Below are 103,984 nucleotides of genomic sequence, written 5' to 3'. Positions count from 1 at the left end.
AAGATACTATGACAGTCTGAGCGTCAGCTGTAGCAGCACTTCTCTGCAAGTTCACAATGATTAGCCTTGCAATATATGTATGTACAAGATCGTATTTACCACAATGTAAGAAAGCATAAGGGCAGCAATGAAAAAAGATTGCGAAACAACGGATGCCCAATTAAACCAATTGAAAGTCGTTTCACACAATGATCCTTCTGAAAAACCTGTAGAAGAAGAAAGAAGATAGAGCCACTCCTTTCATCCCCTATATCAACCTAGCACTCCTTTTATGGCCATGTGTGGATGATAGAATATTGCAAAGGATGGGTTTTGTTAAGTACTATTTCATCCTCTTATTTTTTTATACAAAAAATTTATGTCTTACTCTTACATTACATACGTGTTTTTTTTAAGAGATTTGTAGGTTCCCAGAAGCCTACATAGAAAGAAAATGTACATCCCATTAGTTAAAAACAACATGCACAGGGATGAACATACATCCCCATAATTGGGTTCCCTGACCTCAACTATGATATCAAAAGTTGTAAACAAACAATAAACTTCCTTCACCTATCTATATCTCTTTGTTAGTTCCTTGTGGTGTTGTTCTAAGATCTCTTAGGTTCACGTCTGTTCATCCAAACGCAAAGCTCTATATATCAAATCAAAGATAATTAAGTATAGATTTCAAAGACAAGGTTAATATTAACTTTTGGGGTCAAATACCCATTCAATTTAAAAAAGGATGTTTTGAGATCTATATCAAAGAGATGTCATTTTGAAATTCTGATTATGCCACTGTGCATAGGGTTCAACAAATGTTACATAAACAAAGTCTATTTTATAAAAAGACAACTTTTACAATGTCTCTTTTTCAAGGGGTTTTCAAAGGAAGTGTAAAACATCAAATAATCCCAAGTCAGAAGAGATGCAAAGATAGACTCAAACTAACAAGGAGAAGACTTAGAAATTACAGTTACCTCGAAGAAACCATGAAGGAAGGATTGAAGGCTTCGTTCTCTATCAAATTCTTGAGTTGAGTTTTGAAGATTCAACTCCTATTAAACTATTCTTCTCCATGTTGTGGTCCGACAACAAGAAAAGATAGCTCATGGCGGTTAGTGGTGGTGGAGGAGGAGGTTGGGGTGTTGGGGGAGGGTTTAGGGGAATAGATGAAGGTGAAAATGGATGTTTTATGCTGCTGGACATATTTGTAGCCTACAAGACTCGCCTATGTGAAATTTGGCTCGCCTGGGCAAGCTAATCCAGCTCAAATTCGCCTAGGCAAAATTTGACTCTCCTGGGCGAATTTTGCTCCAACAAATTTTACTACTTCAGTGAAAATATCATATCTCATACTAAAGATGGTATATTGGAAATCCCAATGGTCAGAATGTACAGAGTTGGGTTGCAAGCTTATAGTTCAAATTTAACGGCGATTCAACGGTTAACAAATCCAGGATTGTGGTTTTAGTGAAACAGGTTTAGGTAAAAACTTGAAATCTCATAATTTCAACCTAAATCAATAAAAGTTGACATAACTCAACATCCACATCAAGCAAATCACACATGGCTAATTCACACAATAAATTAACTCATCCAAATTAATCAAGTAATCAAATAACACAAGAAAAACATCAAACATCTATTTTTAATTATCAAAATTTCACGATGTTACAACTACTACAAAAAACAAGTTTTAACGACGCTCATTCAATGAAAATTTTATCAAAATCATCGTTGTTAAAATTATGGTGACATTTTTGTAAATATAAGTAACATTTCAATGACGGTTTTCATGAAAACGTCATTGAAATTGCAAATCGACAACAAATTTTAGGAAGACCATCGTTGAAATTGAGTATTCAAAGAAGGTTTTGAAAAATCATATTTGAATGTGACGAATTTTGGCTTTTCATTCTCAGCTTGTGCCCTCTTTCGAAGTCTCACTCAAAAACCTTGGCGCCCTCTGCATCCTAAAATGTGCTTCCTCTAGTGCCTTCTTTTTTATGTTGTCGTTGTAGGTGTCTCCCGCACCTCCACCGGAGGTCCAGTGTTGCCATTGAACCCTCTCTCTAATGGTCCATCGTCCTTTGTCTTCCCTTTCTACTCTCTCTCTCTCTCTCTCTCTCTCTCTGTCTCTCTCTCTCTTTTTCTTTATTTTTCTTTCTCATTGTCCATCATTGAACTCTTCGTCGTTGTTGTGGAAAGTCTGTCCGCTGCCATTGTGTGCCATTGTCATCGTGTGGAAGCGTCAAGACTCTTGGCGAAGGTAAGAATCCTTTGCTTATGCTTGAACTAAGTTGTTTATTTGCTTTTCTAATGTGCTATGACAGGTGATCGGTGGCCCAATCTAAGTCGTACAAGAATACTAATTGTGTCAAAACCCACTTTCTTTTCTTTGTGGGTGTGCCATTGGCAAATGCAAATGTAAATGCATATGCAACAAATATAGTAGTAGCAGTAGGCCAAGGTGGCATCGTTCTCGACCTCCACTCCTCCTCTGTCCTCCGTTCTCCAATGGCTCCCCATCTGAGGCACCACCGAAGCAAAAGGCTCAAGCATTGGACAAGTTGAATGAATCATTGCCGACATCTGAATCAATGTCGACCACTTCCTCAAAGCATTCTTCATCATGGCAGCCCAGCCTCACCAAGGCAACAAGCCTCTCTATGTCTTCTTCAAAGATGATGCATTCAGTCTTCTGTATCTTTAAGACCTTTGATCGCTTGGTAAGGAAGCCTTTTCACTTGCTCCTTTTGTTTTTTAGGATTTCTGAATTAGGGTTTTGGATTGGGCTTTGCAATGTCGTTTGCGTGATTAGTTCTGTATGGCTTTGGTTTAATAGGTAAGGAGGTAGAAAAGTCTAGGGTTCTCAACGAATCAGTTCGATCGAGGAAAGATTTTTTAGGCTTGCATATGCCACTGGATTGTCTAGATGGTGTTGTGGTTGCATATGCATGGACATGACAACTTGCAGGACCAGCTAGTGCTTATGCTGTTGACAAGACCAGGTTCAATTTGGTTTTATTTCAGTTCTCTCTTATTCAATACTTGAACTAAAGATATTCATTATCACTTGTTGCTTATGCCTGCTTGTACCCACCAGTTGAAGATATTTCTTTGATTCCTCAAAATTTATGGAAAAATGTTGAAACTTTTGGGTCAACAAAGCATAGTATCAATCTTTTTCCTTGCTATATTTGTATGATATGAGTATTTCAATTTCGGATTATTTTGTACAACTCTTAATTTTACATATTTTTATCTATTACTTTTCTAGATGGTAAGCTTGGAGACCTTGAACAGAGGACTTTTCAAGTCCTTGTTAGATTGAGGGATGAAGGAGATGAGGCCAAAGAGGTATCTTTTATAAAGAAACTAGTTATTCATTTCAGTTTAGACAAAAAAATTAACTATTTTTTCCTGTTCAAAGCATAATTTTGTATTTTTTTTCTTAAGTTATACTGAGTTCCTAAATTATGTTTATATGTAAGGCCCTTGAAGAAGTACTTTCTCAAAATTCTTCAAAGCAGTATGACTCATACTTTGCTAATACACGTGAATCTGTTTTCCAGGTAATAATGTAATATACTTAAAAGAACCATGTCATCCTTTCAATTTTTAGGAAAGTCCAAATGTTGTTTGCATCAAAATGATTTCTACATGCAACTTGTAATAGTGTGTAGGTGCTGAAAAATTTATTGACACGTAATCTTGAGTCCTACCCAAGTTTGTGTACTTTAAGTGAATAAACCAAAATCAATTTTGTGTGTGTTGATTATGATATGTTAGATAACATATTTAACACTAGTTAAATACTTAAATATGTAAATAGATATTATTGTAAATTAGGGATGCAATTACCACAAAATAGGGATTTGATTTATTTATTCTTATGTATTTATGACCAATACTATTTTACCCTAATATATGATTATAAATAAGACTCGTGTGAACAATGAACATACAAAACACAACATTCAAACAAATTCCTTCATTAATGTAGATTTGCCTACTTCTATTTGTAATTTTATGCTTGTTAATATTTAACTAAATAGATTTGAACCTTTTGTAAACTTGCAGCTCATTTAAATTTGCATTGCTATTGTGTATAAAACTTCCGATTCATGTCTCATGTGCATGTAGCTAAAAATGTCTTTTGGTTGGAAATAAAATTTTCAATTAAAAGGTAAAGAAGTATTGCAATCTACTTATACTAAATTATCCAAATTCATCATGCATTTATACTATTTCCAGCTATTACGCATTCTAGTTGGTCATAGTAGCCAAATTTTCTACAACTGTTTTATTTCATGATTTTTTTAACTTAGTTAGTTTGAAACAGGTCCCTAGCAACTTAACAACAATTTTCTTTTTTGCATGGTTTGATTAAGAGGGTTTGCATGTCTTTTAGTATGAACCACTCTATAAATCTCCCCTGGGGTAGAGTTGTCTCCATGTTAGAGCTTATGATTTTTTTAAGAAATTAGTAGGATCCAATTTGACTGTGCAACTCTCTTGAGATATTGTATTTCTTATTTTCCTTGTCTTTTTGTCTTTTTTTTTTTTCATAATACCACTGTATTTTAAGTTTGGTCACTTATCTTTGGTTAAAATATCTTGTTATCCCTCCCCTTGTCAACCAAAAAGGTAAAAAAACAAAATATTATAATTATTGAGAGCTTAGTCTTGGTTTACTAGTGGGTTTGTGTGTGTGTGCGTGTGTGAGGAATGTGGCTAAGTGCTTGAAACTTGTTATTATTATGTTATCAGAGAAAAGTACAAACTCAAAGAAGATATCGTACTCGTAGGCAAAAGAAACTACTTATGAGACATGCCCGTAAAAAAACATTTGGAAGAAGCAAATCTTCTACAAGAAATTGATAGGTTTTAGCTCTTTATTGATGATTTTGGTGCTTGTTATATATTGTTTTGATTGATTGTACTGGAAGCTAAGTATTTTTATAATTATGCAATTGGGAGAGAATAATTGAAATGGAAAAAGAGTTGGAAGGACAAAGATTGCTCGATATAGAGCATGCTAAAACAAAGGAATGAGATTAACTTGTGTTTTATTATATGTTGTTGTAGTTTAGTGATGAAACACCATTGTCAAGGACATTGTCAGGGTATATTTCCTATATTGATTTTGGATTGAACTCATGTATCTATTTTTTTTGTTAAATTAGAGGTTAAATGTTCTTTAAAACAAAAGGAACAATAAAAGAATTAAAAACAAAACCATCATAAAAATCTCGACATTAATGACAGTTATCTAAAAAATCATAATAGAAAGTTTATCTTCTATGACGATTTTGTGGAAAACTATCATTGATGTTGAACTTTTTATAATGATTTTCTAAGAAATTTTCTATGACAGTTTTCCAAAAAAATCATCATAAAAATACATGTAAAAATTTTTTTTTGTTGTAAAAGCAACATATTTTGTGATGATTTTAAAAACATCATCGAAAACATTTCATATTCAATGACGGTCAATTTCATGACGGTTAAAAATCATCATAATAGGCCTTACAAAACCATTATTGAAGGCCTTATTTGTAGTAGTGCTCTAAGCTCCCGCATATTTGGTGTAAGGTGTTTTGTACCAAAAATTATTCATGCTACAAAATATTTATGTAACTTGAATGAGACAAAAATAACATTTAAAATAGTTAGAAATTTCAACTAGCAAATTGAAATTTTCATTTTTGTACCAAATCCAAATCAGTTTGAGGTTGGGCATGGATGTATCTCTTTGAGAAGCATTGGATCAGCTATGGTCCTCAATTCCTAAAGGCATATCTCATTTCCTTAATTGTGCATAATTGTCCATTTTCTAGAGGCTCAAAACAACAATTTTCTACTTGTAAAAATAAGGATATATAAAATAAGTGGTTAGATTCTCAAAGAAAAATAAAGCAAAAATCTCCAAAAGTTAACCCATAAAGGGAAAAAGTAAAGAACATACAAGTGTTTAGGCCATAGATCATGGGTTGTTACTGCATTCAATATACTTTTATAAACATTCATGGGTTGTTATTGCATTCAATATACTTTTATAAACATTCATTATGAAAAATATTAGCAGACAAATAAATGCACATTATTTTATTCACATGGATTATTGTTATTTATTTTTCAATTATATTTGTAATATTATAATTTTAATAAAAACATTTTATTGTTGAACTAAAATTTGGGTAAATATTTTAATGTTTTTGAAGTCAAAAACTCTCTTGGTTATCAATGGGGATTAGGTCTAATAAAGGAGGATTAGTCTCTTACAATGTGTTGATGAACTAAGGTTCAAATCACTATTAAGAGACATAATCACATTTAGTATCTGATCATACCCCAAATAAAATTAAGTATGAAGGAGCGAATAAAAAACACTCTCTTTGTCACAAACTCACTCCCCAATATATTGTTTCTACACCTATTATAGTATCTGCATAAATCCAAACGGAAAAATATAAGAATGTCTCATAAATTACATTTATATTTTTGGTACCATAGATCAAATAACTACATATATAAAATGAAACCTGAACCATGACTCTCTGAGTAAGGCACCGACATTGATGTGGCACAAGTGCTCTTTTGTCTTTTACATTTTGTAATTTTTAATTACAAAATAAATGGTTTTAATTGGGTTTTAATTTTTAATTATTCTACCTTTTTATCATTAAACCTATTTTAATTATCGTTTTATTGTTTTATCATTAAACCAATTAGTTTTTGACCCATACGAAGCACATGGTTAAATTTATTTGTGTAGTTATATGGTGATTTTATTTGTGTCACTATAAAACATTTATTGTTGTTACAAAGCATTGTAAATGCATATAAATTTTTTAAACATATTTCTTCACATGTCCCAAACATTTACCTTTTTACGACGCACATTCTAAGACAGTTATGCGGAACTATCTTAGAATGTGACGCGGTGGTATTTTTGTAATTATGAATAATTATTTTTGTTTTCACGACTTACATTTTAATATGGTCTTGTTCAACCATCTTAGAATGTAGGATGATGGCTTTTGTGTAATTTTGAGGAACATAGACAATGATGGTATTGTCTAAAGGATTGTCGTTGAAGTTGTACCCTAAATTTCTAAGAATCATTACCCTAACTGGCTATGTCACGCGCACCTCAGCTCACTAAACCTCGCTCAACCTCACGCCCACGTCGCTCACCCTTGCTCAACCTCGCTCACCCAGAGAGACCACTCGTTAGCTTATTCGCTTAATTTGTGTCCTCAGTCCGTCGTTCATTCACACACTCAGCGACCATCGAACCTGTCTCCTGTGTGTCGTGTCGGCATCATGTGCGGCTATTGTTAGTCAGGTAAGCAGTTTTTGTTCAATTTACATTTCCTTACAATGTTTCCTTGTTCATTTGATATGTTCAATTAACATTACCTTACATGGCATGTCTCACAAAAGCCCCTATTTCCCCTAACACATAATATCGAAATTTAGTTTTTGATGTAGTTGTTTTGTTGAAGTTTGTTGTTCATTCCCAATATATCTTTGGTTCTTTTTTTACTTCTGGCGACTTAAGGGTTTGGTATTTTCATTATAGCCTACTCTTCCCAATTATCTCTTTTCATTATATATTGAAAATGATATTGAGAGTACATACATTAGTGTAGGCTTTTACTATACCGTGTTCAAACATGGAAGGTAGCTCTAGAATTTTTTAAAGTATGTAGTGATGATTAAGCTATGACAAAAATGAGAGAACTTCAATATTATAATGTTACTTGTTTGAGTATGCAAATAGAGTGTATCATTTTGGCATAGTAGCTAGTGAAGTCAACAATTTGGATTATAAATGGAAGTTTATAACCCTGTTGATTTTAAGCTTTGCTTCCCTAAGATCTTAGTCTGTCAGTTCTAATAAACAAAATTTTATTTGAACAATCTTTATACAAGTTCATGACTATGAACAAAAGGTTGACACACTAACACCAAATTCATTTAAGATATCAACAATATTATGTAGTTACTAATTATTGCTACTAATTATCTAAATTAGTTATCAGTATGGTATAATTAGGTATAAGTCTAGCTCAATATAATTACTTTTGTTCTAATTAATAGTCCTTTGCAAATTTACCCTTACAATTGATTTTTCAGCTTGTTAAATCCACTCCATTAATCAGTATACGTCCAGAGTCAGGGATATAAAATCTCTGGGAGTTGGAAGTCATCTTCTCAATCAAATTCCTAGCTTCAATAGGGGTCATATCACCAAGAGCTCCACCACTGGCAACATCAATCATACTCCTCTCCATGTTGCTAAGTCCCTCATAGAAATATTGAAGAAGGAGTTGCTTAGAAATCTGGTGGTGAGGACAGCTTGCACACAATTTCTTGAATCTTTCCCAGTACTCATACAAGCTTTCTCCACTAAGTTGCCTGATGCCTGAAATGTCTTTTTTGATGGCAGTAATCCTAGATGCAGGGAAGAATTTCTCCAAGAACACCCTCTTAAGGTCATCCCAACTGAAAATAGACATGGGAGCAAGGTAGTATAGCCAATCTTTTGCCACTCCCTCCAGAGAATGAGGAAAAGCCTTTAGAAAGATATGATCTTCTTGGACATTTGGGGGCTTCATGGTGGAACAAACAATATGGAACTCCTTAAGATGCTTATGAGCATCTTCACCAGCAAGACCATGAAACTTGGGCAGCAAATGTATTAGTCCAGTCTTGAGAACATATGGAACACCCTCATCAGGATATTGAATGCACAAGCTTTCATAAGTGAAATTAGGTGCAACCATCTCCCTAAGAGTCCTCTCACGAGGTGAAGGTTGAGCCATGTTCTCAGTATAAAAATTAGTAGTGGAATGCTCAAAATCAGAATATTCAGAATCACCCTCAACAGAATGCTCAGAATGACCAGGATGCACACTATGCCTAAATAATCTATGAAAGGTTCTATCTATTTCATGATCAAAGGGTTGTAAATCACCTGGATTGCCCCTAGTCATGCACTATATGCAGCAAATAATGTGTTTCTCAACAGCACCTAACAAGGGGGTAAAACTACAACTATACTCAAACGATATCAAAATAAGCTAAAATTTTGTGAGGAATACCCTAAAATCATGAAAAGATAGCACAAAAAATTTCAAACAAAAATTCAAAACCTAACTATGAAAAATACCTAAGAAAAGTTTAGAAAAATAGGACAATAATACTTAAAAAAAACTTAGTAAACGGCTGATTTTTGGAGTTTGGGAGTCCCCAACCGTCTTCAGCAAGCTTCAAATGTATGGGAAATTGTTTTCTACCCCAAATGCATATATAATAATAGTTATTCTGATACCCGGAGCAAAAGTTATGATCGTTTTAAGTTTTGCTAAAAACAAGTTTCAAAAATTTTTGTCTCTCTCAAATAATGCCACACCAAGTGCTCCTGATATTTTTCACACGAAATATGGATCAAAAGAAGCTACCACACAAAAATTCAGCCAAAAATAACAACTCTAACTATCAAAACAAAAATCGTAAATTAAATTACAAAATCCGTCGTTAATTCCAGTTGCAAATCACTGTTCATAGCAAAACAAAAGATTGAATCAGTCGCTAAACAAGGAATGCAACTGAAATGCAAAACAAAACGCTACATAAAATAAGATAACTAAACACTATTATGAACCTTTGGCCCACAGCTCCCCGGCAATGGTGCCAAATTTGATCGAGACCGTACCCGAATCAAATAAACATTAAAAATGCAGTATCTAGGAAGTGATCCTAGGTCATCTCCCAACGAGCAATGGTCAACCAAACGTTCATAACAGATGGTAATAAAACAGTAACGAATTGGGGGGGGTTGTTTATTTTTGCAAATTAAACAACGAGTAAAATTGAATTAGAAAATATCAGAATTAAAACACGTTGCTTCCCCTTGATTCACAAGCAAGTCTCGTATCCTAGGTTACGAGAATTTATCCTTTATCAGTTCAACCACTTAATCCAACCCTAAATTAAATTACTAAGCGAAATTTAACATAAGGCATTCATTATGTGATTAAGCAACACATACACCAATTAATCATGAACGATCATTAAGCATGAACGTAAATTAAGCGCGAAGACAATTAATCAAGCACTAAGCATGCATGGGTTAATAGCAACAAATACAGAGTAATTGGTGAAGAGGAAAAATTGATCAGAATTTAATAGTAATAATAGAACCTCAAAGAGAACTGTGCTTGATCCTCAAGAGAAAACAACGCTGGAGACTTAGCCTTCCATTAATCAATAGAGAATGAAATTGTAGATTGAAGCAAAAACAAAATTTTATTGCTAAAACGAAAAGTGACTAAAACAAAAAAAAAAAGAGTAGCACTCTGAAAACTAAAACGAAAAAAAGAAGAAGAGAGAAGAGAGAGAGAGAGAGAAAAGAGAGGAAGGAGAGAGAGAGAGAGCTTAAACTAGAACCTTGGTGCTGTTATATAGTTTTTATCCCCAAAACTTTACAAATCTGTTTTAAATCCAAACCCATAAATGAAATAAAATAAAATCTAGATAAGATAAGATCTAGATGAAATAATATCTAGATGAGATAAAATCTAGATAAGATTTGGTAGAATAAAATTGTCTGCTATCTTCAAGTCCAAGCCCAATTCCGGATTCATGCCCAATTTCTTATAATTCTCCTAAAATTGAATTAAAAACACAAAATTAGTCCAGTAGGCCCAATTGATAAAACTGCATAATTAAATTGACAATTAAGGCTAATCAGTAATTAAAATGGTGACAAAAAAGGTTAAGAAATAGGAGAAAATGATGACACATCACCCGCCTGTGTTTTTTCTTTAATGCTATCTATAGCAAGGTTATTGACCCAAAACAATTGGATGATTTGGACAATGAGGCAGCCATTATCCTGTGTGAATTAGAAATGTATTTTCCTCCATCGTTTTTTGACATCATGGTTCACTTAATTGTTCATCTTGTACGTGAGATTCGGTTGTGTGGGCCTGTGTTTTTACGCTTGATGTATCCAGTTGAACGTTACATGAAGGTCTTGAAAGGATATACAAAAAATTGATATATCGACAAGAGGCTAGCATTGTTGAAAGATACGTTGCTGAGGAAGCTATTGAGTTTTGTTCAGAATATATAGACACCACTACACCAATGGGACTTCCTCAAAGTCATCATGATTGCACCATTGAAGGTAGGGGCACATGAGGGTTCAATGTTGTAACCATGGATTGCCAACAGCTGCCACAAGCTTATCTATATGTATTACACAACACAACAGAGGTCATCCCTTACATAGATGCTCACAAACAACATGTTAGCCGTATTCACCCAAAAATTAACATGATAAGTTTTGTTGCAAGAACATAATAGAACTTTCATACCCTGGTTTAGACAAACAATCTTCGTCGATCACAGTGCTTCGAAGACATTACAATTGCTAGCTGTCGGTCCAAATTTGAATGTTCCAACTTGGAGGGGATATGATATCAACCAGTATTCTTTCTACACAAAGTCCCAGGATGATAAAATTAGTGTGCAGAACAACAGGGTCAATGTTAATTGTCAATCGCATCACTTTTGTAGTGCTTCTGAAAATAATCCCATTGAAGCATGCATGCCTTATTATGGAGTCATTGAAGATATTTGGGAGCTTGATTACGATCAATTTAGAGTACCTCTCTTCAAATGTCACTGGGTGAATGGAAATACCGATGTGCATCAAGACAAAATGGGATTTACTTTAGTAGACCTTAAAAAGGTAGGTTACAAGGACGACCCATTCATCATGGCAGCGCAAGCTCGACAAATGTTTTATGTAGAAAATCCATGCGACTCTAGATGGTTAGTGGTTTTGCAAGGGAGAACTTTTTCTATCGGTCACCATATTGATGGTTCAACACTTTATGTGACTGACATGTCACCTTTCTCCAAAGACATGCCTTCAACTACTGATGAACAAAAGGATGATGTATATGCAAATCGTACTGATCACGAGGAAGGTTTATGGGAGAACATTCCTACGTAACTGTGTAAGCACAAAGTACCATATACGTATTCCATGTCTTTTAACTATCATGCATAAATTTATAATTTAATTTCGCAACTTAATGCGTATTGCATAACTTAATTTGTGGTAACTGAATTTTGTTATTTTCTACAGGCTGATGGCAACACTCCCAAGGTCACCACCACATTCAAAAAATCCTCCAGAGGTTACTTCAAAAAGGACTAGACAATCCACCAGGCTCAAAAGCCTGACTACTAGAAGCTTAGATAACCCACAACCAATTGTTAATGTGAATCCTGCTACTAGTAGAGGCTCAGGGCCCCATAAAGAGAAATTTCACAGTTATCTAGGGGTTGTTGCAAGAGAAAAAATTCCTATTGTCCACGCGAATTGGAGTGTTGTCCCAGACGATCTTAAAACCCTAATATGGGAAGATATTTTGGTAAGTCATTTTAAATACACGTATGTTTATCATTGTATTTTTAAGTTTGATTTAAATGAATCAATTACTTACTGTTACATAACACCATTATTATGTGCAACACAAATTTGACATCCCTGAACGTGAGGATGAGAAGAAGAAGGTGATGTCAACAATCGCAACTAGATGGAGGCAATTTAAGTCTTCGTTGAATTTTAAATTTGTCTATGGTAACAATGACAGTCAACAAATATCTTATCCTACAGTGAAGTATGGTCTTGAAAATGGATTCATAGTTGTATATGTTGTTATGTAATATATATATATATATATATATATATATATATATATATATATATATATATATATATATATATGAATATTTGTTGCTTGTGTTTGTAAGGGTATACGGAAGAAGGCGCAGGAAATTCAGAAGTACAATGACTACCCCCACGTACTGTCTCGTAGGAGTTATGAACTTCTTGACAAGAAACTTATGGACAAGAAGAGGAAGCGTCAAGATCAGCAAGATGAGTTTACTGAAAACCCAACACTCAGCCTCGACCCTCCATCCCATGTGTCGAGACACCTGAAGTGGAAGATGGCCCGCACAAAGTGTTATGGCCAAATAACCTCTCAAGCGGCAAAGCAAATTGCAGACAAAATTGTGAGTTAATGTCTTTTTCGCTTATAGTGATTGTCAAATAATCGTTATCTAACACTCAACTTTATTTTATTGAAATTCAACAAATATATCTGCATGTAGGATTCATTAGAGGAACAGGCTACGCAGGGAAGCTTTGTTCCGCATGGGCGTCAGGACATACTGAACACGGCCATAGGCCAACCTGAGCATCTAGGGCATGTTTGTGTCGCAGGGACAGGTGTCACAATAAGCCAATACTTTGGCCAAGTGTCACATGCTTCTAGCACGTCCTCACCATCAATCTACCAACAACAGTTGGCTGAAATCATCGGTGGAATTAATGACGAGATAAGAAAGGAGGTGGAAGAAGAACACAAGCAGCAGCAAGAGGCTTGGAGGAGGGAAGTTGAAGAACAACACAGCCGCGATATGGAGATAATGAAGCAAGAGTTAAAACAAGCACTTAAAATAGAATTATCTCATATTTCATCACATCAGTCAGCCCTTATTGAGGCGCCAAAAATGAAACCTTTAGCTGCGCGTGTAAGCATAAAGGGAAGCTATGCTGCACCTGAGGCACAAGGATTACCTAAAGAGCCTTCTGATGTTGATGTGGATCGAATAGGGTTGTTCGTAGTTGAAGATGAAAGTACTTTGCTAGTGGCACCATACATAATGTTCGTTATGTAGATGACGTTGTTAGGGTGAAGGTTGTCACATATTACCACCCGGACGCTGAGGTCCCTTATCCTACATCAGAGGTTCGGTATATGAACCAGGCTGTTGGCACATTCATCACATGGCTCAGACATCTTGTTAGAAAAGTAACTGATGAGGTTTTTTTTTTCCCCCTATAAATCCCTTTTATTTTTTGTCATGCATAATTACATGTACACTAATTGGTATTATGATAGGTGGTGCTGGTATCCAATAAGCCTCCACCGAATTCTGTTGAACAGCCTGACAGGGCCAATGTTGTGGCCACAGCTGATCCTCTAGGAGAGTTGGTTAAGGAGTTGTATGTCGTTTACCAAAAGCCAATGGAGTTGTCATGGGATGGGGCGAAATTTGGGATACCTAATTCCATAAATGGTTTTTTCATCACACATGCAGATGTAACTGAAATCATTTTAGGTGACAAATATTTAAACATATCTATACTACAGTTGTGGATGATGTAAGTAAATTATATATGTTATTGTAAGTCATAATTAATTCTCCACTCTATATTTGGCTAACAATATTGTTTATCATCTTTAAAAAAGGTTTATGAATGATTGGACTACAAGCTTAGTTTTTGCTCCAGTTTATGGTTTGCTTGAGCCCTAGTCTATATGTTGTGCAAAGGACACGTGTTAAGAATGTGAACAGTACATTGAAACGTGGGTTAAGGAATCACATCGACAAGTCTACTTAGGACCTTTCTTGAATCAGTAAGTCAATTGATGTGGTTGTTATCAATGTGTTTGCATTTATTTGATGGTCAATTTTATTTTGTTGACTTCAAGGCACATTGGCAACTTCTGGTGTTGTGTCCACGAAAGAATATTGTAGTATGGTTTTGTTCTGTACGGAGAAAGCCTGATGTTCACATTAGGGCTATAGTTAACAAGTAGTTGGAAAGCTTATAAAATTTAGCATTGGTCATCAGTTGTAGTTTAGCAGTCAAAAGATTACATGTTATATACGTTTTTTTTTTAATTTTCAAACTTAGTGCAATGAAGAAAATATCCACTACTTTCCAAGGCAAGGAGAATGGACCTCCACCTCAATGGATTGAACCAAAGGTATGTCGTAATCCCTATATTTATGGAAATTTGAAATCAGTATCATGTGTAACAAAAAATGACCAAGCTTAATTGGGTATTTTCATATTGCATGTAGAGTCATGTACAAGCCGAAGCCTATGAGTGTGGATATTATGTGATGCATTAGATGTGGTGCATCGTCACCGACAGTTTGAAGAATGAATGGATCAAGGTATGTATACTATTACACTAACTAATGAATTTACGAAGTATGAAATCGTACTTGAATGCTTCATGTACTAACCTTATATAATTTTTTCCAATTTGTAGTGCTTTTCTGATGGAACACCATTAGGCAGTGACATCATGACGACACTACGCAAGAAATGGGCAGCCTATTTTCTACAAGTTGGAAAGATGGATGTAAATTAGACAAATTTACATGACATAGGAACATTATTGTTTGTAACATAAAATTTTCATTGTTTAAGTTTCATGATTATTCGTGGTCATGACAAAATATCCATATATTCCAGTTTGAAACCAAGCAGGTATAATACCTTTGTTGATGATGTCACAAAAACCCTTGTTTCTTTGGAATTATTTTGCCTCATTGATATTTTATCTATTTGTTGTAGGGAGAAGAAATTTGTGTAGCTCTTCAGACACATATAAATGATGTAATGGTGCACGGTTATTCAAAAGCATGATCAGCTTCTACTGCTGGTGGTTCTCTGAACGGAGACTAGTAATTCTAAACCTCCTAATATGGAATTATACGAGAAGCGTGTTCAAGAATTATCAAAACTTATTGAAGAATCTCAAAAAAAATGATGATCAAGTAAGTCTTAACTTCTAGTTTATAATATAGTATATTATGCTGGTTGAACAACAAACATCGAACTTAGGATAGTTTCTAGTTGCTTAGTAAATCAAACCTAAGACTTATTTTCTTCCCTTTGTTAAGTCAAAGTTGAGGATTGATACTAGTTGCATTTGAGTAAAAACAAAGAGGCTTGCATCTGCCTAAAGTTATTAATACACACTTTATGTTCATATCATTTTGGATGTCTAATACTTGCTTTAGAGTTAATAGTTATATCCTAAATGATATTGAACAACTGCTTGAAGAATTACGTGTGAAGCAAAAACAAGAAGATAAAATGCAAGAAGAATTGGATGATTTGAAAGAATCCTTAAAAGTTGATAAGCAAAATCTGGATGCAGTTACAAGTGATCGTAATAGACTTTTATCATTATGCAATGAAAAAGATACAGGTAATGATCAATGGGTCTTTTATCTCTGCATTATTGATCAATTAGTCTTACTGATTGTACAATCTAACAGGCTGCTATTCTAGACAAAAGGAATATGGAATCTAGGATGTCCAAGTTAAATAATGTGGTGATAGAGAACACTGCCAAAAAGGATCTTGTTAATGCTGCAAATAGACAAGTAAGATACTCCATGAAATTGTTATTTATGCATAGACTATTATCATGTTGATTAATATTGGTGATTTTATTTTCGATGTATAAACTATGGACTTTGTATGGTACCAATAGGTGACTCAAAAGCTTGAAGATGAGCTAAAAATGTGCAAATATGAGTTGTTATCAACCAATGAAACTATCAGAAGCTTGAAAAGTGAAAATTTGGTTTTGGAACAGAAGTTATCTGCACTTTAAAATATATAGGAATTCATTTGAATAATTCATAAGGTCGATACATATATAGGAATTCATTTTACTTTTCAAAGTGCTTCAAACTAGAAAAGATTTGAATAATCCATATTGATTGCATAAAATTTATTTAATTTCATATTTTCATGTGTAATATTGCGGGTATTTGAATGTTTGAAGTTTGTGAATACCTAAAAAAATAGCTCCAGTAAACAAAATAACAAAAAAAAATGCATTCTACATCGGTTCTTTGAAGACCGATGTAGAATGGTCTCATTCTAAGACAGTCACGTGTGGAGGACCGTCTTAGAATGGGGTACCATTCTACATCGGTCTTTACTGTTTGATCGTCGTAGAATGCTTCCAATTCAACATCGATCTCTGCCCATTGACCATCGTAGAATGCGTACCATTCTACATCGGTCTTTGACACGTAGGACCGTCGTAGATTGGGTACCATTCTACATAAGTCCTTGCCTTATGACCGTCGTAGAATGCGTACCATTCTAAGACGGTCCCTCACAGGTGATCGTCTTAGAAATGTACCCATTCTAAGACGGTCTTCGCGACCATCTTAGAATACATGGCACCTTTTTACGACATCGTCTACGACGACGATCATTAACCAATGTAGAAAGGGCCCATTAACCGATGTAGCATGCGTTATTTCTAGTAGTGTTCTTTGTGATGCTAATATCCAGGTCAAATGTTTCTACAATCCCCAATAGGAAAAAGCCAGACATTGGGACAAAAGGATAAAATAAGTAGTAAATTATTAGCATTCTCAACCTGGTGTGTGCGTCACAAAGAAAAAATAAAGTAAAGGGAAAAAGAAAAAACAAACTTAATAGTACTCTTGATTTAAAAAATAAAGGAATTTAATTTGCTAAGAAAAAACTTCAGGGATTAAAATCCCACATAGTTCAAACTAAAAAGCCCAAAAGTACACAGTTAAGCCAGAAACAAAAATTTGTTGCCAGAGGGAAGCAATAACATAAATTATACAAATAAAAATACATGTATCATTTCAAAGTTTTATGAGACCTAAAAGATTGTTGTTATAAGGTACAAATAGGATTTGAGAAAGTGATAATGTATCCATGTAGAAGGATAAGAAAGATAAAGAAGATTAATGAAGAAACTGAAAAAATATACAGAAAATGAAATCAAAAGTAAAAATAAAAAACACATCCAACTGAAGAGGTATTGGAAAACAAGAAGATCAAACATCAAAAGGATTTAATTTAAAATACTATTATTAAGTGAAGCCAGATACCATTTCATCAAAAAAGAAAAAAAGTAGGAGGGGAAACAGAGAGAGAAGAGTGATAAGAAATACCAAGATTACGGTTGTTAATGCCAATAAGTTCAATCCCCTCAATTGCAAGAACACAATCAATTTCCCTCTCATCATGAACCTGTGAACAAGCAACATAAAATGTCAAAAAATCCTCGTGCTCATCAGGAAATAAAAGATTCTGCATAGTAGACCTAGAATTATGGTGTAAGCACAGATAAGGAAACATAGCATTCAGATTCGTCTAGAAAAATTATATTGACAACTTTTGTATCTTGACAATAAGTACTAAATACAGACAATTCTGCAGGTATCATAATCATCAGATCAGTCATGAGAGTCCAAAGTTTTGATGAAGCTAATTTGGTTCGTGTCTGGTTACAACATAGGCCTAGTCAATCTAAAGATTTTATACTATTAAATATAATACACTTTAATTCTTGCTATCATGTACAAAATCATTATATTAAAGAGGTTCCCAGTTTATACATTACACTATTCAAAACTCAAAGTGGCCCACTTTAGGACCAAGTTTACATAAAATGGGATAAACTCTACATAACATGAGGACTAAATTCATATTAAACACCAGATGTCAGTAAGCTTAAAATGTTTTGTTAATGTTGAAGTTGAATGTAATTAAAATATTGATTGAAAAATAATGAGCATGTGTTGTTTTAGCTTATTTTAAAAAATATTTTTAATAAAATAAACAATTTTATACTTTTTATGTGTTTAATTAAATTGTTTTTACTTAAAAAATATTTTTTTATTTATTTAAGAAGAAATTTAAAATTAATTTTTAAAAAACATTTTTTGAAATATTTTTATTAAGTTTGAATAAAGTGACTAATATATATTTTGTTCATTTTTAATATATGTAATATTTAATTATTTTTCATCTAAACTATTAATTGCCAGTATTCTCACAATTTTTTTTATAAATATAAGATTTAATTATTAATTTGGTTCTTAAATTATTTTAAATAGTTTAATTTAGTTATTAAATTATTTTAAAAAAATCAATTTAATTTTCATGTTCTTAAAAATTTTAGAACTAAATTAATTATTTTTAAGAATTTGAGGATGAAATTGAATTATTTAAAATAATTTAAATATTAAATTAATAATTAAACGTAAATATAAATACAAAAGTCGTTTATTTATAACTTATGTCAAACTCAAACCTTGAAAGATCAAAAATTGAGAAAGGAGGCAAAAGATTGTGTATATTCACAAAAAAAAAAAGAGAGAGAGAGAAAGATTGTGTATATTTACCTAATCAAGGCATTAAATGGTATAATAAATCCAATATCAGGGACTATTCAATTCATAATCATAAAACAAACCTTTATGCCAGCCTTTTTTATTGCCTCAAGATTTTCAAAGCTTCCCTGGACCAATATTAAAATAGAGTTTATTTTGTTGCAATATCACTTAGTACTGAAATCAGCCAAATATTATCTAGCAGTACACGTAACAAATTCCAGGTGTGTTGGTTTACCTTAAAATACTTTTCATCCGTCAAAACACTTAGACATGCTACTCCACCTTTCTCATAAGCTTTATCAATTTCAACCTATCACAGAAACCTCTAAAATTGTGGCATATGCCATGAAGAGAAGAAATACAAACTAACAATAGTGTCAAATAAGTTTCTTGAAGGGCATGATACATTGGCTGATACAACAATACTAAGAGATCAAGATACTCAATGAGAAACCATAACATATTCCTGATACAATAAATTCCGAACAGGTCCTTATTTATAGAAGATAAAATTAAAAAATTATAGGATTGACTTCATAAATGCAATAATTGTAGGAGTGAATAGAGGGTCAATGATAGATTTGAGATGAAGGAATTTATTTTGATGGGCATGCATCTCAAAGGGGTAAAAAATTAATTAGGAGAAGCAAAAAGCTTGAGATGCAAAGGAGAAGAAATTGATATGCATCAAAAACAATTTAAGACTTATCTCTGCAAACATGACTCAGATCAAGCACTTATTCTATAACAAGTAGATTCAAGAAGCCAAATAAAAATAAAAAATAAAATTGAATAGACTAAATTTAACCAACTAGATGCAATGGGGTGTCAATCACGAAGCCAAATAAAAATGAAATATTTTTTTTTATAAGCAAAGTAATTTATTGATACAAGAATGCTTGAAATGAGCACAAAAGGTGCCCAAAAGAAGACTCTGTACAAAACATGATGCCGCATAATATAAAGCTCAACAGAAAGTTAGCCTAAAACAGACAGATATTCCCCGTCCCACCTAAAGGCTAAAAAATAGTCCAATAAAAGCTATACAACCTCATGAGTAAAACTCATGTGTCACTGGAATTATTACAATTAAAATCAGACACATCTCACAATTTGTTGTGTAGCCTGACATTAACAGTGTACCCATATAGTGTTTGTCTAAATGCCTATATAAGTAATCCCACCGACTTGATATTACACACTCACATGATCGTGAATAGAGATGGATATGGGGAAAACTGAAAAATAGAGTAAGAGAAAAAAAACAAAAGAGAGAATGATCAGAAAAAGGAAGAGAAAAACTTTCTCTCGATTGGAAACCACTGCTAGCTCCATCGCAAACCGCCATGCACCACCATGTCTCGTTGCCGAAAGCAATTTTTGACGGCCTCCTCATCTCTTTTCTCCTTGTCTCCTTTACCTTCTTTCTAATTAGTAAGTTGGTGAATTAGTATATATTGCCAATGCCTTCCCCATTATTTTCTTTTCGCTTGATTGCTTTATTCCACATTTCGTGAATTTTACTTCCCAATTTTTTTTCGTTGCTAAAAACTTTAACATCATATTTTTCAATTTTTTGCAGTTTACCAATTGTCTATTATCGCTAGTTGACCATCAATTGTTGTTAGTTGACTTACTACATGGAAATGTTGATTGTGAATGTTTGACTCTGATGCTAATGTGGCAATACGCGTTGCATTGACATGAATTGTTTATGAGGTATTAGCCAGTTGATACGTAGGCAGGTGTAGTGTGAAGTTTTTATAGTTTGAGCCTAACTTTAATATTTACCTATTACAGGTTAATTTTCAAGGCCATTTTTGCTTTGTTTGGAGGCCAAGTAGGTCATACTAGACAAGCCTTGAATTTTTTAAATACATCAAGCCTATTTAACCGACACATTAAAGACTTAATATTAAAAAAATATTAAATTGTCAAGCCAACATACATAATTGAAATTACTAATTACTAAAGAAGTAGAACATTTAATTTTAAATTCCATCATTCAAATTCTATAATGTCAAAATGAAATTGTAGTTATCATAATCCTTAAGTAAATTATAATATTACGGTAAAAAAAGTAAATAATAATTATATTTTTAGTGGGTTAGGTGGGTCAATTCGGCTCGAACCCGTCTAACCTGCGGGTTAAGTGAGCTAGCTTGAGTTTCATTATTATGAAACTCTTGCTTTTTTTTAGTTTGGCCCAGCCCAGACCCATGGTAAGTTGAGTTAGATCACCAGGTTTGGGCCACTTTAAGAGGCCTATGTGTGTTATTGATTAAGGCACTTTTCTTACCTTTTCTTAGATTTAGAAGGTTGTTTTGACTCTAATTATGTTGTTTTTATTAGTTTGTGAATTTTAGTGTAATATTTTGATTTCTTGGTTATTTTGTAGTAATTTATCCCATCTTTTTTTTAGATAAAAGTGTTGAAATGGAAGGAGTGTCTTGGAGAGCAAGTTTGGAGCACTAAAGCTCTAGAAAGCTTAGTTTGGACAACGAAAATTCAAGAAAAATGAAAAATGATATTTGACTAAGCTAAATCCATGGCTGAGCGAGTCTATACTCAAAATGAAAATGTTATCTTTTGTATTTTTAGGCTTGACTTGCAAATATATTTTGATTTTCCCTCTTCTTTTGTATCATTATTGTATCAGTTGAAGCTTTTTGTACTGTTCTATTAGGGAGAAAAAGCTCTCAAGTGTTCATGTGTTCATCATTCATTTCTCACTTTTCCATGTTTAAATCTAAGTTACTCACCTCTATGAGGGGCTGATATTTCCATTGATGTAAGGGGTAGAAGTAGTCAGTTCTAAACTATCATGTATATTTGGATATGAATTAATATACATTTTGCATATTTATGTTCTATGATAACATTTTGTGTCTTTTTTCTTAATGCTTGTTGTGGATTGACCAACCGTGACACAATTTTGGGATGTGAATGATGCTGGGAAACACTTTTATTATCTTGAAATGAACAAAATGTCCATAAGGCTTGGTGTCTACAAATGGAACTAGGTTTTTTTTAATAATCTTATGGTCACAAAGCTTAAAGCTAGTATGTTTGTTAAGGCTTTGAGGGATCTTAGCCTAGGGGATGTATCTAAGGCTTCTTTTACCAAAAGAATTAGGATTTAGAAAAATTTTATTGAATGATTTTAACATTAGAGCATGAGTGAGATATATATGCCACGCTAATGCATGAAGAGAGTGGAGAACAAGTGAAATCTACCCCTACAATAGCTTCTATCATTTGTGTAACATCTTGTTTACTATGTTTTCTTGTTTTGAAACCACATAAAAGCATATACTTTTCTATTTTACAACTTAATCTATTTGTTACTCTAAAAAACCACCTCAAAGTTTATGTTTTTAGTGCTTTCTTGTATTATTTTTAGGCCTATTTTAACAATTCACTGCCTTGCTTATATTGCACCAGTCTCATGAGAAACATATTTAAACTTATCCATTATATTAATTGTTTGATTGCTGCACTTGTCAATATTTCCATAACAATATATTAAATATATATAATTGGTTAGATTTTCTATTATTTTATATATACATGGTGGTCTTGGTAGTTTTTATTTATGTAGACAAACTTTGGTTGTAATTTTTTTGTCATACCTTGTGGCCCTACAAAACAAGTAGAATAATTTTAGTTTTGCCTTTTTAAAATAATTAAACAATCATTTTATCTAAAATCTACTAATAAATTGAATTTTTGAAATGCATAGGATTATTTAAAAATTTGACTATTGATTCATGTGATTCGAGCTAATAGGTTAAATTGAACTGCTCACGATCTTAAACCAAGCCGAGATTGAGCTAGAAAAAAAGGTTCATGTCAAGCATGAGTCAAGCTTTGAGCTAAGCTAAATATTAACGACCTGAATCAACTTGAATCAAGTTCGGCTAAGCTCAACTCATTTCTAGCTTAAGTTAAGTCCCACAAAAGTTAGGCTTAAGCCCCAAAATGATGTGCTCAAACAAAATGTCATTTCTTCAATATTTCCTTACTTTGATCTCACCATCATTTGCCACTTTAATCATCTTGCTTCTACATCAAATTAAACTAAAATTAAATGAAAGTTCATTCAATTAACTGTTTAAGAGATACTCAAATTTATTCCCAAACTAATTATTAAAATGGACAAACAAAGCTCACAAGTATTTGATTATTAAGATAATTTCCTTCAATATAATGATTCAATTTAATTCCTCAAGGCAATTATCATATCATCGGAATCTTGCATAGAATACCATAGATAAATCCTTTAAGATAGTGATCATATACGCCTTAGGAAGTTCCTTTGCTCAACATGAATATACACCTTTACTTAAATATATAACTTGGTTAAATTAATTGGATGTAGTTTTAATTTTTCACTTACAATGTTATATTTTATGTTCTTACCAAAATCCAGAACCGTGACACGTCATGGTTAACGCGGTTGAGTGGGGTCCCGAACTTCAGACGTCTGCTTGGAGAGATGCCTTTGATAGGAGGGGAGACCTACAGAATAAAAGATTTCAACGCTCAAATAAGAATATTAATGAAAAAAGTAAAACAAGTATATGCTTAAGTAAGCTTGTATGAGCGAGGGAGAGAGAGAGAGAGGCACTACTACAAAAATTTCTTTTTACGACACCGTTTTTACAATAGTTATAAGGCAACCGCTCTAGAAAGTGGCGCGGTGGCAATTTTGTAATTATTGCCCAAAAAATTGCAATTGACGACACATATTCTAAGGCGGTTATTGAAAACCACCCTCGAATGTTCTGTGTAATAAAATTTACGCCGGTTTCTATTAAAAAACCGTAGTAAATCAAAATAAAAAAAAAGAACAAAAAAAGAAAACAAAATTTTAGAGCACTTACCTTCTCGCTGCAGCTTTCGCATTTGAGCCCCTACCCTCTTCACTGAACCCGAACCTTCTCATCACTGCAGCTCTCAATCATTCTCACTGCCAATCATTACCACGCTCTTGCTCTGCACCCCTCCGTCTCACGCTCTTGCTCTGCACCACTCCGTCTCTGTAAAGATTCCCTTTTTTTTCTGCTTCCATCACAAACACCGCATCAACACACACATACACAATCTTGTTTTTTTCACTGTTTATTTTTTTAATTTATTATTGTAGCACGTTTCTCTCCAATTTGTTGCATAACCCATTTGGTTTTAGGTGCCAAAAAAGACCAAGTTGTTGTGTTCTTGAAGGCTGAAGCCCTCCTCTCTCTCTTAGGGTTTTCTCACCCCTTTTCTTGTATTTCATGGGTTTTCATTTGATTCACTGTTTTTGGGTTTTCATTTGACATTAATATGAAGTTGACACTTTTATTATAAATAAATGGTAAAACTTTAAGAATGGCGTTGAAAATAACTAAGTCTGAGGGAAGGGAAAATATTTAGAGTTGCTTCCACTTAGCTAGAGCTCTCTCACACTTATTGATAATAGGTTCCCACAAAAAGAAGATTGTATTCCTCAACTTGATGTTTGATTACAAGGCAGCGGTATAGGTAGGGAATTAGGTCAATAGCTTTAGGCCTGGAAACTGGGGGTATAATCTCCTCTTAAATGTTGGCGGAGTAATTATAAAAAGATTGTGTGGGAGATTTCTCAAATTAATAAAAGAATCTATTCCTAGCTGTAAAAAGAAAACAGAATAAGAGGATTTGGTCTATTGCTACAAGTCAGGAAGCAATCACCTTAAAAATCAGGAACTGATCACCAAAATTTTTGTGAAATAAGTTCATGTAAACTTTTTTAACTCGTGCTATGGTATATTGTTCTAACCCGTTCATAGGTTGCAAATTCTATACTGCTTGTTAATCTGGTCATTTCTTGTAAAGCCATTCTGTTTGTCTATGCCTAATAAAAAAATTAGCAAGTCTTATTAGGTGCTATTGGTTAAATGCATCATTTTACCCTATGTCTTTGCATGACAATTAGTTGTGAATCTTGTGATGGAGGTTTGACATTTATATTTCTAGGCTTTCTTGTATATATGGTTGATGTGCCATCATTTTCTTCTATTTTCTAAATCCTTTTTGCACCATTTTAATTACTGATTGATCTTAATTGTCTATTAATTAGGCAGTTTTATTATTTGGGCTCATTTAGCTAATTTGATGTTTTTAATCTAATTTCAGGAATTAATGAAACATTGGGCTTAATCCGGATTTTGGTTATGGACTTGAAGAGGGCAAATAAAGCAGCGCTTACCTTAGTTAATTTCTAATTAGGAAATTTCGCAATTTTATTTTATGTTGTTCAGTGTTTATTTCGTTTTGGGCCAGAGTATTGTAAAAAGGGCCCAGTGACTTTGAGTGACTTTTTTTAAATAGAAGCCTTGGGATTCGTGCAAGGCATTCTATTTCTGCTATTTTCATTATTCAGAGCTTTGGGTTTTCACGTTTTTCTGTTCCCTTGTTACGGTTTTCGTTCTTAATGCAAATTTCCGTTTTCTGCTTCTAATTACGAGTTCATTCTTGCTTCTTCTTCTACTTTCATTTACTTTTCTGTCTCATTTACGTTTCTGTCTCATTTACGTTTCTATTCATTTACGTTTCTGTTCATTTATGTTTCTGTTCATTTACGTTTCTGTCTCATTTACGTTTCTGTTCATTTACGTTTCTGCTTCATGTTTCATTTGCGTTTTCTGTTTGAATCCATGGAAAGCTAGATTTTCTGGTGTTGTTTCCTTTTGAGGACGAAGCCCAACTCTCTTTGAGGTTTCGCTTGTAATGTGGTTTCCTGGCAGTTTTCCCTTCATCAGTTATCCCAATTTCGTGAATATTAATCAGTGCACGCTTCGTGTTCGATTAATTGCCTCTGAGCCTAACTTACGTTCATGCTTAATGGACGAAGGACTAACTGGTGTATGTGGTGCCTAATCACGTATTGAAAACCCTAAGTTGATTTTCGCTTAGTAAATTGAAATAGGGTTGGATTAAGTGGTTGACTGTTAGGGACGAATTCTCCATAACCCAGGATAAGAGAATGGCTTCTGAATCAGAGGAAACAACCCGTTTTTAATATTAGTAGTTTCGTATTCCAGTTACTTGTTCTGCTCTTTAATTACCAAACAACCAAACCCCCCCCCCCAATCGTTACTGTTACTGCAAGTATATTATGAACATTTGGTTTGTCACTGCTCGTTGGGAAACGACCTAGGATCACTTCCTAGTTACTGCATTTTCATGTTTATTTGATTCGGGTACGGCCTCGATCAAATTTGGCACCGTTGCCGGGGAGCAGTGTCCAAAGGATCATAATAGCTAGCTAGTGTTGTGTAATCCTTTCGTGTTTTATGTTTAATTGTTAGTATTGTGTTAGTATGTTAGTGTTGTTTAGTGTCCTGGTATTTTGTTTAATGTGTGTTCTGTTTCAGTTTTCCCATTAAGTGTTTCCCCTGTTTCAGTCTTGGGTGTTTTGCTGTGAAGATTGTGCTTGCGGCAAAAACAGAGTAGTAGTAGAAATCAATTAGAGACGGATTTTAGTGACCACCCATGCTGAATTATTTGAGATTTTTTGTTTTAGTAGCTAGGGTTGTTATTTTTGGCTGAATTTTTTTGTGGTAACTTCTTTTAATCCATATTTTGTGGGAAAAATAGCTAGAGCCTTTAGTTTGGTCAGATTTGAAAGTTCCAAAAAACTTGCAAATTTTGTGTTTGTCAAAACTTCAAACGGCCATAACTTTTGCTCCGGTTATCAGAATTGCAATTATTATATATGCATTTGGGGTAGAAAAAAATTTCCTACGCTGTGGCAGCCTGCCGTAGGCTGACTGAGGTCTCCATCGTCCAAAAAAAGTGATTCTGTCAAAAGTTTTTTATTTTTCAAGTTTTATTCACTTATTTTTCTTAACTTACCATTTTTAGCTTTCATAGTTAGACTTTGAATTTTTGTCTGAAAGTTTTTGTGCTATCTTATCATCATTTTATAAGGTTGCTCACAAATTTTCAAGTCATTTGGATATCATTTGAGGGTAGCTGTAGTTCAAACCTACACACCTTTATTTACATGACAAGGCAACTAGTTGTGTATGCTGAATGTAGTGTATGACTAGAGGCAATCCATCTGACTTACAACCCATAGATAGGACATTTCATAGATTAGTTAGGCATCATTTTATACCTTTTGATCATTCTGAGCATTCCATTACTGGTGAATCTGTGCATTCTGTTATTGGTGATTTTGAACATCCTGATCTTGAGCATTATAATTTTGAGCATTCTGATTTTGCACATTCTGAGAACATGGCACAACCTCCACCCCGTGAGAGGACTCTAAGGGAAATGGCTGCACCTGATTTCACCTACGAAAGCTTGTGCATCCAATACCCTGATGAGGATGTCCCATATGTTCTTAAAACTGGACTGATTCATTTGCTTCCAAAGTTTCATGGCCTTGCAGGTGAAGACCCGCACAAACATTTGAAGGAATTTCATATTGTCTGCTCCACCATGAAACCCCCAGATGTCCAAGAGGATCACATATTTCTGAAGGCTTTTCCTCATTCATTAGAGGGAGTGGCAAAGGACTGGTTGTATTACCTTGCTCCAAGGTCCATCACGAGCTGGGATGACCTTAAGAGAGTATTCTTAGAAAAAATTTTCCCTGCTTCTAGGACCACAACCATCAGGAAGGATATCTCAGGTATTAGACAACTCAGTGGAGAGAGCTTGTATGAGTACTGGGAGAGATTTAAGAAACTATGTGCCAGTTGCCCCCACCGTCAGATTTCAGAACAGCTTCTTCTCCAATATTTTTATGAAGGACTCAGTAATATGGAGAGAAGTATGATAGATGCTGCCAGTGGTGGAGCCCTTGGAGACATGACTCCTGCTGAAGCTAGAAATTTAATTAAGAAGATGGCTTCCAACTCCCAGCAGTTTAGCGCCAGAAATGATGCCATAGTCATTAGAGGAGTGCATGAGGTAGCTACAAACCCATCTGCATCATCTGAAACTAAGAAGCTTGAAGGCAAACTGGATGCATTGGTTAACCTGGTAACCCAGCTGGCCTTGAATCAGAAATCTGTACCTGTCGCAAGGGTTTGTGGTTTGTGCTCCTCTGCTGACCACCATACAGACCTTTTCCCTTCCATGCAGCAACCTGGAGCAATTGAGCAGCCTGAAGCTTATGCTGCAAATATTTACAATAGACCTCCTTAACCTTAGCAGCAAAATCAACCACAGCAGAACAATTATGACCTCTCCAGCAACAGATATAACCCTGGATGGAGGAATCACCCTAACCTCAGATGGTCCAGCCCTCAACAACAACAACAGCAGCCTGCTCCTTCGTTCCAAAATGCTGCTGGCCCAAGCAGACCATACATTCCTCCACCAATCCAACAACAGCAACAACCCCAGAAACAGCCAACAGTTGAGGCCCCTCCACAACCTTCCCTCGAAGAACTTGTGAGGCAAATGACTATGCAGAACATGCAGTTTCAGCAAGAGACCAGAGCCTCCATTCAGAGCTTAACCAATCAGATGGGACAATTGGCTACCCAATTGAATCAACAACAGTCCCAGAATTCTGACAAGCTGCCTTCTCAAGCTGTCCAAAATCCCAAAAATGTCAGTGCCATTTCATTGAGGTCGGGAAAGCAGTGTCAAGGACCTCAACCCGTAGCACTTTCCTCATCTGCAAATGAACCTGCCAAACTTCACTCTACTCCAGAAAAAGGTGATGACAAAAATTTACCTAACAATTTTTGTGTAGGTGAATCTTCTTCCACAGGTAATTCTGATTTGCAGAAGCAGCACATTCCCCCTCTTCCATTCCCTCCAAGAGCAGTTTCCAACAAAAAAATGGAAGAGGCAGAGAAAGAGATCTTGGAAACGTTTAAAAAAGTAGAGGTAAACATACCTCTGTTGGATGCAATAAAGCAAATTCCTAGATATGTCAAATTCTTGAAGGAGCTGTGCACTAATAAGCGAAAGCTTAAAGGAAGTGAACGAATTAGCATGGGCAGAAATGTCTCCGCATTAATTGGTAACTCTGTTCCTCAAATTCCTGAAAAATGCAAAGATCCAGGTACATTCAGCATACCTTGTATTATAGGGAATAATAAGTTTGACAATGTCATGTTAGATTTAGGAGCCTCTGTTAGTGTTATGCCTCTGTCGATTTTTAATTCTCTATCTCTAGGTCCCTTGCAGTCAACTAATGTGGTAATTCATTTAGCTAATAGAAGTTTTGCCTATCTTGTTAGTTTCATAGAAGATGTCTTAGTTAGAATTGGTGAACTGATTTTCCCTGTTGATTTTTATATCTTGAATATGGAAGATGGATTTTCTCAAGGATCCGTTCCCATCATTCTAGGCAGACCCTTTATGAAAACTGCTAGAACTAAGATAGATGTTTATGCAGGCACACTGTCTATGGAATTTGGTGACATAACTGTTCATTTTAATATTCTGGATGCTATGAAATACCCATCTGAAGATCTTTTTGTATTTCGTGCTGAAATAATTGACCATGTTGTTGATGAATACATGACTGATCTTTATTCTAATCTGCATTCCTCTCATTCTTCATGCATTGAGTCTGAAATTGTACTTGATCATATGTCTGAATTTGATGCTGAGAGTGAATCTGAGAGTGATATTGATTGCATGTCTGGTGGTGGTGTTTTACCTCTCGAGATTGATTTTATAGAGTCAGATAGAACTAACCATGTTTCAGGAAGTACACATACCTCTGACTTTCTTTATGAGGTAAAGGCTGAGAAACCATCTCCTTCTACCACTGTCCAGCCGACCACACTAGAATTGAAGCCTCTGCCATCAAATTTAAAATACGCTTACTTGGATGATAGCAAGAGTTTTCCAGTGATTATATCTGCCTCCCTTGCTAATGAGCAAGAGGAGAAGTTGTTGTCAGTTCTCAAGAAGCATAAGAAGGCTATAGGCTGGACCCTGGCGGACATTCCTGGTATTAGCCCATCCACATGTATGCATCGAATAAATTTAGAGGATGGAGCTAAACCAGCAAGACAACCACAGAGAAGACTCAACCCGGTGATTTTTTATGTAGTGAAGAAGGAGATAACCAAGCTTTTGCAAGCTGGAATCATTTATCCTATCTCCGACAGCCAATGGGTGAGTCCCGTCCAGGTAGTCCCGAAAAAGACTGGCCTCACAGTGATCAGAAATGAGAAGGAGGAGCTGATTCCTACTCGGGTGCAGAACAGTTGGAGAGTCTGCATTGACTATAGGAGGCTGAACCAGGTTACCAAAAAGGACCATTTTCCCCTGCCATTCATTGACCAGATGCTTGAACGCCTGGCAGGTAAATCCCACTACTGTTTCCTTGATGGTTTTTCTGGTTATATGCAAATTACTATTGCTCTTGAGGATCAAGAAAAGACCACATTCACCTGCCCCTTCGGCACTTTTGCCTACAGGAGGATGCCTTTCGGCCTGTGCAATGCCCCTGGTACCTTCCAGCGGTGCATGATTAGTATTTTCAGTGATTTTTTAGAAAATTGCATAGAGGTGTTTATGGATGATTTCACTGTATATGGATCCTCTTTTGATGGTTGTTTGAATAGTTTGGAAAAAGTTTTGAATAGATGCATTGAAACTAACCTTGTTCTAAATTTTGAAAAATGTCATTTTATGGTTGAGCAAGGTATAGTTTTAGGCCACATTATTTCCAATAAGGGTATTGAAGTAGATCCTGCAAAAATTTCTGTTATTTCACAATTGCCTTACCCCTCTTGTGTGCGAGAGGTGCGATCTTTTCTTGGTCATGCAGGATTTTACAGGCGCTTTATAAGGAATTTTAGCAAAGTAGCCCTTCCACTGTCCAACTTGTTGCAAAAGGAGGTGGAGTTTGACTTTAATGACAGATGCAAAGAGGCTTTTGATTGCCTCAAAAGAGCGTTGACTACCACCCCCATCATCCAGGCACCCGATTGGACAGCCCATTTTGAGCTTATGTGTGATGCATCAAATTATGCATTGGGGGCTGTCCTTGCTCAAAAAATTGATAAATTGCCCAGGGTGATATATTATGCTTCTAGGACTTTAGATGCTGCCCAAGCGAATTATACTACTACTGAGAAAGAGCTTCTAGCCATAGTTTTTGCTCTTGAAAAATTTCGATCTTATTTGCTTGGTACCCGCATTATTGTTTATACTGACCATGCAGCTCTAAAGTACTTGTTGAAGAAGGCTGATTCTAAGCCTAGGTTGATCCGATGGATGCTCTGGCTCCAAGAGTTTGACTTAGAGATCCGTGATAGGAGCGAAGCACAAAATCTAGTTGCTGATCATTTGAGTCGGATCGAACGTATATCTGATGCAGATTCACCTATTTGGGATGATTTCCCGGATGATCATTTGTATATACTGTATAGTATTTCTGACTCTCTTTCTACTCCCTGGTTTGCTAATATTGTCAACTATTTAGTTGCTTCTGTTTTTCCTCCCTTAGCATCTAAGGCCCAAAAAGATAAAATTAAAAGTGATGCTAAGCATTTTATTTGGGATGACCCCTACTTGTGGAAATTGTGCAGTGATCAGGTCATTAGACGGTGCATTCCAGATCATGAGACTGACTCAGTCCTACAGTTCTGTCATTCTTCCGCACCGGGAGGTCATCTGGGTGTTCAAAGGACAACTCGCAAAGTGCTTGATTGTGGTTTTTATTGGCCCACCATCTTTAAAGATGCGTGGAAGATCTGCAGCACTTGTGAGCAGTGTCAGAGAGCAGGAAATACACTTACATGGCGACAACAAATGTCTCAGCAACCTATGCTATTCTGTGAGGTGTTTGATGTCTGGGCTATAGATTTCATTGGTCCTTTTCCTGTCTCTTTTGGTTATGTTTACATTCTCCTTGCAGTTGACTATGTTTCAAAATGGGTGGAAGCCAAGCCCACTAGAACTAATGATGCTAAAGGTTTCGCAGACTTTGTCAGGTCTAATCTGTTTTGCAGGTTTGGAGTACCTAAAGCAATTGTTAGTGATCAAGGAACCCATTTTTGCAACAGGACAATGCATGCCCTGCTTAAAAAGTACGGGGTGGTACACAGGGTATCCACACCATACCACCCCCAGACCAATGGACAGACAGAAATTTCTAACCGAGAAATCAAGCGAATTTTAGAGAAGATTGTGCAGCCAAGCAGGAAAGATTGGAGTACCAGGCTTGATGATGCTCTCTGGGCACATCGGACTACCTACAAAGCACCCATAGGAATGTCTCCTTATTGGGTTGTCTTTGGAAAGGCATGTCATCTTCCAGTGGAAATTGAGCACAAAGCTTACTGGGCAGTGAAGACTTGCAACTTCTCTATGGATCAAGCTGGTGAGGAAAGAAAGTTGCAACTGAGTGAGTTAGATGAAATCCGCCTAGAAGCCTACGAGAATGCCAAGTTCTACAAAGAAAAGACCAAGAAGTTCCATGATAGCATGATAGTTAAAAAAGACTTCGTGGTTGGGCAAAAAGTGTTATTGTATAATTCTAGGCTTGGACTCATGAGTGGTAAGTTGAGGTCTAAGTGGATTGGTCCTTTTGTTGTTACTAATGTTTTTCCTTATGGTACAGTTGAGATCAAAAGCGACTCCACAAACAAGAGCTTCAAGGTCAACGGACATCGACTTAAGCCATTCCTCACGAACCCTTCTTTAGTGGACGTAGTGGTGGAAGAAACTTCTTTACTCCACCCTACTCTTCCTCCACCATGACTTAGGGAGTTTTTCTTTTCCTATCTCCTTCCTTGCTTTTATTACACTTGTCCAATTCTCTTTGATGATTTAATTGTTTTTAATCTTTAAATTGTGCTACATTGAGGACAATGTGTTGTTTAAGTATGGGGGGGTGTTCTTTGGTTTTGCTAGTTTTGTTGGTTTTGTTAATTTGTTAGTCGTGTTAATTTGTTAATGTTGTTAGTTTCGTCGGATTTTTAGTTTAATATTTTGGGTCAATTTTGTGTGCACGTACGACTTTGCATGTTTTTCTTTGAATTATAGGATATGTTCAAGAAATGGGTAATTGTTTTGAAAATAAAAGTTCTTGACATTTTGTGACTTGAAATCCTTGATTCTTCTCTACATGTCATGATAGTTTTGAAAGCTCAATTTGAAAGTGATGAGTTTACCTTTGTGAGAATTTGAGCCATCCATCATCATAATCATTTGGTGTGTTTTGCCCCATTGATTGCTTGCACAATAGCCTTGGCTTGATTCTTGTTGATGCGTCCTAATTCACATGCATATTTGGAAATGATTGAGGCAATTTTGTTCTTATAAGCTTCTAGCCAAATGAACTTACCTTGAATTAATTCCTTTGATAGCCCTTTTGAGCCTTGTTTCCCTTTCCTTGTTTTGAAACTCACTACAAGCCTTAAGTGAAAAACCATGATATCACCATATCCTTAAGGAATTTTGGAGCTTTGGAATTGTTTTGGGAATAAGTGTGGGGGGTTTTTGTTTCATTGGATAACTTGTTTTGTTGGCTATGCTTCATGATGTATTTTGGGCCATACTTGATGTACACTGTATATTGGTTAAATGTTGGACATGCTGAATGAAATGTTGTTTCTCAAAGGCTATAGAGTAAAAAAAATAATTTGAAAAAAAAAGAAAAAAAAGAAAAAAGAAAAAGAAAAGCAATAAAGTTGAGTGAATAAGATCTTAAATGGCACAAGAATGATGAAACTCTTGGTTCTACTCTTTATGTTTAAATTTTATCTTTACTTCTTTTTTATTTTCTTATTTTTACTAAATATGCACTTATTCCCCATTGCTCCTCTATCCCTTTGGGATTTAGCCACTTATTCCATATTTTTCCATACCTTGTCCTTGGCCCCATTACAACCTTAAAAGACCTTTTGATCCTCATGTGCTTGTGTTTATGGGTTGATTGTCAATTTTAGAATCTTGCCAAGTTTATGTGGTGTTTGCTTTCATGGGTGCTTTGAGGGTAAATAGTAGCCTAGACACTTGAGAGATAGAGTGTATATCTTGTGAGGCTTTATCACTTTTCATTCTTGAGCTGATTAACTATTTTGCCATGATTGGGTTGCTTGGATGATTTTCACGAATGTCTTGACTTTTTGGATCTCCTTATGTTAGATGTTACCCATTCCTTTCATTCCTTGATGTTCATTGAGAAATATGTGAATGTTTTTGTTTGTCTCCCTTTGATATCCTTGGATTTTTTTCTTTGTTTCATTTTGCCCAGGAGTGCAAAAGGCTAAGTATGGGGGGTTTTGATGTGCCATCATTTTCTTCTATTTTCTAAACCCTTTTTGCACCATTTTAATTACTGATTGGTCTTAATTGTCAATTAATCAGACAGTTTTATTATTTGGGCTCATTTAGCTAATTTGATGTTTTTAATCTAATTTCAGGAATTAATGAAACATTGGGCTTAATCCGGATTTTGGTTATGGACTTGAAGAGGGCAAATAAAGCAGCGCTTACCTTAGTTAATTTCTAATTAGGAAATTTCGCAATTTTATTTTATGTTGTTCAGTGTTTATTTCGTTTTGGGCCAGAGTATTGTAAAAAGGGCCCAGTGACTTTGAGTGACTCTTTTTAAATAGCAGCCTTGGGATTCATGCAAGGCATTCTATTTCTGCTATTTTCATTATTCAGAGCTTTGGGTTTTAGGTTTTCACGTTTTTCTGTTCCCTTGTTACGATTTTCGTTCTTAATGCAAATTTTCATTTTCTGCTTCTAATTACGAGTTCATTCTTGCTTCTTCTTCTACTTTCATTTACGTTTCTGTCTCATTTACGTTTCTGTTCATTTACGTTTCTGTTCATTTACGTTTCTGCTCATTTACGTTTCTTATTCTAAATTTATCCTTTTGTGTACAAACAATATCAAGAATTTGTTTTGCTTGTCTCCCTACTATACTACCAGCATCATTCTATCTTATTTGGTGCCCCAGCTTGCATCACACGAAATCTTTAAGGTATGTGGGCCTTGTAATTGCTCTTTTGGTCCATCTTTCTAATTGCACCCTATTATTGTTGCCTTCTTGCTTAGTGTGTTCTCCCCTGTGTCTGTCATTGCTTCTGCTGTGTTCTCACTCTTGCTATCAAAATGTCAGCTTAAATTTTACAAAAATTAATTAGAATTTTCTAGTGTTGTTACTAGCTAGTGCAAGTACCTGCATGGCTCTCTCCGACAATGTAAAACTCCCTATATTTATATTGTGGAATGAAGACATCCATCTAATTACAAAATTCAGTGCATCCTGAGCTGTCACAAATTTGGAATTCTCATGGTAATTAGTGATATAGAACAAGGGTAGTTATGAAAATGGATATATATATATATATATATATATATATATATATATATATATATATATATATATATATATACACGCTCTTGCTTGTGATTATTGCCTCAGTTGCAGCAACAATGGGATTAGGGAAAGAATGCTGAGAAATGGTACTATTGTTGCTCATGTAAATAGGTTGATGGAGATGCCCTAGAGAATGTGGTTGATTTTGATTTCCCGTGTTTAACATTTAAACATTTAATTACCACCATGGTGTCTATTTTGAGAAAGTGTTCCAGAGTTGGAGTAACCACTATAACTGTTCCAAGGTGATTGCGGCATGCTAGAATGTAGAGGAGAGAAACCTGAGGAAAAGTTAAGGTTTGTTGATCAGTATTTTGGCATGCAAGTGAAGCTTGAGTTTGAGGAAGAAGTTGGAGGTGTTGTAAGGTCTAAAGTGATTGTGGGGTGAGAATTCAAGGTTGAAATGGATGAGTTGGGGAAGTAGAATTGTTGTGGTCTTGAAACTTGGTGTGTCGAGAAGTTTAGAGCATTATTAGGGTTGTAATAAGGATCACTAGAGTTGATGATGGAGGATATAGCTGAATCAACTAATCCATGTTGTGAACTCAATGAGGGAGATTGGAGCATGGAAGCTGCAGCAGAAGTTGTGCAGGCCATTGTAGTGGCTGACATAGGAAGAGGGTGATTGTGAGTTCCTTCATAGGTGGTAATCAATATGGACATTTCTTCAGCACATCTTTGCACCTGAAAATTAATTAATTAATTACAAGAAAATGATATTAATTAATAACATGTTTAGTAAAATTAGCTTATAAGCTATATAAGTTAAGAGCTGAAACCTTGTAAGCTAATAATAGTAACATATATCAAACACACCAATTTTTGGATTCTAATTTCAGCTTAATTTGATGTCATAACATCAATAAAAAAGTTAAGAAAACCAGTACTATTCAAACCAGATAAATCTACCTTTACTTTTACTAACTAATCACTTGAATGCCCAAGTACAAAGTGCTAGAAGTTAAAAATATTTGAAGTGTGATAGTGTAGTGAAGTTTAGAGGAAATAAAGTACCTTGCTAGCTATTAGGCTTCCCATCCCATGGCACAATTAAATTAGCAACTCAATTTTTATTAATCTATCTAATCTAGTCCAATGTAATATATAAAATAGTGAAAATTGAGATACTACTTAAGAAAAACAAATTGAAAGAGTAAAGAAAATGAAAGAAATAAAATTAATTAGTCAATACATGACTGCATGCATGCATCATATGTATCTAGACTAATTGTTAATTTTCATTGTTTTCTATATGCCCATCAAAAACAAAATTTATTGTTTTCTATTCTGCTCTGTTTATTTATTATTCAAAACAAGTCATTAGAGGATTCATACTTGTTTTCTTACTAGACAAGATGGAGAAGCAGTGCATCGATAGTAAGCTCGGGGGCATGGATTTCCTTTGGCCATTTTCTGTCCATATTTTCTCCAATGGCACCCATCATTCATCTGTATAAAAATTGAATAAATCATGCAAGTTTTAATTTCAATTTTTTTGTTTATAAATTAATTAAAAACAATATCGCAATATTATAAAAATGATAATAATCCGGTTGCAAGTTTTTTAGGGGTGAGTGTTTATTGTAACCCTTTAAACGCAAGGCAAGGGCACCACATGAAGAAAAGATGCTCTCTTATTAAAATTGTAAATATTCTCTTTACTTTTGTTCAATGAAAGGGAAAACTAGGTTTAATTTAATGTTTGTTTTGAAATGTGGTCATTCTTTTTAAAATATAGCCCGTCATTATTTTCTAGTCTTCTCATGTGTGTAAGTGGGACAATGAGTTCGGTGAAAAGGCTATACTGATTGGCCTGAGTTTAGGAGATTGGCCTAAATAAACTTTAATTTAAAGCACCCATCCTTTAGCATTTCCTTGTCTATATATAACAGCATTGATATATAAAACAAAATGCAGGAAAAGAAGAGAATACACTTTATTAATTATCACCTAAATGATTACTTGCTTAGAGATTAATTGTCTACTAGCCAGAAGTTCTATATTCACAAGGCAGTTCTTTATTATTGAATAGGAAAATTTAGTATTGATAATATATACAATGTGGGATCTCGTATGAATGACAATATGCTTAATTTTTAACTACTGAAATGCAGTTGGTGCCACTTATATATGACCAAACCTCGTCAAATTAAGATAGAAGCAACACTGCAACAGTAAAGGATCAGTATTTCAAGTAAAGACATAGTTGTATTTTTTATCTTTTATTTGGAAGGCAAAGGCATAGTAGTATGTACCTTGCCTACACAACAAATCTCTCCTTTGCCTTAATCTTACTAACTACCTTGAGTGCAATTTCAATTGGAATTAGATTAGTGCAGCCAGCGTAACTATCTTTCTTCCACCAATGGCACCCCCAATGAAATATTGGTTTTCAATGTAACTAAACATTTCGGCACGCCTAATTGCTTCAACATAAGCCTCATGGATGCTCCTTTCTACATTTAACTTTGTAGACAACTCACTAACTAAGACATGGTCAATTGACCTGTATACTTTAACTTTCCAATTGCATTCCTTCCTCTGTCTTCTTCTTCAATAGTTCACCTACCTTTATTCTTGTGGCATGTGGGATTTCTGTGTGAGGATCTGCAACCTGCCAAGGAGCATATATGCTTCTAAAAAGATGAATATCAATGTGAAAGGGGAGTGGTTCCTAATGCACATAATTTCATGTTCAAATTTTGTGTGTGTGTCTTCATAAATATTAAATAAGCCTTACCTATCAGGTAGACACAAACTTTAAACAGGATTTCACCATGCTAAGTTTTTTTTGGGTGAATAAAATGTTTAGATAAGTTAGGTGTCAAAGAATCATTAAGGCCTCAAAACTCAAAAAAATATTATAGAAGTAGTTATAATTACCCACCCATGAGGTTCTTATATCCGCAGTGGAATTCAAATTCATGATGGTATGAATGTTATTGTTATCAACTGGACCAACCTTTGTTGGCTGGTATAAGTTAAAAAGTCAAGTTAAAATTTAGCACAAGAGGACCCATTCCTATCTAAAAAGACAATAACAAATGACATTGCAATTACCAGAACCATCATGGGATTGAAGGACCACCCTGCAATATAAACTAAGTACTTTGCACCCTCAACGGCTTTATAGACACCCATCCTCCCATAGCTTCTTTAGAGCTCCACATAGATCAAATGGAGGTTGAAAAGAAGAACAATGGTGAGCATCATGATAATGTTTGACATGAGAATTGGACCTTAGTAGGAAGGTAGCCTCCCTCTGCCCTTCAAATTCCCAGTCATTGCTCAACATCTTTGCCTAAGTCGGTTCCAATTCAGCCGGCTTGAACCATAGCTGGAACTTCAACTTAAGTTTTGGGTTTGGTTTTCCATTATCCATGAGGAGAGGGAAGAAGCCATTGATGAAGCCTCATTTCTTCAATAGCTGCTGAGCCTGAATATCGAATTTTCCTTATACGGAGAACGCGATGTTTTCAGCGTAATGGTGATGCATGAATCAGCTAGATTAGCACATTGAATCTGAAAAGTTTGGTTCCACACATGGTTTATTTCTTGGCTGGTTTTTGCAAACTTCTGGTTGTCTATCTTTATAGTCACGTAAGCAGGATTTCCATTTTCACATATGCACTAAAAACAAGAAAAATGTTGAAAAATATTAATGCATGGAATGAGTTTACAAAAGGACAAAACTTAGATGCACTTCCTTAAGAATTTTTGGTGATATTCTTCAATCAAAATTTTAGTCTTACCTTGGTAAGCTGCAAAATAAAAGTTTGCATTAAGATCAACATGAGTTGTTAAATAACTGCAGTACCTTCAATGATGTTTTCTTTTGGATTGATTTGTTTTGATTATCAGATGTAGATAATTCGATACGACTTTATATTTAGATTTTTCTTATAAATCTCCATTTCATTGTGCACATTTAAATACTTAATCTATTGAGGTTCTTCTTACCTTGCAGGGATCAAACACCAATCTCATCAACATTACTTGGAAAAAGCTGATAAAGCAAGGAGGCAAAGACTATCATCCAGTTCTGCTTCTGCCAAATCAGGTTCATCACTATTCTGTTGAAGAGCAAACTTTTTTCTAGTAACACTTAATTAAAAGGCTTTAAATATGTTTGTTGGATGTCCTTTTCTCTCTAGTTTTATTCTATGGAATGGAGATCCATCTTCCTTTTTGCGTTGTCCCATAGTGGTAAATTAATTTTTTATTTGGGAAAACAAAATAGATATGATGTATAAGAAAATTTCCTTATATAATAAAATTGGGTAAGTATGATTTACCTGTTTGAAGCACAACAACTGGATAGGGAGACTTCTCATTGAAGCATATTATTCATTAATTTTAAGAGACACTTATAGTGGTTAGCAATGTTGAATTAATATTTAATTTTATAAGCTTTCTGCATCATACAAACTTTCAACAAGTGTAGATTTTGAGAATTTCATTCAACCATCAGTTATTAATTTGTGCAAAATTTTGATTTTCATGGTGTCAATGGATTCTAATCTATATCATCAATGCATGATTACTTCTGTTTTATTACAGGAAGTAGATAATTTGACCAGAGAAAAGATAGAAGATGAACTCAATGAACTTAAAGAAGCACACGCTGCATATGAGGGTGCATTTCTTTCCTTTTCTATTCTTATTTGTATTTATTGGCCAAATTTTGTCTCTTTTAAAAAAGGCATGGATATTTGGTCTACCTGCATCTAGAGTTTATCTAAATTAGTTTTTATTTAATTTGTACTTTCTTGTTCCTACCTGTTGTATTTCATTGGGAAGTTTGCCAGAGATGACAAAATAGGGATGGTTTGCTGTCGAATTGCTGATATAATTGTTGCTTGCCATTTTTTTGTTTTCTTGTTGCTGAGTTTTCGGATGAAGTGGATACACCATTGGATGTTCCTGCTAGGAAGAGGTTTGCAAAATACAGGGGACTCAAGTCCTTTAGGACTTCTTCATGGGATCCTAAAGTATGTGTCTTTTGAAGAACTCTTTATAGTAAATCATTGTCTCTAACCCTCCAAAACAAAAATCTGACATTTCTAAATATCAGGAATCTCTACCCCAAGATTATGCCAGAATTTTTTAATTCGATAATTTTAAAAGAACACAAAAACATGTTATTGCTAAAGCTTTAGAAGTGGATCATGAAAACCGGGAGGACTGTATTCCAGTTGGCTCATATGCTAGGTTGCATATCATGGGAGTGCCCAGTGCTATTGCTTCAAAGTTATCTTTGCTTGCAAAGACAATCCCAATTACAGCATGTGGCCTATTGAAACATGAGTCCAAAGTATCTGTCCTTCATTTCAGGTGATTTTGTGTTTTATCATTTTACTATTTTCATTCTGTGCCTAGTGCGCTTCTTATTATAAGTTGTGAACCATTCCAAAAGATGTGTCATGAACTGAAGTCACATGTGTTGTGTAGTGTGAAGAAGCATGAAGCATATGATGCACCCATCAAATCCAAGGAAGAGTTAATTTTCCATGTTGGGTTTCAGCAATTTGTTGGCTGGTACGGTATTTAATCTGGAAGACTTTTTGGCATATAATGGATCTCTTTAGGGAAAAATATTTGGTAATTGCAATTTTTTTTTTGCAGGCCAATTTTCTCTAGCGAGTTCATAAATACAGACAAGAACAAGATGGAGAGGTTTCTCCATGCTGGGCGTTTTTCAGTTGCTTCAATCTATGCACCAGTTTCCTTTCCTCCTCTTCCTATGATAATCCTAAAGAGAAATGGAGAGAATGCTACCCCTGTAGTGGCAGCTGTTGGCTCACTGAAAACTGTTGATGCAGATAGGATAATCCTTAAGCGAGTTATTTTGACAGGGTATGTTTATTATTGACATTTTATGGTCTTTTTAATTGACATCTTTCAAATACCATTTCTGGGAAGAAATTCTAGCATTTTATGATTGTTTATGAACATTGATGATTGAATTTATGTTTTGCTTATTTTAAGATTTTAAAATTGTGTTGCAGTTATCCCCAAAGAGTGTCGAAACGTAAAGCTTCTGTGAGACACATGTTTTATAATCCGGAGGATGTTAAATGGTTTGAGGTGAAAATACATTACCCATTGTCTGGATTCTTTAAATTATACTTGTTGGATGGTAGTGAAGTTTACATATAAAAAATTGTTTCCAATGTCACCCCTAATGAGATTTGTAATGTGGGTGGTGATTGCAGCCTGTTGAGCTTTTTTAAATAAATACAGCTAAAGATTCAAATCACATACAAAACACATTTGAATGCCTGGAAACAGAGTAAAAAAACAAACAAAACATTTGGCAAATACTAGTCTTTGAATGCCAAATCAAACGCAGCATTCAAAGATAGTTATTAGCAGATAACCGTCTTTGAATGTCAAATCAGAAGGAGGATTCAAAGACGGTTATTATCAAATAAACGTCTTTGAATGACAATGATTAGGAGAATTCAAAGACGGTTATTAGCGAATAACCGTCTTTGAATGTCAAATCAGAAGGAGAATTTAAAGACGGTTATTTTCTAATAACCGTCTTTGAATGTCAAATCAGATGGAGCATTCAAAGACAGTTATTTGCTAATAACCGCCTTTGAATGTCAAATCAGACACAACATTCAAAGACAATTATTAGCAAATAACCGTCTTTGAATGTCGAAGATGACGCAGCATTCAAAGACGGTTCCCAGCTAATAACCGTCTTTGAATGATTATAATTTTCAAAGATGATTATTAAAATAACCGTCGTAAAAAGCAATTTACTTTTAACGACATCATATACAACAACAGTTTGCAACCGTCGTTAAAAGCCCTTATTAACCATCGTAAAAAGCCCATATTCTAGTAGTGAGGCTTGATGCTCGTGTGCTTAGTGTGTGATGAGTCGTAAACATTGGCTTATAGATAAAAGGTAAAAGATAATCGTACCTTGTAGATAATGTGTGACGTTATAGATAATTAATTATTTGTCAATGGATAAGATATTCAAATACAATTGACTATAAGTAGGTTAGAGATAACCTATCTGTTGGGGAGTCCGACTGTTAAGGGTCAGGCGTCCGCTCTCCAAAACTAACGTGGAGGGTTGACATGTGTTTCTAAGTGTCAAATAGAATGTCACGTAAATTTTGTGAGTCCTAGACAGCAGATTCTCATTAAGTAATTTAAATTAGAAATTAAGTTTATCATTTAGGAAAATCATCAAATGTTATTTACTTCTAGTATGGAACTCGTCGTATGTGCCATACATTTAACTGGTTGATTAATTAAATACAAAGGTGATAAAGTAGTTATTTTTAATGGTTTTCCTTTTAAAACTTTTTTTTCCTTCTATGGCTATATGCAATTTACATTTCCTTTTTATTTTTAAATGATGAAAATTTAACTTTCTCATTTAAATAGGTTAAGAACAGTCATGGTATTAATTTTTTTAGTGAATACCAATGGTTGCAAACTGTGCTTTTCTATTTATTTATTTTTTGTCTAGGTATGCTAGCTGCCTTTAAGTGAACTAGCTGGGTAAGATGCACGGTCAACATTATTTTGTTTTGTTGTTATGGTAAATATATAAGAAATATCAATAAATATTATTAGAAATATTTAAGGGAATAAATTGTTAGAATTATATAAGATTTAGTATTTATATTAACAAAATTTTCTTATAGATATAGTTGACTCAAGTAAAATAAAATCTCAAGTAATTTCATACATAACTGAAAAGATAATAAATTAAAAAATTGATTTTATATATTGACTTAAAAAATTTATAAATATAAGTGTTGTGTATTTTAATTATTTTAATGTATGATATCAGAACAATAACAATTATTAAAAAAATAATAGTTGATAGAAATGGTTAGCAAATTTGTCTCACCAAGAGATGCAGTCCAAAAAGATTTAAAGTCAACAAAAAAAACTTGACTAGTGAAATGAAATAGAGTTGAAAAGTTTTCATTAAGATCACGGTTAATATTAACACAACAATGGAAATTTGAGTCACTTACGATCATTACATGTTCAATATAATAATTCAATTTTTCAATTTAGTCTCAGCATATCCAACTAATAATCCTGATATTAAGTTACTCTAATGTTCAAATTTATGAATCTGCTATAAACGTTGCAAGATTATAAATCCACAATTTTGGAGATAAGAGCCAAACAATTATAAGGGTAAATATCTACTTTTGTTTCTCAATGTGTAATTTACTGACAAATACGTCCTTAAAAGATGAAAATATAAAATTTAATTCATGAAAGTATAAAAAGTGCGACAAATATATCTTACCGTTAACTTTCATCCGTCACCGTTAATAAAAATAGTCTACGTGACACGGAGAGACAAATTTGTCACTGAAATGATTGTCAACGTAGATTGTCAACATAAGGCATATTTGTCATAATATTTTTTTTTTACTTTTCGTCTTTTCACTTCACTGACAATTGTGTCCCTGAGAGAGGAAAATGCAAAATTTAGTCCTGAAAATATAAAAAGTGCGTCAAATATATCCGGACGTTAATAATGAATTGTATAGGAGAGAAGCTAGGGAAAAAGGGATTAAAAAACAGTAAAATACAACTTAAGATTTGAACTATTATACTTTGATTATGTATCTATTTATTCATCTATCAAATTGTTAATTAGTTTTTTAATTAATCAATATAACTATTTATTTCACAAAATAAAATAAATTTCTTTAGTTTTATGATATAAAAAAATTTAGTTACCATTTAAAAAAAATGAAAGCCTTTTATTTCTTGAATTTTTTTCTTCAATTAATTATTAATCTTTATTACGTATTCTGTCATAGTATGCCAAATGGAATGCAAAGTCCTGCAACCCCTAAATCAGCGAGAAATATAACTCTATGTCCCAAAAGCAAAGAATAAACCTCTGTAATAGGTTTTTTTTTAAGTTAACATCTATATTAGTTTGAACATTATTTTATTTTTTATTTAAATTTATTTGGATTCTTTATTTGTTAGTAATTGTTTTCATTTCATTCATACCATGTATAATAAGTATTGTCTCGAGTAGAAGCACATAAAGTTTATCCAATGAATTCTTTCATATTTGAGGTATATATATACATTTTATTGATTAAGGAAAAAGACTTATAATTTCACTTTAGCTTTATCTAGTTTAAATTTTGTGAGACTCTTTTTTTTTTAAAAAAAAACTAGTTGATTAAATTCATTTTTTAAAATAAATAAATAAATAAATTTGGTCTCGTGATGGGTTGTCTTTTTTTTTACTCAAAACTCTTGACATGTTATTTTTAATCTAAATATAAGGGTTTTAAGTTGGAATTGAGATATGGAATAATTTTAAAGATTAAAAGTGAGAAATTTAGTAGAAATTTGATAAAATTATAAGATATAAGATAAAGTTTTTTTTCACAACAAAGATTAAGGTTTGACAAGAAAATTAAAATAATATATATATATATATATATATATATATATATATATATATTAAAAGGCAATTTAAGAAATATATTGTATAAGTACTAAACGAATAGGAGCAGTAAATTACAAACATATACTAATAATAATAATAATAATAATTAGTCGCAATCTATTATTAACGTTCGGATATATTTATCGCACTTTTTTATACTTTTGGAAACTAAATTTTACATTTTCATCTTTCAGGGACAAATGTGAGAAGACGAAAAGTCAAAGAATATTATGACAAATATACCCATATGTTGGTAATCCACATTGACAATCATTTCAGTGACAAATTTATCCCTTCGTGCCACGTAGGCTATTTTATTAACGGTAACAGACGGAAGTTAACGACCGGATATATTTGTCGCACTTTTTACACTTTCAGGGACTAAATTTTGTATTTTCATCTTTCAGAGACGTATTTATCAACGAATTACACATTGAGGGACAAAAGTGTCTATTTACCCCAATTATAATTAACGTTTGCATTTAGAAAGTATGATTGGTTATAAAAGAAAAAACATCAAAATAGAGAGTTGTATCTATAGAAAATTAAGCAATATGACCCCATGTAAAAACCTAACATCACAACACACTCAGAGATCCTAAAGCTTCCTTACATAGTTATTAGAGCCCATAACACAAAAAAAGTTCTGACTTTCCTGCTATTAATGCACAACATCCATCCCATGTCCTATAAAATATAAAGAAATAATTATACTTTGTGAGGATCCTTCAACACCACTAATATCAAAGTTGAGGGGCTTCCTTAATGCCAAAACTATACACACAAAATTCTTGGCTTGAGCAAGAACAGGACTCTCAGTCATGTACACTGTTCACACAACTAACCAAACTTATTGCCACCATGTTACAAAATAAGGAATGTGCACTTATAGTCACCATAAGAAGTTAAAGGAAATGATTTGATTTTTCATTTCATTCATTTAACTTGACCAAACAATGTTGATGAAATAATAAGGAATATGCTAACCATAAAAATAAAAATAAAACTTAAGTAACCACATAAAAAGAACCAATAATACATTAGTTATATTATGATACAACAGGTCAATTGCACAACTAAAATTAAAATAGAATACTCAAATATGACACACACACAACAAAATATAAGCTTAAGAAAATGCAAGTCTAATATCAAAATTTTGAACAAAACAAAAAATTAAAGGAAACTTATTGTATACAATAAAACATGGAGAATATATAATAACTAATGCAACAAACAAAATTTGCATATGAATATGTCTAGCTAGTTCTCACCATTGAGCTAATTGCAATAGAGATGCCAATAGAATGACTAACTTTGAATTCCCACTATAAAATAAGGACAAAATTCATCAGTATTTATTTCCATTACCCAGAAACTGATTGTAGCCATATTGCTACTCAGAGTTCCAGATAAATTAACACCATAATTGTAAGCAAGTGCTTGAATTTTGGTAGGTAAAACCTAGAGGAAAAAGGAGAACTTTAGTATGTGTCTATGGAGAATACTAATTAACTTTACATGCCACTTTTCTCAACCCTTTAAACATTTTCTTTTGTTCGGTTCAATACCTACAAATTAAATGCACCTTCAGCATTACCGACCTTCTGTTAAAAAAAAGTAACATGTATAAATCTAACAATATATATATATATATATATATATATATATATATATATATATATATATATATATATATATATATATAATTAGATTTATGCACATTACTTTTTTAGAGTTATTTCTTATTCTCACCAGTTAATTTCTTTAGATTTAATGGTTGTAATAAATAATAATCTTAATCATTAAATTTCAAGAAAATAAATAATAAAAATAAAAAATAACTCTAAAAAGAATTATTATTTGAGTAAGTGAATTCCTTCTCTCTCTTTATATATATATATATATATATATATATATATATATATATATATATATATTCAAAGAAAGAATGATATAAACACCGAGAATATATAGAAAATTTAAACAAAACAGAAAAGGAAACTAATTATAAATATAATAACCACAACAACACTCGAAACCTATACATGAGGGATAAGTCCTTCTAGTTCTCACCCCTAGTAATTTAATTACTAAGAAGCATATCAAAAGAGTTTGCAAAATTAATTTGTTACCCTGTCACTATCTCTGATAAGCATGTAACAAAACCATAATGATGAGCTGAGATTATGAGAACACCTTAAGTGAACAATAATTGCAATATAGATCTAGCCAGACATAATTCAATATATTGTCTTTATAAATAATTTCTAATAAACCAATGAAAAAGCGAATCTTCACGAAAACTTTGAGTCATAAATAATTTCATATATGTACAACGAATAATTGTATATATTGTGGTTACTGTCATTTTTTTCATTAGCATTCTCCATCATATTCAAAACATGATCATACTCTTGAACATCATCTTCATAAAGTACTTTTTCTTACTCTTTCAAAAGATTAATTTTTCAAAAGTGGGGACCTACCAGAGTCAGGGTCTGAAGTTTTTTTCACACCATAAGAGTTCGCAGCTCTATCCTCAAGTGAATGCAGCTAAACAAAAAAAAATCCTCCATGGGAAAAAAAACAACCATCGTTTCATATGGCACATTTGCATTTTTCCATTTTCTTGAGTTGTTAGCATCTGGCAATTCTAAACTGCTTTATCAAGTATTTATGTGGTTGCAATAAAAAGTTTTTAAAAAAATAGGAATGCGCATCAGGTGCAAATGGTATATTTTGTATCCCCAGAGTTTGATGAACTTGTAGCAAATTGAATAAATCAATCTTACCAATCTATATTTTTGTCATGGTTGTTGGAAGCCCACGTTGCATTCACATTCCACGTTCCTTTTTTTTATTTTATTATTTTGGAATATTTAGTTATTTTGAATCTGGTCCATTTTCCATCCACATTCAACCCATATCTTTACAAATATATTTGCAACCACCTTCAGTAACAAATCACGTACCCATCCTTTATCTCACGTACTGCTAACTTCTTATTTCACGTTCTGATAACAAGTTGAGAGCTCTGTGATGGACAAACTCTATAAATAGGATGGGGTGCTCTCAGTTTTGTATCACCAAACTCACTTCTCTATTCAGAAAAAATACACCATCTATTCAGAGTGAGTAAGGGTCTGGAAGAACAAAATTATCTTTCAGATTCGTGTGTGCGCCGCTTCCCGTTCAATTTGCAATGGTTGGAGGTACGCTCATAATATTTTTAATTTCCGCTGTTTGATCTAAATATGTCATTTAAATTGATTTGCAGGTTTAGATCAGTATATGTATATTTTTACATTTGGTATCAGAGCCTATTTGTACCTCTGTCTTGCTTATTGGGTCGTTCCTATTATGCGGAGTTTATTTTCTGAGTACATGGGTGTTATGTTTTAAGCCTCCTTAATTCAAAATAACATTAAAATTAGGAATGATATAAGTTTTCTAATTTTTCTATGATTTAAAACATATTTTTGGGTGTCTAAAATGCATATAATAATGTGAGTTTTTCGAAATTGAGGTAATAATTTATTATTATTATTATTATTATTATTTTTCTTACCCGCTAGAGGTTGAAGACGAAGTTTTGCGGGTTTTGTTTACTGTCTTCGTTTTTTAATTAATTAAAAGGAACGCGAAAACGTTTTGGGCTGGTTTCAAACCCTCGCCATGCAAGCATGAAAGGACTCCCTTTGCCGCTAAGCTACTGCAATTTAATTGTCTATTAGTTGCAGTTCATGTGTATTTATAACTTCTAAAGGATAAATCATTTATGCATAAACTGTTTAAAATTGTGTGTCTCTAAGTTATGTTGAACATGCAATATTATGTTAAATACTAGTATTAATTGGATTTAATCCTTTAAAGTTTATTACATGTTGAATGAATATACATGCAATGCTATTTTGAATTGGTATACATGTAATTTTTATGATTCAATATTGAGCACATTTGCATTATTAAGTATGTTTATGCAAGGATTATTTTTGAATGTTAAGTGATTAATATAATTTTATTAAATTAGAGAATAGCCACAACATCTTTAATTGAGTAAAATTATATGCTAAATTTATAATCACATTAGAAATATTAATTGTGATTAATCATATGTAATGTGATGAAATCTACCCACAAGAATTTTGTTATATTTGTATGATTAATTAGGATAAAATATTAAATTATATTTCTTAATTTACCCACAGGAATTAAGGAAAAGAACATGATTTAATAGTTTTATCATAAAATTGCATGATGAATCTAATTGAGTAGGACTTTAGCCCACAGGCAAGTTTTGTGTCACTAGATTCATATATTGAGACATGATTTGCATTGGCAAAACATGACATTTGTTTAGTCTCAAATTTTCTTAATGAGCATGTGTGTTTGTTTTCACAATCTATGAATATTTCTTGTGACCTTCCCATTTTGAAAGGTGATAATTATAAGGTTTGGAAGGAAAAAGTTCTCCTTCATTTGGGTTGGATGGATATTGACTATGCTATAAGGAAGGATGAGCCACTGGCTATTACTGAAACTAGCGAACCTGATGTTGTTGATCTTTATGAAAAGTGGGAGAGATCTAATCGTCTCTCCGTTATGTTCATAAAAACCAACATATCAGCTAGTATCCGGGGTTCAGTTGACCAGCATGATAAGGTCAGAGATCTGTTGAAAGCCATTGACGAACAGTTTACGACCTTTGAGAAGTCGCTTGCTAGCACACTCATTATGCAATTCTCTTCCATTAAGCTTACTGGAACGAGAGGTGTGCACGAACATATCATGCGCTTAAGGGACATAGTGGCTCAGTTGAAAACCCTGGAAGTTACCATGTCTGAATCCTTCCTGGTACATTTCATTTTGTGCACCCTACCTCAACAGTATACACCCTTCAAAATCTCCTACAACACACATAAGGATAAATGGTCTATTAATGAATTGATGACCATGTGTGTTCAAGAAGAGGAGAGATTGATAATGGAAGAGGGTGAGAAGGTAAATTTGACTACTTCTACTTCTGGAAAGGATAGGAAGAAGTCTGTGGGCACCAATAAAGGAAGGATTCCAACTCAACCAACAATTAAAAAGGAGTCAAAGTGTTTCTTCTGTAAAAAGAAAGGACACATGAAGAAGGACTGCCCCAAATTTAAAAGTTGGTTTGAGAAGAAAGGTACACCATTTACCTTCATTTGTTATGAATCTAATATGATTAATGTGAATCATAATACATGGTGGATTGACTCTGGTTCTACAATCCATGTTTCTAATACCTTGCAGGATATAGAAAACCTAAGGAAGCCAGTGGGAAGTGAGCAGTGCATCTACTCAGGGAGTAGGATGAGCTCGCATGTAGAGGCCATTGGAACGTGTGTCTTAGTTTTAAGTAGTGGCTTTAAATTACATTTGGAGAAAGTTTTTTATGTTCCTAGTTTCTGTAAAAACTTAATTTCTGTTTCTAAACTTGCACCTTTGGGATTTTATTTTAATTTTACAGACTTTGGTTTCAATTTACTAAATAAATCTGAAATTATTGGTTGTGGTCAATTGGTTGATGGTCTTTATTCGATTGAATTGAAAAACGACGCTACTTCTATGCACATTTCTGTTGTGTTAAAACGATGTATTGTGAATGAAGAATCCTCTATGTTGTGGCACCGGAGATTAGGACATATCTCTATTGAGATAATCAAGTGATTAGTAAATGAAGGAGTACTTAGTACTTTGGATTTTGCTGATTTTGAGACTTGTGTAGATTGCATTAAGGGTAAGCAAACTAACAAGTCTAAAAAGAGTGCAAAGAGGAGTTCTAATTTATTAGAAATCATACATACAGACATATGTTGTCCAGACATGGATGCAAATAGTCCAAAATACTTCATAACCTTTATAGATGATTATTCACGATATATGTATCTCTACTTACTTCATTTTAAGAATGAAGCTTTAGATGCCTTTCAAGTTTTTAAGGCTAAAGTTAAGAAACAATGTGAAAAACAAATTAAGATCGTGAGATCAGATAGAGGTGGGGAGTACTATGGTAGATACACAGAGGATGGACAAGGACCAGGTTCATTTGCGAAATTTCTTCAAGAACATGGGATTGTTGCCCAATACACTATGTCTGGTTCTCCGGATCAGAATGGTGTGGCAGAACGAAGAAATCGAACCTTATTAGACATGGTGAGAAGCATGATGAGTAATTTAAAGCTTCCTCAATTTTTGTGGATTGATGCTCTTAAGACGACTACGTTTATATTAAACCGAGTTCCAACCAAGGCTGTCTCAAAGACACCTTTTGAGTTATTCAAGGGTTGGAAACCAAGTTTGCAACATATACGCGTTTGGGGATGCCCGTCTGAAGTAAGAATTTATAATCCACAAGAGAAGAAACTAGACCCTAAGACTATTACTGGGTATTTCATTGGATATGATGAAAGGTCTAAAGGGTATAGGTTCTATTGTCCATCCCACAACACTAGGATTGTGGAAACAAGGAATGCAAAGTTTCTTGAAAATGACTTGATCAGTGGGAGTGATCAATTTAAGAACATTTCTTCTGAAAGGGATCACTATGAAGCTGAACCTTCTAGGACAAGTAATAGGTTGGTAGTCATTCCCACCCCTCAAGTTAAAATGGATGTTAGACAACCAGTGATTGAAGTTCCACAAGCTGTTGAAAGTGATCATGTAGATCAAGTTGTTTGTGAGGAACAACATGATGATATTGAACAAACTTGTGAAGAACCAGTTGAACAAGTTCCTCAGCAAGATGACCAAACAACATTAAGAAGATCTACTAGAATAAAAAAAACAGCAATTCCTAGTGATTATGTAGTGTACCTACAAGAATCAGACTACAACATTGGAGCCGAAAATGATCCTGAGACGTTTTCACAAGCCATGAGTTCTAAGGAATCAAATTTGTGGTATAATGCTATGAGGGATGAGATGGATTCTATGGCATCTAACCAAGTTTGGGATCTCGTTGAGTTGCCTGTTGGTGTAAAAGCCATCGGATGTAGATGGGTCTTCAAAACAAAGAAAGACTCAGAAGGCAACATTGAGAGACATAAGGCAAGACTTATTGCTAAAGGATTCACTCAAAGAGAAGGAATCGATTACAGAGAGACCTTTTCCCCTCTATCTAAGAAAGACTCTCTTCGAGTAATTTTGGCATTAGTAGCTCATTTTGATCTTGAGCTGCATCAAATGGATGTGAAAACGACATTCCTGAATAGTGATCTAGAAGAAGAGGTTTACATGAAACAACCTGAGGGATTCTTATCTAGTGTTGGTGAGCACTTAGTCTGCAAGCTTAATAAGTCCATCTATGGATTGAAACAAGCCTCCCGCCAATGGTATTTAAAATTTCATGAGGTCATTTCTTCATTTAGCTTTGAAGAGAATGTCATGGATCACTGTATATACCAGAAGGTCAGTGGGAGTAAGATTTGTTTCCTTGTATTATACGTAGATGATATTCTGCTTGCGACTAATGATAAGGGTATGCTATATGAGGTAAAACAATTTCTCTCAAAGAACTTTGATATGAAGGATATGGGAGAGGCATCTTATGTCATAGGCATAAAGATCCATAGAGAAAGATCTCGAGGCATTTTAGACTTGTCTCAAGAAACCTATATCAACAAAGTTTTAGAGAGATTTAATATGAAAGATTGTTCACCAAGTGTAGCTCCCATTGTGAAGGGTGACAAACTTGCTTTGAGTCAATGCCCCAAAAATGATTTTGAGCGGGAACACATGAAAAATATTCCATATGCTTCAGTAGTTGGAAGCCTTATGTATGCTCAGGTTTGCACTAGACCTGATATTGCATTCGCTGTTGGAGTCTTGGGAAGATATCAAAGTAATCCAGGTATTGACCACTGGAAAGCTGCAAAGAAAGTGATGAGATATCTTCAAGGAACAAAGGATTACATGCTCATGTACAGACAAACTGATTGTCTGGAAATGATTGGCTACTTTGACTCAGACTTTGCTGGTTGCGTTGATACGCAAATATCAACATCTGGTTATATTTTTATGTTAGCCAGTGGAGCTGTATCTTGGAGAAGTGCCAAGCAAACCTTGACTGCTACTTCCACTATGGAGGCTGAGTTCATTTCTTGTTTTGAGACTACCTCGCATGGTGTATGGTTGAAGAGTTTCATATCTGGCCTTAGAGTTGTGGACTCTATTTCTAGGCCATTAAAGTTGTATTGTGACAACTTTTCTGCGGTGTTTATGGCTAAAAATAACAAAAGTGGAAGTCGAAGTAAGCACATCGACATCAAGTACTTAGCCATAAGAGAACGTGTTAAAGAAAAGAAAGTGGTCATTGAACACGTCAACACTGAGTTAATGATTGCTGATCCTTTAACTAAAGGCATGCCACCAAAGAATTTTAAGGATCATGTAGTACGAATGGGACTTGGTTCCATGATGTAATTTCATTGTACGTACATTTGTTATTTTCAATGAAACTCTTATTCAATTAGATATTTTCTCATATGGTTTTGTGCACATATTTATTTATTTCGAGAAAAATCATTCGGTTTAGATATAGAATAAACATATGGTTTATTCATTAAGTTGAGAGCTAGTGTTGAGAGACTTGATATATTGTGGTACATGGAAGATACTACTCATCATCAGAGGACCTATCGCCATGACTCATATATTATGTTTCTTGTTATGGTTGATGTTGAGTTAAATGGACCAAGTGGGAGAATGTTGGAAGCCCACATTGCATTCACGTTCCACGTTCCTTTTTTTATTTTATTATTTTGGAACATTTAGTTATTTTGAATCTGGTCCATTTTTCATCCACATTCAACCCATATCTTTGCAAATATATTTGCAACCACCTTTAGTAACAAATCACGTACCCATCCTTTATCTCACGTACTGATAACTTCTTATCACGTTCTGATAACAAGTTGAGAGCTCTGTGATAGACAGACTCTATAAATAGGATAGGGTGCTCTCAGTTTTGTATCACCAAACTCACTTCTCTATTCAGAAAAAATACATCATCTATTCAGAGTGAGAAATGGTCTGGAAGAACAAAACTGTCTTTTAGGTTCGTGTGTGCGTCGCTTCCCGTTCAATTTGTAATGGCTGGAGGTACGCTCGTAATATTTTTAATTTCCGCTATTTAATCTAAATATGTCATTTAAATTGATTTACATGTTTAGATCAGTATATGTATATTTTTACATGGTTTCTTATATGTAGGAAGCTACCCTTTTGGTGCAAATTACTTCAATTTTTAGCAAAAGGTGGTGGCTAGAATGAACACAATCATTATCTGTATACACATTAAATTTTGGAAAACTATAAATGTAGCATATTACTCAATCAACCAAGCCATAGATTATTTGCAACCCATTTAATATAGATTAAAAAATAGATTATGGCTTCCTTGAGCCCTACTTAATATTTTAGTAAATTATAATTTTTGTCAACCTATAAATTTAAATTTGAAAAACAAAAAAATTCAAGCCATCTCAAAGGAAGATCAATGCTAAATTGTCATTATTAACCGTCAATTTTAAACAATGATTTTTATTAATTTTAAACTATTATAATCAATTAAAGAAAAAAAAAAAAACAAAACATACCACTCCCTCTCTATCTTTCATTCATGTTATATATAAGAGGAACCAACTTACTTGAAGAACTTAAAAAAGTCATTCTTCATCTCATCGCTTAAATTGATTATTTGATTTATTTAATTTTCTGTTGTAATTATTTATGAAAATTATTAATAAATTATTTCTTAAAATTTCTCATAAACATGGAAAATTAACTATGCTAATTTTGCACATGTTTTATTGTAATTAATGATTCATAAACTTAAATTAATTAAATCATTAAGTTAATTGATTATTCGTTAGATTAGCTTTTAGCAACAATTAAGTCCATATATTCTTAACAGATTAATCTATTTGTTTATATTTCTTTAATGTGATGAATAGTGTATATATGTGTGTGGGTGCCTTAGTCATTAAGGTTTTAACCAAACAATTAAACTATCCTAGTTAATATCTTGTTATTTTGATTTGAACATTTTACATAAATAATTTGAAGAAATAATTAATAGGTTAATTTGTTTTTACAATTTTTCCAAAAATAAAGAGAAAGTAGTAAATGGTGTTATTACATTAAAATGTAAACGGTTTATGAATATAACTATCGGAAAAAATCTAATAACTCAAATAATAAATTAAATAGACTGAATAAATTAATTTAAGTTAAAAAAATTAATTAAATGATTACATTAAAACACGTTAAATTTATATATATATATATATATATATATATATATATATATATATATATATATACTGATTTTTTGGAAAATTGGTAAAAAGTTAACATTTACTTAATTATTTTCGTTTTCATAAATAATTAAACAATTATATAAATCTAATAATTAATACTAATTATTTTTTTATAATGATACTAATTATTGTTATCCCTTCCAGTAATCAAATAATTTTACTTAAATAATTTTCCCCTCTCTAACAACATGGTTAGGAAGATGGTAGTTAATTTCATTTTTCAAAAGAGCGGTTGATTAAATTATTGGCTTAAATATTTTTTTTTTAGTTATTTTGTATATACGGGGTGATTGAAATAAGGAATAAAAAATTTTCAATATGAAATCAATTTTCACTATCATAATTTAATTTTTATCTTATATTTTAAAATATAATTTTTTGATGTTTAAAAACTGAAAAAATCGAGTTAATACAAAAACTTAAAAAACAGTATTTAAAATAAGAATTTTTTTTTTTATTTTTTTACCGACTACAAAGAGATTGTGAATTTCAAGAACAAAAAAATAACTTCAATTTTTGGAAGGATTACCATAAAATCAACTCAAATTTAAAAAACTAAAAATATATTTAAATCTAAATTATTAAACATTTAGAAAAGATATTAAAAATAAGTTGTTATGGGACACACATGGCATGGTTGTGGAGAGGAAGAGTGGAAACCAAAATGACTAGTATTGTTTAAATTATTATTTTGTGATCCAATCGCCCCTTCAGGATTCATTTGCAATCCACACGCCTCTACCTCTTCCTCTTTCCTCCTCCATCATCTCACCAAATTAACATCAGAGTAAGTACCAGCACAGTGATGGCAACGGCAACGAACCTAACCCTATGGGGAATCCTCTCCGAATCAAAACGCATAATCAACGCCCACTCTCGCCACTTCCTGGCCCTTTCCGTCATCTTCCTCCTCCCTCTCTCCTTCTCCCTCATCGTCTCCCCTTCCCTCTTCCCTCTCTTATACCCTCAACACTCCTCCCACGTCCACATCCTCCGACGCCAAACCCTACCCCAACCCCAAACCCTAACCCTAACCACTTCTCTCTCCTTATCCCTCCCCATCCCCTTCCTCCTCTTCTTCCTCTTCGTAGTCTTCTTCTCCTTATTCGCCCTCGCCTCCATCACCCACAGTGTCTTCCACGGCTTCTTCGGCCGCCCCGTAAAACTCCCGTCCGCGCTCCTCTCCGTCGCCACCTCCTTCCTGCCCCTCCTCGTCACCTCCTTCATCACCAACCTCATTCTTCTCTCTCTCTCACTCCCCGCCATCTTCCTCTTTTCCACCACCTCCTCCTCCTCGATCCTCGTTGCCATCTCCGCCGTCCTCGTCCTCCTCGCCATCGTCTACCTCCGCGTATCCTGGTCCCTCGCCTCCGTCGTCGCCGTCACCGAATCCACTTGCGGCGCCCTCCACCCCCTCCGCCGCAGCGCCTTCCTCACCAAAGGAATGAGAACCCTCGCCGCCTCCTGCTTCCTCTTCTTCGGCTCCCTGCAGACCATCCTCCTCTGGACCGCCTCCATGCTCGTCGTGGGCTCTGACGGCTGGGCCTGGAAAGACTGGGCTTTCGTCGTCCAGATCGTCCTCACATCCACGCTCCTCGTGCTCCTCATGCTCTACAACGCCGCCGCCGACACTGTCCTCTACATGTACTGCAAGGCCGTCCACGGCGAGCTCGCGCTCGAGATTGCGGAGGAGTTCGCCTGGCAGTACGTTTGCTTGCCGTTCGACGACGGCAAGGTCCCTCACGTTGTTTCCGTTGTCCGTGTTTAGTGTAGCTTGTTTTGGATTCCTTTGTTTTTTTGTAACGCAGTGTGCATAAGTGTAATCCATCCCAAACTTTTAGGTCAAGGGGATCTAGTCTAGCTCTTGATTGAGAAGTGTGCGTCAGTTATTGGAAAATCTCATATCATCTTTGATTCTCACTCAAAAAAAAATCTCAAGCTTTTAGTCGTGTAAATTTCTGGACTAATTAATAATTAACTGTTACATTGTTAATTGGAGTGTGGAACTTGTACATGCCAAATGTGTATATTGTGGTGGTTTTTTTGCTTGTTATTTTTTTAGTTGAAGCTTGAAATTGATGGCAGTTATTATTAGGTTACAAAATTTGGGTGAATGGTCTGTTTTGAGATGGATGTTAGAATGATTGTTTGGATGGTTTTGTTTCAAAAATGGGTGAAAAAACTGATTTGAATTGGATCGTTGTAATTAAACTTAAATCGAATTAATTTTTTTTTAATTAGTTCAAGAAGAAAGGAATACACTATTTTATAAAACTAATCCAATTAATTAAATTGTTGTTAGAAAGTCAGTTCGGTCAATCAAATTAATTTTTATTTAAATATTTTTATTTGAAAAAATACTTCAAAAACTAGTTGGAAACAAATTTGACTTTTAGAATCAAGTTAAAACTAATTCAGAACTAATTTTTTAAAATTAATTTAATCTTGAACCAATTTCTAAATTACAAATCAGGTTGAATATATTTTTTTTTTTTTACCGAACTAGTACACCCCTAACCAAGACATATAACTTTATTGCTATGTCTGGCTTTCCCTTGGGATTTAGTGAATAATAGTGGAGGCATATTGAGAAATGTTTCATGCATAACAAAAGTAGCAAAATGAGATTTCTCCTTTAATTTTTATTGGGTTTATTTATTAGATGCGTGAATATGAAAATGATGAGCGAGGAATATTAAAAAAAAAAGTGAGATAAAGATAATTGTAATTGATTTCACGGATATTATCAATTTCTCTTTTATGTTGAAACTAGCGCGGATAGACAGGTACTGTTGTGGTTGTTTGTATTCGTTTTTAATTCTTTGAAATTAGATTTGTTACGTACGTAGTTGGTACCATTTTTTTTAATCATTGTTGTGGGAAGTTGAAATAAAATAATGGAGTGGTTTGTGTCTCTGTGATGATAATTAAAGATTAAAAAAATCTAAGAAAAGGAGAGATCAGATGATGATATCCTCTTTATTATTCCTATACTAGATTATAGGTAATGAAACCAGTGACAGATTTTTTCTTTGTTCTCAAACCAGTGACAGATCCTTTTTGAAAGAGGCTCTTTTAAGTTTGCTTGTTGCTTAAATTTACGAAAGATCTCCCTCGACTTAATTTATATAAGCATGATCTTAATTCTGAATATGCTTTTATTTGTGTAGCTTATAGGCGAGCTCTCTTTAAAAGAGTTTTTTTCCTTTCTTTTACCGCATTTTTTTTTTGTAGAAATTGATTCTAAACTCTCCTATAATTTCCATGTAACTTTTGTTCTTTGCTTCTCTTGATTAAAAATTCAACCTTTTATCAGAGCTGAAAATTCAACCTTTGCTTCTCTTGATGTTATAATACTATTTCAATGATATATACATATTTTCATTTACAATAGTAAATATCCTTTTATTAACATATCCTAATATTTCTTTTATTAAAACCTTTAAATTCACTTTACCAAAATCAATTTTATCAAGGACTATCCAAAATAAATTCACAATGCACACCGTAATACACACTAAACAGTAGTTATTAGTTTCAGCCATTTTACTTTATTTAAATCTGCAAACAATTCCCATTTCGGTTAGAATTTCTTACCATATGTCCTTAAAGTCATTCGAGAGTCGAGACATACAGCGGAATTCATTGGAGAAGAATATGAATTGAAGAGCTGTTAAATTAGCAAATTGTAAACCACTCAGTCCATTCAAACAGTAGTTTTAATAGAAACTATACATCAAGATACAACCTAAGGTCTAAGAATAACATTTTGGAGGTAGAGAGAATAGTTCTCTTCCCAAATCAGGCACTTCTATTAAATAAAAATAACACGGTCTTTACCAATCCATCCAAGACTTAACAAGTTGAAGTGTTCCGTCCGGGTCTGTACCAAAAGATTCAAACAATCCACTTCCAAAAATGGATAAAACTTACAAACTCACCACACTAGTCGCCCACTTAGTATCATGCGGGAACTTAAACAACAGCAAACTATACTATTTGGGCTCTCACTTAATGTCAAAGGATCTCATAAACTCCATCAAACACGTCATTTACCAATATAACCCCTTTGACAAGTTTAGATGCATGTCAAAATGAGTAAAATTGAACAAATTCAACCTGCTTGTGGTTGTGGATAAAGACAAACAACATTGTGTTTTGTGACCCGACAACAGTTTGGTGGAACAAAGATGGACATCCAAAAATATTGATGGTTCGTAGAAGGAAACATATAGGAATTACTTATTTGTACAAAAACAAGGAAACCGATCCTATACATATAAGTCATCCCTCTACACTTCCTTCTGCTACCCCCAATATTCTCTGGTGTATGTCATTGTTCCACCAAACTGTTGAGTCACAAAATGCACCATCACTTATGCTTTTGTCAGCAAGCACAAGCCGCTGAGTTTGTCAGTTTTATCCATTTTTAGAGAAGTCTGCCATTTGGATCTTCAGGTACGACCTGAACACATCAAACTTGTCAAACGGCTTGGATGCATAAAGGGTGTGTTCAATGACCTTCCAGTTTATAAGATCCTTTGACCTTGAGTAGGTCCAAACAGTATTTTTTGTTTAAGTTCCCACATGATATACATGCTCGAGCCTACCTCCAACGCCCAAAATTTGCAAGCATCATATTAAATTGTTCAAGTACCTCTAGCTCACAACTCAAAGAATGAACAATTCCCATGAAATAGTTAGAAAGATAGTTATCTAATTGACACCCAAGTTAAGTTTTTCAAAACTTTCTACTATCTATAACCAACACTGGTTGATGAAAGAGACATTTTAAAAGCCTTGTCATCCTGATCAGCTCTGAAAAGAAGATTAGTCCAATTTGTAGATCTCTGAACAATCCTACTTGGGTCAACCCGGTCACTGTCTTCTCCGCCAGAAGCCTCATATCCATCACTAGTTGAACTTGACAGCGGAATTTCCTTCAGAGTTGCAGCACCAGCAGCTGAAGGACCTGCAAGCTGTCTTGCCTTTTCAGCACTTGATGAAGACACCCCAAAAGGGTGGATATCAGGAGAGTCTAAACTACTTTCAGGAGATGAAGGAACAATCCCAGCTGAGCTTGACATTGCTTGACTTGTTTGAAATGTGCTGCACGCTTCAATAGGGAGAGGAGCCAACCTAGACATCCCACTCAAGGCTTTATCAGTATTACTAGACGAAACTTTTGTCAGGGACTCCATAGACAAGTCAGCAGGATGATGAACCCGCTTACTTGCTCGTTTCTTATTGCCCTCAATCCTGGGAACCATTCTTCGGCCACTGCTACCAAAACTGTTTTCCAGTTCTAAACTGATAGCCTCACCATGTCTTGTTACAGGCTGCAGAACTTTGGATTTTTTTCTTGCTTCTGAAGCTGCCTTAGAAATTTCTTCTGCATTTAAGCGTGCCAATGTCCAAGGACTAATTTTGACAGTTCCAGGATTCTTTTTCTTTAATGGATCTTCTCTCGTTGTCTTCTTTCCCAGTGAACTTACAGAACCTGTTTCTGGGGGCACAACATCAAACTGCAAGGATAACACCCCAAATGCCCCCAAAAGGAGATGGAAAAAATGAAACAGGTGGAGCTCAATAAGTAAACAAAAGAACATAAAAAAAAATAGTACTTGCAATCTAGAAGCAACTAAACAACATAGCAGAATAGCATTCATTTAAAAGGAGTAGAGTAAAATGACCTAGCATGATATACACACTGCCAAAAACCATCCAGCAAGGCTACAATAACTTCCAAAGTTGATATGCGACACTATTCTTGATATGTTTAGTCAGTTAATGGTACATAACATGTTTTTCATTGCATATTAAGTTTTCTTTCCTCTCCACAATAATCACAAACAAATCAATTACTTTGTGTTCTTTTTGTAACTTCTTTAAGTCATCGCGATCTTGTTTTTCTCAGCAGCATGCTTTGATAAAATAAAAGATGTGTATTCAGATGCAATTATGCAAGAAGTTCAAATCAACACCATCACTTTTGCAGGAAAGGCACAATACCTACAGGTATTTTAAGCAGACAAAACTCCAAACATAAAATACAAAAACAAAGAACATTAATATATAAAGCAATTTTAAATTGAAAATATGTTACCTGATCTTCAAGCAGCAGACGTGGGGGTGTGCACCATGCACCTCGGTGTAAAGTAGTAAAGGAGCTTGCACTACTCAATCCAGTAAATGAGCTAACAGTTGACATCTGGGGACTTTGCTGACCTCCATTTCCTAGCTGCTCCTGCTCTTGCTCCCTCATTGCTATGATGTAATCATATGTGCTGAGTCCCTGAGTGAATCAGCAATAACTAAAACAATTAACACATATGATTGTAGCTAGATAATATAATAATATAATGTAGTAATATTTAGCACTAAAAATGTCATTGTCATCAACTGAGAATTAATACATAAACTTGCATTTTGCCCCAAGGAAGACGTTTTATTGCCTACTAGGATCTAAAAGGTGAGAGACTTGTCAATCTTGTCTATATAAGGTGTGTAGACTACTAAACCATCAACAACTAATGCATTATCGGTGTAAATGTAAGAAATGACAGGAATTATGTAATTATTTAGTGCTTGATTTTTTGTCAGAAAAGAGCCTAACAATTGTTTGGCCAAACTGAAAAAAAACACATGCATCAACATTTTTTCCCTTGGAATGTGGACAATGGCTTCTGAACAGGTAACTAAAAATAACCTCAATGTAATGTAAAATGATGATGTGTCAATTGTTAATTGGTTTAGTTTACTCTACACAACTTGCATAACATTGTCTAAACAAGAACTTCTCTTAAAGGGTACATACGCAACCATCAAAATACATACAACTACCCATCATGTATATTCCTTTTGCTTTTTTTTCCTACATGAAGACTAAAATCATACTTGAATAGAAGCTGGCCTATTTATGAATAACAATTTAAGATGTTCCTTAAAATGAAAAGAAGTATTAAGCAGATAATCAACATACGAAACAACAGTCAACCTTACCTTTTTAATGAGGAGGATATGAAAGAAGAAAAGCTGAACAACCGGTAAGGTAGCAATCATAGCCAGAATGGTGCAGATAGACTGAAAATTTTCACACGTGAATATAAGAATAGCTGCATCCGGAAATAACCTCAATGGTTTTCATCAAACAAAAAAGAGCAAAAATAAGTTGATTTTTCAGAACAATAAAAAAGTAGCCATTATTAAGGAAATATAATTATCAAATAATATGTGCACGTGCATAAGAAGCAGGGGAAGCAGAATGCTCACCACCACAATAACAAAGGGAACCATAGAGAAACTGGTTCCCAACTTGGAGGAGATATCCACAGAAAATTGCTTCCTTTTGACAAAACAGCAGATAAGCACAAGTATCCCAGTCAGCCATTGAAGAATAAACTGCAATCTCAAAGGCAAAAAAATCATTTATGGACCTGACATTAGTTAGTCATAATGAAAATAATTAGGAAAAAAAATCATACTTATGATGCTCTATAAGATATGGCATGTTGCAACAATTACTGAGACAGGTTTGGGACGGTTTAAAGAGAAAAAGGAAAGAGTTGACAATTTATAGGGAGACAAGTAGCATCAGAAACAGATGAAAGAGTTTTTTTGGCAATAGAGGGTGATTTCCAAATGCTGGTGATATAGAGAGAATCATATTTTTCAATTCTTACATAGTAGAACTTACTAACTATAGTTACAGTAGGTTCATCCATGTGAATGAGCACGTCATAGGTGGAAAATATTGCTTACCAAGAGCATAGCAGCAACCATGAGGGTGAAAAATTGTCGATAGTTCTTTTTCCCTATACAGTTGTTAAGCCACTGCAAAACCCAGGAAGCAACATGCCTTCAGAACATAGGTCAGGTGAAAAGCAAAGGAATAAGAAGTATATACTCAATTTACTCATACTCGACAATGATGGTCAAAGTGATCTACACACTTGTCGCAGACTCTACAGTGCTTGCTGTACTTGAAAACCTACAACATTAACAATATTATTCAGTGATAAAAACTTACTTTACCATATAAGCATTGCAGAGTAAACATGAGTTTGTAACAGTAGGTAATTGTGAAGTTCTGCAAGCACTGATGCTGAGGCAAAATTATCTTTCCACCTCCACATGTCTTATTAAGGAATGAACTCAAACAGTAATTTCAAAGGGACATTACATTTCTAGTTCAAAAACTTCTACACACCTCGACTTCACACAGGCTGCAATAGAACATGCCATCTTCAATTGTTTGTTTATCAGATGATTTCTCGGTTGAACTAGAGCAGCTGCAGATATATGCACACGGAGAAGAAACCAAGAGGACACAGGATGAACAAGACGACAATGTACTCTTCTCTACTGAATTTGAAGCATCTTTCGAAGTTCCTTTTGTTCCCAATGCCTCTTTATCCACAGATTTAGCTCCAACTATTGAAGCATTTACTTCATGCATTGATGAACTTGATTCTTCACCTAATTTAGAATTCTTTAGTTCAGCAAGCTTTTTACTGTCTGGGATTTTAAGATACTTTTTTGACTTAAAAACCCCTGGATCTCCTGGATCTGCTGCAGCACACCATATGTACAGTCCAAAGACACTAATAATCTGCCAAAATGGGAAATATCACTAAACAATGTCTTTCACAGGAAAATAACAGTCCTAGCCTTAGGGGAGTCATAATAGAAAGGGTGGTCAAAATAGCTAACAGAAGGGGAAAAAAATATCAAAAGATATAAGGTGCATATCAGTATATCACTACATTAAAAACAAATCCCAAACGCACAATACAGCACCTGAACAAAAATCTAGAGTACTTTCGAAGCAAACATCTACGTGTAAGTTTGTCACACTTATCCTCCTTAATAACATTTTATAGAATACAAAATTCACAACTCCAACCTATGAATTATTTGATATCATCTTGATGATCGTGCATATCAGATTTAAAGATCAACTGAACATAGGCGTGTGATGTCATAATTAACAATTACTTATATTTCGAAAAACATACCAACGATATAATAAAATTGATTGATGAAATATCAAAGAAATTTTAAATTAAATGAAAATTTTAACTTGGCTTGAATTTCATATTCCTAACATATAATTTATGCCCGAGGTACAAACAAATAGATCCATCAATACAGTTCTAAGAAAAGAGTAAAATTTCAAACAAGTGGTAATTAATTATCAAAAGAATTTAAACAAAAAAAATGAAATCTTTGAAATTGTAGTTCACACATGTCTTGTGATAGCTATATGTCAGAAATTCTTAAAATGGATGTAAGAAGTGGAAGAGGGAAAGAGACTAAAGAGGTCACAACAAGCAACCAAATGGACCTTATCAGATACAGAGACAGCTTCATAGAACCCTTCATTGAACTACACAACAATCCAAACAGAATGGTACATTATATAATGGGAATTGAGAAGGAATCATGAACTGGAAACAAAACTCAGATTCACAAAAAAGAAATCAAACTCATGAATCTGAAAGCAAAAAATAATATTAAAAGAAAGAAAGAAATCAAAGAACGCACTCCTCCCACAGACCAACTTAGAAAGCAGCAAATGAGTATATTATAAAAGAAAAATAGAGAAAGCAGAAAAATTTGAAGATTGGTTACCAGTGGTGAGTAAAGGCCAATAACAATGTACTGATACATCTTCTCTCCAACAAAAGGAGCAAAGAACACATAGAAGGCAAACCCCAGAGCCAGAAACACAGCAGCAGCCACCACCTTCAAAAAGATTTTCCAAAATGAAAAAACAAAACAACAACAAAATAAAAAACAAAAACTTGTGCTCAAAAAAAGAATCAAAATTTGCAACTACCTGAAGAGGATGGTAAGGTAACTGCCACCCATGTTTCCTCATGCTTTTTGACTTTGAAGTTGAATTCAAGACCTTTTAAGTAGTACACAGCACCAAAAAGCACAACAAAAGCATAGAACACAGAACTAGATAGAACAACCAGGGACAATTACTTTTGCTTTTTTTCCCCCCAACATTTTCACCTCTTTATGTTTTATTTATTTTAAAATGCAAAATCAGACATTTTTAGTCAAGGACAAAGAAACAGAGGGAAGAGGCCAATGGCCATGACATGTTGGTTGAAGCAGATAGAAAGAGATGTAAGAGAGAGAGAGAGAAGATAATAGTGGTGGTGGGTGTGAACAGTGAAGGAATGCTTATTTGGTCTTTGTCTGGTTTCAAAGAATGTTAAAGTGAAGAAGGGAAGTGGTAAAGGTATGGTCTTTTTTGGATTTTGGTGTGACTTCTTTGTTGGTTGGTTGGTTGTAAAAACACCTTTTTTTTACTTCTTCATCAGAGATCTGTGACCATGGCTTTCTCATCCATGCCCCATAATAATTACCACACACACACATACCCTTTTTACTTTTTTTTTTATTATTTTTGAATTTTTGGGTTCTCTCAATCTCTCTCTATGTATATATATCTTCTGCCACCTGCTGCTCACTGCTGTGAGCGGCCGTTTCCTTTTTGAATTGGCAAATCATGTGTCACATTACACTGCAACCAATTCTTGTTTGCTTATGCTTTTGTAACAAACTTTGTCTTAAAGCCCCTCTCTCTTAACTTTAATTTTTTTTATGATTAATCTTAACTTTAAACTTTAATCTTTAACAATAATAATATGATTAATTTTTTTTATCAATAAAAATTAAAAACAATTATAAAAAATTTACAAAACCTACACAGTTTAATCAATTGATCTATATCACTTTGGTGGCTAACTAGTATCTTTAGAATATTAATTAAAAATTTAAAAGAAAAAAATTTATTGTAAAATCTTATTACAAATAATATAATTTTATATATTTTAATAAAAATATTTCTTCTTTTAATTACTTAATTAATAATCCGACAGAATTTGGTTAACATTTGCCTGATAATAATCTTGTGTGGGTAAAATAATTATACTAATATTGATCTTACTGTAGTAGCATTTGCATGTATTTGGAAAAGAGAGCCAAATTCAGCGGGAAATTAGCAACCCGCTCAAATTTAATGTTCACATTTTAAAATGACTTATTGGCTTATTAATTATGAAGAGTTGACAAATTTAATGCAAACAACTAACATGCGTTACGTGTCTAGAGATGCATCCAACTCCAAGCATGGCAAATCCGGACTATGTAGTAGCATTGTCTTTTAAGATTTTGAAAACTAATTAATGTTTTAATTACACCTTTTATTTATTTCAATATAAAGAGAATGCAATTAGGACCTTTATTGATTAAGAGTTTAATTTTCCATCTATATTTCTCCCTAGTTCCTTCTCTATAGTATTTATTCATTAGTTCATTTTAATTACATTGGTCATTCAGTTTGTTAGAGAGAAAGCAAGCTTTCGTTGTCTGGTTATATATTTTACAAGGTAGAACCAATCACAGCCGAAATGATTGATTTGTTGAGATACCAAGCAAGTCTTCTCTTTGAAAATGCCACATCAAATTCGTTCTATATATATTTAACTAATGGCTTCATAAAGTTGTTGATATTTTGGTGTATTTGATGAGTACGTAATTTTTATTTTGTTTTTCGGATGGATGATTCACCAATCACTCATCTATGATCAAAGAGATTTATCTATGAACATAATCAATAAATTAGCTTTGAGAAATCTGTTATCAAAAGACAAATTTCAACGAATTTAATTTGTATTTTATACTCAAATTAATGCACTCAACACGTAAATGAATGATCGACAATAACTCAAATTCAAAATAACCAATGGTTAGGGTTAGTTCAAATTTAAAGAAAATACATATTAAACTAATTAAAATCCATGGAGATAATTTAGAGTGTGTTTGGATGAAAGAATTTAAAATTCTAAGAATTTCAAATAATTGAAATTCTTTTATTTTCAAAATTTTATGTTTTGATAAAAAAAATAAAAATTGTGAGGGTAAAATAAGTGAATGTAAAACGAAAAAAATATATGATTGGTGTGCTTCTAAAGAAGATAATATTGATGCGACATAAGGAGTTCCAGGAGAACTAGGATACGACAACATACACCACCACACCTGACTATAAGATTCAGTCAATAATGCAAAGCATGACCTAAGACCTCATCGTCGGCAAGCACCTCCGCCACGTGATGGGCGGCGATGGTTACTCCCTCGACTGACGGGTGCAATTCTACGTGTCTCCCTACCCTCACACCCGATCCATACTCCACAAGCTTGGACAGTGCTTCTCGAAGAATAGGATCATTGACATGAGGAAAGAGTCATAAGTTCGAGAATAGGATTTCAAGATATTTCAGGTGGAAGAGAGGATAAAGGTGATAAAGGAAACACGCGAACATTTTGGAAGGTTCGATAAGAGAATTTCAATTTCTCACCATTTAAAAGAAAATTAAAACTCTACATTTTTAGTGGTTTAAAATTCTGTTTTAAAATTTTAAAAATTTAAATTTTTTATAAAAAAATTTGAAGAATGAATTTTAGATTAAAAAGATTTAAATTATCTGAAAAATTTAAGGCTGGATATTGTTAATGCAAATTTACAGCTGCAAAAAGGGCAATCAAGTTTTAATAAGGCTGTAGCTTCGAAGTCAACAGTTCTTTGTCAGGTGTTGGTTGGAGTGGCATGCCACAGTACTAGTAGTTTAGTATCTCTTCTTTCAGACTTAGTTATTATAATTGCTTCTTGCCATGGTTTATTAATTAAGAATAAAAATGGGATAGGGGTAATTGTGGTTTTGGAATGCTTTGTATTTTCTTCACAATTATGGTCATGCCTTGTTTTGTGTGGGGCTGCACAGTTTGTTAGCGGAGCATCTTTTGCCTCTTGTTTAATTTTCTAATCTTAGCACATCTTGTATTAGGGTTGGATTGGAATTATTAATAATAAGTTCTCTCTGTTCATATATATATATATATATATATATATATATATATATATATATATATATATATATATATATATATATAAAATCAACTCTAGTTAGTTTGGATCATTCAATTTTCACATGTAAACATTTGAATCCAAGACAAATTCAATAAATTTTAATTTATTATGTAGACACTAAGCTAGTTTAAGTTTAGTACATGTTTTTTTTTTAATTGAATAAAAAATAAAACATATCTAAAAAGGAAAAAATATTAAAAAATTATGGCAAAAGGCTCAAGTTTCAAAATAAGTCCCAAAATCTTTGAAACTTAGTAACAAACCACAAATAATGGAAAAACAACAAAAAAGTCTCAAGACTCACTCTCAATATAATAAAAAAAAGGCTTAATTATAAATTTAGTCTCCTATTTGTCTCATATTTCAAATTTAGTTTTCCTATAATTTAATTCACCAATTCAGTCTCTCATTTTTTTTGCAATTCGGTTATTTCAATCCCTAGTCTTAAAATTAGGTGTTGACGATTAAATGCAAATGTTAAACGTTGACCGTCATATGTCATACTTTTGTTGAACGATATTTTGGTGCACGATTTTAACCCTAAATGGTAATTTTTATTTTACCATTGGATTTATTATTATTTTTAAATAAAAAGCACTATATTTTTTTAGCTTTTATCTTTTTATTTTTTTTAACTTCCCATGATCTCCTTGAGCTTCTCCTACTCTCTAACCTAATTTATGCTCCAACGACAACACCAACACTAAAGCCAATAATGGCAGCGGCAACACCATCACAACCTCCTTTCCTTTCAACCATGTCAATATTATGGAAATAAATAAACAAAACTCGTTCACCCAATTATTTGCATAAGGTAAAAATATTCTCCAAAATAAAGATAAAAATCAACATCGGTGGATCTTTACAAATTAGGCTTCTTCCTTGATGCAATCCTACCCCCAAGGGCATTAGATAGAAGACTCCAAGAAGATTGAGCCAGATATGCAAGAGAAGGCCCTAAGGTTCTCATGAGCCTTAGGGTAGATTTTCAGCCCTTGTATTTTAGGGCACCTAGACTGGTTTTTGTATTAGGGGTAGTTTTGTAATTTCATATGCATTAAGTAAATATTTGATGTGTGTGTTGAGAAATAAATTTAATTGAATTGGGAGAAGCCCAATCCAATTAAATTTTAGAGGGGGAGGTGAACATTTGCTTGCTACACCCCATTGCCACATCATATAGTCACACTTTGTGCATGTCCTTCATGCTTTACATGCTTTATGACACCTAAGCACACTTAGTGGAGAATCTTGGACTTGATCTTGGATTAGTGGGCTAAACCATAGCTAAAATTCACTAATCATAATTAGTGAAATTTTGGCTCCACAAATTCAAGTAAAATTTGAATAGAAATTCAAATTTTCCTCCAATTTTGTGTGACACTTAGGCTATAAATAGAGGTCATGTGTGTGCATTTTTTTAACTTTGATCATTTGAAAACTTCAAATTTCAGAGCTCTTTTAGAACACAAAATTTCTTGCTCTTCTCTTCCTCTCCCTTCATTCATCTCCTTCTTCCTCCAAGCTCTTATCCATGGCCTCCTATGGTGGTGAGCTTCTTCTAGACTCATCTTCCCCTTGAAGTGGCGTCTCCTCTCTCTCTTCCTTCTCCATTCCACTGTCATTCATCTTCCAAGAAGCAAAGAAATCCATTGATGAAGAAGATCCTATGCCTACAAGCTTCAATGGAGCTTACATCATGTGGTATCAAGAGCATCTTCATCTAGGTGGATGTTCTTTTGCTTCCTCTATCTTTTTGTTCGATGAATTCTCTTTAATTCCTTGTTCTTCATCTTATTCTCCATGTATATCCTCCACTGTCTTGTGGTTTGTTTCTGTTTAGAATAGATTCAAAAAAATAAACCGATTAAATCTTAGATCTACACTTGTTCCTGCATTTCTATGGTTCAAATTTTGTGGATCTACTCTTGAATCATGTTTTTGTGTTGATTTTAGGTTCTATCATTTTTCATTCATAATATTCTTGTGCTGAACCTTAGATATAAATTTTCTTCCAAAATATTGATTAGAAAAAAAACACAAAAATCTAAGTGTAAATCACTTAATCCATGTTGTCTTAGAGTCATGTTTAGTCGTAGTAATTGTCACATTATGTTCTAAGTTTGTGTTGAATTTTTATTTTGTTGATTGAATTCTAGATACATTTGTTCATGTATTCTTGTCATTCTTAGCCTATCTTTTGAATTTTGAGTCTAATTCATGCATGTTATTTAGTTCATAACATGTTCTAAATCAATTCCTAGAAGTAGTCTTGTTTTTTTAACTCTTTTTTTTTGTTTTCTAAGTTTCCTACATGATTCCTATGATGAAGTTGAGTTGTGGTGCTGAGTTGTGACTGGATTTGTGAATCAAATAAGTCTTAATCTCTCTTGAATTGTGTTATTAAAGATAATTGAGCATAAGCAAACACAAATTATAACTATCGAAGCCTTAAGCAACATAAACACTACTATTGATTTCTAGGTTGAAATCGTTGGTGCTGGCAGCTTGAACATACGAACTTGTATAAATTATTGGGAATTGGTCACTACGTGTTTTGAGCTGAAATTTTTACTGAATTTTCTAGACATCTGGAACAAAATTATGAAAACAGAAACAAGTGATTTGGATTAAAGGAAAAAATAAGAAAAATCACACAAGTTGGCTGAAAAATTAGTGTCTAGGAAAAAAAAGTGAAAGGGAAGTGTGCTTGTTGTTTTGACTCAAAATCTGTTCTATAATCGGTGCCTATTTTATACCAATCCTAGTTCTGAAATTTCAATTGAAAATTATTGTGAAAACAAATGCCAAAACTAGAGGTTTCTTGAGTCTTTTTTTTTTAGTTTTTCTACTCTACTCTAGAGCCATTCTAGGTTTCTCTTTGAGTCCTAGCTTGCTTTTGTGTGTTTTTCATTGCTTTAATTGTTGAATAATCCTTGAAAATTTGTCTTGTTGAAACTCTATTGGTTTAACTTTCATTTCATTTTTGTTTGTCTTTGGTTATTTCTTGTCTCTTTGTTTCCTTGCTTGTGAGTTGCCATATAGGGAATTGGAAATGAGGATTGGTGTCATACCTTGAAGAATTTGAGTCAAGAAGCAAGAGGAAAACCACCTTAAGAGTTATTGGACTAAGAAACATTCCAAATTGAGTGAATCATCAAAGAGAGAACAACCACCAAAATTGAGGACCTTGTTGTAATTTTGTAATTGACAATTTACTTACTTTCATTGCTTTCAAATTTTGTAACAAAAATGCCTTTCATTGGAAGTAAGTTGGGAGCCTCCAATAGGTCACTCTACTTCCATTTGTGTGTAATAATTTTAGGCAATTTTCGCTTAGGATTGTGAGTGTTTTGTTGGGAACCTTAAATGTGGTCATCCAAACACTCTTAGGATTCGCCTAATTTACATTTCTTGTTTACTTTCATAGCTTATTTCCTTTACCTTCCATTGTCAAACCACCTAGATAGCTTGCCTTTTACCAATTAGTTTTTACCTTATCTTTCACACCTCTTTTAGTGTTTATTTTGGCTAGTTTCAACCATAGTTTCTTTTACCTTTTGTTTTCAAACCCCCAACAAGAAAGAACCATAACTTAGGAAACAACATGAGTCTTCATTCTTCATCTAGTGTTAATGGTGAGGGTTCTACTCCTAAGGACCCCTTGTATAAGATATTAGATGAGTTGAGATCCCTTAAGTTGTGGAAAGAAAAACAAGAGAGAAAAGAAAAAGGTAAAAAAAAGAGTGGAAGAAATAAGTCAAGATGAAAGAGAGAAAATAAGAGAGGAAGAAAGAAGAAAAATAATGAAAGAAATGAAAAGAGAAAAACATGTCTCCTATAGTAGTCATGACTCTTGCAAGAGTTTAAGTGAAGAACTTAGTGATTATTATAGAGGGCACCATAGTTCACATACTAAACATCACTCCCAAAGAAGATAAAAGGATAGAAGGCCTCAAGAGGTTAACATTAGCCTCACATATTTCCATGGAAAATATAATGTTGAGGCCTACTTAGATTGGGAAATATAGGTTGAACAACTCTTTGTTTGCCATCATATTAGCGAAGAGAGAAAAGTTCCATTGACTACCTTTAGCTTTCAAGGGTATGCCCTCTATTGGTGGACTTCCCTTGTTAGGGAACGAAGGATTCATGGGGATCCTCCAATAGAGTATTGGAATGATCTTAAGAGTGCCCTTAGGAAGAGGCACATTCCCTCCTATTATGAAAGAGAACTTATGGACAAGCTCCAAAGGCTTAGACAAGGGAGTATGAGTGTTGAAGAATATAGACAACAAATGGAACTACTCCTTTTAGGAGCTGGACTTAGGGAGGAGGAAAGAACAAGCATAGCTAGATTCCTTAGTGGGCTTAATATGGAAGTGAGGGATAAGGTTGAACTCTTTCCATCTAGGGACCTAGATGAGCTAGTCTAACTTTGTATAAGAGTGGAGCAACAACTTAAAAGAAAGCCTTCTTCAAAATCTTATGGCTTTCACTCTTATCCAAGGAAGGACCAAGCCCAAGGAATTTTGGGGGCTACACCTTCAAAACCCAAGGAAGATAAGGGTAAGACCATAGAGAAATCCACCCCTAAGACTAGTTCCTAAGAAAGGACTAGCAACATTAAATGCTTCAAATGTCTTGGGAGAGGTCACATTGCCTCTCAATGCTCCCTAAAGAAAACCATGATTATGAGGGGTCAAGACATTTATAGTAGTCTAGAGGAGACTACTTCTTCCCCTTCCTCTAGTGGAAGTGAAGATGAAGTAAGGGGTGAAGAGTCTAGTGAGGAAGTCTACCCCCATGAAGAAGGTGACCTTTTAATGGTTAGAAGGCTCCTTGAAGGTCAATCTTGTGATCTATCTCAATCCCAAAGAGAGAACATCTTTCATACAAGATGCAAAATTTTAGATAAAACTTGTTCTCTCATTGTGGATAGTGGATCTGTGCACCACTCTGATCATGGATCTCCAAATCAAACTCTTGGAGCCAAAGCATCCACCTGATCAATCTGGGCTTTGATTCAGCCTTCTTCAACAGGTACTTCGGAGCTGCATGGTCAGTATAAACAAAAACACGAGTACCAAGTAAATATGAACGAAATTTCTCAAGAGCAAAAACTATCGCTAATAGCTATTTCTCTGTGGTAGTGTAATTTGCTTGAGCAACATTCAAAGTTCTGGAAGCGTAGTAGATCACCCGAGGTAGCTTATCAATCTTTTGAGCAAGGACAACCCCCAATGTGTAATTGGATGCATCACACATTAGCTCAAATGGGGCTGTCCAATCAGGTGCCTGAATGATAGGGGTGGTAGTCACCGCACGCTTGAGGCAATCAAAAGCCTCTTTGCACTGGTCATCAAAATCAAACTCCACCTCCTTTTGCAGCAGATTGGATAGTGGAAGGGCCACTTTGCTAAAATCCTTGATAAAACGCCTATAAAACCCTGCATGACCAAGAAAAGAATGAACCTCTCGCACGCAAGAGGGGTAAGGCAATTGTGAAATAACAACTATTTTTGCATGGTCTACCTCTATGCCCCTACTAGAAATGATATGCCCTAAAACTATACCTTGTTCTACCATGAAGTGACATTTTTCAAAATTCAGCACAAGATTAGTTTCAATGCACCTATCAAGAACTCTATCCAGACTATCCAAACATGCATCAAAAGAGGATCCATAAACAGTAAAATCATCCATAAACACATCTATGCAACTCTCTAAAAAATCACTGAAAATGCTAAGCATACACCGTTGGAAGGTACTGGGGCATTGCATAGGCCAAAGGGCATCCTCCTATAGGCAAAAGTGCCAAAGGGACAGATGAATGTGGTATTTTCTTGATCCTCAGGAGCAATATGAATTTGTAAATAACCAGAAAAACCATCAAGAAAACAGTAATGAGACTTACCTGCCAAGCGCTAGAGCATTTGATCAATGAATGGCAGGGGAAAATGATCTTTCCTGGTTACCAGGTTCAGCCTCCTATAATCAATGTAGACTCGCCAGCTATTCTGCACTCTTGTGGGGATAAGCTCATCCCTCTCATTCTTGATCACTGTGAGGCCTGTCTTCTTAGGAACCACTTGGACTGGACTCACCCACTGGCTATCAGAAATGGGGTAGATGATTCCAGTTTGTAAGAGCTTGGTCACTTCCTTTTTCACCACATCTAGAATGAAGGGGTTGAGTCGCCGTTATGGCTGTACCTCATAAAGCAAGTCAGAAGTGTATGTACTTCCTGGAACATGGTTAGTGCATTCTGACTCTAAAAAATCAACGTCAAGAGGTACAACACCCAGAAAATCAGAACCAGACTCAAATTCAAATTCACTCTCAGCATAAAAATAAGATACAAGATCAAATTCAAACTCAGATTTAGATTCAATGCATAAGGAATGACAAGTATGCAGATCAGATAAAAATGGATGTTTCCTACCATGAAGAACAGAATCAAAATCAAACATATAATCATCAACAATCTGATCAATTATCTCAGCACGAAAAATAGAATGATCCTCAGATGGATGTTTCATGGCATCAAGAATGTTAAAATGAACAACAATTTCACCAAATTCCATAGACAATGTGCCAGCATAAACATTTATCATGGTTCGAGCTGTTTTCATAAATGGCCTGCCTAAAATAATTGGAACTGAACCATGGGAAAATCCCTCTTCCATATTAAGAACATAAAAATCAACAGGAAAAATAAGTTCACCAACCCGAACCAGCACATCCTCTATGAAACCTGTGGGGTAAGCAACACTTCTATTTGCCAAATGAATCACCACATCTGTAGATTGCAAAGATCCAAGAGATAAAGAATTGAAAATGGACAGAGGCATCACACTAACTGATGCTCCTAGATCTAGTATGGCATTCTCAAATTTACTGTTCCCAATAATGCAAGGTATACAAAAAGTACTTGGGTCCTTACATTTCTTAGGAATGTGAGGAAAAGATTTACCTATCAATGCTGACACATTTCTGCCCATGCTAATCCTTTCATTGCCTTTGAGCTTCCTTTTGTGGGTGCACAGCTCCTTTAGAAACTTGGCATATCTTGGAATATGCTTGATGGCATCTAGCAGAGGTATGTTCACCTCTACTTTCCTGAAGGTCTCCAAGATCTCCTTTTCCACTTCTTCCATTTTTTTGTTTGGAATTGCTCTAGGTGGAAATGGAAGAGGGATGGGAGGCTGCTGCAAGTCAGAATTACTAGAAGAAGGTCCACCTGCATGAAAATTTTTGTTAGGAAGCTTTCTCTTTTGTGCAACTATCTCATCCTCTTTTTCAGGTGTAGAATGAAGCTTGACAGGTTCAGGTGCAGGTGCTGCTACTGGTAGAGGCACTTCAAATTGCTTGTCATACCTCAAGGTGATGGCACTCACATTTTTTGGATTCTACATAGTTTGTGAAGGCAATTTGTCAAAATTTTGGGGCTGAGCTTGGTTCAACTGAGTAGCCATCTGCCCCATTTGATTTGTTAGACTCTGAATGGAGGCTCTTGTTTCTTGTTGAAATTGCATATTCTGGATGGTCATTTGTCTCACTAACTCTTCTAAGGAAGGTTGAGGAGGGGCCTCAGTTGCTTGTTGTCTTTGTTGTTGTTGCTGCTACTACTGTTGCATTGGAGGAGGAACATATGGCTTGCTTGGACCAGCAACATTCTGGAAAGGAGGGACAGGTTGTTGTTGTTGTGGAGGACTTGTCCATCTCAGATTTGAAGAAGGTTCCTCAACAAGTGCTCCTGCTATTTTTCACACAAAATATGGATCAAAAGAAAATACCACACAAAAAATCAGCCAAAAATAACAACTCTTACTATCAAAACAAAAATCGCTAATTAAATTGCAAAATCAGTCATTAGTTCTCAGTCGCTAATCATTGTTCACAGCAAAATACAAAACTGAAACAGTCGCTAAAACAGTCGGTAAATAGGGAACACGACTGAAATGCAAAACAGAATGCTACACAAAACAAAACAACACACACTCACAACCTAAACGACAGAGCTACACACAAAAAACTAAATATTATTATGAACCTTTGGCCCACTGCTCCCCGGCAACGGCGCCAAATTTGATCGAGACCATACCCGAATCAAATAAACATTAAAAATGCAGTATCTAGGAAGTGATCCAAGGTCATCTCCCAACGAGCAATGGTCAACCAAACGTTCATAACAAATAGTAATAAAACAGTAACGAATTGGGGGGGGGGTTGTTTGTTTTTGTAAATTAAACATCGAATAAATTTGAATTAGAAAATATCAGAATTAAAACACGTTGCTTCCCCTTGATTCACAAGCAAGTCTCTTATCCTAGGTTACGAGAATTTATCCTTTATCAGTTCAACCACTTAATCCAACCCTAAATTAAATTACTAAGCGAAATTTAACATAAGGCATTCATTATGTGATTAAGCAACACATACACCAATTAATCATGAACGATCTTTAAGCATGAACGTAAATTAAGCGTAGAGACAATTAATCAAGCACTAAGCATGCATGGATTAATAGCAACAAATACAGAATAATTAGTGAAGAGGAGAAGCTGATCAAAATTTAATAGTAATAATAGAGCCTCAAAGAGAGCTATGCTTGATCCTCAAGAGAAAATAACGCTGGAGACTTAGCCTTCCATTAATCAGTAGAGAACGAAATTGTAGATTGAAGCAGGAAATGAAATTTTATTGCTAAAACGAAAAGTGACTAAAATGAAAAAGAGAGTAGCACTCTAAAACTAAAACAAAAGAGAGAGAGAGGAGAGAGACTTAAACTAGAACCTTGGTGCTGTTATATAGTTTTCAGCCCCAAAGCTTACAAATCTATTTTAAATTCAAGCCCATAAATAAAATCTAGATAAGATAAGATAAGATCTAGATGAAATAATATCTAGATGAGATCAAATCTAGATAAGATAAGATCTAGATGAAATAATATTTAGATGAGATCAAATCTAAATAATATCTAGATGAGATAAAATCTAGATAAGATAAGATTTGGTAGAATAAAATAGTCTGCTCTCTTCAAGTCCAAGCCCAATTCTGGATTCAAGCCCAATTGCTTATAATTCTCCTGAAATTAAATTAAAAACACAAAATTAATCCAGTAGGCCCAAATGATAAAACTGCATAATTAATTTGACAATTAAGGCTAATCTGTAATTAAAATGGTGACAAAAAGGGTTAAGAAATATGAGAAAATGATGACACATCAACCACTGCCATCAGAAAAGACATTTCAGGCATCAGGCAACTTAGTGGAGAGAGCTTGTATGAGTACTGAGAAAGATTCAAGAAATTATGTGCAAGCTGCCCTCACCACAAGATTTCTGAGCAACTCCTTCTTCAATATTTCTATGAGGGACATAGCAACATGGAGATGAGTATGATTGATGCTGCCAGTGGTGGAGCCCTTGGTGATATGACTCCTGCTGAGGCGAGGAATTTGATTGAGAAGACGACTTCCAACTCCTAACAATTCAGTGCAAGAAATGATGCTATTGTCCTTAGAGGAGTCCATGAGGTGGCCACAGATTCATCTTCATCTGTTGAAAATAAAAAGCTTGAGGGAAAACTTGATGCCTTGGCCAACCTAGTAACTCAGCTTGCCGTGAATCAGAAATCTGCACCTGTTGCAAGAGTTTGTGGTCTATGTTCTTCTGCAAATCACCATACAGATCTATGTCCTTCTTTCCTGCAATCTGGAGTCAATGAGCAACCTGAAGCTTATGCCGCAAACATTTATGATAGACCTCCTCAGCAACAAAACCAACAACAACAGAATAATTATGACCTTTCATGCAACAGATACAATTCAGGATGGAGGAATCATCCAAATCTGAGATGGGCAAGTCCTCCTCAACAACAACAGCCTGTCCCTCCTTTCCAGAATGTTGTTGGTCCAAGCAAGCCATATGTTCCTCCTCTAATACAACAACAACAACAACAACAGTCACAACAAAGACAACAAGTAACTGAGGCTGCTCCTCAACCTTCCTTAGAAGAGTTAGTGAGGCAAATGACCATCCAGAATATGCAATTTCAGCAAGAGACAAGAGCTTCCATTCAGAGTCTGACAAATCAGATGGGGCAGATGGCTACTCAGTTGAACCAAGCTCAGTCCCAAAATTCTGACAAATTGCCTTCACAGATTGTGCAAAATCCGAAAAATGTGAGTGCCATCACCTTGAGGTCTGGCAAGCAAACTGAAGCACCTGCACTTGAAACTGTCAAGCTTCATTCTACACCTGAAAAAAGGATGAGATAATTGCACAAAAGAGAAAGCTTCCTAACAAAATTTTTCATGCAGGTGGACCTTCTTCTAGTAATTCTGACTTGCAGTAGCCTTCTATCCCTCTTCCATTCCCACCTAGAGCAATTCGAAACAAAAAAAATGAAAGAAGCAGAAAAAGAGATCTTGGAGACCTTCAGGAAAGTAGAGGTGAACATACCTCTGCCAGATGCCATCAAGCAGATTCCAAGATATGCCAAGTTTCTAAAGGAAATGTGCACCCACAAAAGGAAGCTCAAAGACAATGAAAGGATTAGCATGGGCAGAAATGTGTTAGCATGGATAGGTAAATCTGTTCCTCACATTCTTGAGAAATGTAAGGACCCAGGTACTTTTTGTATACCTTGCATTATTGGGATCAGTAAATTTGAGAATGCCATGCTAGATCTAGGAGCATCAGTTAGTGTCATGCCTCTGTCCATTTTCAATTCTTTATCTCTTGGACCTTTGCAATCTACAGATGTGGCGATTCATTTGGCAAATAGAAGTTTTGCTTACCTCGCAGGTTTCATAGAGGATGTGTTGGTTCGGGTTGGTGAACTTATTTTTCCTGTTGATTTTTATGTTCTTAATATGGAAGAGGGATTTTCCCATGATTCAATTCCAATTATTTTAGGCATGCCATTTATGAAAACAGCCCGAACCAAGATAAATGTTTATACTGGCACATTGTCTATGGAATTTGGTGATATTGTTGTTCATTTTAACATTCTTGATGCCATGAAACATCCATCTGAGGATCATTCTATTTTTCGTGTTGAGATAATTGATCAGATTGTTGATGATTATATGTTTGATTTTGATTCTATTCTTCATGGTAGGAAACATCCATTTTTATCTAATCTGCATACTTGTCATTCCTTATGCATTGAATCTGAATCTGAGTTTGAATTTGATCATGTATCTGATTTTTATGCTGAGAGTGAATTTGAATTTGAGTCTGATTCTGATTTTCTGGGTGTTGTACCTCTTGATGTTGATTATTTAGAGTCAGAATGCACTAACCATGTTGCAGGAAGCACATACACTTCTGACTTGCTTTATGAGGTACAGGCAGAGGAACCTTCTTCTTCTCCTACCCTGATTCCTCCCACTGTTCAGCCACCACCCACACCAAAGTTGAAGCCCTTACCAGCAACCCTCAAATATGTTTACTTGGAGGACAAGGAAAATTTTTCAGTGATCATCTTTGCCTCCCTTGCTGCTGAGCAAGAGGAGAAGTTGTTGCTAGTACTCAAGAAGCACAAGAAAGCCATTGGATGGACTTTAGCAGACATTCCTGGTATTAGCCCATCTACCTGCATGCATAGGATACTTTTGGAGGATGGAGCTAAGCCAGTGAGGCAGCCATAGCGGTGACTCAACCCTGTCATTCTAGATGTGGTGAAAAAGGAAGCGACCAAGCTCTTGCAAGCTGGAATCATCTACCCCATTTCTGACATCTAGTGGGTGAGTCCAGTCCAGGTGGTTCCTAAGAAGACATGCCTCACATTGATTAAGAATGAAAGGGATGAGCTTATCCCTACAAGAGTGCAGAACAGCTGGCGAGTCTGCATTGATTATAGGAGGCTGAACCAGGTAACCAGAAAAGATCATTTTCCCCTACCATTCATTGATCAAATGCTTGAGCGCTTGGCGGGTAAGTCTCATTACTGTTTTCTTGATGGTTTTTCTGGTTATTTACAAATTCATATTGCTCCTGAGGATCAAGAAAATACCACATTCACCTGTCCCTTTGGCACTTTTGCCTATAGAAGGATGCCCTTTGGCCTATGCAACGCCCCTGGTACCTTCTAGTGGTGTATGCTTAACATTTTCAGTGACTTTTTAGAGAGTTGCATAGAGGTGTTTATGGATGATTTTACTGTTTATGGATTCTCTTTTGATGCATGTTTGGATAGTCTAGATAGAGTTCTTAATAGATGCATTGAAACTAACCTTGTGCTAAATTTTGAAAAATGTCACTTCATGGTGGAACAAGGTATAATTTTAGGGCATATAATTTCCAATAGAGGCATAAAGGTAGACCCTGCAAAAATAGTTGTTATTTCGCAATTGCCTTACCCCTCTTGCGTGCGAGAGGTTCGTTCTTTTCTTGGTCATGCAGGGTTTTATAGGCGCTTTATCAAGGATTTTAGCAAAGTGGCCCTTCCACTATCCAATCTGCTGCAAAAGGAGGTGGAGTTTGATTTTGATGACCGGTGCAAAGAGGCTTTTGATTGCCTCAAGCGTGCGGTGACTACCACCCCTATCATTCAGGCACCTGATTGGACAGCCCCATTTGAGCTAATGTGAGATGCATCCAATTACACATTGGGGGTTGTCCTTGCTCAAAAGATTGATAAGCTGCCTCAGGTGATCTACTACGCTTCCAGAACTTTGGATGCTGCTCAAGCAAATTACACTACCACAGAGAAGGAGCTATTAGTGATAGTTTTTACTCTTGAGAAATATCGTTCATATTTACTTGGTACTCGTGTTATTGTTTATATTGACCATGCAGCTCTGAAGTACCTGTTGAAGAAGGCTGAATTAAAGCCTAGATTGATCAGGTGAATGCTTTGGCTCCAAGAGTTTGATTTGGAGATCCGTGATCGGAGCGGTGCATAGAATCTCGTGGCTGACCATTTGAGTAGGATTGAGCGTGTGTCTGAGGACTCACCCATTCGGGATGATTTTCCAGATGACCATTTGTACATTCTGTATAGTATTTCTGATTCCTTCCCTACTCCCTGGTTTGTGAATATTATGAATTATTTGGTTGCTTCTGTTTTTCCTCCCTTAGCATCTAAAGCTCAAAAATGATAAAATTAAGAGCGATGCTAAGCATTATATTTGGGATGACCCCTATTTGTGGAAGTTGTGCAGTGACCAGGTTATTAGGAGATGCATTCCAGACTATGAGATCGACTCGATCCTGAAATTCTGTCATTCTTCCGCACCAGGTGGCCATCTTGGCATACAGATGATAGCTCGCAAGGTGCTTGACTGCGGTTTCTATTGGCCCACCATCTTCAAGGATGCGTGGAGATTTGTAGCACTTGTGAGCCTTGTTAGAGAGCAGGCGATTCACTTTCATGGAGACAACAAATGCCTCAACAACCTATGTTATTATGTGAGGTGTTTGATGTCTGGGGTATAGATTTTATGGGGCCTTTCACTGTCTCTTTTGGTTTTGTTTATATTCTCCTTGTTGTTGATTATGTTTCAAAATGGGTGGAAGCCAAACCCACCAGAACTAACGATGTTAAGGTTGTTGTGGATTTTGTTAGATCTAATCTGTTTTGCAGGTTTGGAGTCCTTAGAGCCATCGTTTGTGATCAAGGCACCCATTTTTGTAATAGATCCATGTATGCCTTGCTCAAAAAGTATGGGGTCGTGCACAAAATTTCCACACCTTACCACCCCCAAACTAATGGGCAGACTGAGATTTCAAACAGGGAGATAAAAAGGATCTTGGAGAAGATTGTGCAGTCGAACAGAAAAGATTGGAGCACCAGGCTAGATGATGCTCTTTGGGCGCATAGGACTGCCTATAAAGCACCCATAGGAATGTCCCCTTATTGGGTTGTCTTTGCCAAGGCATGTCATCTTCCTATAGAGATAGAGCACAAAGCTTACTGGGCTGTAAAGACCTGCAACTTCTCTATTGATCAGGCTGGAGAGGAAAGGAAGTTGCAACTAAGTGAGCTAGATAAGATCCATTTAGAAGCCTATGAGAATTCCAAATTCTACAAGGAGAAGACCAAAAAGTTCCATGATAGTTTGATAGCTAAGAAGGACTTTGTGGTTGGACATAAAGTTTTATTGTATAACTCTAGGCTCGGACTCATGAGTGGTAAGTTAAGGTCAAAGTGGATTGGTCCTTTTGTGGTGACTAATGTTTTTCCTTATGGTACAGTTGAGATCAAAAGTGAATCCACAGATAAGAGCTTCAAAGTCAATGGACACTGGCTGAAACCATTCCTCACAAATCCCTCCTTAGTGGATGTAGTGGTGGAGGAGACTTCCTTACTTCACCCTACTTCTCTTCCGCCATGAATTAGGGAGTTTTCTTTTTCTATCTCCTTCTTTACTTTTATTGCACTTGTCCAAATTTATTGATTGTTTTGATTGATCTTCATCTTATGATTGTGCTGCATTGAGAAAAATGTGTTGTTTAAGTGTGAGGGGGGAGATTGTTCTTTAATTTTTTTGGGTTTTCCAGTTTAATTTTTTTAGGTTTTCTAGGTTAATTTTTTTATTTTGGTTTTATGTTTTGTGTACAACATTGCATGTTTCTCTTTGAATTATAGGTTATGTACAGGTAATGGGTAATTGCTTTTGAAATAGGAGTTTATTGGCATTTTGTGAATTGAAATCCTTGTTTTTCTCTGCATGTCAAGTTAGTTTTGAAAGTTCGAATTTGAAGTGATAGATTTACCCTCTGTGAGAATTTGAGCCATCATCATCTATTTTATTCGATGTGTTTTGCCCGATTGATTGCTTGCACAATAGCCTTGGCTTGACTCTTGTTGATACTTCTTGCTTCACATGCATGTTGGGAGATGATTTAGGCATTTTGTTCTTATAAGCCTCTAGCCAAATGAGCCTACCTTGAATTAATTCCTTTGATAGCCCCTTTGAGACTATGTTCCCCTTTCTTTTTTTTGAAGCTCATTACAAGCCTTAAGTGAAAAACCATGATCTCACCCTACCCTTAAGGAATTTTGGAGCTTTGGAATTGTTTTGGGAATAAGTGTGTGTGTGTGTGTGGGGGGGGGGGGGGGATATGTTTCATTGGATGATATGTTTTTTGTTGGGCATGATTGATGATGTATTTTGGCCATGATTGATGTATATACATATATTGCCTAATTGTTGCTTTATTTTTCAAATGCTTTCAAATGCTACTGTTCACGTTCAAAAAAAAATAGCAAAAAAAAAGGATGAAGTTGAATAAATGAGATCTTGGTTTGAAGACTTAGATTGGTTTGAGGACTTGATTGATTTTGTTTTGGGTTTACTTTTTAAGCTTAATTTTTAATTTTGGTTTTGGGGTTTACTACTCTTTCTTAGTTCCCTCTTATTCCCCATTGCTCCTCTTTTCCTTTGGGTTTTAGCTACTTTTCCCATACTTTCCTCTACCTTATCCTTGGCTCCATTACAACCTTAAAAGACCTTTTGATCCTCATGTGCATGTGTTTGTGGTGTGGTTGTCAATTTTAGAGTTTTGCAAAGTCTATGTGGTGTTTGTTTTCATGGGTGCTCTATAAGTAAACAGTAGTCTAGACACTTGAGAGATAGAGTGCATATCTTATGAGGCTTTATTACTTTTCATTCTTGAGCTGATTGACTATCTTGCCATGTTTGAGATGATTGGATGATTTTCATGACTGTCTTGATTCTCTAACTCTCTATGTGTTGGATGTTGCCCATTCCTTTCATTCCTTGATGATTCATTGAGAAATATGTAATTGTTTTTGTGTTTGTTTGTTTCTCTTTAATGTCTCTGGATTTGTTCCTTGATTTGCTTTTTAATTTTGCCCAGGAGTGCAAAAGGCTAAGTGTGGAGGGATTTGATGTGTCATTATTTTCTCCTATTTCTTAACCCTTTTTGTCACCGTTTTAATTACTGATTAGCCTTAATTATCAAATTAATTATGCAGTTTTATCATTTGGGCCTACTTGACTAATTTTGTGTTTTTTTAATTTAATTTCACGAGAATTATAAGCAATTAGGCTTGAATCCAGAATTGGGCTTGGACTTGAAGAGAGCAGAAAATTTTATTTTATCAAATCTTATCTTATCCAAATTTTATCTCATCTAGATTTTATTTCATCCAGATTTTATTTCATCCAATCTTATCTTATCTTGTCCAAATTTTATTTTATTTCGTTTATGGGCTTGGACTTAAAATAGATTTGTAAGCTTTGAGGCTGAGGACCTATATAACAGCACCAAGGTTTTAGTTTAGGAGTTTTTTTTAGAGGAGAATAATTTCAGGGTTTTGCAATTCCAGTTTTTACTGTTCATGCACACTATTCACGTAGAATAAAATTCGTTTTCTGTAATTTCGTTTCTGCTTCAATCTACAATTTCATTTTCTACTGATTAATGGAAGGCTAAGTCTCCAGCGTTGTTTTCTCTTGAGGATCAAACACAACTCTCTTTGAGGTTTTGTTATTACTATTGAATTCTGATTAGTTTTTCCTCTTCACCAATTACTCTGTATTTGTTGCTATTAATCCATGCATGCTTAGTGCTTGATTAATTGTCTCTGCGCTTAATTTACATTCATGCTTAATGATCAGTTTCATTCATGATTAATTGGTGTATGTGTTGCTTAATCACATAATGACAACCTTATGTTAATTTTTGATTAGTAATTTAATTTAGGGTTGGATTAAGTGGTTGAACTGATTAAGGATAAATTCTCATAACCTAGGATAAGAGACTTGCTTGTGAATCAAGGGGAAACAACATGTTTTAATTTTGTTATTTTCTAATTCAAATTTGCTTTGCTGTTTAATTTACAAAAACAAATACCCCCTAATTCATTACTGTTTTATTACTATCTGTTAAGAACGTTTGGTTGACCATTGCTCGTTGGGAGACGACCTAGGATCACTTCCTAGATACTGCATCTTTAATGTTTATTTGATTCGGGTATGGTCTCAATCAGTCAGTTTCATTTCTTCTAATTCCAAGAGCTATAGTTTTCTTCGCTCTCTAGATGCAGCTTCATCAAAGTTCAGAAATTTTAAGGCCCAGTATGCCTTATGCTCCATTTCCACTGGTAGGTGGCAAGATTTTCCATAAACCAGTTGGAATGGGGATAGGCCTATAGGAGTCTTGAATGCAATTCTGTGTTCCCACAACTCGTCATCCAGTTTAAGTGACCAATCCTTTCGAATCGAAGTCACTGTCTTTTCTAAGATCTTCTTCAATTCCCTATTAGACACTTTAGCTTGGCCATTGGTTTGAGGATGGTAAGGTGATGCTACCTTATGTGTTACATTGTAATGCCTCAACACTCTCTGCAGCTGATCATTGCAAAAATGAGTTCCTCCATCACTGATTAATATCCTAGGCACCCCAAACCGAGCAAAGATATTTTTCTTCAAGAATTTAACTATGGTCTTGGCATCATTCTTTGGGGCAGCCACTGCTTCAACCCATTTAGACACATAATCTATAGCTACCAAGATATATTCATTGCCAAAGGATGGAGGAAAGGGACCTACAAAGTCTATTCCCCAACAATCCAAGACTTCAACCTCTATAATATTCTGCAGAGGCATTTCATTTCTTCTGGAAATCCCTCCCATCCTCTGACATTGATCATTTTTCAACACATGCTGGTGAGCATCCTTGAATAACGTTGGCCAAAAGAACCCAAATTGTAAGACCTTGGCTGCTGTCTTATCTCCACCATAATGGTCGCCACATGGTGAGTTGTGACAGTGCCATAATATGTTCTTGGCCTCCTCCTTTGTCTCACATCTTCTAAGAAGATTGTCAGCTCCTATCTTGAACAAGTGTGGATCATCCCATATGTAAAATCGAGCATCATGAAGGAATTTCTTCCTTCGGAATGATTCCCACTGATTTGAAGTTGGCCAAATCAGCAAACCAAGGTCTTTCATTCACCATGAACAGGGATTCATCAAGGAATTCATCTCTGATTTCTGCTTCTTTTGAAGTGACTTCCTCATTAACCAATTGTGATAAGTGGTCCGCTACAACATTTTCAGATCTTTTTTTTATCCCGGATAACCAAATCAAATTCTTGAAGCAACAAAATCCATCTTATCAGTCGAGGTTTAGAATCAGCCTTGTTGAGCAAATATTTAATTGCTGCATGATCAGTGTAAATGATGACTTTTGATCCCACCAAGTAAGATCTGAATTTTTCAAGTGCATAGACAATTCCTAACATTTCTTTCTCGGTGGTAGCATAATTGATTTGTGCATCATTCAAGACTTTGCTGGCATAATAGATGGCATGGAAAACTCTGCCCTTTCTCTGCCCAAGTACGGCACCTACAACATAGTCACTAACATCACATATCAATTCGAACTCTTGCCCCCAATCTAGTGCTATAATCACAGGGGCAGATACTAGCCTGGTCTTGAGAATATTAAAAGCTTCCAAACAGTCTTCATCAAATGCTAACACAACATCCTTGTTTAGTAAATTGCTAAGTGGTTTGGCAATTTTTGAAATGTCTTTTATGAATCGCCTATAAAACCCAGCATGTCCTAGAAAGCTTCTCACTCCTTTGACATTTACTGGAGGAGGGAGTTTCTCAATGACATCAATCTTTGCTTTGTCTACCTCAATTCCCCTCACAAAAATTTTATGCCCCAACACAATGCCTTCTTGAACCATAAAATGACATTTCTCCCAGTTAAGCACCAAGTTGGACTCTTCACATCTCTGCAACACCCTTTCCAAATTCGATAGATAGCAATCAAAAGAAGAGCCAAAGATAGAGAAATCATCCATAAAAATTTCGATACACTTCTCCACCATATCGAAAAAGATTGCCATCATGCACCTCTGAAAAGTAGCAAGAGCATTGCATAAACCAAAAGGCATACGTGTTGGATTTCCCCTGCAGTTACTTTTTGGTCCAATCTTTCTTTATACAAATATGTTCAAGGGAAATCCGATTCGCCGAAAAGCGCACCGGATTGTCAAGTATTTAAAATTGAAACAGACGAATCCGAGTATCGAACACAGGGAACTAGTATTAGACAGGGCTAAATCCAGAAATAAGGCATTTTGAAAGAAACATTGATAATTGATGGTTTAGAACAAAATTAAACTAAGTCTAGGCTAAAAACAATAAAAAATGCAAGTAAAATAAGATTGACAGCAGCAGGTAAAAGTGTTAGATCAAACAACATTTTTGTAACAACATATTTAAAACCAAAATTTAATCCGCAGATCCCTCATTTAAGACTAAGTTTCAATCCTGCTTCAATCGAGTTCTAAGGCAACAGTACATTTCCCAATGCTAAAGTCACCTAACAATGCACACAAATGGGTGATCAGACCAAGAGCATACAAAATTTAAGCACTGAAAGAAGCATTGAACACAATAAACATAATCAATTAGATATTAAAATAATTACATTAGTTGTTCTTTAGAAATCCCCAACAAGAGTGTTTAGCCAACCATTACAGAAAAACCCTAACAATAATGAGATTAAGAGTAGAGAATAACTGCTCGTTACACAAGAAGGGGGATCCCTCCTCCTCTTCTCAGCATCTCACAATCACTCTACAACTCACTAATCTCTCTTTAATTACAAAACCTAGGTCTCTCTGCAAAAGTTGCTCCTCTTGCTGTCTCCAGAGCTCTACTTTGAAATCTGTGCCAATGATCAACTTTGGTCCCAAGTGTGGTTGCCCTAATTTTGACAATTCAGGCCTTAATAGAATCTGCATTCACGCTGTCATGCTTAGCGTCACCGTCGCGCTTAGCGCGAGTTAGTGATTTTTAGCTTAGCGCCAGTGCTGTGCTAAGCTTGGTAAGAGGCAAATGTCACACTTAGCGAGTTGCTCTCGTGCTTAGCGCGTAGCCTTGATTCCTGTGCTCTTTCAGATTGCTTGGTCACACTAAGCGCGCTGAAGCTGCACTTAGCCTAGGATGCGTGCTAAGCCCAATGCTTGCGCTTAGCACAATAGCTACTTTGACACTTCATAATTTAGCCTCTTTTGACCTGAAATTGTACATATTTTATCATTAAATCATATGGAAAGTATTCTAGAGACAGCTATAACAAGAAAACAAAATTTATTTACAAAATACTACAAAATAACCCTAAATTGGGGAACTATACAAAATTTAGTCGTATAAGATGACTAACAATATGCCTATAAGCGAACACACCAAAGGGGAAAGTGAAAGTTTCTCTGGATCTTTAGGATCCACTACAATTTGATTATAGCCAGAATATCCATCTAGAAAGCAATAAAATGATTGCCCTGTGAGTCTTTCAAGCATTTGATCCATGAAGGGAAGTGGATAATGGTCTTTCCTAATGGCATCATTCAATTTCTTATAATCTATGCACATCCTCCACCCGATGATAGTCCTTGTGGGAATTAGTTCATTTTTCTCATTCTTAATTACTGTCATACCTCCCTTTTTGGGAACAACCTGCATAGGGCTAACCCACGCACTATCTGAAATTGGATAAATGAGTCCTGCTTCCAGCAATTTGAGTACTTCCTTTCTCACCTATTCTTTCATAACTGGATTCAGTCGTCTTTAGGGCTATCTCACTGGCTTGTAATCAGCTTCCATGTTAATCTTATGCATGCAGTAAGATGGACTAATCCCTTTCAAATCATAAATGTTCCATCAAGGAGCTGATTTGTGCTTCTTCAAAACTTGCACCAGATAATCCTCTTCTTCCTTCCTCAAGGAGCTGCTAATTATCACTAGTTTGACTTCATTTTCCTCCAAGAATACATACTTCAAGTGTATACGCAGAGTCTTCAATTCTACTTTGGGTTTTTCTGTTGGCCTGCTGCTCTTCAATTCTTCAAACATTGCATGTCCAACATACATTTCCCTTGCACCATCTAATTCTTCAATACAAGCCTGCACCTCTTTTTCCTCTTCCTTGGTCAGACATTCTACATTGTTATTCAATGCTTATTCCAAAGAAGAATGTAGTACCATGGCTGTAGCTGCTAATTCTATCTCCCGTTCCACCTTTTCCACATCAAAACAGGCTTTCTCATCATTTGAGTGCTTCATTGCTTCAAATAAGTCAAATGAAATTTTCTGATCCTCCACACTCAATTCCAGTTTACCTTTCCCCATATCTACTACACAACTGGCGGTTGACATGAAGGAACATCCCAAGAGTAAGGGAATTTCAGCATCCTCTTCTATATCCATAACCAGAAAATATGTAGGAAAAGTAATATGCTTAACTCAAACCAAAACATCTTCTATCACTCCATACGACCTGGTGATGGAGCGGTAAGCTAATTGCAGAGTCATTCATGTTGGCATTATCTCCAAATCTCCTATCCTCTGACACATGGAGAGCGACATCAAATTAATGTTGGCTCCTAAGTCAATAAGATCTTTGCCAACAGACACTACACCAATAGAGCATGGTATAGTGACACTTCCAGGATCTTTGTGCTTTGGTGGAAGGATCTGTTGAATTACTACACTATAATTTCCCTCCACAACAATGGTGTCACTATGTATGTACTTGCTCTTTTTGGTTTGCAAATCTTTCAGAAACTTTGAGTAGAGTGACATCTGCTGTAAGGCCTCTTCAAAGGGCATAGTAATATCCAGTTTCCTAAAGAGATCATGGAACCACGCTAGGTGCTGCTCCGTATCTTTCTTAGAAGGTACCAATGGATATGGCACCTCTCTCTCTTCCACTGGAGCTGCCTCTTTCTTCTTTTCTCGGGCATGCTCACTCTTACTATTTTTCTTCTCTTCTCTTTGCTCATCTTTTTCAGTTTTTCCATATTGTTTTTGTTTTTCTTTATTCTCCTCTTCATTTATTTCTTTCTTACTCGCAATTATTGGTGTCTCTCTCAACTGGCCATCTTCTACTTCTTCCTCCTCCTCACATTTACACAAAGATTCAACTACTGGTTTAATTGCTGGTTCAATCACCAGCAGTTGTTTTTCTTCACCTACCCTCTTCTCATTCTCTTTAATGGTTGCCATCCTACCACGGGTCACAACAGCTTTACATTCTTCCTTTGGATTATTTTCTCTGTTTGCTCCAAATTTGTTGGAAGAATTGTCGGCTATTTGCTTAGCCAACTGCCCCACCTGGATCTCCAGATTTTTGATGGCTGACTCCATGCTCTTGTGGTTGGACATTGAAACTTGCATAAACTGAGCAAGTGTCTCCTCCAGCTTTGTGGTTCTCTCATATAGGCTAGGCCCTTGTTGCTGAGGCCTATTAGATGGTCCCCCCTGTTCTTTGTTGAATTAATTGCCAGGGTGGGCTCTCCATTGCCCTTGCTGCTGATTAAAATTCAAACCATGTTGAAAACCTGAGTATCCGCCTACATTATAGCCTTGCCTGGGCGGATTCCCCATATAATTTACTTCATGAACATTTTCATCAGTGGAAATACATAAGCTAGACTCATGAGCAGCACCACAAATAGTGCAATCTGCAACATGCAAAATAGAAGAAGGTAAAGGTTAACTAGCATTTAATTGAGTTGGCAACTTACTTAGTGTTTTAGTTAAAGCTTTAAGCTGCTTGGACAACAACTTGTTCTATGCCAACAAAGCATCCTGTGATGACAACTCAACCAAACTTCTCTTGGTGGGAATATGTGTCCTATCATGCAAGATAGCGTGATCACTAGCAGCCATGTTTTCTATTAATTCCATGGCTTCTTTAAGAGTCTTCAACTTAATTTTACCTCCTACAGAAGCATCAAGTAGCTACTTTGACTGCGGCCTTAACCCATCAATGAAAATTTTTAGCTGTATAGGCTCAAAGAATCCATGCGTGGGGGTCTTCCACTGCAAACTACGAAATCGTTCTAAAGCTTCACTCAAAGATTCATCGGGAAACTGATGGAATGAAGAAATTGCAGCTTTTTCCTTTGCTGTCTTGGACTTAGGAAAATATTTCTTTAGGAACTTTTCCACAACTTCATCCCAAGTCCTTAAGCTATTACCTTCGAATGAATGCAACCACCTCTTGGCTTCTCTAGATAGTGAAAAATGAAAATAAGCTGAGCCTAGTAGCATCTTCTGGCACACCAACAATTCTCGCAGTGTTGCATATTTCAATGTATGTTGCTAGGTTCACGTAAGGATATTCATTTGGCAATCCATGAAACAAATTGCCTTGTATAAGCTGAACCAAAGAATGTGGATAGGTGATATTTTGAGCCTGAACCTCTGGCCGCACAATACTGGTGAAAAATTGTGGCACACATGTACTCGAGTAGTCTTTAAGGGTTACTCTTCTGGGTTGCTCTTCAGCCATTATGTCGGCTTCGGGCACTATAGTTTCGGATTCCCTTGTTTCTGGAAAACTGGAAGACGACTCAGAAGATCGAGGTTCCTCTAGAATTGGTATTGCCCTTTCTTGCAAAAATTTTCTCCGCCTTTTTGTGTTGTTTCTTCTACAAGTAGCTTCAATCTCCAAGTCCAAATCAACCAAATCACCTGCAAAAGATCTATGACGCATACAAAGCACTGGCAAAAAAGAGTGGTTAACTAATTCAAGAGAAAAAAAATAAATTCTAAACTAGCTAAATATTCACACAAACAAATAATCAACAAATAAAGAATTGATGCCTACAAATTGAACTAGACTTCCCCAAATGGAAAAAAGTTCCCCAACAACGACACCAAAAACTTTGTTCACACCTCGGTGTTGCTTTTTATTATGGATGCATAAATCTAACCGGCAAGTGTATCGAATCGTGCAAGTAATAATAAAACGGTAAGAACCGAGTATCGATCTTAGGGAACTTGTTTCATTTGGTGAACTCTCATTCAATCAGCAGACATTGATATAAAGCCATGAAAACAGAATTAAATCAAAGATGTGTGTGCTATAAATCTAAAATATAAAAGAACTACAAATACGCTTATCAAAACGGGAGAGAAAATAGATGATTAATACGTTGGGTCCTTCTACTGAACGCTTGATGTAATTAAAGTATTTTTCTCTATTTAATGTTATTTCTGTGTTCTATGCTGAGGACTAAAATACCAAACACCGATTCCTCGCGTGAATGGACTAATTCTAACTAAACCTCGTTCTCGGATGTCTCATCGAACTTAGCCTAATTGAACAGTATTACAATTGCAACATAACAAAAACTAAAACCCTGCATTCTGTGTCTAGCAATGCAGTTATCTAGCCCTGCTCTATCCAGTTCTAAGGATTAATACATTTTCCAATGCTAAAAATCCTAACTTTACACACCAATGGGTGATCAGACCAAAAACATGCAATAATTAAGTGCAGATAGAAGCAATGAACACATAAAAAAACTTCAAATAGATAGTGAAGAATTTACATCAAGTTCCAACAGAATTTCCCAACAGAGATACTTAGCATTCCATCACAAGGCAACACCTTTCAGCTACAAGATGAGGGTTTAAGAAGAAAATAACAGATTACACAGTGGAGGGGATGTCTCCTCCACCTCTAGGAACCTAGAAATTACTCCTAAACCTAAAATCCTCTTGAAAGCTGAGATTTTTGGCTTCCTTGCTCTATTTTGTGCCTTTGTTACGCTCTTTTTTCACTCAATCCACGCTCTATATTTTGATTTTTCCAACTTCAGCCTTAAAAAGAGTTTTCTATCCTCGAAGGCTCGCTTAGCGCCATTTTCGCGCTTAGCGCTAGTTAGTGAATATCCGCTGAGCGAGCTGGGCACGCTTAGCGCAAGAAGAGACAAATGCCTCGCTGAGCAAGCTGATGTCGCGCTGAGTGCACAAATGCTTCTCAGATTCTCCTCTAGATTCTCCCAACTCGCTAAGCGGGCTGAGTGCCTCGCTTAGCGTGTGATTCTCACTAAGCGCACAAGCCTCGCTTAGCGAGACACCAGCTGCTAGCCTTCACAAATTTCATCCTTTTTACCTGAAATTGAAGTTGAAACACATTAAATTCACAATGTTGGGCATTTCTACTAAACAAAATTAAGCTAAACCTAAAAATATGTACAAACCTACAAAAAGAACCATAAATTAGGGAAAAGACAAACATTTTATAACACTTTCCTATACAAAAGTTAGTCGTAAATGACGACTAACAATTACAAAGATGGAGTGAGCACAAGACTTGAAGTTATGTCCTTCTCTTCCTTTCATTGGTTTACTTTTTATATATGACCGAGTTAGGTTTGGCTTATGTATAATTTTTAGGAGTTTTATGTAATCAATAGCATGACTTCTTTTTATGATTGAAGTGCCATGAACAACCAGTTTTGATTTGCCTATGTTTAGTAAATGAATGGTTTTCATCATAAGTTTGTTGGTTTTTGGAATTGTGAAAAGTTCACATGGTGTTTTCATAAATAAATTACCTGAAAAGTTTTTAAATAATTATAGTAACTCTTCTATTTTGTTAGTTGTTGAGTTACCATGTAGTGGCAATGAGTTATTATAGTGTGAAAGATGTGCTATAATATTATAAAAATGAGATCAATTTGATGGTTATTATTTATGGTCTCGGTGGTCCATAGTCTTTGGCTATATTAGATCACCATCTTTTAGAATAATGAAACCAAACATGTAACCTTTTGATGTAAAGTCAAAAGTGCTACTACCATTGTGTCACAAATCCACTATTGGTGCCCCATGTCAACACTTACAACCAAATGCCCTATGATTCATTGACATCTAGTAAGAAATTAAAAATTCATTTTAAAAAACTGTATTAAAATAAGACATTATAATTTTGTAACATAATAAATTCACGTTAGTAAGTTTCAATTTTAAATATTTTTCCTATTGTTCTTCAAATAATATGATTTATATTAGTATATTTTGAAAACTAGGACAAGAGTATATCATTTTTAATGACTGATTTGTTCGTTGTTAAATATTTTAGGAACTCATTTAAGTGTTTACAAGAAGAAAAAAATCTTAAAACAAAGTGGGCTATTTTCATCCTACCTAAACCTCCATTGAGCATCATAAACAAAATAAACAAACCAATATCTATAAATTTGTTTGGTTTGTCCAATCTTAATTATCATACTAACACAAAAAAAAAAAAAAATACTTGAACAACACACAAGTCAACAATTTCTAACAACATTCATCCACATGGACTTCATTTTCATACAATATGGCCCCTTCTTATTCTTATCCTTTTATATTTGGAAAATTTATCAATGAACCTTATTTTTTTGGACAAACAGGAAATAATGTGATTACCTAGAGCAACTTCCTAATAACAACCCTTGCCACATTCACTACATCTCATGCATACAATTATTCGCCTGAGTGAGTGGCGATTTCCCATTGAAGCATCCTCACTGAAATCAGCCTCAATAGCACAATCACTTACCACATCTTCTACAAATTTAGGGTACATCAATTGCTTATCGTACATCAATTGTCAAAATGCCTTTGTGTAAGTAAGAACATTCACTCAATGATTTCTTATTCACACCCTCCTTAAAAATTTGGTTAATTTTTTAATGGTTTCGTTTGCTCTAACTTTGATCACATTGATCAAAATCAATGCAAGGTCTAGAATATCAGTGCTAGTGGCATGAGCTCAGCTTTTAGGAGTTGAAGACAAAACTTAGGATTTTGGGTTCTCTTGCAAGTGTCCTCTGTGAGTTCACATCATTTAGGTGCACCACTCTATAGTGGCATGTTGACATTGAAATGATAATCACAACAAGAATGTTGCAAATTAGAGAAAAGTGTTTCAAGTTCAACATCTTTGTTAGCATAAAATGGATGATAGAAGCCTAAAAAATTGAAGGAGTTGGGGAATAGAAATTGAAATCAGGTGCATCTTGGTTGTTGGGCTTCTTGTTCTTTCAACCTTAAATAGAGAATTTCCTATAGAGATTGTCATCAATTACAAGACAATTATATAATGAGGCAAGTAAACGATATTTTAATAAATAAATAACGCTCAGAAAAAAGTATAACATTAACCATCATTAAATACTACTATTAATTAGGAATTTTTTAATCAAGCAATGAAAGATATTAATAATGAATAAAAAAATATAAGTATTTTGAAAGAATTAAATTGCTAACATGTTTCAAGTATAGTTGATAAAAATTATGTTGTTTTGAGTGGTAGTATGCTCATATTCTTTAAGTAAAAGTTTCTATATTTGTTGCCAAAAAACCGATGTAGAAAGTTATTTTTCATGATAGTTTTCATCAAAACCATATTTGAAAACACGTGTTCTATGACAATTTTGGTGTAAAAATCATTGTGGAAATAAACTTTCTACATCGATTTTCCTGATACAGTTTTGAAGAAAATTCTAAAAACCATCTTCAAAAGTCCAAATTTCAAAATGGTTTATAATTGTTGTTAAAAGTCTTTGACTTTCAATAACAATTGGGGAAAATTGTTGTCGAAACTCTTCTAGAACCATTTTAAAAGACTTTTTTATAGTAGTGTGTAACTAATGTCAATGAGCAAACCTGGTAAACCTTACTGACTATGAGCCATTGCAGTTGGTGAGAGTTTGTCATTGTTCCATGGTAAAAGGTGTACTCCCAACAATCATCGTAACTTAAAGGTGGTAAGACCACCAAGTTCTAAATTCTCTAGTGGTAGCTAACTAGGGTGAAATAAGTGTAGAATCAGTAATGGAAACAATAAGGTATGAGTGAGACCTGGTAAACAAGCATACCGTTATGGTTAGTAGAATTGTGTGAGTTCTAAGTCCTTCTTGGTGACATTTGATGAAGCTAGAAGATTCACCCTTATGTTTTATTTTGTTTAGGATCATGCCACAGTACCAGTGAGGGTCATGAAAGTATCAACTTCTTCACCTTCATCTCTCTCGTCATCATTACATTGAGTGTAGGTTCAATTGGCATGCCTCATTGGGATTAGAGATTACTGCTCCGAATCTTGGAATTTTTGTTTCTTTATGTATTTTGATTGAGTGGACCTAGGCTTCATAACTTTTGGGATATGTAAATTTACTCATCTCACCTTATCACAAATTGTATTTCTATTATACTTTGGGTTGTATCTATTTCCCTATTCAAAGAAACATTCATGTTTGATACTCTTTACTTCATGTATATATTATAGTTTGTAAACAAACACTACTAGAAATTATACATTTAACATCACTAGATTAACATCGGTTTTGGACAAAACCGATTTTAACACAGATGCAGTGGCATACTTGTAAATAAGACGAGTTTATTAACATTGGTTTTGTCAAAACCGATGTTAACATCGGTTCTTTGAAAAACCAATGTTAACATAGTCTCGTTTACATCGGTTTTGACAAAACCGATGTTACCTAGGTCATGTTAACATCACTTTTTACAAAACTAATGTTATGTAGTCGATGTTAACATCGGTTTTGACAAAACCGATGTTAACGAGACTGTTGGATCAAGTGGCCTCGAAATAATTAAGAAGGGGGGGTTGAACTAATTATTAATGAACCTTTACTAATTAAAAATATATCCTTCTTAATGTTACTAGATTCAATTAGGCTTTTACTATAATGTTAAGAAAGTAAAGAACATAAATAGAAACTTAACCAAAAGTAAAAGCAATAATTAAAGTGCACAGCGGAAATTAAAGAATGTAGGGAAGAAGAAGACGAACACAAGAATTTTATACTGGTTTGGCAACAACCCATGCCTACATCCAGTCCCCAAGCGACCTGCGGTCCTTGAGATTTCTTTTCAACCTTGTAAAAGCCTTTACATGCAAAGATCCACAAGGGATGTACCTTCCCTTGTTCTCTTTGAACAACCAAGTGGATGTACCCTCCACTTGAACTGATCCACAAGAGATGTACCATCTCTTATTCTCAATTACAACAACCCAAGTAGATGTACCCTCTACTTGTACCACAAAGGATGTACCCTCCAATGTGTTAAGATAAAGTTCTCAGGCGGTTAGTCCTTTGAAACTTTGTGAAGGGGAAACAAAAGATATCTTAGGCGGTTAGTCCTTTGAAATCTTTTGTTTAAGGGAAAGGGAAGAATCAAAAGAATTCTCAGACTGTGTCATTTTGAATTCTTTGAAAAGGGAGAAGGGAGACACAAAAGAATTCAGGCGGTTAGTCTTTCGTTATTTTGGAAAAGGGAGAAGAGAGACACAAAAAGAATTCAGGCGATTAGTCCCTGTTGAATTCTTTTTGGCAAAGGGAGAAGAGAATGAAAAAGATGAATAGCACAAGTTTTTGAACAAAGAAATTTTCTTGGAAGAGAAAGTTTTGAACAAAAACTTTTAGAAGGATGAAGAGAAATGAAACCAGAAAGTTATGTTGAAAGAAATGAAAGAAGATGTTGAAAGATAGATTGAAAGATAGAATGATTGAAAGAAATGTTGAATCATTTTTAAATTCATGCCATGGTCATATATTTATAATCTTTTGATGACTCAAGTCAAAGTTTGTGACTCTTGGCAATTTCTTTTAAAACTAGTCACTTAGAAAAGTTGTAACTTTTGAAAGAATCTTCAGAAAAAAGTCACTTGAAGAATTGTGACTTTTGGAAATGAATTTTTCGAAAACAGTCACTGGTAATCGATTACCATTAAGGTGTAATCGATTACACATCAGCAGATGTGACTCTTCATTTTGAATTTTGAAAATCTTAACATTTTAAAAATACTGGTAATATATTACATGATTATGGTAATCGATTACAGCTTTGTAAATCAATTTGAAAAACAATGTTGGCTACTGATAATCGATTACTACCTTCTGGTAATCGATTACCAGAGAGTAAAACTCTTTGGTAAATGATTTTGTGAAAACTTCTTATGCTACTCATTGTTTTGAAAAACTTTTTAATACTTATCTTGACTGAGTCTTCTTCTTGATTCTTGAATCTTGATCTTGATTATTCTTGATTCTTGATTCTTGAAACTTGATTCTTGAATCTTGAATCTTGAATCTTGAAACTTGAAACTTGATTATTGAATCTTTGCTTAACTCTTGATTCTTTGGCATCATCAAAATAGCCTTGGAAGACATTGCTTCCACAGAGACTATGTTAACATCGGTTTTGCAAAAAATCGATGTTAACTAAGATAAGTTTACATCGGTGTTTTTTTAGAAAACCGATGTTGTGTTTTTACTAAAATTAAACTAGAAACCTTTTTCACTGCCCGCGCTCAGTCTCGCAAGCCTACCCTCGTCACTGCCATTGCCCTTGACCCCCAAGCTGAGTCTCGCCAAGCCACCCTCTTCACTGCCATTGTCCTTGACCTACCACGCGGAGTCTCACAAAGCCACCCTTTTCACTGCCATCATCACGCTCTGGTAAGTTTTCTTGCTTCGTGTCTGTCGTGTCTGTTGTGACGTTGCTTTCCTTGCAGCCGTTGGCACCAAAGCACTCTTTGCTCCTCTTCTGGTGTCTGTTGTGTCTTGGTAAGTTTTTCTTTTGCTTGCTATTATTTTAACTTCCCTTAGTGTTTTGTTTGTACTTGCTATTGTGTTTTGCTTGTATTGGGGTGTCTAATCCCCTTATCTTTTTAGTGGAATGCTTGAGTTCGATATTGTATTTGGTTGAATACATTAATGTCTTATCACCCAGACTTAGAAACTTACACTTTCACAATGTTAGTAATTTTCTATAACTCTAAAAGCTAATAGAGTTTAGTTAAGAGAAGCATAAATAGAAAGAGAAGGATGTAGGTTCATTTACTATGTAGTGTACTTGTAAGGGGGTGGTTGTGGTGATGTTCTCTAGCATTAACATCATAGTCATGTTATATTTTGGCTCGGTTTTAGACAAATCATGCTCCTCTGCCATAAGCTTTCTAATTTCAATTATGAGCAATTGAATTTGGTTCGATAATGCCTCATCCTGTTCATCCCTGCGCCTTTATACATCTTCAAGTTGTTTGGACATAATCTCTAGTTCTTGTGACATCATTTCTATTACCTTTTTGTTTTGAATGTATATGGTTCGAGAGCTGTTGCAGTTTTGATTCATTCTGATTTGTAATAAGCCTGAGCTCTTGATTGCATTTCTGGAGCATGCTTACCTTCAGTTTTGTGATCTTCTCTTTAGCCTTCTCAAGCATTTTGCTATAACAAGCCTCACCTCTTCCATGAATATTGCACTTGGCCATCAATTCTTTGTAACTCCTATTAGAATATGTGCAATTACAGTTTACATTCTTGGCAAAGCATAATAGTTTTAGTCAATTAGGCACAATTATAAGGGCTAAACATGAATTTTGTGCCTACAGTACACATAATAGTGTCTAAAGCTTAAGCTAAAAAATTAAAATACTTGTTTGTTTCAAACTTCAGAAAGTCCAACACTGAACAACTTTTTCAACATAGCTTATTTGCAAAAAAAAAAAGATTTGGGGGATAAACCTATTCCACATGACTAGAGATCTTTTGAATGTATCTATTGTGTCTTTACTGTTGGCCCCATTACCCAAATTGGCAAGCATCAAAACCTCCTCTTCATCAATGTGCAGACACTTATGCTCTATAGTGCAGGCCATAAACCAACTTAGCAAGAAGTAAAAAAAAATTATGGTTACTCAATCAAAATGAAGCTCCACTCACAAATTTAATGTTGCATGTTCTTTAGCCAAAGCCATATTCCTTTCTTTTAATGCTCCAACCTTAAGAGATTCCTATAGGAAAGTGTAGAATAGAAAAAGAAAAGAATTGCATATTTGCTTCCCAAAACAAATCCCATCTCTCATTCAAGCCTTTCACATATGTGCTCAAGCCCTTCACAGGTCATAGCATCTCATTCATATCTAGTTCTGCACTACTATTCATTTACGCCATCTCTCACAGACATTGACCTTGTTGTCTTGAACCATCCTTCTAATATCTCTCAAGTCTAAACCCTCGCTTTTGCTATCTTGCCGATTCAATGCGAATCCTCACACACCTTCCCCATCTTTGGTGCCAGTTTAGTGTTTTGGTGTTGTCTTTGTTTAGTAATCACTGAAAAATGGCTTCTGCTAGGCAAGTTGATGTAAATCATGAAGATTTTGATGATGTCAAGAAGAATTAAGAATTTGCTTGAGAAAGGGGGAGAATGTAAATCATGCAAGCTTTGATGGTGTTGAGAATAAATCACATGTTTGTCATCATCAAAAAGGGGGAGAATGTGAATGTATGTATACATGATTTTGATGATGTCAAAAGACAAATCAAACAAGGCTCATTTTGCTTCAAGATTAATACAAGATTGTTTCAATAAACAAAGCCTTGATTCAAGATTTCTTCAAGATCAAGCCTTGCCTCACAATGAAAGGTTCCAAGTCATTCAAGGCACATGTAATCGATTACCAATACATGTAATCGATTACCAATGATTTGAAAGTGTGTAATTGATTACACATCATATGTAATCGATTACCAGAGACTCTGAACGTTGGGAATTCAAATTTTAAATGAAGGGTCACAACTGTTCAAGAAAAACAACTGTGTAATCGATTACACTAATTCTGTAATCGATTACCAGAGAGGATTTTCAAGGAATATCGCCAACAATCACATCTTTTCATTAGATTTGTGAATGGCCATCAAAGGCCTATAAATAGGTGACTTGGGCACGAATTTTATGCAGAGAGTTTTGCTTGGCAAAAATGTCTTATCCTCTCAAAAGACAATGAGAGAGATTCCAAAAGAACTTCATTGTCAAATGCTCTCTCAAGAAATCCTTGATCAAACACTTGCAAAATCTATAAGGATTCTTACATGATCTTCATTGTAATATTCTTCTCTTGAAGAGAGAATTCTTCTTCCATTCTTCTTAATTCTGAAAAGGGATTAAGAGACCGAGGGTCTCTTGTTGTGAAAGAATTCTAAACACAAAGGAAGGGTTGTCCTTGTGTGTTTAGAACTTGTAAAAGGAATTTACAAGATAGTGGAAATCTCAAGTGGGTTGCTTGAGTACTGGACGTAGGCACGGGTTGTGGCCGAACCAATATAAAACTGTGTTTGCATTCTCTCTTCCCTTATCTCATTTATGTTATTGCAATCAATTTTGCCTTGCATGTTTATAGAACATTATTAAATTGATTGTTGTTTCTTCTTCTGCATTCTAAGCCTATCCCTCTTAAGATTATTGAGGCCACAAGGTCCAACAGTTGATAGTGGGGCAGGGGATGGCGGTTATATATGTGACTAATTATGAGTTTTTTTGAATGTTATGGTTAGGAAATTGCAGTTTTAAGTTTGACTGAATGTTGTTATTTATAGGGGGGTTTCTCTGTGATTGTGTGTTTATTAGTGTAATTTTAGAATTTGGGTAAGATCTTACAATCGTAAGTAGGTTATCGATCTTGATAACATAGGAAATAGTTGTTAATAATCATAATGCCTATTGAGATGGAACTAGTAGAGTGCAAAACTAAATCAAAACTCAGTTCAACATAGAGATTCCCTTTTCTACTCCTCTGGTCTTTTATCAAAACCAAACCAAATGTAGCAGAATCCTAGGAAATCAATCAAAGTACAATGCATTAAGACTAATTGAAATTTCAAAGTACAATGCATTAAGACTAATTGAAATTCCAATTCTAATTATAGTTGCCTAGGTACAATGCTCGACCTCCATCATGGCAGTGTTGTCATTGTGTAGTGATGTTGCTAACATTGCTAATTTGTACTATACTAGACCCGTGTGGAAACTGGAGCTGCAGATGTGCCTGCTATAGGAAATCTTCATCTTCCTTTTTTTGAGAGTAAATCAACTTCTAACTCCATTGTGAGTGCTTCTTTTCCTTCCCTTTAATTTGTTTTATTTTATTTTTCTCTTTCTATTTTCTTCCCTTCTGTTTTAGGTACTGTGTGAGAATGAGTGTGATCATAATTGATATAAATTACTATTTATGTAACTGTATCAAACTCATAGTCTCATGAATATAAGTATTTGAGTTTGTTTATATCACTTGTTGGATCAAGTGGTCTCGGAATAATTAAGAAGGGGGGGGGGGGTTGAATTAATTATTAATGTGCCTTAACTAATTAATTAAAATCTTATCCTTCTTAATGTTACTAGATTCAATTAGGCTTTACTACTAAGTTATGTAATTTAAACAAAAGTAAAGCGTAAAAGAAAAGTACACAACGGAAATTAAGAGTGTAGGGAAGAAGAAGACAAACACAAGAATTTTATACTGGTTTGGCAACAACCCGTGCCTACATCTAGTACCCAAGAAACCTGCGGTTCTTGCGATTTCTTTCAACCTTGTAAAATCCTTTACAAGCCAAAGATCCACAAGGGATATCCCCTCCCTTGTTCTCTTTGAAAACCCAAGTGGATGTACCCTCCACTTGAACTGATCCATAAGAGATGTACCTTCTCTTGTTCTCAGTATAACAATCCCCAAGTAGATGTATCCTCTACTTGTACCACAAAGGATGTACCCTCCAATGTGTTGGGACAAAGGATTCTCAGGCGGTTAGTCCTTTGAATCTTTGTAAAGGGGAAACAAAAGATATCTCAGGCGGTTAGTCCTTTGAGATCTTTTGTTTAAGGGAAAGGGAAGAATCAAAATAATTCTCAGGCGGGGTCCTTTGAATTCTCTTGGAAAGGGAGAAAGGAGACACAAAAGAATTCAGGCGGTTAGTCCTTCGTTCTTTTGGCAAAGGGAGAAGAGAAGGAAAAAGATGAATAGCACAAGTTTTTTGAACAAAGAAATTTTCTTGGAAGAGAAAGTGTTGATAAAAAACTTTTAGAAAGATGAAGAGAAATGAATCAGAAAATTCTTTAGAAAGATATTGAAAGATTGATTGTTTGATGTTGAGAGAAGATTGAAAGATAGATGATTGATATCTTTTTTTTGTTTCATGCCAGGGTCATATATTTATAATTTCTTGATGACTCAAGTCAAAACTTGTAACTTTTGTCAATTTCTTTGAAACTAATTACTTAAAAAGTTATGGCTTTTGAAAGAATCTTCAGAAACAAGTCACTTGAAGAATTGTGACTTTTGGAAATGATTTTTTTGAAAATAGTCACTGGTAATCGATTACCATTAAGGTGTAATCGATTACACATCAACAGATGTGACTCTTCATTTTGAATTTTGAAAATCTTAACATTTTAAAACACTGGTAATTGATTACTACCTTCTGGTAATCGATTACCAGATATTAAATCTCTTTGGTAATAATTTTTTGAAAACTTCTTTTGCTACTCAATGTTTTGAAATTTTTTTTAATACTTATCTTGATTGAGTCTTCTCTTGATTCTTGAATCTTGAGTCTTGAATCTTGATCTTGATTATTCTTGAATCTTGAATCTTGAAACTTGAAACTTGATTCTTGAATCTTTGCTTGAAACTTTACTTAACTCTTGATTCTTTGGCATCATCAAAATAATCTTGGAAGGCATTGCTTCCACAATCTCCCCCTTTTTGATGATGACAATCTTGAAATCAAGAGAATACATACAAGTTTTGTTCTATCGTTCACTCATCTCTTTCTCCCCCTTTCTTTTGGAATTTATGCTTAATTTTAAAGTTTTAAAAATATAATATCTTGATTTCTAAAATACCCATTTTTCTCTCCCCCTTTGGCAACATCAAAAAGGCCAAAGTGTGTAAAACGTAAATAATTTAATCATACACAAAGCATAATTTGTGAAACAAACATAAAAGATTCTAAAACATACATATAGCAAACATGAATAAAACCAAATTGAAATGCAAACCACTTAGTCATATATCACAAACCATAAACATCAAGTTTAGTCATACTAAGCAAATATTTAAAAGAAATACTAAGTGTTCAAATGTCATAATAATATAGTCAATGTTTAGAAAATAAAAAACATA

The 103,984-nt window shown here is 34.8% G+C and overlaps 2 protein-coding genes and 4 non-coding genes across 6 annotated transcripts; 2 read left to right on the top strand and 4 right to left on the bottom strand.

Annotated features, from left to right (window-relative positions):
• The first annotated feature begins 8,337 nt into the window (after nt 1–8,337).
• Nucleotides 8,338–8,444, top strand: LOC113000827 (small nucleolar RNA R71). The gene has a single exon (XR_003266148.1). It is a non-coding gene; the product is annotated as a small nucleolar RNA R71 (small nucleolar RNA).
• A 19,273-nt stretch (nt 8,445–27,717) lies between these two features.
• On the bottom strand, nt 27,718–27,824 carry LOC113000874 (small nucleolar RNA R71). Its single transcript, XR_003266195.1, has one exon. It is a non-coding gene; the product is annotated as a small nucleolar RNA R71 (small nucleolar RNA).
• Nucleotides 27,825–55,871: 28,047 nt separating this feature from the next.
• On the top strand, nt 55,872–57,245 carry LOC100791310 (uncharacterized). The gene has a single exon (XM_003556668.5). It carries the CDS (start codon nt 56,058–56,060, stop codon nt 57,018–57,020), a length of 963 nt encoding a protein of 320 aa, XP_003556716.4. The 5' UTR covers nt 55,872–56,057; the 3' UTR covers nt 57,021–57,245.
• Nucleotides 57,246–58,930: 1,685 nt separating this feature from the next.
• Nucleotides 58,931–65,683, bottom strand: LOC121174263 (probable protein S-acyltransferase 22). Its single transcript, XM_041013145.1, has 9 exons — nt 65,094–65,683; nt 64,886–64,999; nt 63,462–63,863; nt 63,174–63,242; nt 63,014–63,085; nt 62,525–62,653; nt 62,255–62,335; nt 61,359–61,547; nt 58,931–60,777 (listed from the first exon to the last, which is right to left on the bottom strand). The coding sequence occupies exons 1-9, from the start codon at nt 65,133–65,135 to the stop codon at nt 60,007–60,009; spliced, it is 1,869 nt and encodes a 622-aa protein (XP_040869079.1). The 5' UTR covers nt 65,136–65,683; the 3' UTR covers nt 58,931–60,006.
• Nucleotides 59,467–59,562, bottom strand: MIR9748 (microRNA MIR9748). Its single transcript, NR_126792.1, has one exon. It is a non-coding gene; the product is annotated as a microRNA MIR9748 (primary transcript).
• Nucleotides 65,684–77,439: 11,756 nt separating the features above from the next.
• On the bottom strand, nt 77,440–77,546 carry LOC113000885 (small nucleolar RNA R71). The gene has a single exon (XR_003266205.1). It is a non-coding gene; the product is annotated as a small nucleolar RNA R71 (small nucleolar RNA).
• Between the last annotated feature and the right edge of the window lie 26,438 nt (nt 77,547–103,984).

Source organism: Glycine max, chromosome 20, assembly GCF_000004515.6.
Source record: "Glycine max cultivar Williams 82 chromosome 20, Glycine_max_v4.0, whole genome shotgun sequence".
NCBI classification, from domain to species: Eukaryota; Viridiplantae; Streptophyta; class Magnoliopsida; order Fabales; family Fabaceae; genus Glycine; species Glycine max.
This window is presented reverse-complemented; position numbering and strand designations above follow the sequence as displayed.

Bases quoted from the DNA above. Each gene is read 5' to 3' on its own strand.
- LOC100791310 (XM_003556668.5), top strand. From the start codon at position 56,058: ATGGCAACGGCAACGAACCTAACCCTATGGGGAATCCTCTCCGAATCA.
- LOC121174263 (XM_041013145.1), bottom strand. From the start codon at position 65,135: ATGAGGAAACATGGGTGGCAGTTACCTTACCATCCTCTTCAG. The intron at 65,000-65,093 runs GTAGTTGCAAAT...ATCTTTTTGAAG, and splicing joins TACCTTACCATCCTCTTCAG to GTGGTGGCTGCTGCTGTGTT. The intron at 62,336-62,524 runs GTGAGCATTCTG...GAAAATTTTCAG, and splicing joins TTCCCTTTGTTATTGTGGTG to TCTATCTGCACCATTCTGGC.